This window comes from Haemaphysalis longicornis, unplaced genomic scaffold (genome assembly GCF_048455015.1).
Source record: "Haemaphysalis longicornis isolate Haplotype H1 unplaced genomic scaffold, Haemaphysalis longicornis Haplotype H1 scaffold_9, whole genome shotgun sequence".
Taxonomy (NCBI): domain Eukaryota; kingdom Metazoa; phylum Arthropoda; class Arachnida; order Ixodida; family Ixodidae; genus Haemaphysalis; species Haemaphysalis longicornis.
In genome coordinates, this window is record NW_027526460.1 from 149219320 (window position 1) to 149363498 (window position 144179).

At 47.7% G+C, this 144179-nt stretch overlaps 1 protein-coding gene across 1 annotated transcript; it reads left to right on the plus strand.

Moving 5' to 3' along the window:
* The first annotated feature begins 14338 nt into the window (after positions 1-14338).
* On the plus strand, positions 14339-112181 carry LOC144152018 (putative 4-coumarate--CoA ligase 2). Its single transcript, XM_077683203.1, has 9 exons — positions 14339-14549; positions 34450-34651; positions 36505-36614; positions 37321-37523; positions 72043-72211; positions 81282-81557; positions 82546-82690; positions 104767-105024; positions 111868-112181. The coding sequence occupies exons 1-9, from the start codon at positions 14424-14426 to the stop codon at positions 111993-111995; spliced, it is 1617 nt and encodes a 538-aa protein (XP_077539329.1). The 5' UTR covers positions 14339-14423; the 3' UTR covers positions 111996-112181.
* Positions 112182-144179: the final 31998 nt, after the last annotated feature.

Consider the following 144179-nt stretch of genomic DNA (forward strand, 5'->3'; position numbering starts at 1 on the left):
CGCACTAGAGTTATGGGGACGACCCGCCGCCGCATGCAGCACACGACGCACCCGCAGTACACCACCCCCCATCATTGCCATCGTTCCCATCAGCACCACGATCATGATAAATGGACTGGACGTGCACGTGAGCAGTTGCACTGATGATGATCGTGGTGCTGATGGGGACGATGGCGTTGGTGTAGCTACAGGGTTACGCCCTAGAGCGCAGGGCGTTAACAGGACAAATCGATGACATCGTTTGCGCGAAACAAATATGCTGTGGGCAGGTATGTACAGGGAATTTTCAAGCGATGTCCGGGTTCAAGATATGACATTAAGCAGTCCTGGTCAGTTCCATGACAGCATAAGGTGAATAGGTAAGCTTCCGGTGTCCTTCGCTGGGAATTCAGCATTGGACAAGTCGCGGTAGAAACGTGGCTGCGTTGGGTCTCAGGTAAGACCAACGAAGGCTAGCTGCTTGGCCTTGCAAATAGGCTATGCACGTGGTCAAGTGTTTCAGCTTGTCTATGCTGCAGAACCTGTGGCGGTATAGAGATCGAGCACGCATATGTCGGGTCTGGTACTGCGATTGTGGCTCACTTCCATGACGCCGTTGGTAAGCCTGACGGTGGGAGGAAAACTGAAGGCAAGTCAAGCATTCGCGCTGAATCTAATGGCGAGGCCGGCGCTTATGAATAGGTTCTGGACGTCTTTGTAGTGCTGACGGGGCAAGCCGTGCGGTGGAAAAGTTCTTGCGGCGTCGCCTACGAAGTCGTCCGTAACATTGACTCTGGAGAGCAAGAAAGTCTGTCAAGTGCACGTCTGAGTAGTCGGAAATGAGGTCTTGTGGCGACGGGTTGAGATACTGAAACGGCTCGGCGTGGCAACGACTGGCACTTGCGTCATTCCCTGCTGCAGTCGATTCAACCGAGATTGCCGTGCCGACGATGTATTCGGGTGGGCTGAGGACAGGCGTGTACTTAGGGGCTCGAGTGGTACCGTTGACGTCGTCATTAATGCGAGCAAGTGGTCAACCGGCAATGGCAAGTGGTCAACCGGAACAGGAATTACACAGCGTCGAGTAAGTGGTATCACAGAGCACAACTCTTGCCTAGCAGGCTGCCCTTGCGGCGGATTCCCGATTTCTGTGGGTAGCGCTGTTGTGAAGGTCTCTGTCACGACGTCACTCGCGGAGAAGCGAAGTTCACTGGTCGCGTGCTGTGGTAGGAGTGGGAATGGCGGACGGGTGAGGCCAGTGAGTGTTTGCAATGACGTCACGTGGCGTCGAGGAAAGTGCGGCGGCCGCGCTGGAGATAGAGTCCCGGGGTCAGTGGGAGATAACATCGCCGTGGTGGGTGGCACGGATGATACCGCGTGTGGCGGCGTAGCGTGTGCAAGTCATGCGGGTACCTCTGTGCAGCAGCGGCGGCGGGTCGTCCCATAACCGTAATGCGCCAGCACGGCCGCCCGAAGGTCGTCGTAGGGTGTTTGGCTGGGCGATTGTGTGGCGAGGACGCATCGGACCTCGAGAGGAAGCGCCTCCCGGAGAATGGAGTGCTTAAAGAGACAGAAAACCGATTTTTGTCGAATATACATTCTCTATCCCAAATGAAAGGGCATCACTTAAAGCCCCTTCACGAGAAGCGGTTTTGCTGATAACGCCCTAGAACTTTTTAAATGGGAATGACTATATCTACGAGCCACATGTGTCCTCCCAAACATTATGCTGATAACCATGACATACAGTGTCACGGCAACATACTTTTGTCTGTATGCGAAATGAAAAGCGATATTTAAAAACTTGTGCTCAGATAAAAAAACCGTGATATTCCTAGGCTTTCCTATTCTTTTAGGTGTTTTTTTTAATTTACCAGTCTATTTCTCACGAAGGCGCCATCTGTTGGGATGGACGACAGGTAGAATCCGGCTTCACGTTGTGGAGGTCACAAGTTGGATTCTCCCCGAGCACGCCCTTTTTTTAAGCTGCTGTTGGCGTATTTGGAAACTAAAACCAAATATTTTGGCAGAACAACGCCCCTGACTCAGGCAGAATCGTCAAAGCTCCTTCACTGGGTCTGTTTACTGAACGCTGCCGTTGATTCTGGGCATGGAAGCTCAGTTAGCCACACTGAGAGAAACCCAGCGGCGGTGGGCGCCGTGTTTCAAAAATTTACAAAATAATGTTTAAAAATACGTATACAATAAAACTTATACTAAAACTTGTGTTAAAAGGTTAGCGATAAGTGAATAAACGTTTAAGCAGTTACAGTAGCTGCTAGGTTTGCAGGTCATGTGACGGGGTCATATATTGGAGCGCCACGTTTCGACACTACAATCCGCCACCATTTCGATTTTAGAAAGTTTGCTGCCAAATTAAAATGATTTCCGTCAATTTGTTTATAAATTGGTTGTGGTTACCCGGCTATATAAAACGCTGGCTTATATATGGGCTAGAGAACATATACGGGACAAAAATCAGTTGTCCGCCCCTTTAAGCGGCTGAATGGTGACATAGTTTAGCGACAAGGAGGCCTCCAGCTTGAAGAACCAACCTATGTGGTTTTGTGCCTCGAACTCCTCGAAAACAGAGATGGCGAAGTGGCAGCGCCACGTCGCCATGTCTTCGTGCCGCTGGCTGGGTGACAGGAGCGGAACGGCCGGTTCACCGCTTAAGTGGTGGCGCCCTGAGTTGCGGATCCGGGCACAGCAACTACGGGTTAGGAAAGCGGCAGCACCAGCATTGGAGACGAGCGGCAGAGCTGGCGCAGCGGCCGATAAACAGCCGTACACAGCCAGCAACGCCATCTGAAAATACGGGATGGGTGAGTGAGGCGGGATTTAATCAGCGATACTGTGGCCCCCGTACTGCGTTTATGCTGTGTCCAGCAATGCAAGTGAGGTGGTGACGGTAGGAGACATCGGAGGCTGCGGTATGGTTTTCGATTTCAGTTTCAGTTTATTTCCGCAATAAACATTGCAACAGGTAATCAGAAAAAAAGCACGGAACAGCTTCACGGGCCCTGATTACCCCTGGGCAGTTTCGGCAAACAGGGCCGTTGGCATGTTACAGTAAACACCAGAAAACGAAAATGTGAAACAATGTGAAAGGTACAAATAATGGCTACATTTCATCTCAAAAAAAGTCGGCGCAAATTTCTGAATGAAACTTTGGTTATGTGAATGTTAGTATTACACAAATCATTTAGCAATGTAGGGAGACAGCATTTAAGCATTTGTTTTTCGTAGTTTCTACGACACTTGGAGAACATCCATTGTTTATCGTGGCGTGTATTATAATAATGGGTGGTTTCTGTTAAATTTTCTATCTTTTTTATGGGCGTGTCCTTTCTGTATAGCTCCACTTTGAAAAAACGGGAAAGCTTGTACCGATGTAAATTATCGATCATCAAGACATTGTTCATAAATAGTTCTCTGGTGTGAGCACTATACGGAAATTTGCATTCTATGCGTAACGCTCTTTTTTGCAGTAACAAAAGTTTTCTGATATTTTCCTGAGTGGTTGTGGCCCAAAAACGGGCGCTATAATTCATTGATGAATAGAATAATGAATTTTATATTAGGAAATTACGACATTTAAGTAAAACGGTGCGGTGACGACGCATAAGTCCAATTATGCGTGGTAGTTTGGTAGCAACGTCACTAACATGATCTTCCCAAGCCCTGTGTTGGAAAAAGTTAACACCAAGTGTTTTATGGGATGGAAGCATTTCTATGTTTGTGTTTCCAAGTAAGATAGACAGTGGGTCAAACACCTGATGGCGTGCGTGAAATAAAATTACTTTTGTCTTTCCAGCAGCAACCTTTAAAATATTGTTTTTGGCCCATTTACTAATACAAGCTAAAGTTGAATTTGCAGGGCCTACTACAATGCTACTCGAGTCACCTGAGGAAAACAGACTAGCATCATCCACATAAATATGCGTGAGCAGACTCGTCTATCTCTAGAAGTTCATTGATATACACAATAAAAAGAAATGGTCCCAGGACGCTCCCTTGGGGCACACCTAATTTTACTGGCCTTACATTGGAGCAACATTCACCAATTTGGACGTACTGCGAGTGATACTGTAAATAAGCGGATACTAGAAAGAGTACTTTGCCATGTCTGCCGTATCTTTCCAATTTTAATTAAAGAGTTTGGTGACTGATGAAGTCGAACGCCTTTTTAAAGTCCAGAAATAGGCCTAAATCAATGTTATAATTTTGAAAGTTTTTCATAATTAATTCTTTCTGCTCCAGTATGGCTAGCTCGGTCGATTTATGTTCGCGAAAACCGAACTGAGATGGACTGATAATATTGCACCTGTAGGTAAAAGACATCAGTTTACAAGAATAATTTTTTCAAAGGCCTTAGAGAAAACGGTTAATATGGAAAGGAGCCGTAGAAAAGGAGCCGTGGACTCGGTGTGCTGTGGACTTCCTACATTTATTGTTGGTGCACAAGGCCCAGCCGGATCTTGGAGATCGAACACGACCGTGGGGCTCGGCGGCTTGGCTACGTTGCTCTACAAGTTCCGGCTGTGCATTGCGCACCAACAATAAATGTAGGAAGAACACAGCACACCAAGCCCTTGGCCCCTTTCCTTCTGGCTGATGACGTGCTCGGTGCACAATACCTATAATTCAGCGCCGACAGGCTCAGCATGACACTGTTTGGTAATTTCCCTGGGCGAGACTACCACACTGTCAAGGTTCAGCGTGTTTTCCACCGTGGGTGCATTCTTTTTTGCATTCCACTTTGATCAAATATCTATTCTGATACAGCTTGGGACGGTGAGGGGACGCAAAATATCAAAACAATATTTATAAAGACGAAACAGAATTTAAGTTATCTAATTAAAAGCCATATGCAACTAAATGCCATAAACTACGCTTTATTTCTTATTGGGGCACATTTTAGTTCGTTTCGGGCCATACTCAACGTCTCCATTGCTTTTGATATCGTGGCAATAATCTCTCGAACACGTTTTCGCTAGGTAACACACTTTTGGCGTCGGCATTTGTTTTGATGAAAACGTGCTTTGTGGTAAGTAGCAAGCATGGCTGGCAACGGTGTATTCTGTGCGTGCGACAATAGAGAGTTATAGCAGATCGGAAAAACGGTTCCGGTACGGTAACGTCTACCGTCTAGACGGCACCGCGCATGCGCACAACCCTACCGTATACCGGGGAGCCTTGGCCGCGCGGTACCGAGACATACCGTGTCCGTCGTTCGAAAGCGGGCGGCCGCTTTGGAAGAGTTTAGGATACGTTCGATTGGCTCACGCCTAGTCGAACGGATTGTAAATATGAGATCGTTTAAGAAAAATGAGGTTGCAACAAGTGAAATCCACGCGATTCTGACAGCTCAAGCAGCAAGCGAAACACGGTCCCGGCCCAACTGCCGTGGCTTGTGTCGTCGAACGACGCATGTCCGATAGCTTCTTTTAGGTTAAATAAAGGCGATACGGCTACATAACTAGTATTAACAGCAACATGGGGCCCGTCTACAAATCGGCGACTGAGGAACAGGCGGTATCAGTGCGAGGGACTCTCAAATAAAACGAAAAACTAGAAACAGCCAGCCGTATGTACTTAGCTTTAAGGTCCCTAAAGTTAAAATGCCGCTCCATGTTCACGCAGTCGCAGTTCGAATCTCCGTGGGGGCGTTGGATTTTTTTTTTTTTCTAATACTGTCTTTAGCGCTTTTGAGAACTGCAAACTTATATTTCAGCACAGGAAGCGCCACAGACTCACGAAAAATTGCCAAACGACGTACAACACAAGTCGCTCCCAGTCACGGTAGCATGGCCGGTAGTTACGGTCTGCTATAACTCTAAAAACGAGCCTTCCCGGTACGGTCCCGTAGCCGCTACCGTGTACCGTACCGGAACCGTTTTTCCGATCTGCTATAACTCTGTAATGTTGAAACTATCAGCCGTAAAAACGTAAGCGAGGTACAAATCCCATCAAAAACAGAGAAAGTGCCGACAGCTGATCGTTGAGCTGCATCGTTTCGCAATAAATGAAGGCTGAGAGTATTCAAGGCAAGAATTTAGACATTTCGCCTTTCGGAGAGAGTTATCCAACAGCTAACGTTAGTTTTAGCTCCATTATCTGACCCCGACACCTATGACACTCCGAAACACGCGATTTATCGGGAGAACTAAAAGTTGGATTTACATGTTTATTTCTATCTGAATGATGCACCGGTTCCCGCCAGGCCAGCTATGGGGGTCCTATAAACACTAAAGTTTTCCAATTAACAAACTTGTATTTTCCCTTGGTGTCCACTTTTGTACAAGCACCATGGCCAATATGTTTTGAGTTTTAGCTCCGCTGATCAATCATCTCCACAGGGTGTAAGTACCGAATTCATTTTTATACAACGTCTCTATGTCATCATTTAATTGCTTCGAATGGGTATGCTGGGCAAATATATCTCCCCCATCATTAAACATTCACATTGTAAGATACTCGGGAATGCATATCAACCCAGAGACTCCTACTAAAAGCACGCAGACAATTTCCGTGTCTCTCCTAAATTCGTTAATGTTGTTCGCCTGAAACAGGCAAGTAGTAATAGTAGTAATGTGTGAGATATAATTAACCCTGTTGTGTTTATTCGTCCTTGGTCTAAATTGTTTGCTTTACAACGCTACAATAACGTAATTGACTCTATCATGTCGGGGATTAAATTGCCGAAATTGTGTCTAGACTATAAGGCGCGGCGCTGTTGTAGACTCCGAATCAGATAGGCCCACCTGGGGACGTTTACCGTACGCCTAAATGCAAAGATATCGGCTATACCCAGCTTTCTCGCCCAAAATTCCGACCTCTCAGGAACCTAGAAAAACTACCTAAGGAAAGTGATATTTGGCATAAAGCAGGAAGTCACCGTGAAGATAAAAACACGGAAATAACTTTTCAGGATTCTGAATATGTTTTGAGTAATTCACTGTCAAACCTTACTCCCCATGAATTCCTAAGGGATAGTTTCCATGACTCAGGAACCTAGTCGCGCAACGTGCGCGACTTGAAACTGTGCACAAAACAAGTTTTCACCCCCAATGTTAGCTGCGCAAGATAACTTTACATTTCGCTAAATAACTACAGAGTACTCACTGTTGAAAGGACTGCCATGAGCGGGAAAGCTGCGCATGTTTCCGCATTTCTACTCCGTCTGAAAGCACGCACAGCGGCCGGGATCCAACGGGCGTACCTGGGCTCAGCAGCACAACTCCTTAGCCACTGAGCCCCGGTGGTGGGTGGCAATATTGTGACGGGGAATCTTCCGTGTGGGTTTACTCTGACTAGAGGAGAACCGAATGATACGGCTGAAGCAGTTATTCTTTAAGGCGAATGACGTAATAAATTACTGGATACTGTGCTGCAAGGGAGACTCCCACGTGAATACTCATAATTTATGTCTTCGTCAGCTGTGAATCAGCTATCCAGCAACAAAGTAAAGTCCTAACACTGATCCCTTTTTTCGTCATGCGTTATTGAGCACTGCCAAGTGTGCAATGATATAATGTCGAACTCGTTTTATAGCGAACTAAGCGTCGAAAGTTTACAGCAATGCCAGCGTGATAACGTCACTGAAGAGCGCAGTTTGTTTGTTTATTGAACTTCTGACAATAAAATTGCCAAGGTGCTGAGGCAAAAGGCGATTGAGGCATTGCAGTCACCCCAGGTGCAGCAGCTGCCGCCAAAGATAAAGCAACAACACTGACATAACTAATAACACTCAAGAGAGTTGATGCGTCACCCATTGGTGCCATGCACAGCACCTTTCGAGCCGCTCCGCTCTGAACCTGCGGTTACAATGTGAGGAGAGGCACCGGTGACATCAGCACCGATTCAGGACTGTACTCAGTTTTTCTTGGCTCAACACGCAGACGTTTCGTATATAATGTCAGCATTCCTGGCAGGTTATTGGAAATAAATAGGAGGCTTTTGTCCGGTAGCGTAATGGGATAGACTGATGAAGACGATGATGAGAACGAACGATGTCACCTAATATGTAATATGGTATAGCAGGCTTTTAGGAAGTAATTACTGTGGTGAGGTGCAGGGCACCTCATGATCTAGACGTCGTAGCCAGAAAGCCTACACAAACTTACCAAAGGAGTATTCAGGTTCCGCAGTTTATGTATTTTTTCTAAATAACCTTTGTTTACCCTCTGCTTTTCTATTTAACGTTTATTTACCATTCAGAAAGCTTCTTGCAAAGCACATCGACCATCACGGAAGGACCAGAATTCAATAACTAGACATTGCCCACACCGGGTTTTCGCAATACAATTGACTGTTAAAGACACCGCACTGTACAGCGCAAGCAAGTGCTGCTGACATGGTGCGAGCAACTTGATAGGGTTTGAGGTCACAACTTTGATCTTCAAGACTTCACTTCGACGCGCCACGAACAACCGTACAAAATAGCGACATATGTTGAAGCACCTATCACAGGAATGTGCTGGATTTCCCCAAAATGCAATAAGTAATGCCTTATGTCTGCTACCCTGCTGCTTCCATGTAGGAATGGCTTCCGGTCGCAAGAAGGAAACATGACCATGAACACGGCCCAATACAGATGTCAAGTATATTGTGAAAGCGACCGCCTTTTTTGGGTCCACGACCATAGCGAGATATTTAAAATCACCCCAGCCCTCCATATATTCTCTTCATAGTCGAACTTTGAAGTAACATGGGGCCGTCTCCCACCAATACTAAACGGTTATGCTTAGGGGCCTGATCTCTGGCCTTCCATATTCTATGCTTTTCAAGCTGCTCCATTTGTAAGAAAGGTTGTGAATTGCGCACTAAATTCGAGGCATTACCTAACTAGCGCCGCAGCAACTGTCGCGAATGATGGTGACAGAGACAAAAGGAAGTTTTCCCTTCCCGGCGTTGATGCTTCTATAAAAGCCATGCGCACGTACACTAAGTTCACTGTCACCATGATGGACAAAGCGAACATCGCAGCATCGAGGCCGCGAACATCGCAGCAACGCAGCATCGAGACCTATTTCACCACACTTTGCAGTGATGGAAATCGACGCCGTAGTGGGCGTCAGTCCAGAATAATAGTGGGCATGCGGTAACAAAGCCGGAAAGTAGACACACCGATGCATCAGGTGTCCCTAGTTGCAAGGGAAAGTATGCAACCGACAGAGCTTTCAAACTCTATACAACGCTCCTAAACTAGCCCCGCCCAACCAAAAGGATCTCCCGACGTGATCACACAAAGGACCCCGGGACGGTTCTCTCGTAGCAGCCTGGAGGAGCTCTCCAGTTATGCTAGCTCTTTTCGCAAAATGCCGGCACCTCAACATGACTGTACTGTGTGCTCGCATGACGCAATTATGCTTTTTTTCAGAGTGAGCCGTTTTCCTCCAATGAAACGCTTCCAATTACAAACCTTCATCTTTGAAATGGCTGTGTCATAAACACAGGGCAAAAACAGTTGCCCTTAGGTGAGCCTACATATCAGCAATCGGCAAAGGGGCAATGTTTGCATTCTGATTCTTTGAGTTCGTTGTCAACTTCGGGCAAACGAAGTTAAGGTGCACAACTTTGAAAATTTTGGTGGTCGGAAAAGGACATTTCTCATAGATTTTACTATGAATAATAGTCCGAAATCTGAGCATAAGAAACTTACACGTTACTGTAACGCCAACTTTTGAAGAAAATACAACCTAACCTCACTAATGCGCCGACAACCCTGACCTGAGTCTGTTTCTCCTCGACAAAGGATCAATCCAAGGGCATAGTCAAGGCACTGAAAGTAGCTCTACCAACTGAAAGAATCCGTTGTCCTGGAAAGTTTCTTGGGTGCGGCGGAATTTATAAGACCTACTGTATTCACAATCAAGCATAACATTCGCCTGTAACAAGTGGACCCTGACCTCGGAACTGGCTAAAACACTGCATCTTCCCTTCCATTTGTTACGTATGAGAAATAGTCACCAGGAGAGAACGTTTACTCAGTTTTGCAGTATTGTCACGGCATGACACTTGATGACGGCCAGTAGGACAGAGGAAAAGATGGTGTGTTTCGGGAAACTTGTGCCTGATGCCTGGTAGCAGTCACACCAAGAACACGCACTCACGAAGCGGCACGTCCTCGTTTTTTTCGTGGCTTAGGCGGTTAGGATAATACTTGTGATCTCCATGATAATGATGAGGATGATGGAGGCACGCCAGAACGGCGCACACCGACTCCGGACGATTGGCGTGGCCAACAGACAACGCTGCGTCGGCGCCGTCTACGCTCTGTCGCTGATTACACACGTAACGCTATCCCCCTTCCGCAATAGCATCGTCCCGATGCTGAAGATCACTGTCAACAGGGTCCGAAGCCAGAATGGTCGTGAAGTCGGCGTAGAGCGAAACGTACGGTATCGAACGCACTACATGGACTGCCTCTGGTCGAGATCGACGACGACCGGCAACACCAGAATTCTCGGGTACCACCTCGTAAGTTACTTCGCTAAGTTGACGAAGTACCTTGTACGGCCCGAAATATTTCCGCAGAGGCTTTGTCGATAACCCCCGACGTCGAACGGGTATCCAAACGCAAACAATGTCACCCGGTGCAAATGCCGCGTGACGCCGGCAAAGGTCGTAGCGGGAGGCATCCAGGTGCTGCTGTTCGGTGATGCGGAGGCGGGTCTTCGCCTCTTCTTCATAATCTTCGCATTCATAACATAACCCTCGCCTTCGAGGAGAGGGTTATGTTACCCCGTCAAAGACGAGGAAGACGGCAGCGACGTGTACCGTCACGCACGAGCATCTGCGACGGCGAGGAAGCTGCGTGGGACACGCTGTTTGGTTTGCATTTTGCCCCATTGCTCATCGGCGTCAACATCATCATGGCACCTCAGCTTCGACCGGTACGGGCGCCCTCGACCGGGGGGGTAATGTCACAGGACATGTACCTGGGCAATACTCCACAGCGCAATCAGAAAAGACCAGTGATGGTGATGAGTTAGAAAGTGCTGGTGGATCCTGCGCTGGCTCTCTAATGGCCGCAATGTAAATACTGTACATAGATCGTTCTATCTTTTATTCCATCGCTTCATTTTCAACCATGGTTCTTGTAATTTGGTCTGCCCCCATGTTACAACATTATTTAGGTATTGGGCGACACAGTATTGGGTATTGGGCGACGCAGAAAAATCCTGTTTTGCACAATTCTGGGATTTTTAGGCAGCCTCTTTTCTCTAGTCTAACTTGGAGGTACTCATTTCCTTTAATTTCGGTTAGAGGAAATGGTGTTTTATAGATAATACATTTCCTGCTCTGTTTCCCCACAGCAATGCCTGACTCCATCGAAGTAAATCGCTTTATTGATACGCACAAATGAGGTTCTGCGCAAAATTATGGGTTTCGCGCAACATGTGTCAAAGAGAGAGAATCTACTCTATTTGGAACACTGGTTTTAAGGTGGGGGAGTCGCGGTGGCCCATAGGGCCGCCGCGATGTCAAGCGCCCGACCGGTGACCAGTTCTTGGCGGTCGCGGTCCGAGCACCCGAGAGCCTGTTCCTAGAGGGTGAGGGAGGGTAGAGGCTATAAAGGGTCGCGTGGACGTACGCAGAGCGAGTGATAGAGGGTGTCCGGCGCGTCACACAACGGCCAGTTGGGAGAGAAAAAGAGGTGAGCGTGCGCACGCACTAATACAGTGCGGTGAGAAAACCAGTGCGTCTGAAGAAGGCGCCACATGTGGGCAGCCTCGGCTGTGAGGGAGGAGTGGGAAGGGGGAAGTTGTCTGCGAAGGGGGCGTTGTTGGGTGATGTCCCGGTACGTGAGCACTGCCGAATGGGACATCTCCGGAACGCCGTGGTTAGGTGTAAAAGCGCCTGCGGTGTGTCAAAGCTCGGGCTTGGTGGTCGGCGGCCTCATTACCACCAATGCCGGTGCGGGCCGAGGTCCAAACTGGCGTCACGGGTTCGGAAAGGGGTCGAGTGCAAATAATTTGGAGGGCCAGGGATGAAATCGTGCCTTTGAGCTAATTTCGGATGGCGGGTTACGAATCTGGGACTGTAATGAGAGGGGTGGGTGTTTGGGTTAGAGCGAGGGCGATTGCCGCCTCCTCTGCGGTGACTGAAGTCGAGGTGAGCACCGTGGCTGAAGCTTGCGGGTCGGCGCCAGGTGCTCCTAAGACCGCAATGGCAAAAGCAGGCTTGCTCGGTTACTTAGTCGCGTCTACATATAGGACGTTCGCGGACGGGATATAGCGTCTGAGATGATCCCGTGCACGGGCTAAACGGCGACCGATGTGAAAGGTGGGATTCATATTGCGAGTAAGGGGTTTGATGTGGATGCTGGAGCGGATTGAGAAAGAGATGGTAGCCATAGGATCGAGTAGAATGGGCGAGTTGAGATGCGCTCGTTCAAGAATGCAGCGGCTGTTGGTCGTTTGGGAGGGGCGAGTGATTTGGGCAGTGCGGTACGCTTCGAATAGCTCGTCAGCGCGTTGTGCAGACCTAGTGCTAGAAGTAAAAAAAAATTCCGTGAAACAAAACCTCTGAATTTTGTTTAGTTCAGCTCACTTGTAAAAAATTTACAGCATATCCACGGGGTGAATGATGATGAGTGGGCGAAGCTCCTGAGGGGAAATCATCGGTAAAACCGTGACTCTCTTGGCGGCGGCGTCGCGCAGCCAGACGACACGCTTCGGCCTCCCGCTCTCGTACGGCAGGATCTTGGCAGCGGCGTCGCGCAGCTTCACGGAGCGCTTCTGCCTCGCGGGCTCGCACATCGGGATTCTGTCTGCGAGCACGCGCTGCCGCCGCCTTGCGCGCTCACCGTTCTGCAGCCTTAAGGCCGACCTCCATGCAGCGAAGTTTCTCGGCGAACCTGGAGCGGCGGACGCCGTGGTTTGACGCGCCGCTCAGTTTTCGTCCACCCCAACCTCCATGCAACGTGACCCGGGGAACGCCGCCGATGGAAGACAGGACAGGAAGTACAACGAAGTACGAGGCTGTGATTGGCTGCGGCCTTAAAATGCAGTTTGCCGCTTCCGGTCGCGTTCGCCGCCGCGCGTTCGACATCTAGCTCGCGTAGATCGCCGACGAACAGCCGTATTTTCGACGCCGGCGGCGGAGCGGCCGCCGCCGGGCGACGTTTGCCGCCTTTTCGCCTACATTTCGCTGCATGGAAGTCGGCCTTTATCCATCGGGCGACTCCGAGCGCGCGCCAACAGCGAACGGATTTTATTACAACGCTCCCCGCCATCTAGTAAACAATCCAAGAACTAAACTAGAGGTAGCCACGCCATCTAGTAAACAATCCAAGCGCATCTTTTCATCATATACAAGTACCGCCATCTAGTAAACAATCCAAGAACTAAACTAGAGGTAGCCACGCCATCTAGTAAACAATCCAAGAACTAAACTAGAGGTGGCTACATACATACGTCGAGGATGGACAGACCCACGCCTTAAGGAGCTTCGCCCCTAAAAGCTGGCATTGCTCCGAATGAAACTGGTGGCCTGAATGTCAGAAAGTGTAACGCTCTAAAATTCCTTAACTTAGCATGCAGCCGAGCGTTGTGGGCACTAGCATGTCACCGTACATACAATTCCTCTTGTCCAGTTTGTGGCTGATGATGGCTTTGGGCAACAGGTCTATAGACGGAAGCGAGGTAAGGGAAAAATGAACTTCCGGTACTGAAATATTCATTAATGTGGAGGCGTTGCAATTGAAACCACCAGACATTCATGAATCTCTCAGACAGCGTCTAGAAAATCACGACGCCCTTGAAGTCGAGTGTTAATATGCAAACCGAAAATTGTGAAAATTACTGGGGAAAGCTTGTCAGTGTGAATTTCAGAGTGCTAGTTGGTAGACACTCAGTGCTGCATGTTTTTTTTAAAGATCAAGTTTTTTTTTGAAGATAGGTGGTCGGATAAAACGGAGGACGCATGAGCGCGAGTTTTTTTTTTTTTTGTACCGAGCGCGTCGGCGTTAAGCACTCTGGGGTATCCTGGGTTCTTGTTTTATGCAAAACAGTGGTTTTAGTGGGGCCTAATTTTGTCCTTTTCGTCCGTTTTGTAATTACCGATAGTGTTTTACATGTCTTCCTGTTTTTCTGCATTTAAAATACACGCCTCTTGTTTTGCATCTTTAAAATCAGCTGATTGGAAACACGGAAATGTAATTTAGGCTTTCCGTGAGCCCTCTATCACAAAAGAACTCCATTTATGAGCATGCCAGTGAGTGCAACGACTTCAACACATATTACAAGCACCCAATCGCAAACTGACTCAGCGTCATGTCCCCATTTGTATGTCCCGTCAAGCATAGCGTGATACGAACACCTGCTTGCCACTGCGGGAAAATTGAGCTATCCCCGGGGGACGGCTGCGACACTTGCTCGACAACCTCCCTCCGGAGCAGTTCTACGGAAACGTATTAACGTTGAGCAGTGAAAATGTTGAGGGCGCGCATCGAGAACCGAGTCGTCTATTCACCGCATCCGGAGGTCAGCATTCCGGCATGCTCCGTATACGCGTACCTCAAGTCATACCTCGGCATCCAGGATTCCAAGATTGCTGTGGTGAGCCGGCGCAGAAAGCATCACATTTTTCCAAGCAGGTTTTTTTACCACTTTTCTATCTGTACACGAATACTACAAATAATAATGCCTTCATTCAAATAGGTGATAGCAAGGATGAAGTAGACGTTGCGGCAGTGACATGTTCCTGTTTTACGCGTAAAAATCTTCTGTCCCGATACTTCCTTAAATGTGCGAAAGCAAATCCTGCAGCGGTGTTTTAAGTATCAAAACTAATTATCAAAAGTATCAAATTAAGTAGCAAAAGCAAATCCGTGCATGTCTAGTGCAACCGCTGGTATAATCGTATCCTGTCAACCTTACAGAAATATATATGTACAGTCTTTTTCAAAATGTGCTAAGCCAAGCCAAAAATGATCAGGGCAATAGTTTTGATTGATTGATTGATTGATTGATTGATTGATTGATTGATTGATTGATTGATTGATTGTAGGGTTTAACGCGCCGGTGCAACGCAGGCGATGGGGCGTGCCGTCGTGAACGGCTGCAGATTACCGCGCGTTTCTTGCTTTTCGCCTCCATCAGAAACGCGACCGCCACGGCCGGGAATCGAACCGGCCTCCTCGTGCTCAGCGGCGAAATGCCTTAGCCACTGTGCCAGCGCGGGCGGCGGCAAGAAATTTCTAAATACCAGCTTGCCTCTCAAGAGAGGATGAAACATTTTATGTCTGCAAGGTGAAGACAACACGTTTGGTTCTCACTTTAATGAAATATTTTGGCCACAGTTCAGCGTTAAGCTTTAGCTTTGAATTCTTTGCGGCCAAAATCATTTAGCCTGGCCTAGAAACTTCCAAAAGTACTGCTCATGGATGCATGCATATATCCATGCTGCTACACAGAAATATATGCGTAGATGAAGACATACATTCATACATACATACATACATACATACATACATACATACATACATACATACATACATACATACATACATACATACATACATACATACATACATACATACATACATACATACATACATACATACATACATACATACATACATACATACACGAAGCGACGCCCTTTTACCAGGCTCCCTATACTTTTGTTATGTTAGCAGCACTTGCTCATAATCAGCAAACGAACATCCCTTCTAGCTCCGGTTACCTCGACATCATTATCGCCTATGCATAATCATCATCACCACTTAAGTGGCTCTTTCGCCCGAGTGCCAGATTAAACTGGCCACGCCAACCATCGTACGCCAATAGATAAATACATACGTTTAGCCACTCTTGTCCCCTTGCCCAACCCGTATCCGCAGCAAAGCGGCACTGAGTCGCACAATCGGTTGCCTCGCGTTCCGCGGCCAGAAACAGTTGGAGTGCAAAACCCCAATCTTAGCATACACGATATAACCACAGACCCTTCCCAGCCTCCGAACGCACGCTGAATGCAAGACCCACAGCTGCATCCCGCCAAAAAGTGGTTGCTTCCGCGCTACGTTGTATCCCACGGTGGCTGCCACTGAAATATTCCTTCCCGTGAAATGGTCTCGCTCCGGCGATTAAAAAGAAGGTTCTCTTCTCCCTGTATAGTCACAGTGGTGCTGGCTAACATCCTCAACCTTCAGATACAGTTTTAGTAAACATAAATACCCAGGAATTGAACGAGAACACATTCGCCCAGATGGCACAATTGGTAGAGCATCCGACATCGTATCGGAACGCGGGGTCGGTCCCCACTCTACATTCGTCTTTTCTTTTTCTTTTTTCTTATGTAAAGTTAAAAATCGACATTTCCCTAACTATAGTAAAAAATTACCTAAAACTTCCCATCTGCCAATTTTGGCGTTGTAGACTGCCGGCCTTCGCGTATTTCCTCAACGAGCCCTTCATTTCCCTATCGTACATGGTATATTGTATGTATATATATATATATATATATATATATATATATATATATATATATATATATATATATATATATATAAATCTAGAGAAAGATAAAACTCACAAAGCGCGAAGAAATAGTATAAGTAAAGAGTCGGATACACAGCAAGAACAATAACAGACAAGGTTTACTTACGTAGCGGCAACGGGACTTGCCTTCATCAGAGTAAAGTTACATGATTTTGCTGTCGCAACCAATTTGAACACATTTCTTTTATAGGTTTGCAGAAAACTGTGAGAAGGAGCGGAAAATTTTTCGGAAATGGAGAGTATGCATACAGTCCGGCTACGCCTATGTTACAACAACAACAAAAAAGGGGGGGGGGGAGCGAGAGAGACAAAGGGGTCGTATTAACAAAGCAGCGTTCAAGGTTGCACCATGACGGGTCAACGTATGCCGCGTGGGCTGCAAGTTCAGACAATGCGGGAAACTGGACAACCGCGGTTTCAAAAGAAAGGGAAGAGTATACAGTAAGGTATTCAGTGGCTGGGGAGACTGGTTGGGGCGGAAGCGAAGATGGGTGTGCCCCCCACGGATGAAGAGAATAGATACGGGGCACAAAAGAACATTTCACAGAAGCTAGCAACTGAACAGGAAATAGGTAGGGTCGCAAAAGATTAAACATTAAAAGATCACAAAGAGTTAAACATTCTTAAGTGGTGGTGGGAACGAGGCCTCCTTCCCCAGGACAAATGGCATTGTTGAGCCGCATTAGGCTAATAAAGCTGCTGTATTAGGAGAGCTTCTGCGAATTCTGATGGGAAACTAAAGGGTAGGAATCATGAACATAGTTATAAAAATTATGAAGCCGCCAATTTTAATCGAGGGATAAGCACGTTAGTTTTCCGTAACTTTCATTAATCCCAAGTGTGGCTGACCCAAACTTATAAATGAGATAAGATTCCGGAACCTCGCGTTCGTGGTGCGTTTTGAAGGCGGATTCTAAAATCGTTGCTTTAAGATGTTCAAATGCATGGCCGGGACTGTTCACATGTCTTGACAGGGGCAAATAAGGGCAGCTTCTTGCATGAGAGCAGTGATTATTGAACCGTATTCGGAAGGGCGTTTCAGTTTGGCCGATATATTGTTGCCTACAAACAGTGCACTCTAGAAGATATACGACATTAGCGGAGTCACAGTTGGAGTTATCTTTTATATTTACGTAGTAGTCTGAAGCCGTGCTGGTGGCGCGCTGTGTAGTGGTCATGTGTGGGCATACTTTACATCGGGGTTTATTACAGGGCATGCAGCCAGTAGTTGCCGGTCGGTTGATACGAGAGTTTGTAAGAAAGTCACCTAAATTTTATTACGCCGGTAGACAACGCGTGGTGGTTCGGGGAATATGCTTTTTAAGCGGTCACTTTGCATTAGGATATTGTGATGTTTTTTTAGCACGGTTGACACTCTTGGAGCGGAGGATGAGTGGGTTAAAACTAAGTTTGCGGGTTCCCGTTCGGAGCTTTTTTCTTACAGATTACGTTACGGTCTAATTGGTTGGTTCCCACAATAGCATCGTCGATAACTTTTTCCGGGTATTTTTTATTCAGGAGGGTGGTCTTGAGTTCTCTACAGTTTGAGTCAAATTCGGCTTGGTTTGAGCAAATTCTCCTAAATCGGTGGGCTTGGCTGTAAGGTATTGCTGTCTTGCAGTGTATGACATGGCTACTTCGGAAGTGCAAATACTGCCGCGTGTCTGTCGGTTTTCTATACAGTTTAGTTTGAAACTGACATTGGAAGGTAGTAACGGTGACGTCCAGAAAGTTTACACTGTGTTCCGAATAGGAATGAGCAAGGGAAATACTAGGATGGGCTAGGTGAAATGCCTCAATGAAGGTGAGGAGCTCCACCTCACCGTGTTGCCAAATCATGAATATGTAATCAATATACCTTTTATAGTACATTGGCTTTAAATTTTGGGTGTCAAGAAAGTTTGATTCCAGGTGAGCCATAAAGATATTGGCGTAGTTAGGTCAGATACGAGTTCCCATTGACGTTCCGCTGACTTGCATGTAAGGAACTCTGTCGAACTCAAAATTGTTAAGTTCAAGAATAAAGCTAAGGAAGGTTTGGAGAGCAGAAGAATTGATAGGTTTGTCGCACGATGACTGCTCATACGCAAGGGATACAGCGGCGATGCCATCTTCATGGGGGATGTTAGTATACAGTGACGCAACATCGAGGATGACTAGAAGGCAGTTATCAGGAATTTCAATTTTTGAAATGTCTGAGAGAAAGTCATTGGTATCCTTAATGAAGGAGGGAAAGATGGGCGAAATGTTGCAAATGAGATTATCCCCATAGCGCGAGAGGTTTTCGGTAACAGTGCCAATGCCAGAAACAATGGGGCGCCCTGGGTTGTTCACCTTGTGAATCTTTGGGAGAAGATAGAATGTACCGGCTACCGGGCTTAAGGGGATCAGGGAACGAGCCGTGGTTTCATTTATTGTTTTATTTTTAACAAGCTCAGCAAGTTTATCCTTGACAATTTGCTTATAGTCTTGAGTGGGATCTTTGGGTAGTGCTTTATAGAACGTCGATACTGATAGTTGCTTATTGGCCTCGTTAACATAGTCGGTTTTGTCAAGGATTACGATTGCGCCTCCCTTGTCGGCAGGTTTAATGATTATGCCGGGACAGCTTGCGAGTTCCTCTAGTGCTTTCTTTTCGTTGGTAGTCATGTTGCGGTGGAAAGAAATTTGTGTTTGGTATGCTTTTCGCACATCGCGTTGGACAGCTTTGATGTACATGTCGAGTCAACTATCACGCTGTGTGGGAGGGGTCCAGTGCTTATAGCTAGGTAGGGGTCTGCGGGCTTCTTCCGTCGCGGGGTGATCGTAGAAGTGTTCTCGTAGCATCATGTTTCTGGCGAAGGTATCTAAGTCCTTAAAACGTTGAAATTCATCAAAACCACCAGTAGCCGGGCAAAAGTTTTAGCCCTTTGACAAGACGTCCATCTGAGCTGGGGAGAGGGTTATACTTGAATGTTCGTTACATTCCCGGTAAGGTTTTCTTTTGTGACGGCAGCCGAGGGAAAATTATTAGTACAGGGGTTTAACTGAACTGTTTGGGGTGCAGTAGTTGAAGCATTTATTACAGTCGTAGTGACATTATCGGTCGTATTGTCAGAGTGGGGGCAGTTACTAGTGCCGGAGCTTGTTAGGTTCTTACGTATGTGGCCAGTGTTAGAAATCTTATCTCGGTTAAGCTTTCGGTCTTTTGTTCGGGATATGGCGGAGGCCGTCTTAGATTCATAGTTGCAAAAAGGTTCGACTCCCTTTTGCTTAGTTCCTGACTAAGTAGTTCCTCTTTCTTTCGGAGAGAATGGGCTGTAGTTGCGTAGTGATTGAGGATTATTTCAGTTAATTGTAAAGATGCTTTATCGAGTACCTGTTTCCACTTATTCATGTTGGACGGGGAGAGTTCGGCAGTAGCAGGTTTTATTGTAATCCTAAGACCCCTGGGAGCGACCGCGGCAGTCAAGTACTGTGCAAGAGCGGAAACGTGCAATTCGGAACGTATGCGCTTTTCGGTGATTTTTCTTAGCTTTAAAAACTGTCTTGAAACGGGGTAGGACGCCGCCTTACCTGTTTTTTTTTTGTGTTATAGTTAGTTGCTGCTATGCTGATTCTTTCGAAGGTTGTAAGGGCATGTGGAACGGAAGGGTGGATTTTGGACCCCAGAAGGTCCGGCAGACGCAGTGCTGTTGGTTTTCGTGGGCTCGGCGGTCGCTGAAGATGCGGAGGTTGAGCGTGGCATGCTGTTGGTGCGGCGCTGGTCAGGGAGCTTTGTAGTGTCGCCGCGAGCGTTCCCTCGGGGCGTTGTGGCCGCTGCAGGTTTGGCAGTAGGGGTTGGCATGTCGCCGGTGCGACGCTCGTCCGTTGCCTTCGGGTTTGGGGCGCTGGCGCTCGTCCGGGGCGCCGTGGTTGCGGTGGATCTGGGGGGCGGTGGCGGTGGGCTGCTGGCACGACACTGCTCCGGGGTCCTTACACTGGATAGAACTGGAGGCAGTGGTGGAAAGTCGCTGTCATTTGGCAAGATAGCCGGGGCTGCAACTGGGTCGGCGGTGCATGCTGGGCTGGCGCGACTTCGCATTTCAATTAACGAGAAAGAATCACTTGAGAAGTTGGCACGTCGCCACAAAATTGTAATCAAGCCCGCTGATAAAGGTCGGTCAATAGTGATAATGAATCGAGATGATTACATCAAAAAAGAAGACCGACAATTATCCGACACATCCTTTTACAAAATTCTTCAATCAGATCCAACTTCTGAATATAAAGAAATTGTCAAGGAAAACCTCGAAGCACTACTGGAGGCTAAAGAAATGGACCGAACGACGGTGCGTTCTCTAATACCACTCAGCCCAATAGCAGGCAGGTTCTACCTTTTGCCCAAAATTCACAGGGCACATGTCCTGGTCGCCCAATCGTATCTGCCATAGGCACGGTTACCGAAAATATTTGCCTCTATGTCGACAACTTAATCAACAGAATTACCCCAAACTTTCCTTCATACATACGAGATACCAACCACTTCCTCTCTGAAATATTAGACCTTGAGATTCCCATTGGCTGTCTGCTTGTCACCATGGACGTCACGTCACTGTATACCTATATTTCCCACTCTGATGGAATACATGCGGTGATCCACGCTTACAGTGAATCGCGGGAGCCTAAGCCAGTTGAGAATTTCACATTGGCCGTATTTCTGAGATTAATTCTGGAGCTAAATAATTTCGAGTTGAATGGCAAACACTGTGTTCAAGTCAGTGGTACATCCATGGGCACAAGGATAGGGCCAAATTATGCAAATATTTTCATGGCAATTCTCGAGGAGGAGTTTCTTGCAAGCGTAGAATTGAAGCCAATGTTTTGCAAGCGCTTCATCGACGATGTCTTCTTGATTTGGCCACACGAAGAATCCAGTCTCCTAAGATTTATAGTCGAGTTTAACGCGGTCCACCCTAACATTTCTTTCTTACACCAATTTTCCGCTACCAGCATCAACTTCCTCGACGTGACGTTTTCTGTCTCGCAGAAATAGTTAGAGACCAAACTTTACCGAAAACCGACAGACTCCCATCAATATTTGCATTTTCAAAGTAGTCACATTAAGCACTGGAAGACGGGCATACCCTATAGTCAAGTGCTTCGCTTCCGCCGGATATGCTAAGAGGAAACAGTTTTTCTTTCCAACTGTGAAGAACTGAAAAACGATCTGCTTAAACAAAAGTACCCACTCCAATTAATTGATGATTCCATTCGCCGAGCAGGAGCGCTGAGCCGCAATGAACGCCTTAACTCCAGGAAGCCAGCCGACCGACGCGTTTCACGTATTAACCTAGTTCTCACTCACTCCACATCTGTGCCGAATGTTTCTGGCATACTTCGAAAGCATCACAACCTATTAAGTCAAAGTCCTCGACTAGCATCTATATTTTCTGAACCAGCACGTGCTGTCTACATGCGAAACAAAAACCTGCGCGACATTCTGACATCTTCGAAGCTCAGCTATTCACCAGTGACCGGTTGTGTGTCCTGCAACAAGCCTCGTTGTCAGGTATGCCCCCACATGACGAGAACGAAAACAGCCTCTAACAACACCTCACACTTCTCTGTAAAACTGAAGGGAAATTTTAACTGCGACAGCGCCAACGTAGTTTACCTGCTCGAGTGCAATACCCGCCACCTGCAATATATTGGCCAGACGGCGAACGCTTTTGGCCAATATATTGCACGTTCAACAATCATAGGGCACAAGCCAAGTCTCTTCCTAACCTTCCTTTGTCCCGTCACGTCGGAATCTCGGGTCATTCATTCCATAATTTGAAGGTAACAATGATTGAATCCAATTTCAACAGCAACCACGCACCCGAACTTCGCGAATCATGTCTCATATTTAAGTTCAAAACCGCATCCTCTGGGTTGAACGAAAGCATGGGCGCGCTGACCTGTTTGCCACAGTAATTACTCGCCTTTCTTCCGTTCGCTTAACGCGTGACCAATTCTCTTTTTAAGCATACCGGCGCCAGCTTCATCCTTCCAGGTTCATTTACTTAGCCCCTTCTAGGTAACGACACCTGAATCCGGTCTTGCCGGAAACCATTACCGCGTAGTTCATGAATTGTACTTCGCGTCATTTTCCTAAACTGCGTCCTCCGGGCAGGGAAAGGACATTTGTGCTCACCGGTTAACCCGCGAAGACACTTTCCATTTACTTCTTCTAAAGTATACCCACTTACGGACGTAGTCGTAAATCCCACTCCTTCACGCATCCCTTGTTCGGCTCCCCTTCTCTCTGTCAGGGTTTCTGGAAATGCTGGACGCGACGGACGGCCCGTCTCCCGCGGGCGCGACGCACGACCCTTCTTTGAAGGGGTTATTCCTTGTTGCCAACCACAGCGTGACGCATTCCTAAGAGGCAAAGCGAGGGCGTGCTGACGCGCGTTTCCCAGTTCCTTATCTCGTTCTGCCGCCTTTATTTCTTTCTCTCCCCCACCCCCGCTTCTTCTGTTAACTCCTATGAGAAGGGGCGCCAATTTACCTAGGGTGCCTCGATGCGCACACTCTCCGCTGAGGGTGAGGACAACCACGTCGTCTGCTAGCGCGACCGCCATTTTCTTGCATCCGCTGGCCGCGGGGCGCGCGTTTGCTGCGTGACGCGCCTTGATAGTGCTGGTCTCGCTAACAGTGTGGGCTCGATTTGGATTTACTTTGGACATACATTCCTTTTCTAGGGTAGATAAACAGAAGAGTAAGGTTTTGGTGAAGGATTCTCTATTTTGAGATTAGCGAAAGTATGGTGAATGCCTTTGACTTTTTACGATAGGTGACACGGCGGGCAACTTCTCGCAGTCGTTGTCAAACCGGCGCCGTGAACTTGCTGTCGTTGCGTTTACATGTAAACATAGCAGAAAGAAGGCAAAGTACACGAAGGAAAGGAACTGCGGACATTCCTACATATTCATGTAGGAATGTCCGGCACGCTTACGGCCACTGAAACTTGGGGTACGTACATAGGATTACCTGGTGGCAAACTGTGTCATGTATGCATTGTGCGATCTAAATATGATTGATTGAGTCATAAGGTTTAACGTGCCTACGCTACACAGGCGACGAGGCGCGCCGTAGTGGAGGGCGCCGGATTAATTTTGACCACCTAGGGATGTTTAACATGCGCCGAAATCTGGAACACACGGGTGTTTTGTATTTTCGTCTTCATCAGAAAATCGGCCGCACGCCGAGAATCGAACCAGCGTCCTTGGGCTGCAATTTACACATAAAGGCTTACACGGGAGTAGGAATATTATCTTAATACCTTGAAGCACCAATACACTATGTACAAAATGATGAAGAACATACCCCACTGCTGTTACATAATACATTATGTACAAAATGATACAAACGCACTTCACTACAGTTATAAAACAGGTAATGATGATTACGCTCGGATGTTTTCGAACTTGCTTTTTGAAGTTTTGAATTGCGTTGTTAGCATGTGTGATGTTCTTGAAGTAGGGTCTATGTTCTTGATGTAGGGTGGATGTTCTTTTCAGGTGTGCCAACTGCTTTTTAAACTCAGCACAATCCCTTTGTGTCTCACTATATTTTTTGTGAGAGTTTCATTTGCCGAGTTTGGAATTCCGGCATTCAAAGCTTCGACACCTGCGCTGTTGAGTTGGAGATTTTCCGATGACGTCTCTTGTGATGCCGTGTGAGCTGACTCGAGGAGCATTTCCGCTCTCTCTGATGATGCGTGAGGTTCTTCATCGGGGTTGTCCACCTCTTCATTGGGGATGTGGGCTCAGGCTGCGTTCGTTCTCTGGGTGGCTTTCGCTGCTTTAGAGCAACTAAAAGCAGAAAGATGTGCGAAGCAATGATCAAATAAGCAGTAAGTTCAGGGAAAGAGCGGTAATCAAGGAACGGGAAATCAAGACAAAGAACAAAGCGGACACACTGCATGGCAAGCGTCTCAGCATTTACAATAACCAGGTTGAGCGAGTGTGCCTTTTCCAGTGAAAATGGATAAGAGGATGCATGAGGTTAAGGCTGTTGTGTGGGCTGATCGAGATTACAGTTGAATAGGTGGAAGTGACTCCCGATAACAGCAGGAGAAGCAGCATTGATACATATACAATTACATGCATGCATGAATGTCGTGTTAAAGTCAAAGAGGTGAAGCATGCCAGACCGACGGCTCTAATGCCGCTGGAACGTTTCCCAGCGGCCACCCCTGATTTGTTAAATAATGTACGCACTTATACTAAAACACGCAGTCAATCAAATGGTAAATACCTACCTCTGATTGGGAAAGGCGTTGGCACAGCATTTGGCTTCAGCTTCTTCCATACATCTGCCCGGTTTTGTTCAAAAGAGGATCTTTCAAAGTGAGCCTGCACGATAAATTGTCAATATAGGTGCCTTTCTCCCGAGTAATAAGAATAAATGACGTGCAATCAAGCAAATCGAGCAAATCCACACGTATATCGGCGTACATCCGCACATGATTCACATAATAGAGGTGTAATTCACATTACTTTTCACCTCCATGCGCTACTTTTATGACATGATAAGCGAGAATAAATGTCCTAAATATCATAATTTTTCCGCACAACAAGATGTAAGCAGACCTTACGTTCAGACGACGAGGAGAAACACGAGCATAACGCGTCGCATGCAGTTTTACGCTTCGGGATATATCATTCACACTGCTGAAATGGGCCTTTGCTGAAGTAAGCGTGATGCTCCGGGATAACGCTTCAGGACTGAGAAAGGTCGCACACCTTCTTGCAACGAGCGCCTTATTTCGTGATACTAAGTGAAATCACTGAAGATACAAAGCGCCATACGTTTCATATCGGCCCCGTTTGCATCAATCAAATATAAAAAGGCCGCCAAAGCATGATGAAACCTCGAACTTAAACACATAAAACCGTACGTCTGGTATCTAGAAACCGCCACACAGACAAGCTGATAATAGCCCCAAATGGATATGGCATTGCTGAGAAGCCGGGTACTTACACAGCATATGCAGGAGTTGTTCGTCGGCTGTCACTTGTCCCGCTTGATCTTCGCTGTCCACAGAAGCCACCTTTTTCGGTCTCTAGGAAACGAAAACATCCTCCAGACATTTGTAGCGCTGTTACAACACTTGGGAACGCAGCACCCAGCCATTTTGCAAAGAGACTTTGTGAAGAGCGCCGCTTTTCGCGCGCCTAGCGCGGGAGTCGACGGGGGCGGGATACAAGAAAATGGCGGCGGTGCCTTCCGAGAACCGGTTTTCGCGGTGGCGACCCCTTTAAAGAGTGGCGCCACCCTCAGTGGAGCGGGCGCGCATCGAGGCACCCTAAATTTGCCGCCTTCCTAGACGTCCCTTTGCATTTTTCTTTTCTCTATTGTTTTGTACCACCTGCCAATAATTATTTCTAAGCAGGGCGCATTGTAGCGCACCTTTTCTCCCTAAAAAGAGGGAGGGCAGTGCATTCCCTCTCATGTGTGTACCTTCCGTTGTTTCTTGCTTTGCTGAATGATGACGTATGATTTCTTTTAAAGCGGGCGCACTGTAGCGCAACTTCCTCTCTCTACACGCACCTATAAAAGCGTGCTGCAGTGTACTGTAAATGTTACTCCGATGAAGACTGGACCTCCAGTCGAAACGTTAGAAAACATGTTTGTTTTTGTTTTTTGAGACGAGCGTCGGACTCTACTTTTTGACGCGCACACACACACACACACACACACATATATATATATATATATATATATATATATATATATATATATATATATATATATATATATATATATATATATATATATATATATATATATATATATATATATATATATATATATATACATATAGAATATATATATATATATATATATATATATATTTATTTTCCGCTCCCGGAAAACGGCAATTTTTTCTCGACTTATATTTTCGCTTATTTTGTCAATGAATCAAAGAAACGTGACAAGCACACGTCATTCGGCCCTATTAAATATTTCGAAAAAAAAAAAGCCGAATAGCACTGGCAATGACGACTGCAACCTTTATATATATATATATATATATATATATATATATATATATATATTGCCGCGTGGAACTTGTTAGAGAAATTACCTAGCCGAGAAATGAGCTGGCCAGACACTCGACTTGCAAAGCGCGCAATCCCCCAAAGTGGGCATGTGCCGTGGTTGTGCGGCAGCCCGGCTATCCGTCGAGGAAGAAGAAGACGCTCTGGTGGACTAGCGTGTGCTGAAATACCTAGCTGCCTGTCCGAATTTGCCTTCCTAATTATCTGCCAATAAAGACACATTCGTTTACTACTTGTGAATAAGCGTGTTCCTTGCTCCGCAACATCTGTGGTGGAGGTGCTACCCAAAACGGAGCTTCGGAGCGGCCGCCGCATCCCAGAAGGAACGATGTTGGCTTCTGGAGCCTCTGGATCCGCGCCACCGTTCGTCACTATCTCCCACCTTCGCGAGCCCGGGCTCCTCACCGATGGCGTCGATGTTGAAGATTGGCTGAAGATGTACGAGCGCGTCAGTGGCCATAACAGGTGGGATCCGACAATCATGCTGGCCAACATAGGATATTACTTGAGGGACACCGCAAGTCTGGTATGAAATGACCGAGCACGACCTGAAGAGCTGGGACGATTGCAAGTCCCGATTGATGGAACTATTTGGGCAACCAGAAGGACGTCAGCTCGCGGCGAAAAAGGAACTGGCGACGCTTGCACAAACAACCACCGAGTCCTTCGTGTTTTATATCCAGGACGTGCTCTTCCTCTGCATGAAGGCTGATGCCCAGATTACAGAGGCCGACAAAGTAGGCCATGTGCTCAAAGGAATCGCGGATGACGCTTTTCACTTGCTGCTCTGCAAAGACTGCACCACCGTCAGCGCTATTATCAAAGAATGTCAGAAGTTTGAGCAGACCAAAAGCCGCCGCATCACAGCGCCGTTCACCCGACTGCCGAACACCGCTCCGACATCTTCGTGCGAGGACCACGTACCCTCTCGCTGACAGTCCCCGTCTGACGTTGGCCGAGATGCTCCTGAGGGTCTGACGCGCGTCATACGACGCGAGCTCGAGGTAATGGCACCGGCCTCCCTATTTCCCTTGGTTCCGACGACCCTGCCCTCCACTCCTTTGTTATACACGATGGAGTCTTATATCGTCGCAACTTTCGCACGGATGGTCCTGGTAACCTGCTCGTCGTTCCGGAACACTTACGTCGGACTGTGCTTCCCCAGCTTCATGACGCACCCATGGCCGGTCATCTCGGCGTGACCCGCACCTACGACCGCGTGTGACATCGTTTTTTCTGGCCAGGACTCTACCGCTCAGTGCAGCGTTACGTGCGTGAATGTGACCTGTGCCAACGCCGTAAGCTACCCTCCAAGCTACCAGCAGGCCAGCTGCAACCACTTGAAATTCCCACTGAACCATTTTTCCGGGCCGGACTAGATTTGCTCGGGCCCTTCGCCTTGTCTACTTCCGGAAACGAATGGATTGCTGTCGCTACCGAGTACGCTACCCGCTTTGCTATCACCCGTGCGCTACCCACCAGGTGTGCAACTAACGTGGCCGATTTTCTCCTCCATGATGTCATACTGAAGCACGGCGCCCCTCGGCAGCTTGTCAAAGACCGCGGTCGAAATTTCCTGTCTCAAGTCATTGCGGACATACTTCGCTCATGTTCGATTCGCCACAAGGTGACTACAGCTTATCACCCACAAACGAATGGCCTTACTGAGCGTTTTAATAGAACCCTTACGGACATGCTTGCAATGTACGTGTCTAGTGACCACAGCGACTGGGACTTTGCGCTGCCTTTCGTCACTTTCGCGTATAATTCCTCCCGTCACGACACTGCAGGCTTCTCACCCTTTTACCTTCTCTACGGGAGGGAACCGGCCATGCCGCTTGATACCATTCTGCGTCCCGCCACCCACCCGTGCACCGAATATGTCCACGAAGCCATCGCAAGAGCCGACGAAGCACGTCAGCTTGCCCGTTCCCACCTCGCCGTTTCACAAACCAGCCAGAAGAACCGATATGGTGGACGTCACCGCGTCGTGCACTTTTCACCAGGGTCCCTCGTCTTACTATGGTGCCCGACTCGCCGTGTGGGACTTTCTGAGAAGCTGCTTTCCCGCTATGCTGGCCCTTACAAAGTACTTCGTCAAGTTACGGACGTTACGTATGAAATCGTCCCCGTCGTCACTTCCAGCTCTGAAGCTCGGAGTGACATCGTCTACGTTGCCCGCCTCAAGCCTTACCACTCTCCTGATTCACCTTCCACATTGTAGCCGCACAGCACCGAGTCGGTGCTTATCCTGCGGGGGAGCTATGCCGCGTGGAACGTATTATAGAAATGAGCTAGCCGAGAAATGAGCTGGCCAGACACTTGACTTGCAAAGGGCGCAATCCCCCAAAGTGGGCATGTGCCATGGTTGTGCGGCAGCCTGGCTATCCGCCGAGGAAGAAGAAGACGCTCTGGTGGACTAGCGTGTGCACCAGCTGAAAGACCTAGCTGCCTGTCCGAATTTGCCTTCCTAATTATCTGCCAATACAGACACAGTCATTTACTGCTTGTCAATAAGCGTTTTCCTTGCTCCGTATAGCGAATCAGAAATGCGAATTGAGGGGCTCAGTGAATTAAGACAGAATAAGCGTTGGCAGTCAAGAAAACCTAGGAAAGAAAAGGGGGGAATAGTCAGAATAGGCCCTAAAAGCTTATACAGTCAAAATATGCCCTAAAGGCACAAGAAATTTTTACTTAATCAAATCAAATCCTCTTTATTTTTCCAAAGAACATTTGGAAGGAGGCCCGAACAATAAGTGGAGACTAGTCCACTTGACAAGGGTTCGGGCCCCCCGTTACAAGAAGGCATGTTTAACATGTTATACATGTTAAATCATGTTACGTAGATAAGAAATCAACAACAAAACATACAGCAGAATCAAGTTCACAGAGCAAGACTGCAGGCACAACAGCGGAATCCATTTCACCGAGCAGAATGATAACTTATTCACGATAACACCGCCATACAAATGAGAGAAAACATTTCATCAACATATGAATAAATTCAAAATTTCTCTCAAGATATCATTCAGCATGTACAAAAAATGTGCGCAGTTTTGCTCATCTAGAATTTCTATTATTATCGTCTGTTTGTGCAGGTAATTTATTAGCGTAGGGAGAGAACAGCGAAGCATTTGTTCCCCTTAGGAAGTTCTCGAAAAAGGTACTACGCAAGGTTCTGTGTTACGGGTTTTGTATATGGGTACCCGGTTTGTCAGATCTGCAAGGGACACTCATAAATTTTCAGGGTTATTAATGCTTTGATTGTATCTCATCGCTAGATTATATGAATAAAGATTGCGAGTAGAAACTAAATTAAAACGATGGAAAAGCGGTTTAGTGTGCGCGTGGTAATCTACATTGGCTATATGTCGAACAACTTTCTTTTGGAGTGCAAGTTGGCGATTTAAGTTCGTTATCGTGGTTCATCCCCAAACAAGGACACAGTAAACAATATGAGAGAGGAAAAGGGCATTGTAAATTTTTAGTTTGATCTGATGCGGTAAAAAGAAACGAAACTTTGCTAAAATGCCAACAGACCTTGCAATACGGGAAATAACCTGATTGATATGCAGATCCAACGACATGTTTTTATGAAAATGGACACCAAGAGCTTTAACGGAGTCAACTACTTCTACGATGTTGTTATCGAGAAGAAGACTTCCTTCTAACACAGCGCATGATTGTTTGGGCGAAAATAAAATTGCCTTCGTTTTGTTAACATTTATCTCCAGTGAATTTAACTTGCTCCAAGCGTGTAATTTGTCAACACAATCGTTTATTTCGGCGTGAAGTGTCGTTGTGCTTGAATTTCGGAACAGTATTGTCGTGTCATCCGCATATTAACAAATGTTGGTTTCGCACTAATCTTAATAATGTCATTGATGTAGAAGTTAAACAGGAGGGGGCCTAGGATGCTACCTTGTGGAACACCAGCATTCACACTTTTAAACGAAGAGAGGGAATCACCTATCACTACGGCTTGTTTACGAAAGTTTAGGTAGGTGCTGGGAAGCTGGAGTATACCCCGTATTCCATACAGCTCTAGTTTTTTTAACAACGTTGTGTGATTCAGGCCATCTAATGCCTTTGAAAAATCTACGTATATACCAGCTGTAAATTGGTTTTCTTCAAAAGCTTTTAAAATTATTTCTTTTTTGTTTTTATAATGCAAGTTCCGCTGATCTTCCTTTACGGAAGCCGTACTGAGCACTAGTTATTAGATTGAATTTAGAGGCGAAGTTTTCGATTCTACCATGTATATTTTTTTCTAGGGCTTTTGAGAACACAGGAAGAATGGAAATTGGGCGATAGTTAGAAAAATTGTTTTGATCACCACCTTTGTGAAGGACAATTACCTTAGAGAGCTGCATTCCTTTAGGAAAGTTGCCAGTAGTAATTGCTAGGTTATAAATATGGGCTAGTGGCGCTGCAATTATATCGAGTGTGTACTTAACGGGTTTTAATTGTATGTCGTCCACATCACAGACGTTACTATTCTTAAGTAGGTTAAAGGTCGTTATAAATTCATTTTCTCTCGTAGGGTTCAAGTAAATACTATTTTATTACTATGAATTAGATTAACCGCCTCGGGATGACGCGAAGTGTTCACAAGGTTCACAAAAAAATCATTGAAAGCTTCTGGTAATTCAATGCCTTTCAGGAGAATATCATTTACACTTATCTCAATTACATTGTAAGCCGCAGGAGAATTCAATAATTCATTTATCTTTTTCCATACTACATCTGCCTTTGCATTGCATTCCATGTGAAAAAATTAAACAGATATTCCCTTTTCGCGATACGAAGGAAGGAATTAGTCTTGTTTCTGTGTTGTTTAAAGAATTATCAGTCAAGGGGACTCCTTTTGGACAAGAACTTTTTAAGGAGTTTGTTTTTCTTTTTTATCAGCTTAAGGCAGAAGTTCGAAATCCAAGGTTCCCGTGATTGACTGTTTTTTTTAATAGTAATTAAAGGAAAGAAGTCATGGTAGGCTTCTTTAAACAGGCATAAGAATTTGCCGTACGCTTGATCACGTGCATCCGCGTGATATATACTGTTCCAATTAATGTTTTTTAGCTTAGAGCGGAATGTTTCAAGTGTTGTTTGATTGTTGTTTGCAATCTTTCGATTATCAGGGAGTTTTACGCCAATCATCTTATGAGAGGACCTAGTAAGTAGGAATATAGGCAGGTGATCGCTCCCCTGTGCTCCCCCTCTCCTAGTTGATAAAAAATTGGCATTTTGCCTAATGTTTCAGTGTCTTTTTATGACTTGTGCATGCAAGGAATTATCGCTAAGAAATGTAAATTATTAGAAGCGATTTTTATTTTTCATGAGTCGTCAGGATTGTCTGCACGAAAATGAGGAATACTGAGACCCAGAACTCTAATGTGCATTTGGAAAGCCGCTGGTAAAACACTCCGGAAGGGGTCTCTTAAGACTGCAGCCTTTTTTTTCAGCCTCAAAAAAGCACGCAAAGAAACTTAAAGCGAGGTTAGCATAGAGCAACCTATTCATTCCCTGCGCATACGTCTTCCCTAACATTAGAAAATATTGGTTAGCCTACAACGTCCCTGCTTAAAGGGACCCTGCAACGTTTTTTTAACTTTTTTTGAAATTCTAAATGCTTGCAGAACGTAGACACCCAAGACACTCATTACTTAAACTAGGGGTCGCAAAGTACATCAGCCAAAATTTACTCCTTAACGCCTATCAGATAACTTGGATACTCGCTGAAAAGATTTTTCTCTTTTCTGCCTTCACGTTCTTCGAGCACCCGAATTACGTAACTAAGGCCATTTACCGGCTGTTGGCCGGTTTTCCTTCAGTTGAAGCATTTAACGCTTTTCGACAGCAACTTTAAAAACAAAGCCATAAAAACAAAGCAGAAGCGGCAACACGCAGTGCCACTCCGTGGTGGCGATAACTACAACTTTCGCAGTGCGTCCAGACGCGTAGGTAAGAGTAAAAGCGTTTATCGAAAGTGTCCCAGCGTCCATCGAAAATATATAGTTGAGTTATGTCTGTGCGTATATATAAATATATGTATGTATAGGTGGCGTTCACTGTTAAAAGTAAGAAAAAAATAGGGATGACGCAACCGCCGCTGGTGCTTCTAGTGCGCTTGTCTTCACATGGCAAACAGGTGAAGCAATAAATGAAAATTATGAAGTAAGCCGTGCACGTCTGCGCCAATTCAGTGATGCAGTAACCTTTTAGACACAATAACATTTTAGAAACAACTCAAAAGAAGTATCAGACGGTAACGGCACTGGTAATTGCCCTTTAGAGCGTAGTGGAGCGGCAAAGGTGAGCGTCGTCCATGGGTGGGGGGCGCTCTGCCAACCCCCCTGCCCAGGAAAACCCGGAGGGGGATCCCCCCCCCTTATAGTCGGCACCTATTCTGACGATTTATATACTCCCCAATGTGAAATTTGTTGGCAGCGTGAGCTGCATTCTTCTCGTTACAGCACATTGCTGCTGCGTCTCAGGAAGTTATCGCATGATCTGCGAACGCACGGCGGCGCGCGCTACTTTGCTTTTATCTCGCAGCGCGCCGCCGCCGCCAGACGCCGTGTTGTAGGGAATTGTGTTTGAACCACCCGCGCAAATATCTGGTGGTTCGTATTACCCGCGCTCAGGGAGCAGCGTGCATGTTGTCGTAAATCTTTTTGCATTATCCCGCTCTAATGTCACATGGTTCGGGTTAGCGGCGAACGGAAAAGTGTCAGGGGGGAAGGCGGGGGGGGGGAGGGGCGCTCCTTGGCGGCGACTCGTGCTCGCAAAACTGGGAGTGGGAGGCATTGAAAGAGATAACGCCCTAGCCGCGGGTGCCGCCATCCTCCTCACACTTCGCCAGTAGCTCCTCTTTGTTTTCTCTATGCCTTCGCTGCTTCGTTCGCTCACTCAGTCACGTGGACGTAGTCGTACGCCGCCATCGCGAAATCCAGGTACCAGCCCTTAGAACGCTGTGTCCAAAAATACTCGAAGGAAAGATTCCACTCTGAGATATGCTAAAAACAATATCCTGTGTTCCACTCGCTAACTCACTAGAATCGGGAACGTGTTTCTACAATAATCTACACACAGAAGAAGAAAGATAAAAAATAACGTATTATACTCAACACTTACCTCCGGCCACATTCAAGCAGGTGCTAGATATGTGCACTGCGCAGGAATGTTTTTATTGATTCATTTTTTATTTTCAATTTGTCAACCTTGTAAACACTCACGTCTTTGCCGCCCGCAGGTATATCGTCCGCAAAGCCATATGGCCGTAGCTGCACGGGGTTGTGCTTGAGCTACTACCTGAAAACAGGGAATAAACTGTCTCACCTGTTCTAACAGTGTACTGTTGGGCGGTTTGCTAATTCAATTTAGAACAACTACAGCGCGAAAAGGAACGAAGACACGCGAAGTCATGCCTCGTCCCATCTTTTGTACACGTCTCGTTTCCTCTTCGCGCTCTAGCTACTTTAAAATGAGCTACTGTAGCTCAGCTAATTCATTAAGTCACAAAATCTTGAAAAGAGAGCTGTGGCGTAAATTGTCGGCACTTCATAAACGTACACCGAGATCACGAAAAGGAAATTACCCGCAGAATAACATTACAACAGTGGGGATTCTTGGATTCTGTAGAAGTTGTCATGCCTTCAATAGTAGGCTTCCTCTGTCCTTCAACAAGCTGGTATGCCACGAATGGGTTCATCAGGTCGTGACGTATGCGGCACAAATTTGGGGCTTCACGAAGCGATGTTACGGAAAAACCAGATCGGCCCAACAAGCTATGAAGACACGTTTGCTAGGGATTACGCCGAGATAAAAGGAGCTGCCAGGAGAGATGGTGAGCGTTTTTTTTTCTCCGCCCTGTCCTCTCGCAGGTGGACAACACGACGAGGTACACGCGACAAGAGTTACTACGAGCCTTCGAACGCTACGCAGTCGGGTTCCAGTCTTTGGGTTTGAAAGAGGGTGACCACGTGTGCGCCCATGTAAGCAACTCCGTAGATAGCTTCGTCGCCGTGTTCGGCCTCATCTTAGCGGGAGCAACCGTCATTCTCGCCAAGGAATCACTCACCCATCGTAAGTATGCATGCAGTCGCAGTTCCTGAGAATCAAACGTAGTAATCGGACCCTCACACCCAGGGTCTTTTCGTAAAACTTGCAGCTTTGGAAGACCACTGGACGCAATTTATTTTTAATTCCTGTCTCTAGAAAACAACCCCAACCTGAGGCGAACATTTTTCGTCATACGACACCCTAGAACTGCGTCAAGGTTTGTTTGTTCACCTATTTTAAACAGGATAGCGCAGGCAGTTCGCATATAAATGTACGGAAACACGTGTAAGACACAGACATTCATTGAACTGAGACAAATGAACGAAGACAAAACAAAAAGGCCTACATGTGCGCGCCCCACATGTGTTCTTTCGGCCCCAGTTTTCCTCGACAACAAGGCCCAAACGTGTTCAATGAAACAAGCAGGTGGATTTACTCCTACCACCCTGCCGTGTCAAATCGCAGTAGGGCAGTGTGACACATGGAGCTTTCATTTCGTGTTGGAAGTATTTTGCTGTACAATTTGTGGCAGGCAGCCAGTCCTGTTCTAATTCCGTCTGAGCTCTCATTTTGTTTTGAGATAACACAAAACAGCTTTGCGGTAACCGTGCTTCCACGCTGCTGTCTGACGACGTTGTACTAGAAGTGGATGTGGAAGTTTTCTTTGGCGATAGTTTTTACTTCAGATGTTCGGCAGGTCACCTAGTTTCAATTGTAGATCTGTGCCTTTAGTTTTGTTCGCTGAATACTCTGCATCGGCTTCGCGGAAGCCGTTCTGCCGCTTCGCTTCAAACGGCGGAATCTGACACGGCGTGTCCAATTTTTTGTTCCAATGCCCATATGAACTTCGTGGAAATTTTTTTGTTCTCTGTACATGTGTGCCTTTAAGTTTCTTTCCAAAAACATACATCGGTTTCTCCAACTTTGGACATCTTGCCCACTTTTACCTAAGACGTCTTGTGACCTCACTGTTTATAACGCTTACGTACTGCAATACTTTTAAACATCCTCCTGAATACCTTATGGAAGACTATTAGTGCAGGACACCAGAAACGCATTATAATTAGCAGTGTTTACCTCAAATGATTCACGAGTAGGCATGGAAAAATTCCTGTTCACAGCGTGGGAACCAAACACACAACGAAAAATTACGGTTTGTCTTGTAGAACACAACGGCTACTGACGAAGCTCTACGCTAATACCCTGCAGTGTTATCATAATTCAATGTCAAACGATCGGCGCACGGTAGCTTGGGGAGCCGGAGTTGTGTTGTAAGACTTGGAATGGCGGTGTAAGCACTGGAACGTCTATAGCGCCTTAGTAGTATACATGTATTAAGCCTTTCGGACACTTCCGCTTTTCTTGTATTACCGAAGCCGCGTTTTTGTCGTTTTTTTTTGCTCTACAATCATGCGCTTCCCGTGAAGTCATTTGTGCTAGTAAGGACACACCTCATGCATATGTGTTTTTACTTCGCAACCCCATTTTTAGTAACAGCTGGTTTAATGTAAACATTTTATGGCTAAGTTTACCAGTGTGCAAACTGCTATTGTTTATTACGCTGTCTTTCACGTGATATTTAGTTTGACTCCTCATTTAGCGGCCGACATACGTCAATCGTTAACAATTCTCATACATTTCATTTTCCCCGCTAATTTTTTTTAGGCAATCATTTTTCTTCTTCGTGAATATTTACGAAAAGTAAACAGTAATTGCGTCAAATCCCCTAAATGAGACGGTTTCTTCAGCACCAATTTTACCATTTTCTGATCTCCCCGTAACCCTTTAGCAGTAGCACCGCATTGAAGCATTAATGGAGCGCGCACGCGAACGCTATCGTGTTTATCCATTTCTCACACTTCCTGCATTTCTCTCAGGAGAGCTGATTTACCAAATGACTGACGGGGAAGCGACTTACGTCCTGACAGAACCCTCCAACGCGAAGAAAGTTCAAGAAGTATGCGACGAGATGAACATTCCAACAACGGTAAACCTGCTATTTTCTTAGTAGTCCTTCGAAAACAATAAAGAGGGATGGACCTGTGATCATCACCGCTTCAAATAAACGGAAAGCAACGGTTTGTTGGCTGAAAGCTACCAGACAAATCTCCATGCGCAGTGGCGCGCACATCGCAGGTAGTATGGATAGGGAGGTACACCACACAATTAATCGTATTTCTGTAATTGTAATTTAGATACACGTGTTTGGTAGGCTACAATATTTTGTGTTTCTCTGATCAGCTGCCGCTGCATCCCTGGTGTTTGACCTACCACTGCACAGTAAATAAATGGATGCGGCAGGTTTTAAATGGTTTTCAAAGAGTGGCTAAACTAATTTTCAACAGACAAGTGTTTAGAGGCCCTCTAAACACTTGTCTGTTGAAAAGAAACGTTTTAACCTTTTAGCCGGGCTAAAAGGTTAACTACGTTTCTTGTCAAAATGTCTCAAATGTCACCAGTAATATCACCGGCAAATATCCGTTTCTGTTCCCTCTCAAGGAATTACTATAGTATTTACCAGAATTTTAATTTTGGTAATGTCACTATTCATAAACGTCTGTGGGCAGTATTGGAGGTTAACATGCAGATAAGGAGCATCTCGTTCTAGTGAATGGCAGTATTTTATTGGACGGATGTCATGATACTGTTTCGTAGTCATGACAGCTGAGCTGACTGAATTGTTTACTCCGCAGGCTCGCTTTGTGCTTGGCGAAGCGGAGAACTTCATCTCTATCGCTGGTTTTGCGGAACTCGACGAGAAGAATTTTCGAGAAGTGCCCGCTACAGATTTCCGTAACACGCTTGTGGCTCTGATTTACACTTCAGGCACAACGGGAATGCCGAAGGGTGTTGAGATCACTCATCATTCTTTTGTCGCCAATATGGTGCAGTCCAGGTAAAGTACCTTCGGCTAAGTAGTTCGGATTTTGGCTGCTTCCTGCGCTTACCGTATTTCAATGCGGTGAAGTGTTATATGGTCAGTAGTTGGATGGCCGCAACTATTACATACTGCCAATCGGAGAACACAACGTTGAGACACAGGTTCGGCCAGGAACAAAAAATTAGCAGTGGCTTAGCTCGGCTATGCCAGGTTATACGTAGCGTGAGCTAAGGTTTAGCTGGTTATTCTTAGGTTTCCTGGTTGTCTAGGATTCGCTGATTATCATGTTTACTGTTGCTAAAACGATTTCCAAACCAATCCAATCCAATCCAGTCCAGTCCAGTCCACTCCGGTCCAGTCCAGTCCAGTCCAGTCCAGTCCAGTCCAGTCTAGTCGCTGCTTTTCGCGCATGTTTCCTCCCGCAGCACGGCTCTAAAGAAGCCACGCGAAACGGCTATCAAGCGGCTCCGGCGCAGCCTCACACTTGGGTACTGCACAACGAAGGTACACAGCCGGGCGAGCGCCGGCGCCAGTGCGGCTGCCGCAGCTATGACGTCACTCCTCTGGAATGCGCAGACCGGCCAATGGTCAGACTAAATTCTTTACACACCCGTACTCCAATTGGATTGGATTTCAATCCAACACAACCCAATTTATTCCAATACAATCCAATCGAAATCCAATCCAAGCCAAACCAATCAGATCCGATCCGATCCAATTCGATCCGATCCAAACCAAACCAATGCTCCTCGCGCTTGCAGAGAACGGCCCTTCACGGCCCACACGAAACTGCTCAACCTCGGCCAGTCTAGCTTACGCTACAAAAGAATGCAGGGTGACGCTCTGTAACTTAGACTACATCCGACCGCGGCACTTTGGAAAGGACGTTGTCTGACTAGCCCAACCCGGCCTGAACAATGAACAACGAACTTTGTTGACATCATTTACATTGTACACAATGCCGGAGGCCGGCAGAAAAAGCCATCCCAAGGACAGCTTGACAGATCTGTGGGCCCCCCTTTTGGCACCAGCGTACACCAGTGTTCTAGAGTGCAAAAAAAAAAATAAGCCGCATAGAAATATGGCATCACTTGCGCCATTGAAAGAATGGGAAAAAAACAGAACAACAACAATAACAACAACAAGAGAAGAAAAATAAAAAAAGAAAATAAAATCCCGCTACCTCTACGAAGTGAATGATGATGAGAGGGGCGAAGCTAAAATGCTTATCGGTAAAACCGTGAAACATTCGACCGCACATCATATAAAGACTCGACACGTCAAGCTTACCACCGCTCCGTTGACAAGCCCGTCGACGACGTCGATGTTTGTGATGATTATGTAGGGCTTTTTTGGGGCGAAGAGAATCTCCATGGGGAAGTTGGCAAATTCGGTGTGTGACATTTTAGCCACCTTGGCCGTCGCCTTCTGCAGACCGTCTTGTGTCGCGTACCCCCGGTACGTGTTTTGAGTTCGCAGGCGACGAACGACAACCTCTTCTTTTTTTTCTCCTCCTTATTGGGTAGCAATGAACGCGCTTAATGTTTTGACCTCTTCGGCCAATCTTCGGTTGGCCAATCCCTAGGGGGATCCTGCCACAGTCATCATTAATGTGCCGGATAGAACAGTAACGAGAGACGGGAGAGGGCCCAAGCAAGAGGAGCTTCTCCCCTAAAAAATGTGTACTGAACAGATAAATCACTCAATACAGGACCCGAAGAAAAATGCGAGCCGAATGAAAATGGTCATGCCTTGCGTACAAACCATACGCAAAAGAACATTTACACCGACGGATGTACTAAATCACTCAATGCATATAACTTACCTTCACAATACATGCATACAGATTTACATTACTCTATAATATATATATATATATATATATATATATATATATATATATATATATATATTGTAAAGGAGATAGCCGACGCCTGGGTAGTCGCTTAGAGAGGGGTTTATTCACGGTCGAGTTGTGCACACGCAAGAGCCGAGAGCAGGGTTCCGCGAGACCAGACGCCGAGCGTTCTTCTGTTTCTTCGTCTTCTTACACCGATGCACCGCATACCCGCATAGGCGGATAGCGCTGCGTTAGTTCTACTTGCTGTGAGGCGTCCGATCATACTCTTCGTTACAATCACCCCCCCCCCCCCGTCAAAGAGGAGCCATCCTGGCGTCTCACGGGGACGATACGATGAGTGGTTCCACGTAAGCTTTGAGGCGCTGAATGTGAACGAGCTCAAGGCCGCGACAGCGCTGGTCGGCAGAAGGGGTGACCGGCTCGACACCGTAATTTACTGGAGACGTGCGTTCAACAACGCGGTAGGGGCCGTGGTATCTCGAAAGCAGTTTAGTGGATAGCCCAGGTGACTTATTCGGAACCCACAGCCAGACGAGAGAGCCGGGCGAAAAGCTGCAGGCAGGTGTGGACTCATCATGGCGAGTCTTCTGGCGAGCTTGTTCTTCGGTCGTAAAGGATCGCGCTAGCTGACGGCACTCTTCGGCGTGTTTCACAACGTCAGAAATCGGCCTGGTTTCGGAAGCATCGGCGTGGTATGGAAGAATCGTGTCGATGGGGCAGGAGGGCTCACGCCCATACAAAAGAAAAAAGGGAGAAAAGCCGGTTGTGGACTGTGTGGCGGTATTATAAGCGTATGTGACGAATAGAAGCATGACATCCCAGTCAGAGTGATCCGACGCCACATACATAGCCAGCATGTCGCCCAGTGTACGGTTGAAGCGCTCGGTTAGGCCGTTGCACTGCGGATGGTAGGCCGTAGTGGTGCGATGGACGGTACGGCATGCTGTAAAAAGTGCCTCGATGACTTCCGATAGGAAAACCTTACCGCGGTCACTGACGAGTTCGCGGGGCGCTCCATGACGCAGAATAAAATGGCGAAGAAGGAAGGACGCAACGTCGCGGGCCGTAGCAGCGGGTAACGCAGCAGTCTCGGCGTACCGGGTAATATGGTCAACAGCTACGATGACCCAGCGGTTGCCAGCCGCGGTGCAAGGGAGAGGGCCATACAGATCAATTCCGATGGGGTCGAACGGTCTCATTGGACAAGGTAACGGTTGCATGGGGCCGGACGAACGCTGAGGGGGACAAAGCTGCACATGCCCCACCAGTAGTAGCGGAGCCGAAGACGTCGGTAGGTCTTCAGGACACTGGCGTGGGCACAATGAGGCTCACTGTGAAAGGAACCACATATTTCTGAGCGCAAGTGGCGGGGGATGACGAGAAGCCACTTGCGCCCGTCGGAGTGATAGTTGCGTCGATACAACACGTTGTTATGAATGGCAAAGTGAGATGCTTGGCGCCTAAGTGCCCGAGACGCTGCAGTTGGGGTGGCACTGGACCGATGGTCGTAAAGGGCAGCGATCCACGGGTCTTTGCGTTGCTCGGTTGGCATGAAGTCAGCGTCAAGGGGAGCTACATAGCAGCTTGAGCTGGAAACGCTGTCAGCATCAGATGTCAAAGGAGAACGCGAAAGGGCATCAGCGTCGTTGTGCTTGCGTCCTGAGCGATATACAACACGAATATTATAGTCCTGCAGACGGAGAGCCCACCGCGCAAGACGACCTGCTGGATCTTTTAGCGAGAACAACCAGCAAAGCGCGTGGTGATCGGTTACAACGTCGAAGGGGCGGCCATATAGGTAGGGTCTGAACTTTGTAAGGGCCCAAACGATGGCTAGACATTCTTTCTCAGTGACTGAATAGTTTGTCTCTGCTTTTGTGAGGGTGCTACTGGCGTAGGCGACTACGTATTCATCAAATCCGTGCTTCCTCTGGGCTAGGACTACTCCCAACCCGATGCCGCTGGCGTCAGTGTGGATTTCCGTCGGGGCCGTGGGGTCTAAATGCCTCAAGATGGGTGGAGATGTCAACAGACGGCGTAGTGTGGCAAACGCGTCGTCGCAAGCCGGTGACCACGCTGAGAGGCCATTGTCGCCACCGAGGAGCTGAGTTAGTGGAGCGCTGATGTATGCAAAGTTGCGTATGAAGCGGCGGAAATAAGAGCACATGCCGAGGAAGCTGCGTGGTAGGTTTCGGGAATTCCGCCACCGCACAGAGCTTAGCTGGATCGGGAAGGATTCCATCCTTGCTAACGATGTGGCCTAGGATCATCAGCTGCCGAGCACCAAAGTGACATTTTTTAAAATTCAGCTGGAGTCCTGCTGCCGACATGCACGTCAGTATTTGGTCTAGGCGAACGAGATGCGTCGAGAAATCCCGAGAAAATACCACGACGTCGTCGAGGTAGCCCAAGCAAGTCTTCCACTTCAGCCCACGAAGAATGTTGTCCATCATTCTTTCGAATGTTGCGGGCGCGTTACATAGACCGAACGGCATGACGTTAAATTCGTACAAGCCGTCGGGAGTAACGAACGCCGTTTTAGGTTGATCTGCATCTGCCATGGGGACTTGCATATAACCTGAGCGTAAGTCGAGGGAGGAGAAAAATTCAGCTCCCTGCAAGCAGTCGAGGGCATCATCTATTCGTGGCAGAGGGTAGACATCCTTGCGGGTAATCTTGTTTAGACATCGGTAGTCAACACAAAAGCGGATGCAGCCATCTTTCTTCTTGACAAGGACAACAGGGGAGGCCCATGGACTGTTTGATGGGCGGATAACACCGCGGTGCAGCATGTCGTCTACCTGATCGTCAATAATGTGACGTTCAGTGGTGACGTTGGACTTGGAGAAGAGAGCGCGTCGATCTCAACATGCGGCAAATCGTCGGACACATCTACGACGACGGCAGATCCTGTCGGCTCAATGGTGCCGAGACATTCACGGCGGAGCAGGGAACGGGGGCAGGAGTCGGGATTAGCGACAACGATTCTGGTGCGGCCGTCCGTAACAGTCAACGTGGCGAAGGGCAACGGAATAGACCGGCGATAAACGAACAGGGAGGACGGCGTAAAGAGAACGTTTCCCTCAAAGACAGCGCTGCAGGATAAACTCACGAGGACGGCAGCAGATGGTGGAATGGTGGTATCCTCGGCAACGACAAGTTTTTGAAAAGGGGAACTGGTAGCAGGAATGTCCAGGAAGGGAGAGAATTCAACTTCAGCACGGACGCAATTGATAACAGCTCTGTTCCGTGACAGGAAATCCGAACCCAAGATGACTTGATGTGAGCACGATGAGAGAACAATGAACTCGATGACGTACAGAATGTCCTGAAGGACGACTCGTGCGGTACATGCGCTCAAGGGATAAATGTGTTCTGCGGTATTGGTGCGTAATGATAGTCCCGAATGTGGCTTCGTCACTTTCTTTAAACGGCGGCATAATTTTGCGGCTATAACCGAAACGGCGGCTCCAGTGTCGATGCGTGCGACCGTAGCGACACCTTCGACAGTGACATCAATTACATTAGATGGGGAAAAGTAAGGTCTTCGGCTGTTTGATGACGACGCAGTTCTTGCCTCCGGAACTGCGGCATCTAGTTTTCCGCGCCGCTGGAGGTAGGACGGCGGCGCATAGGAGACAGAGAGCGTCGCCGTGGGGACATGGAACGACGATTATTGAAATCGCGGTGGTCAGACGGGTCAAACTCGAGCAGGGGACGATTGGGCGGCAGATTGAAAGGCGGCGAGGAACGGTAACTATTCGGGGGAATTCCTCGCGGGGGTACCATGTTGCGACGGCAGTACCGAGCCACATGTCCCGGAATGCAACACGAAAAACAGATGGGACGCTTGTCGGCCGTGCGCCAGGGATTGCCAGCTTGATATCCTGAACGCGACGATGGCCTCACAGTGATGATGGGAGGGGCGGCCATGGGAAAGCTGATCCTGGGCCTCGCTGCGACCTCAGCATATGGTGTCGGCGTGGCGTCGTGGAAAATCCTGGGTGCAGCGACGTCGGCAAATGGTCTAGCGGTGTTATCGGCGTAGGTCAAAGGAGCGGCCACAGAAGGGTGCGGGCGTACACAAGGGAGTCCTTCGGAACCCTGCTCTCGGCTTTTGCGTGTGCACAACTCGACCGTGAATAAACCCCTCTCTAAGCGACTACCCAGGCGTCGGCTATCTCCTTTACGAGTGGTGGAGGAGCCGGGGTATCGATCCAGTCCTGGAACTGCGGAGCCGCAAACTCCCCGCAGCCATGAACACCGGAGGCAGCCAGAGTGCTACGCCCTCGCCGCCGACTGTGATGTGCTCCGGTGGCATACGTGAGCGAGATCCACCGGGCTTCAACGGCGCCGATGACAATGACGCGGAAGATTGGCTGGCATCATTCGAGCGTGTGAGTACGCATAATCAATGGAAGGAAGCTAGGAAACTAAGAAAAGTGAGCTTCTCCCTGCACGCCGTCGCTGAACTTTGGTACGGGAACAACGCGCATCGCTTCAAGACATGGGCTGATTTCAAGGCTGATTTTTTGTTTACTTTTGGCCGCCCAGCAGTCCGAAAGCTTCACGCAGAACAGCGCTTGCGCGAACGTGCACAGCGCGCGGGTGAAACTTTCACAAGTTATATTGAAGATGTTGTCGACCTCTGCAAACGGATAAACAGCAGTATGACTGAACACGACAAAGTCAAGCACATACTGAAAGGCATTGACGACGACGCTTTTCAGATGTTGCTGGCTAAAAACCCGCAAACGGTTAGCGACATCATCTGTAATTGCCTGTCTTACGAGTAGCTGCGCAAAGAGCGGGCACTCACGAGGCGCAAAGTCATGCATGAGCCCTTGGCAAGCCTAGCCACTGATGCCCATGAGAATCCCGCCATGCTCCAGCACATCCAGGAATTGGTGCGAGAAGAGGTCGCTCGCCAGCTGTCCCTTCTGCCATACACGGAACCGCCGCGCTCCCCACTTGCCGCTACTGTTCGTCACGTCATCCGAGAGCAGGGTTCCGCGAGACCAGACGCCGAGCGTTCTTCTGCTTCTTCGTCTTCTTACACCGATGCACCGCATACCCGCATAGGCGGATAGCGCTGCGTTAGTTCTACTTGCTCTGAGGTGTCCGCCCATACTCTTCGTTACAATATATATATATATATATATATATATATATATATATATATATATATATATATATATATATATATATATATATATATATATATATATATATATATAAAGAGAGAGAGACACTAAACCTATAGAATTACACATATCATTCACTACACGACCGAAAGGAAATATGAGCTGGTTATAAATCGCCATGCCTAGCGTACACCAACATATTGACTATACCTGACACACATAGCCATGCGCGAGCTACTCTATTGTGTCAATGTAATTATTTGCAAGAATGAAAGTGTTGCTTCCCGACTGAAATTTAAGTTCGTGTAAAGCAATTAGTAGCCTCGGAAGCCTGTTTCCTAGCATATGTCGCCCATATGTTGTTCGACAAGTTTTAAGGTTCCAAATTTCGCAGTTTAGTGTTTCATATGGCTGAGAATTTCTTTTAAGGTTGACAAGTTCAGTCAAGAATATATGTTTCCTCTTTATTTCTTGTTTATAGGCTTTCGTTAATCCAAAGCTGTACATCTTCTCATACGGCATTACATGGTACTTTTGAAACAACGGGTAGGTGTGATAAACGTCCTCTACAGCACGTCGAAACCTTTTTTGTAGAGAATACATTTTTTGTATGTTTTCTTGACTACTGGATGCCCAAACTAGCTGAAAAATTAGATGGCAAACTAGATGGCAACTAGATGCCCAAACTAGATTCTTGAGGAACATACAGTATTCTAAAAAATATCATTAAATGTCTCGGAAGGATCAGGCGATTCCGGTGAACTTACTTGATATTGTGTCGATGTGCTTGTTTCAAGATAGGCTTTCCTGGAAGATCATTCGTAGTGTTTTAATGTTGCGTGCAATATCAACCGGAGTCGAATTCAGCAGTATTTGTTGCGTTAATGTTACCGTCTTATTTTTACTTCTGAATAATAAAGATTTGGTTTTCCTCGTGTTTATTTTAAGGTGGTTTTTCTCAGTCCAGCTATTTAAATTTTCTAACACAAAATTTGCTTCGCCAACTATTTCGTCCGCCGAATTTCCTCGTAAAAATATGCTGGTGTCACCAGCGCTAGGGCTAATGCGGACCACGTCATTAATATAGATATTAAAAACAAATGGTCCCAAGATGCTTCCCTGTGGTACACCAGAAGATAAAGGCAGTAGATCGGAAAAAACAGTCGTCGATTTGAACTATTTGTTTGCGGTGTTCCACATAAGACGTAATTAGGTGCACGGCATTCCCTCGAAAACCATACGGGCAAGCTTTTAATTAGCATTTGGTGATTTGTGTGATCGAATGCCTTAGAGTAATCAATAAACGGCCCAAGAACTAAATCTCCTTCTTCAAGCGCTGCCAAAATTGACTCTTTTTGTTTCAACAACGTGAACTCCGTACTAAGTCCTTTGCGGAAGCCAAACTGTGAGCAGTTTCAGAGACTGTGTTTCTCTTCAAAATCTGCAAGAGGATGTAAAATAAATTTTTCTAGTATTTTGATAGTACCGGCAGTATAGACACGGGACAGTAATTTACCATGTCTTTTTGTTTCCTTTTTGCTTTGCTTCCGATAGGACTGGGGTAATGGAGGAAAGAATACCTTTTCTTTCCTCCATGACTGGGGTAAACGGACATGTGTATTGCAAGTGTGCAGAATAGAGTACTGCCTAGGGGGGTGAGAAGAATGCATTAGCAAAGCTTTGTTTGTTCGTATTAGGCCGGAATTAGGGGTTTCTTCAATTTGTTTATGCAACATTTCGCTCAGTAGTATTTAAAGCTTCCCCGGCATTTTGATGTGCTGGCCCCCTCGTTAACAAGGCCATTCGTGTCGTTTTTTTTTCGTCGGCGAGACCATGCGCCATTTCCACTGTTAAAGCCATGATATTAGCCACTTCATGTCGGCGCTAGTGTCCCGTAGGTACCCAAGTGATCCCGCAATATCATCCCTGAAACCCGTTCCACAATATCACAGGCGCCCTGACAAGCGGTGTGGCATCCTTTTGCCGGTTTTTAACGCCAATCTCGTTTTGCTTGACTTTTTCGCCGCTTGTTATTTGGCAACATTATTATTTGAAGAAACGTAATCTTTAGCTCATCGCTGTGTTGCCCGCAGTATAGTTCAAGCACGGCTAATCTTGCCAAGCTTTCCTCGCTACAGTAGAGTACTTATGAACATTACACAAAAAGCACACAAGCCCGGCCTGATGGCTATCAAAAGCGTCCACCATAATTTGAATAGCCCTTCGTGAATTTTAGGCTTTTAGTCGCCTGCTACCTCGCATGCGTTTCTTACTCTTCACCCTATTGCTTTACTATGTCGCTAAATTTGAGATGCGTCCGATGAGCGAGCGTGAAGTTTTCTCATTTGCGTGCTTAATTTTTTCACGCTTAAAATGTACTGAACGGAACAACCTCTGGAATTCCCTTGCCTGCTGGTACTGCCAATTCCCCTTTTTCCGTCTTAAATATTGCACCTCGCTTGAAATAGTCGCTGCCAGATAGAGCTGGAAGTAGCTAGATGCCGCCAAATCTGCTTGATGGCTGCTTCAAAACTTGTACGACCTGCCCCCTTTGACCTGTGAGTTTCTTCTGCACGTGCACGTCCACTCACCTAAAATGGCAGGTACAGTTCGCTTGCATGCCATTGTAGCGACAACTCTGACATAATGGCGAGTCAGCGTGTCATGGCTGCCAGACATAAAGGAATACAAGAGGGTGTGTGGAGAAACCACGTGTGTTTTGAGAATGTAATATTGTAACTCTACTGAAGAACGCTTTATTTACTGAATCAACGCTGGCAAACTATAATAGGCATAGGTTCTCCCTGTACACTGCTGTTTCAAAAAACGTATTGTCGAAGGAACTGATTTGTGTGGTTAAGAATAATAATGCTCGTCTTCTCCAAATGTCTACCGTACATGATCGAGATGTGATGGTACGGCCGTCTTGCTCTGCTCAATCTATAAGAAAAATGAATTGATGCGTGAGCTGAAACAAACAACGAAACACAGAAATCAGGAAGGACAGTAAGTACCTAGGGGGAGAATGGAGCGATTACCAAGTGCAGAACAGGCGGTGCAAAGACCTATTACTTCAAGGCCAACTCGCATGTGGACAGTCTCTAGGTACTGCATTAATTTAACGATTAAGGCTAAGATCCTCTTACGTGTCTGCAAAGTAATATTGCGCAATCGACCTGGAAAATAAAACCCGTATTTGGGTTTATTATCACCAGTAGATTCAGCTTTCTTCGTTGCTGAAGAATACACAGTGCCGGGCTTGACACAAGCGGCCCGGTTTTATGTTCAGAACAACGTTTTATGTTCTGAAAGCTAGCCCCAGTGTTATAAAATACTGTGGTGCAAAAAAATGTTTACATTAAGCTCTGAAAGGAAACGTTAATGGGAAGGTTGCCGCCTAGCACCGATCCCTGGAGGTGCTGTTGAGGAAAAAAATACTCATTAGGTTGTGAAAGCAAACATTAATGCGCGAAATTACCGCATAGCAGCGATCCGAGGAGGTGCTGTTGAGAAATTTTATTTTGGGCTGCGCTTGTACCCATAAGCCCCGGTAGTTTAATTCAGTGTTGTCGGAAACGATACTCCCTTACCTTCGTATTTTCTGGAATACACGAGTTTGAGTAGATTTCCGCACCGAGTGACCGACGTATTACGCGAAACTACTCCCACTAATCCACTAATGAAAACATCGAATTCTTGGTATGTCACAAGTATCAGCGAACTTGTTTGCAGAAAAAGCAACCGAAGGTACTTTACGGGGTCCTAACGTTTCGTTAGGGAGATTTTAATAAATTAATTGCGTTAACGAGTACGGCGCTTGCAAGCCGACCGACGCGGGAACCTTTATTGAAATGTTTTATTTTATTACATCGAAGTTGAACAGATTTAATGAGGTTTACCGAGAGGGGAGCGGTCGTTGTGATCACTTAAAAGAGAAGTACAAGTTCAAACTGCTTCTCGACCAAACTGACTACTCGATTACAGGGACAAAATAAAAATACTTAAAGGGACCCTGCAGCACTTTTTGAGCAGTACAAGTAAACCTGCGCGACGTTTAGATTACACTGCCAGGAATACCTGAGCCAAATATTACACGTGCACGTGAAGCGGTGAGCGCGCAAATCGATGTGAAAGACGCGGAAAAACAAACCGCTCTCTCTTCAGTTGTCCTCATTATGCATGGCCTAAGGGACGTCACATGGGCCATGGCTGCCCGATCGGCTGTCACTGGTCAACTTCGCGGCGAGATTCTCCCATTTCCGTCGTCGTCATCGCTGTGTACGAACCTCTTCTATGCCTGAACCTGTAGGCACAGTTGTGCCGTTTATTTTGTGTTTTGAGTGCGCGCGGAGTTTGAGCGATGAGCTCAATACTTCCCTTTCAACGGGACCACTCGACTACAAACGTTTATTGCTTCAAAAACGCCCTTCCAGCCCGAGCGCGCACTTGCGAGCAGGCACCCATGCCTGCTTTTTTGTGGCACCAGACCAGAAATGGGCCCCTCCGCGTTGCGGAGAAAAGGAGAAAACTACCCCGCATGTGATATATCGAAGGCCGCCGAAGAGAACGCCGCGAGCCGCCCCCCTCTCCGGGAGAGAGCGCGCACCTTTCGTCGCCTTGTCCGCGCTCGAGTTGAGAGGGAACGATTATGCGCGATTTCTCATCGCGCGTAGTTTCGTTAATTGTGAACGGATGTTCATAATTCTTGCGGGAGGAGATTTCTGGGACAATAGACTTTATCCCAAAATACAGTACTAGTAGTCGATGGCAAGTGTTGCAGGGTCCCTTTAAGAACTGCTCCAAACTGGAGGGGACCAAGATATCTGTCTGCAAACATTTTGTAACAGAGTATGTAATATGATAAAGCACCCTCGGGAGTGCTGCAGAGTTAACCTAGAAAACTGTATCCAAGTCTCGCTGGTATATGACAAGATCTAAGGAACTTATTGGTTTCACCAACGAACCAAAGTTTGGTTCGTTGGTGAAGGTGGTTGGTGTCGTCGTGGAGGGTGGTGAAGGACCCGATGACGAGACGAGGCCAGTAAGTGATGAAGAAAAAGAAGTCTATTTACACGTATTTACAAGAGACGACGAAACATAGCACAAGACAAGAAAAACTGGATTAAAATTAAAAGGCGCCGCAGCGCGCAAGGGGGTATCGCGGCACGATCCCTCGTGGGGGCCCGGAGGCCAAAAAGGTGCCAAACCGCCGCACGGTTGGCTGGAAAGATGCGTGAGGTTCCGGCGCCCAGAAACCGCCACGGGAGCGAGTCTTCGTGCGACCGCTTGCAGTCGCAGCTCTCGACAAACTCGTCGAAGCACGCGCTAGCAGGGCGCGAGCAGTGCCGCCTCCCCCACAGCAGCGCACATGCCAATAAGGATTTTGACCTCCGCTCCCCCCCCTGGCCGTCCCCGAAGGTCAGGATGAAAGGAAAGCCTCCCCCGACGCCGCGTAGAAGCCGCCGGCGAGGCCCAACAAAGGGTTGCGACTGGCCGGCGTCGGCGGAGGCCGCCCCAACATTCCGCCACCGGATGGGGAGACCCAACAAGGCCACGAGAAGGGAGGGGGGTCATCGTCAAGACGGGTTTATCAGCGCTGCAATCATTACAGCTCCCCTATCAAAAGCCTGTGTCAGGACTTCTTGAACTACTACAGGCAACAAAACAAAGTGATTACAGCGCGGATAACCAAAACAAAAACAAACAAAACGCGAAGAATATCCCTTGAGGGCTCCATGCATGCAAGCGCGATTTCCGCATGCCAGCAAAACACAAAGTGAAAGGCTACACGAAGAGCAAAACAAATGCTGCATAACACGCCCGGGGCACATCATGCAAACCAGAAGAATACCCGCGTACGGGATACAACGACAAAGACAAAATTAAGACTGACTCGCGACAACAAGGGAAAGAACAAGAGAAAACGGCAGCAAAATGAGCAGCGCAATCGTAAACCGAAGCAACAAAACACAGGGTGGACCGATACTTTCCGCCCCAAGCACTGAGAAGAAAAAAAAAAAGAAACAGCAGCGTAATGAACCGCACACGAGCGTTCAATCAGTTCACCACAGTTCCTCCTCCCTTTCGCCCGTAACACTCACTTAATCGGGCGCTGCTTCGAGGTGAGAGTCCACACCTTGGTTGTTGCGCCAACAGCGATATTTAGCGTTCGACGAGGCGCCAGGTGACCCGCCTCTGCAACCCGTGCGGGAAGTCCACAATGCCAGAGCCACGCACATGACCAGTATCCGAGGCTTTAAGCCGGTTCTCTTTTCCTGTCCGCGGTTGACCATGTTCCCTCCAGCGCAAGCCAAATTGTTCTCCGCCGCATTTGCGCCAGCCCCTCTTTTTCCCTGTGACCCCTGCTGATTCGCGGCGCCCGCAAGCAGCGGGTTCTCCCCGTTCGGCGCTTCGGAGCTGCACCCAAACTTGGAAGGCCCCAACAGCCCGTCGAGCGCAACGTTCGAGCCGTTGTCCGAGCCCTTTGGCGAATTGTCAACGCAAGTGAGCCCTGGCGGACACTGCTGTGGGCGCGTATCGGCCTGTGCGGACAGCGGCTCAGTTCTGTACGAGTCCATGTCGCCCGTCAAGGCAACACCCCTTTGCGTCAGCCCTCTGCCTCCCGCCATTGTGCCTGCCGTATTTCCGCCCCCGCAAATGTCCGCGGGAGCGTCTTCCACCAGCAAAAGGTTTTGGCCGGCCTGGTCACGGTACGGCAGATCTTTTGTTGAAACCAAGTAAACATTGGCAATCTGACCGCCCGCTTCAGCGCTCAGCGGAGACGCCTTCCATTTGCTCGGCTCATCTGCTTTTCCTAGAAAGTAGACCACCCCTTCCACGGTGCGTGCCGTCGAGACGAGTGTACCTGTCGTACCTCTCGCCTGAAGGGCCGACTCCGCTGCCCCTAGCTGTATAGCCCCGGTGCCAACGGCCATAGGCTTTGGCGCCGGAAGAATAGCGGGGTCCGCAGTCACCCCTTCATGGGAAGCTTCTGCCAGCGAGTCAGGTTTAGCTGACCTGTTCAGCTGATCAGGGGTGATGATCTTTCTTAACACCGCAAATGCCTTGACGGTGTCGAGACTCAGTTTGAACGGCATAGCGGTGACTCTCGGCCCCACTAGCCCGCCGCCCACCTTGCGTGGTCGTTTTTTGGAGATGCCAGACACCGCCGCAGTGACCACACGAGGTCTTTCTCCCGGCTCCGAAACCACCACCTCAACCCACTGTTCCCTCTGCGGGGATGGATCACGTTCACGATCGAGGTAACGATAACGGCGGCAGTCGGCGGACGAATGCGTCATTTGCCCGCAACTACAGCACGGCAGTACTACGTCATTATTTCCCGGACGCGCCCGGTATTCGGTTTCGGCCAACCTTACCAGCCGCTCGAGCTCTCGCGTTTTTGCGCGTTCCGCTTCGAGCACTTTGTCCCTAGCCATGCTGGGCTCTGGCAATGAGGCTATCCCACCAAAAAAAAGAAAAGGTGCAGAGACGGACCACTCACCGTCGATGATCCGGCCGTCCCGTTGCACCACGCACGTCAGTCCCACTCATCTCCCGCAGGGATCAGAAGGTCCTGAAGTGTAGTCTTCCCGGCAGGAAAACTAATCCATTCGTACGTTGTCTTCTAGGCGGCTCGCAGTCGCCCTGCTTCGTCTTTGTCTTTGCGTGTTGTCGACTTCCCTTCTCTCCTACTCTCGAAGACGCCTCTCGGCCCGCACTAAGTCACCACTTCGTTAACTGAACCACAGGTAACGTCCACGACGCTGTCGGGCTGCGCCAGTAAAGTTAGGTTCGTTGGTGGAGGTGGTTGGTGTCGTCGTGGAGGGTGGTGAAGGACCCGATGACGAGACGAGGCCAGTAGGTGATGAAGAAAAAGAAGTCTATTTACACGTATTTACAAGAGACGACGAAGCATAACATAAGACAAGGAAAACTGGATTAAAATTAAAAGGCGCCGCAGCGCGCAAGGGGGTATCGCGGCACGATCCCTCGTGGGGGCCCGGAGGCCAAAAAGGTGCCAAACCGCCGCACGGTTGGCTGGAAAGATGCGTGGAGTTCTGGCGCCCAGAAACCGCCACGGGAGCGAGTCTTCGTGCGACCGCTTGCAGTCGCAGCTCTCGACAAACTCGTCGAAGCGTGTGCGAGCAGGGGGCGAGCAATGCCGCCTTCCCCACAGCAGCACACATGCCAAAAAGGGTTTTGACCTCCGCTCCCCCCCGGCCGTCCCCGAAGGTCAAGATGGAAGGAAAGCCTCCCCCGACGCCGCACAAAAGCCGCCGGCGAGGCCCAACAAAGGGTTGCGACTCGCTGGCGTCAGCGGAGGCCGCCCCAACATTCCGACACCGGATGGGGAGACCCAGCAAGGCCACGAGAAGGGAGGGGGGTCATCGTCAAGACGGGGGTCATCGGCGCTGCAATCATTACACTCTACATGTGAAACTAAGAAAGGGTCGTCAAAGTTGAAGTACCAAAAAGCCGGTGAAACCAAAGAACGGAGTAAATCAACATGATGTGTCAAAATTCATCTCGGTGATTATTGTAACCGCCGGTTGGTGCATAAGACAGTAGAACTGGAAGCATTTTTACTGCAACATTCGCCGGACACTGTTACCGTTAGTGAAACATGGCTTTCTTTTGATGAATGCAGTAATCACTTTTCCGCCGGGCTATGTTGTTCTCCGAAAGGACAGATGCACCCGACGGGGTGGTGTTGCAATCTTAGTCAGGGATAATATTCCTGAAGCTGACGGCATGGAAGCGCCAATGCCTGAAGCTGACTGCATGGAAGCGCTGTGGTGTAAAGTTAGGATAGGTAAGTAAGCCATTTACGTAGGAGCATTGTATCGTCCACCGAGAGCAGTCTCTAACGCGATACATATCTTGAATAAATATATGCAACGGCACCTTCTCGACTTAACATATCATTCTCACAGGTGACGATAAGCTTCGTGGCCTTGCGTGGGAATACATTCAAACTGGAACCGCCGAATAAGCCAGTGCAGAAGCACTGCTTGATTTAACTTATATCTTCGGACTAAAACATAATTCTTCAACCCACACATCTTCTTATTAATTAATTCTTGTGATGAGGCATTGTCCCATTGTGGATTAGTTATGCCCTGTGGATCGCGCAACGTCTAGGCACATTTGTGCGTCACCGCCTGCCATAACACTGGGAATTTAAGCAACATCAATTTAGTTAGTCCAAAGCAAGAACTTCCCAAGATAAAGTATAATATGGAAGGAAGCATACAACGCACCAGAAGAAAACTTCCCCAAAACAATGTTGGAAACCATGTGCCGTGGAGCAATCGCAAAGCGACCAAAATCGCCCATCTACCACACGACGTAGTGTATACCAAATGGTCGGGCCTTTCAGGGAAGGATGTATAGGTTTTCGGAGCAAACAATGTGTATTAGCTATCGGAGTAGAAGTTTCTTTGTAGAAGATGTCAGGTGGTGATATTAAGTGCAGCTTTTCTAAACTCAGGATTCCAGTGAAGAATATCTTAAATGCGTAAAGTGCCAACACTGCCTAAGGGCTTCTCCAAACTGCAAAAGTTCAAACGAAGCACGAAGAATATTGGCGTTAGTTGGCCGGAACGGAATTATAAAACCTGCCTGCCATCTGCCGTAGAATTCATTGCCGGCGAACTTTGGACAGCAAGCTCATCGTGATGGGAGGAGCGGCAGCCCAGCTGCAAAAAAGGACGGATAGTAGAAAAATATGTAATTGCTTTACGCGCACAAAGTTCGTTTTCAGCTCGAGCGGTATTTTTTAGGAGTGTGGCTAGAGAAACGTAGTTGCACCGACGCACAACAGCGCACACGTGTTGGCTCGGTTGCTTGGTTCGGTAGAAAATGGCGACCCTGCATACCACAGAGACTAAGCTTCAGAAATAAAACCTGACTTAAACGCTCCAGAGGGTTCAAGCAGCGGTCTACGAAGACACACTAACGCGATTTTTTTATTGCTCCGGTGACCCTTGCCATCTTCATTCGAACAAAACCAAAGTTCCCACAGTGCGCCATTGTAGCGTCCGTTTCAGCAATTGAAGACCAAGTTTAGCGAACATTCACTACGGATTTCCTGCAAAAGATTACCAAGCTTCTGCTAGAGACGCAGTCGCAAAACCACAATTAAAACATTCCCGTGTTCCTTGGGATCGTGAAAACACTATTTCGGGGTGCGGACGACCGGGCGACGGAACAAACAAACTGCGGTTGTTTATGCGGTAGGGAGACAAGAAACTCTTTGTTGGTCAAGTCGGGATTGACCCCAAAACCGTCCTTATGGGGCCGATAATCATACCGTACCACTTCGAACTGCCAGCGAAGTCATACCAGGGGCAGTTCAGCATGTTCATCAAGAACCCCGTCAGCACGGTTGAAGGGAAACTAGACTCCCTTCCCCCCCTCCGAAACCATCCGCTCTCAACGTCGCGAAGTATTAAGAGAACGCTCCAGCACGGCGCTGAAATTTCAAGTTCCTTCTCTAACTGCGGTAATACGGGAACAAGTACAAAATACTTAGTTACGCCTATGGCAACAAACCACCGCATGAACTGCAAGTACTGACTTCTGCCTCTGCTTTTTGTCGCCCTCATCCCCATGTCTCTAATCGCCAGGGCCCTCCGCAGTACCGTCTGTTTCGTCGGCTACACTGCCTCAGGTGCAACATCCCACCACAAATAATACGTGCATGGGCTTCAGTTGTGCTCTGCGTTACCACTGCGGAGAAGCCGGCCACGTGCACTGCCGTTGCCCCTGCAAAGCCATCACTTTACGAGGGTTATCCATCGATGCTCCACGCCCTTATTGCGCAGCAACCGAGTGACTTCACTGCGTATCTGCACCCAAACAGCCGACACCGAACGCAAATCAACCGTTCCTCATCCTCATATCCATATGTATCGCACAGGCGACGTACTGCCTCTGATTTTGTGACGTGAAAGAGTTCCTGGCCCTGGTAGGGCAAACTGTAGACAGAAATTAGTTTAATGGGAGACGTTGCTTTGCGGTGAAATTCTGCGATCTCTCCAACGGCGCAACTACACCCTAAAGAACGGTACTCCCGATGCCCCGTATGTCCCCCGACACCCTCATCTACCCCAGTGTGGTTCCGAAACACAACGATGACTGCACCCCGCGGGCATACGTGGCCCAAACAAAGCCCTGCATAACCGAGACGGTGGCCTGCAGCAAACGGGCAACAACAGGAACCAGCCGCGGAACCATACCCCATGCACTCGAAATTTAAATACTACATCCAACGACGTGTTGCCCCTTGTAGATAGGGCGGCTGGCTTTAAAGTGATGTGTGTATATTGCTATCTCAAGCTGTAAACTGTTACGACCATTTGGAACATCGAGCATATCTTCTTGTAAGAGGTAATTCTGTCACGAGAAAAGAACGTGTGCGTCACGTGCGCCATTAATGGTACCACGTAAAGGTTGCGTGCGTCATTTTGCCGAATTTCTTTTAAGAGGTATCCTCAGCATTTCCTTCTTGGTTGGCAATGAAGGAGTAAGGTATTCCCAGGCGATGCCAGTAAGGTTTTTGTCGCGGATAATGCTATGACGCCGAAGCAAACCCGCACACAACACCCCACTCTAAATATCAGCGATTACCCTATCACCCTCTCTCCTCGCTGGAGCTAAATGATCACCGTTTGTTGCGGAAATCATTTCTTTTGGCGCCAACTCTATCGCGCATTGCACAGAGCTTGTGGTGCATCCTACATAAGAAGCAATGTCATTTCATGTAACGACAACCCGTTTTAGTCTCAAAGGTCTCTGAAGACGCCGTGAAGACGCCTTTCAACAAAGATCCTACAGGACCTACAAGCCTTTTCATTTCGTCGATGTGAAAATGGTGCCACCGCAATAAAGCAGGAAAGGTCAAGGGTACAGTGACGGTTATTTGGCGACTACGACAATACGTGGGATGCTGTCGCGGGGCACCAAATATTAACCAAACATGGAGCTGGACAAACGCCGCAGTCAACTTACCGCTTGTCGTCGCACAAACGTGAACCTGCCTCCATACAGGTTGTAGACAACTTAGGCGACGACATCTTACAATTATACAAGAGTTTCTGTGTTGCCCCGTTTCTTGACGTGAAGAAAGAAGATTGCAGACCGAGGCTAAGCAATCGACACCTAGTTCTGAACACAAACACTAAAATATGGGTTAACTCCCTATCTTAAATACCGTAATCTCTAGCTCTTTTCCACACCTAGAACTCCACTTCGCTGGAGCTGAAACCTGGCTCTCAAAAATCTAAGAGTAGGAGAGGAGTCGAGATAAGGCTGAATTCACAACGCCGGACATACTTTATATGTTCAAAGTGATTACATTTTGGGTCCTGGTCGGCCCAATAACGTTTCAAAGCCGCATAGATTACGAATCGCACCGGTCTTCCCCATCGACGTCTTTGCGGCATTTGCCCGGCGTTTCGACAAGCGTCTAGAAAAATTAGGGTCAGTACACGAGGCCATCTGAACGTCGGGATCTGCGCTGAAACCCAGAAAGTGCCGCATCGCATAAGAGCCACTGAACATTTTCGGCCACGTAGTGGGCGCTGACTAGGGGATATCTTCAGATAAAGAAGATTTTCCGAGGCCCAAGGACGAGTAAGCATACGAAGATTTCCCGGAGTGTGTATAACCATTGCACCATAGCCAGGCCACTCTGCTTTGGACGAAAGTACCCAAAATTTTGTTCTAAGTGAAAAATCACGGAAGCTTGAACAACGCCTGCAATATCGCCTAAGTTATCCGATTTCGAAGAAGGCGCCGAAACAGCAATGCACACAGATGCAAGTGTTGATAGGACGGTCGGTAATTCGAGACACCAACCTGAGTAGGCCGGAACGAGCGGTACGCTTTCTATACAGGTAGGTCAAGTGCCCTCCACAGGCATAAAGAGTATATTGTCCATTTTTCGCTGTGTGTTGTTCTAGGCTGCATTAGTAACGCGCACCTTGGCGCCATAGAGGTAACAGGACCCGACGGTGAGCTGCGATGCAACTTCAACTCTTCAGACGCCAACGTTGTCGCCTGAACCGTCGTTGAAAGCTTGAAATCTGCGGGGGACGACAGAGCTGGCCCCAACTATGAATCCGCTAATTACAGTGGAAAGTTGGGAACGTTGGTACTGCGACAACCGGGCATGTTTTCTAGCGCAACAATACTTTAACAATTGAGAAAAAAGTCCCTTCGGTATTCTTTTCTTTTGTTCGTGTATTCTTTGCGCTAGGAAACGTGCCTCAGCTATGTGTCCTCTACCGGTGACCTTGTTGAATTCATGACACTTCATTTAAGCAGCTCAGAAAAATGACCAGACGTTAAGCAACCCCTCTGCGGCTGTTGGCGCCAAGACAAAACGCTCAACCTTCACAGATATCGTTCCACACGAAGAGAAGATGCATTGGCCCCAACGGCTACCGATGAGGAAAGAAAAGCAGCAGTTCGTGGGTTCCAAGCACTTCCCAGAATACGTTCTTATAATAGTATACAATGGACTCATGGCAGAAAAACAAGGAATGAAGCGGTCTCTATACCGCGTTTTGCTGACGTAAATGAGGATGACGTGCAGACCCACTCCTGCCGATTTGTTAAGTTGTGTGATAATTTCGAGAGCCCTCTCCGGACGCACGCTGCTTGGCGCTTGCCACAAGAACGCCCGAAATTACGACTTGCTTGGAATAAACTAGGCCCAGCTTCAGTACATTTTGCAGGGCCTGGAGTAGATCATGGTGCACAGTACGCCGCAATCACCCTATATGGCGGCGACAACGATAGCGAAGCACCTCTTTCCGTCTGAACCACTAGGCGACACCTACTGCGACGTAAAGGGATGACTGCTGAGTCGCGCACTCGGCAATTCAAAAACAATAACCAATGTGGCTGTAGTTTTACAACTGCAAATTATCCAGCCTGGAAAACGACCGACAGCGAAACTGGGCTTCTATCCTAGTGCTTCGAAGGCGCAAGGATAGGTTTCCGCACCTCGCGGACAAAAAAACAGGCCCCGGCGCCCATCGTGTGCGCCGTTACCGCCCGATTCTCAGCCGTTACGTGAACAGATATGAATAATCACAGTGACAATACCCCTGGGACATCCCTTCAAGTTCTATAACCAAACCATGTGGCTGTGCCCAGCGCCAGCCGAGTCCATGACGTGGCAAACAGGGGCTCGGTGTTCGAGAGAGAACCGCAGGCGACGGCTCAACAGCGAACAGGAGCGGGCACTTTTGCATACACCTTCTTGAATTGGTGACTTCATAACATCCATCTAAGTGCGAGCAGATATTCCGAGAAACAAGGCCGGAGTTTCGCCTGTGGATGTGGGGTGGGAGAGGCGGGTGTTACTACAGGTCAAAGAAAAAATCTTCAAGAGACGGCTCCATGCTCTGAACTGCAGCCTTGCTCGCGGCTGTATAATTGGTGTACGCCCAAGTTTTTAGCGGGAGATTTCGTTTGTTGGCCACACTGAAAGCCGCCATCACAGCACTCACCGTGTCTGCACTTCTGTCAACATCTCGCAAACAAAAAACAGGCCAGGCCGCAGCGTTCATCCTTTGTGCCGTTACCCCCGATTCTCAGCCGTTGCGTCAATCGAAATGAATATTCGCAGTGATATGGTGCGGCGCTTTTCTACTTCAACTTAAAGAACCCCGCATTACCACGGGACAATGGAGCAGCTATTGCGAGAGAAAGGAGCACGGCGCACGAAAGGCCTACGCCGCCACGCAGCTATCTGCAAACACGAATATCGACGCAGGTGAGCTCGTATTTTGCCCACGGCCGTGTCGTTCAGCAAAGACGCCTAATAATGCTTACTAAAAAATTGTGAGCGTTCACGCCCACGCCAATTAAGATACGACGGTAGCGTACCAGTGAGTGCATTGTTAGTTGAGAGGCTACCGGTATCTTTGGCAAGCGCATAAAGGGGAAGGCACTCGCCGAGAGCTGAGAAATCTGTAGCCGATACCAAGACACGGCAGCTGGCAATCACCTGATCTATGCCGACAACTGCGCAAAACAGTACTTGACGTCGAGAAAAGACTTTTGAGTTAGGTGGGACACAACACTGCTGCTGTTGCCCATACAACCGCTGCCGCACAACAGCGCTACCACGGCGCTCACTTTCAGCCTTTGAGTCACGAACAACGTGTACTCGCTCGATTGGAAGTTGCGATTAAATGCAACAGAGTGTTTTGACACCGCTGAACGGAACATCCACTCTCTTCGCGTACCCAACCTTAACGCTGCACGCTCCAAGTTATGGAATCACGTGACCACGCCTTGTACAAGAAAAACCAAAACTGCGTCGCGGGAAGCCTTGCATAAATGGAGGAGTCGAGGCCGCCTGCGCAGCGCACGGACCGTGCATACGACGTCACCTTAGCAATGGGGATGGGCAGGCACCAGCACGGCGGTGCACACACGAGTTTTCCGGCATGCGCACCACGCCAGTGAGTACAACCTACTCACTGACTTAAAAAGGCACTCTACTTGACCGTTGCTACTTGGATGATAACGCGAAGTCCTAACAAGACTCGTCCATATACTGTGCAAGTAGTCAGCAAATACGGTATATGTGAATTTTGGCACGTCCCTTGCGACAAGCTCCGCGGGAAACCCGAAACAGCAAAATAAATTGTGCGAGACGGTTGTGACCCTTTCAGCTGACATTATCTTCTTTTGAAATGCTTCTGGCTGAATGCAGGGTCAATCGCTAAAAATAGCATTACTTCTTTGAGACGTTCAGTAAACGCTGCATGCACATGCTCCAGCACCAAGCAGGCCGAGCCCATCGATTTAAGGGAGAATGGCAGTGAAAGTTACGTTGCGTCGTACATGACTGGTCCCTGCCGACTCCACGTTTACGTTGCTTGCACGGTCAGCGTTGGGCCACCAGAAAAATTGTCTTACCAAGTTCTTGGTTCTGACAGTACCAGCACACCTCTAGTGAAATTCTTCGAGAGTAGCTCCTGGGAATACCCCGACGGGTACCAAGCACTAGCAATAATTGATGCAAAAACTCCAAGCCGCTTTCTTGCGAGAAATATGGTTAAAGTGCAAAGATATCTCCCATGCAAGCTGAGTCAAAGTAAAAATTCCAAACTGCTTCAACCGCACCGGAATGGTGCCATCAGACAGACGTCGGCTTCATAAAGCGAGGGACCCAGGTTTGAATTCAATAACGGAAAGCATTTTTTGAGGCCCTTGAAGTGCCTTGGCTTATCATCATTATCGTTTGCTGAAACACATTGTGCACACTCGGCTTTACTGCAGTCTGTTTACGCTTTTTGACGTCATCGGTGAGCTATAAAGAGCTTCGCTTTAAAACAACGCGTATCGTATGCGACAAAATGGTCGCAGTTCCGCAGATGGTGTCCGATCTGGCCAACCAGTCACGACAGAATGCAATGTAGTTAACCGGTAAGCGTAAGAGCTCTCTTCCGAGTGCTGCACGCTGAGACCAGGTAGTGGGCGACCGGAGAAGCAGGGGTAATTTGCTTTCTCTGCTCACGGTTGGATAAAAGCGTTATACGAACAAGCAATAATAAGGACAGTACATGGCTGCAATGTTGCTGCGGCTATCATTGAAATGCCTGCCTTCAGCCCCAATTAGCTGTGCAAACATTTGACTCATTTTTAAGACGAACGTGCACCCATAAAAGTAATAGTAAAATGCCTCAACTCAAAAAAGAACTTAGTTAAGCTTGCGCTCATGTGGAAGACTTGAATGACAAAGTTGCAGCCAAGCATTAACGGAGACATATTTGAGTTTCAGTTTTTATTCCATGGTGCTAGTTGTCGTCGTCATGTGCGTCGATGAAGTGGTCGTATTCGCGAGTGGTGGGCGCAAAGTCACTTTGTAGACGCTGTCACACGAAGGGCGCTCCTACAATACTAATCGCACTCGCACGGCGACACATAGCCTGGCTTTTGTACGAACGAACCGAGAGGCGCAAGCCATGACGTGGATTATCGTTCGAGCAGGTGTTGCGACGATTACGGCGTGGCTCGTTCTACGAACAAACCGCAGAGCGCACGCTATGACGTGGCGTTCTAGTTCCAAGCAGTTGTTGCTACTAAAACGGTGAAACGCTCCTGTCCCGTGCTGCGGCGGCCGATAGCACCTGTCTTTCTGTTGTCTCGCGGCTATTGCGACAGCTGTGCGACAGCTGCGCGATAGCGTTCCTCTCAAGTAGTTTCCTACGAGATCTCACCTACGACCAGTAAAAACAACTACGCTGTTAAAACTATACAAGAACTTTAGTCTCTATTTGGCAGTGGCCGGTGACTGTCTTGGACATTACAGGTTATCCCCACGCCATAGGCTGGAATTCACCAGAGAGCACAGCCCCAATTCGGTACACTGAGCGTAGTACATTATTTGCAGGGAAAGTTAGGGCTCACAATGCCTGGGCACAGGGATTTCTTACAGCAGCCTTTTCACGGCTCGGAACGACGCTTCCAACCGGTGGCTCTATGTCTAAGGCCTGTAGCAAAAGGGCTACAGAAAACGCATACGCGCTGACACACTTACAATGAATCGGCGACAGATCGCCCCAAATTTATCAACACCACAATGACAATCTGCTACCAGATATTTTTAATGCAGCAGTTTTATTATTACTAAACCTATTGGGTGGAATGTTTTACTAAATTATTGGGTAGAATGTGTACTGCGAGTCAAATACATTGCGAAATACGAACCAGAATGATCGCTACCGCCGCCTTGATCAGCGCGTAAGCCAAACAGCGGACGCCGAACGTATCTTTTCCGCACCGGCACACCCGTACACAGCAAATTATGCACATTATAAGCACCCTCCACCGGGACGCCGTGAGCGCAACATTTTTCATAGTAAGGCTGCTTATAGCAAACGCTACGGCATCGACAAGTGACTTGCGATTTTTTAACATGTTGGCACCGACTTCCTGAAGCGTGCTGTGGCAGTGCTCTATGTGGCTGATAGTGAGGCTAACTGTAACGAAAGCCAGCCATGAAAAATTATTTGGTTCCTACTTGTCTCTTTTATTATCTTATAATTCCCATGTTGGCTGCAATATCAGCACATACAGTCTTGACACCTGCGGCACCAAAACTGGTAGGTCGTCTCGGCATTTATTGTGCTTTTACTCTAGATTTCTTCGTTTTGTGGTTGCCCGTGGCTTGATTTGTGATACTCATGCTGATGTTATCATACTGTATTACGCACACCTAGGTAAACGGAATGTTGCGATCAGGGAACGTGTTAAAATGGCGCCTTCCTCGATAGAATTGACGCCACTAACATATAAAAAATGGCGCTGCTCCTTGCAAGGCAAAAATCATGGCCTGTATTCGTAGTTGTGTCCATTAAACAAATGTTCATTTCGTGACCATTTCAGTGGTGGCATCTTTGCAGTTGCGAGTCCTCTGACCAATGTCCTGCATAGAAATAAACTTCGCGCTACAAGGACGGGACGAAAGAAGAGGACACACCACACAGCGCCACACCACACAGAACACACCACAAAGGACACACCACTGCACTATGTGGTGTGTCCTCTTCTTTCGTCCCGTCCTTGTGGCGCGAAGTTTTTTTCCATTATGTCAGACCATCTAGCCCGTCAGGATACTTTAAAGGGACACTGAAGTGATTTGTAAACAATGCGGGATTACGAGCGCAAATTGTAGTCCGGAGTCCCTAGGCCCTGTTTCGACCACTCTGAGCGCGTTTACGCGGATTTATTTAGTAGAAAAATCAATTCGAAAATGCTGTCCTCCTCTCTGCACTCTCGCCCATTTTCTTTGGCGTTTTCCTGTGACGTCAGCAGGAGAGGAGCTGGCAATTGGCTGCGCTACTGCGCGGCTCGCCGACCTCCCGCGACCGAGTCAGTCGGCCCAACGTTTAGTGCGCCGGCCGCCGACGGGTCATGCCAATTCGCTCGGTCAGTTGAAACTAAGCCACAGCACGTTTGTGAATGGAAGAATGTGCCTTTCTATACTTCGTTAGTTTGTACTCTGTATCTAGCTCCAAGTCAAGGTCGCTTCACACAAGCGCGTCACAATCGCACATGCTACGCTTCGCTCACTGGTACGTCAGTAGGAAAATACAAGGCCTCTTGAACGCGAGAGAAGAGTCAGCGAAGTCAGTATAGGTACTAAGGAAATAAAATCAACTGATATTTTTACCGTACAGCGTAAACGAGGGTGCGGGATGCACTTTTTTGCGCTGGGCGAACTAGCACAGTGGTCAGCAGCACGACTACGGATCTGCGAACGCTTTTCCGCCTAAGAAAGGCAATTGCTAGACGTGAGCTATCGTGGAAACTCGCGGGACGCTTACTGCACGAGCGCAATGCAACAAATAGTCACCTGAGCTGCTTGAAATACTAAAACTAAATAAAAGTGTAAACTGGTCATACATTGTATACTTTATATGTCCAAGGTTAGCGGTGCTCACCACCGTGGCCGTGTGGTCTGGGGAGCTAGGTATATGGTAGCAAGTGTTTTGCCCGTCACAAGTTCGAATCCCCGCGGGTACAAGCTTTTTTTTGATAAGGTAAATTTTTCGTTTTTCGCCGATGTTTTCTATACTGAGTTCACCTTTTTTTGGGCCACAACGTTCACTGCTCGACGAACTAGTCCGCAGAACTCGCGCAGCCTGGCACTGGCGCGCTAGCGAGTTCTCGTTGGCGTGCTGTTGACATAAGCACCGACAGCTTGTGGGCAGTGGGCACAGGCCAGAATCAACAGACCCTTCGCCTGGTGCGAACGCGCTTTTTACGATACAGGCATGAGTGAGTCAAGCTCCAAATATGGGGGAAACGCGCATGCATTTGTGCGTCTGCGGGGACGCGGAGGGCGTTCATGCACTGCGTAGGCCTCGGCTAGTGAATGCTACGATTCCAAGCCGTCCTGGGAGGCTTATCTTATGCATTTTACAGCCGACAACATGGCAGAAGCGCGGTACTACGATTACTGGGATATTGAGAATGCCCATCCAACGACGCCATCGGACGTCAAACATGTTGTTTTACAGAACCAAAACCGAAACCGAGACTTGTTTGATTGCTAACCTTGGGCATCGTCCAATCACGGTGCCCCCTCCTCCCAACATCACAGCTTAGTTGGTGCGGCCGGCGTAAACCGCGCATGGTAGTTTTTCTTCTTTCGCGCTTTGTAAAATAATTACCGATTTGTCAACCGGATAAACGATGAAAAGTGTGCTAATTTGAGCCAGACTACGCAGTGCAAGCAAAAACGGGAGCTTGACATATTCACTTCAGTGTCCCTTTAATGAACTGCATAGAAACTTAAGCCCGGGCTTTCTTGCTCTGTATCCCATCTGTTCATCTGTTTTCAGCGAGTGAGAACTCGCTCGAAAGGGATAATTATAAATGGACCCTAAATGAACAAAACTGGACAAATGGACTCCGGGCCTGGGCAACGGGCTTCTAAAAGCTTTGTTGCAAAAAGAACTACCAGATGTTTGCATCCAACACGTTGTGCTGGAAGCATTACGCGAAAGTTTGGTAAGACAGCAAATAATTCAAAATGTTTGAGGGACGCTTTAATCAGCTACTTACAGCTACTTATTATCCTGTAGACGAAACGGGGCATCGGATCAATAATGCCGCTCCACCCATGCCGACAAAATGACAAGACACCTAGCACTTGTTAAGGCGTGGTCGCCCTATCCCGACCGTCAGCAAATTCTGTCAGCCCACACGATGTCGGCGAGCTGTGGGCGGTCAGGTCACTCCAATACGCTGATAATGCGCGTTTGAAATTAGTCGAATCTCAAGCACGGATAAACTGACAGCCCCCCCAACTCGGCGTTAAGCCAGTCATGGTGCCAAGAAATGGCGAGGAATTTCACAGATCATATTTTCTCAAAACATAAAAGGAAAATGCCCGAAGGGTCCCAGGGAGGCCATTGGAAGGAGTCAGCTTGGGTTTGTGCCCTATCTGCACGGAATCGCACTCAACATTAACAAGATAGCGGCCAGGGAGGTGGTGACAGTTGTTTGTTCAGGCCCAAACAAAGGGTATGATATGTGCACCGTGTCAATCAGCCAATGATAGCGGGCCATTGCACAACTTACCACAGTATCAAATACGCAGCATATGAGCAGGGGTTGTGTACATGATACCATTATCGTGCGGAAAAAGCTACATTGGCCAGACCGGACGTTGTATCAACGATAGAATTCGAGAGCACAAGGCCACAGCAAATCAAGTTTCGTCAGGACACTTGGGCATGCACCTCTGAGACTGCGTCAAGTGTGAAGTAGACTTCCATGGCATCATTACCAGGCACACATAACTGTAATAGGCTTGTGCGTGAAATCACCGAAGCCGTACAAATTCAAGAAAATGTCAACGATTGTGTCAGCACTACGTCGGTTGCGTTAACCGATAAAGAAAAAACTATTTCTCCGCGCTGTTGCACCTGGACCACGTGGATAGGGGATGGCATAAATGTACAAGGCGAGGCGAAATAAAAATTCAGTTGGTAGGGTCAGCGTTTGTGCTTCGTCTTTCGTCTTTGTATGGGTCCTGAGCTATATTTCCGCTGACTATATTTAAATTATTAATTTTTCGTGCTAGAAATAAGGCGCGTCTAACACAACATGTCGTTACGTATGAACGGCAGAATATTGCAATTGTTGAACCAAATAAAATTTTGGGTGTGACACTTTTCTCGAATCTCAGCTCAAACTCTAACATTTCCACCCTCTGTAAAGAACGTTCCTCTGCGACCGGAGCGCTAACAAGACCTCGGTCATTTCTTCCTACTAAAGTGAAACATAACATATGTCCTTCTATGTTCGCTTCGCATCTTGATTATTGCAGCTTATTTTGGTCGACAACTTCTCAGCTGAATCTGACAAAGATTATCATGATGCAGAAAATAATTAAAGATAAAGATAAAGCTTATTTGCCGGTTTATACATTGATTACATGAAAAGGGCTGAGAAACAAAAGCTGCAAAAGTAGCTTGACGGGCCCACCAGCCCCTCGGGAGCATGACAGCAGTGAGTAATTAAACAGGACATGTATTTGCAGGTAACTGTAGAAGCCTTGCTATGCACACACATACAAAAAGATAGCGCTTGCCTGACACCGCATCCGTACATTGCAGCCCGAAAAAAATTGGGAGGGGTACAAACATATGCGCAAGAAACAAATCTGGCTTGACAGGCTGTGTCGATAATAAAGGTCACATACGAAAAAATAAAGAAACGGCCGTAGACACTCTTATCTTATCTATCCCGCAAATTTCCAACGCTTCCTATCACATTATCTCTCTGCGACTATACATGAAGAAGAAAACCACAAAAATAGGAGTAGCCAAACTAACAAACTGGTCCGCTTTCCGCGAGGATATCACCCCGCTCCTGCCCATACAAACAGACTTAGCCGAATGGGCACAGGCATTGGAGCAGCGGGTGCAAAAATACACGCAAGAAATCGCTCTTACTGAGGACACGCCAGCTGCAGACACACATCTCCTAAACATATGGGAAGCGCGAATGAGTTTGACAAAGAGATGGAAGCACCAAAAACACAATAGAACGCTTAAGAAACGTATAGCCCTCCTCAACCAACAAGCGCAAGAATATGCCGTCACCTTACAAAGACAAAATTGGCACTCGTTCTGTGACAAACTCAAAGGCACCCTAAGCACCAAAAAAGCCTGGCACCTTCTTCGCCATCTCCTGGACAGCTCCAGCTCTAGGACTCAAGTCAACCACAAAATACAGCAACTAATAAGAAACTGTGACCTCCACCCCAGAGAGCTACTTCGAACTATCCGCAACAACCTGTTTGGAACTCCCACAACCCAGCCAGCTCCCCCAACACTGTGTTACACAGGCCGACCAAATCAAGAAGTTGATGCTCCTTTCACCTTTGAAGAACTGCAATCAATCCTTGCTAATCTCACTCGTAACACCACACCCGGCAGGGATCGAATCACTAACCGCATTCTTCGCAACCTGGATCATGAAACACTGGAATCGATACTTGAGCTCTTCAATTGCCATTGGGACGAGGGCACGCTACCGGCACAGTGGAGGCACTCTGATATAACGCTTATACCGAAACCGAACAAACCCATCTCGCCTACTTCACTACGGCGAATATCTCTGACCTCATGCGTAAGCAAGCTTTTCGAGCACCTCGTGCATCAACGATTGGTCAACTTTCTTGAAGAACAAAACTTATATCCTCTAACAATGTTCGGATTTCGGCAGAAACTCTCCGCTCAAGATGTACTCCTGCAACTGAAGGAACAGGTCATTGATCATCTTAGCCGCACCACCCCTAAAGCAATACTGGCACTCGATGTCAAGGGTGCATTCGATAACGCTACCCATCAAGCTATCCTCGAAAATCTTAACCAGACTCACTGCGGATCCAAGGCTTTCAACTATGTGAAAGCCTTCCTTGGCAACCGTACAGCCACCATCAAACTTGGGCAGCTTGTGTCACCTACATTTAATACGCCTGCCAAAGGCACGCCCCAGGGCTCTGTAATTTCCCCTCTACTTTTTAATATTGCGCTACTGGCACTTCCCGAAAAACTTAACGCAATAGCAAATCTCAAGCATGCATTCTATGCCGACGATTTAACCCTCTGGACAGTCAAAGGTTCCAGCGGGGAGCAGCAGGACGCCCTCCAACAGGCAGTGGATGAAACTATTTCATACCTTCAACCAAGGGGACTGACATGTGAGCCTTCTAAATCAGCACTCCTCATCCTCAGGGCAAGAACGCGAGGACACCCACCCCCTCGCACTCCGGACCCAGACGTCACAATTTTTGGGCAGCCCGTTCCCAAAGTGCGAACACTTAGAATTCTTGGCGTGCCTTTCCACCATGATGGTTCGGGTTCGGCCCTGTTACCGCAACTTCACAGAACCGTGACCCAACTTACCCACCTCATACGCCGAATAAGAGGCCAAAAGCATGGTTTCACCGAAACTGACACATGCCGATTGGTACAAGCCCTTCTACTTAGCCGGATAACATACGCGACTCCCTTTATTGAACTCAAACCTCAAGAGATCAGCAAGCTGGACGTCCTCATACGGAAAACATACAAAACGGCCTTAGGCCTCCCCACTTACACCTCCAATGAAAAACTACTCCGGTTGGGGCTACACAACACCCTTCAAGAGCTAATTGAAGCCCAGCGAAATTCACAACTTCATCGCCTAACACTTACTCGTAAAGGGAGGAAGGTGCTTCATGACATCGGAAGACCAAGCCCAACCACCAACGACTTACCTCAACGAATCCCGCTACACATACACAAGAAACTCAAGGTTGCTCCCATTCCCAAGCATATGCACCCAGCCTTTAATCGAGGCCGCCGTGAGGCAAGGGTCCGCCAGCTTACGAAGAAATATGCAGACGACTGTCATACCCGATGCACGGATATCGCTCAGAATCCCAAGATACCCGGCACCACCCTGGTCACGGTCGATTCCAAAGGAGAAATTGCCACTGCAGCAACGTACTTTGATTTATCCACAAGATCGGCAGAAGCTCTAGCTATAGCCCATGCAACCACCTCTCACCACAATCAACCCTATCTTACCATCATCTCGGACTGTCAGGAAGCCTGCCGAATGTACCAAGCTGGGCTGGCACCACCCCAGGCCATCCCGATCCTACAGCGATTGCCTGAAGACATAGAAGTATCCATTGTCTGGACTCCTGGTCACTCGGGTCTTGCTTGGAACGAAGCGGCACACGCTTCCGCCCGAGAACTCCACTCCCGGTCATTCCCATCCTCAATGCAAGCTACCCTGAGGGGCACGGAGAGTGGAGCTACCCACCTGGAACCCCTCGACAACAGCTACAGCTCACTCTTGTCACATTACACCCACACGAGAAGAACATATCCTCCCCCCCACCACACGTTATCTAACTACGAGGCATATATCTACCGCCGACTACAAACTGACACCTTTTACAACCACACCATCCTTGCACACATATCTCCATCCACATACCCCTACAATTGCCCGCATTGCGACACTCCTCTCACAACCTATCACCTCGTCTACGCCTGCCCACGCAACCCTAACCCCATCCACTCCCCTTCCCCTGAGCAGTGGGAGTCTGCGCTGACCAGCTCGGCACCGGAGCGCCAAAAAGCGCTTGTGCAACGGGCCCTGGAATCAGCAAAGGCTCGCGGCCTCCTGGACGTAGGAAGCTGGCCACCACCCCTCACTCCCGCCCTTTTGCTCAATAAATGTTTACTCCTCCTCCTTCTCCTTCCTATTTCTTTTGAACAATAAATTTATTTCGCAGTTAAATGTTGTTCCACCTGATAAAATGTACTATTTTTGCCTACTACGTTTATACTATTTCTCATGTTGCATATTTCGCAATTTTGTAACTGTGGCATCCTTAAATCAACCCACTCCTCCTGTACACACACGAAACACAGATTTCTGCATTACCCCTCCTTCTGAACAAATTATATATTACGAATGCTTAAGTATAATCTTCCATTCTTTTAAATAGATAGAGGTGCACCGATATTTCACTCTTGGGAGTCTGCGCGAATGCTTTGTGAACTTAGAGCACTCCATTCGTTGAAACCTGTGCTGTCCTGAAACCTCTGCTGTCCTGATTCATTGTGTGTATATTTACTCGTGTAAAAGTATTACTACTTTCAACGTGTTTTGTCTTGTTACGAGTTAAGTGTTCGGTTCAACTGCAGTGTCAGTACTAATTGCCCTATTCCATGATGCATCATTGTCTATCGTCGCCTAAATGCCTTTAATATCCACTGGGTGCCCTCAAGCTACGTAACGCAGCTTTTAGCCTGCCGCTTTTCCAGCTTGTTGCAGGAATGGAGATTTTTGTAGCGCAAGCTACATTGGCCGAGGTTGAGCCGTTTCGCGGGGACCCTGAAGGGTCGTGCTGCGCAAGTGCGAGGAGCATTGGATTGGATTGGATTGAATGGGATTGCTTAGCATTAGCTCATGCTACGTATATTCCGGCATAGCCGAGCTAAGCCACTGCTAATTTGTATTGATAATTGATTGATTGATATAGAAATGGACGCAAAGCAAAAATTTCACAAATGTTTACATCGTCATGAAGGTGAGTGTTCTGAACTAGACATGATTTCACGACGGTGATGGCGAAACTGGGTTGAGGCGATACCACATGCGGAGTGTTTCCTCTCCGCTTCTCGGTGTAGTTCTCACTGCGGTCGTCGTCCTTTATTGCTGCCACGTGTTGTCGCCTTGACTGACGTGAAAATTCCGTAGTTTAAGAAGAAGCGGGCCCTCTATCTATTGCGCTCGTGCGTTGAGGCCCATACTTAGAACGTGAAAGCACGGACACAAGGGTACACGAGTAATGATGCAAGACCCGAGCGCTTGGTTGCTCCGCACCAAAAGGAAGCAATCCGGGCATTCCACCAGAAGACCTACAGCGCAAATGTTGAAATCTAAAGAACATATTTCTCTTTTATCAATTTTTTTCTATTGTCTTTAGGGAAATCTTCCTCTGATTTTATTCGTAAGCAATTTACGTATGTATTTCTCACATTTGCGCACTTTTTGGCCAACGAGATCGTTGTTCCAGCCAAAAAATAGCCGCTTTCATTTTACAGACGAATTATACGGCAACAGACGAGTGCACAATTCTTGTTCAGGTCTCAGAAGAAGGAACCTTGTCTCCACTTTGTTACATCTCCACAACGTAGCAAACGTCCGCCGGTAAACACTTGACTATCCATACAAAGTATCCATGGTTTATTTTTTCATTCGGCAGGACTGGGAAGATGTGCACCAGGACATACGGACCTTCGTACTTGTTTCTTCTACTCAGAGATATATACACGATTAGCAAAAGGCAATTTCGTTTGGAACTTTTTGTGCGGGATGCGGACATATGACAGCACGAGATGGTGCTTTTTTCTTCCCAGCAATGCGAAAACGCTGCCACATGTGCAGGCAATGTGTTTTTACAAGTACCGCTGTTTATTACAATATTTCGAAAATGCAATAACCTGTCATGAAGCACTACTGTGAAGGAGCGCAAAAAACAGTTAGTAAGAAGCAATACTACCCAACAGCACGGCTGCGTTATGTACTCGCGTTTTGGGAAGCAGCGCTGTTTTACAGTAGTGTACCAAAAAACCAAATGAACCTCCGTTAGTCGGTAATTTGGTGCTGTAAAAGAATATACTTTTAGAAAATCTGAGTGGGCTTGAGTATGGCACCCGGTGGAGTTGCATTTTCAGTCATGTGTATTAGGCTTTCCAGCTGCAGTTTATTAAGACCACCATATAACAGCCCTACAGCTAACAGTCGTTTGACATAACTCGTATTTTATTGTACATTTGCGGCAGGCACTTAACAACGCCGTGTTTGTTTTATCACGAGCGAGCGAAAGTGTTCCTAAATTTTTGAACTTTTTCTTGGCGTGTGCTGTAGCCGCGCGCTGCTAAACGTTTTGCGGAACTTGTTTCCATTGCAGACCGGTCACTGGGTGGGATGAGACGGATGTATACCTGGCTTGGACTCCGATAACGCACATGTCTGGACTGATGTTCACCCCGCTTGCGGCATGCATCGGCTCCACCTGCGTCATAATTCCACCTTGCAATACCTTCTTGGAATTTATCGAAGTTTGTACTAAATTTCAGGTCGGTGTTCTTCATGCTAAGTCTACCATATACCGTTTCTAATCTCCTACATGTCTTTTGATATGCCTTGCTGATTCCATACTAAAAAGCGCAAAAAGTAAAGTTTCAAGACTATTGCAGCAACAAAGCATTTCCTAATATTGGAAAGATTTCACCGCGCAGGTAACCGTAACTCGAAACCCAAGGAATTCCGGAAAACTTTATTTATTGTGTTCTTTTGCAAAAGGAACGAAAAATTTGGTGTTGTTGTTCGTGAAGACAGCAACATTTTTTTGCTTTGAAATGTGAAAAAAGTTCAACAGAATTTTTTAGATTTCAATAGATATAGTGAAAGCTCGTTACTCCAAGCCACAACTAGATGGTATTTAGGTTCGAAATATTAAAGGTGGGAACTAAGACAAGCGACCAATATCAACAATACAATGCGACTACGAAGCAACAGGGCACGTCAAAACCAGTGGAATTGACAAACGTTTGTGATCACACTTTGCCTTTTGTCTTCAAAGGCTACAACCAGCAGTCTTTTTTTTAACGAGCGAAAGTAGCGTAACGCCACCTCTTTGCCTTTTCCAAAACAAAATTAGGAACGGCGGCATTCAATCCAGACACGGTGGTTGTGCCCCAAAAATAGCTACCACCAGCACTTGACTTCCAAGCGGATCACCCGGTTGGTGCCTCGTCGTCCTCAGCATCATCGATCCGGGCAGTGACAGTTAGACGCTTCTTACCTGAGAAATGTTGTGCTCGCCTGTGAGCACATCATACACCACTGCGTGCAATTCCTTTCACATCAATGTAATCGCCAAAAGTACTTGCTTTAATATGTCCGCCAGTGGTGCTCGTTTGTGAGTGCATCATACACCACTGCGTGCAATCTCTTTCACATCAACGGTATCGGCGAAAAAACACTTGCTTTAATATGTCCGCCAGTGCTGCTCGTTTGTGATCGCATCATACACCACTGCGTGCAGTCTTTCACATCAACGGTATCTGGAAAAAACACTTGCCATAATATGTCCGCCAGTGGTGCTCGTTTGTGAGCGCATCATAGACCCCTGCGTGCATTCTATTTCACATCAACGTTATCGGCAAAAACACTTGCTTTATATGTCCGCCTGTGGTGCTCGTTTGTGAGCGCATCATACACCGCTGTGTGCAATCTCTTTCACATTACCGTAATCGGCAAAAAACACTTGCTTTAACGTGTCCGCCAGTGGTGCTCGTTTGTGAGCGCATCATACAACACTGCGTGTAATCTCTTTTACATCAACGGTATCGGCAAAAAACGCTTGCCTTAAAGGGGCACTGACACAAAAATTTTGCATCTTGTTTTTTTTGTTGCGATAAGTAGCTAGTGACCTACTTATAACCTGTAGAAACCTCATTTGCTTCAGCGTGCGACGGTTGTTTAATAAGAGGCATTTTCAATGTGGCCAGTCGCAGTTTCGGTTTCAGCGAGTGCCGCGAAACGATGGATTTTGTGGATTTTGTGTGAACAAAGCTGACCACGTGACCGTCGGAGGGATATCACAGAGCAGAGCCGCCGTAGCACTGTCGAATCCGCATCGACGGCAGTTTCTGCGAATGCCCCCACGTACTGATCTCGTGAGGCGCTTAATTAAAAAGCGACCGTGGATGTGACGCAGGCGCTGCGAGTGCAAATGCTACCGCGGCTAAAGAACGACGCGCGACGCTCGAGACTGTGGGTGGCAAGATGCGCGCTGGGAGCAGCCGGCCGGTCTGCCTACAGGCCCGCCTACAGATGTGTTCGGCTTAGCACTGCGGCGGATATTCGCGTGCCGCTCTCGTAAGCGGTGCAGATGACAATTTTTAATGCAACCCGCCATCGCATCATTAACTCCTTTCTCATGTAAGCCACCATGGTCGGGACTTGGGGACAATTTCGTGCAGCGGTAACAAGCTATCACTCGAGCTACCTGCACCGGCCGCGGCCATGGCCGCCGCCTGCACAGCGACCGTGCGGCTAGCTCAGTGGGCTTTTCATGCCTCCGCCGCGTTTTCGCATCCAATGGTAATAAACAGTAATAGAAACAGAGTGCCTGGAAACGCCGTAGAACTTTGGGCGTGGCCAACTGCCCGATGAGCTGACAAAATCACGGCGCCTCCGCGGCCAACGATCGGGTCGTTCGTTCTCGAGAGCAGAAGCTCCGCCCTCCGGCCCTCCGATTGGAGCGGCGAGCCGGGCGAGCCGGCAAAAAGCGCCGGCAGTGCGGACGCGGCAAACACAAACTCGTGACGTGTGTGGATGTTGTTTATTTACAATTGCGCGTGGTCCTCTGCTGGCTGCTCGGTTGCGTTTCGCACACTTTAAAATTGATTTTAAATATGTTCTAGGCTGTATTCGCCGCTGATATTTTGCAGATGATGTATATGTGTTCCCACCAATCTATCTCCGAAGTTATCTCGCCTTCAAAATTTTGTGTCAGTGCCCCTTTAATATGTCCGCCAGTGGTGCACGTTTGTGAGCGCATCATACACCCCTTCGTGCAATCTCTTTCGCATAAAAGGTAGCTGCAAAAGACACTTGCTTGAACATGTCCACCGGTGTGGTTTTAGAAGGATTTCCGCTTACTTTTACCCAACTTTACATTCCGTCGTGGTTTGGGAGCCAGTGGAGTGTATGTGCAGTGGGTGAGTTGCTCCACCCGTTTGTCAGCCGCCAAGTCTTGGGGGGAGGATGGAGAGGGCGCACCTTGTATTAAGCGTGGAGGAAATTATGTTCAAATTAACGTGCTTTTACAGCGAAGCTGTATATGTGTAATCCCACCCGTGTTGAATGCAAACTCGTGCCAGTGTGGAAAGAAAACTCGGCGAGTGGAATGAACCTCAGGGACTTGTGATGAAAAAAGATCTTACGCATGAGTTGCACTCACACTGCAAATGCTCTTCCCGGCAATGCAATTTGGTCTTGCGTTGAAGCCGAGTTTGGGAAGATCGGTGTAAGCTTGAAAGCGGGCTTTTCCACATTATGTGTTGCCCAGTTAAGCATCGCTAATTACGTAGGGAATATGCTCGCAGCTCTACTGTATACTGCTTTCAACCACCGCCACCTTTCCCCTGTGTCAGGTACACTGCTAGCCACGGGCGTACCCTGCCTCCACCCTTCTTTTTTTATGCGTGATGCATGCGCAATCAAAATTCTGGCGCTCACAACGCGGGTGCCGATGCGACCTGATTGTTCTCCTTGGTGAAGCGGTGTGGGGTTTTGTGTTACTCAGACAGGACGCCTACGATTCGGAGGGAAATGGACAGCGCCATGTCTGGGCCCTCGAATAAAAGTGTAGTCATTTGAAGTTTACCTCAGATAATTAGAAGGAAGTGCACAGCAACTAGCTGTTGAAAAATGACGGACACTCACACTAACGCGGCAGACTTGAAAGTAACGAAGCTGTATGCAACCATCAAGACCATCATCATCAGCAGCAGCGAAACAGCAGCAGCCTATCAACGCCAACTGCAGGGCAAATGCATCTCCCATAGATCTCCAATTATCACAGGTCCTGTGCTAACTGCGACCAATTTATCCCAGCAATCTTTTTGATCTCATCCGCTTATCTCCCTTTCTGCCGCCCCCTGCCATGCTTGATTTCACTAGGAATGTACTCTATTACACTTAATCACCAACGGTTATGTTTGTTGCCTTCACACTACTTCCCCTGTACACACACCTACTTCTTTGTGATTCACTTCACTTCACTTTACTTTATTTCCTTAAAGACCGCCGAGGGTGTATTACATAAGGGATGGGTTAAAAAATAAAGTTTTTTTATTGACACGGGTTTTCATTGCGAAAGATGTGCAGACAGTTAGTCGAAAAATGTTGATGGACAGGAAATGGCCTCGACGTCGTGGGGAAGGTAATTCGCTAATTACTACTAATTTCAGGACCATCACGACGGTTTTAGCCCACGATGGCAACCGATTTGCTTCTTTTTCCCTGCCGCACCGACCTTCACTCCATCATATTTGCGATAAGAGTGATCATCCTGTATTTTTTATGTGATACCAATGTATATCACCTTGGAAGGGCGTAGACTATGAAGCGTCTTTCTCGTAATGAGCAAGTGTTGCCACGGTAACGGTGAACGCTGGAGTCTTCCTCTTGCCGGTCAAGTTTTGCCGCAATTATAGTGAACGTTGGAGTTTTTTTTGCCAATGTTGGCCAATCTTACAAAGTGGGTATGCTTCGCTTGACAAACATCCACCGGGGATTCTGCTGCCGGGCGGTCACCGCAATATTGGCCAATCTCCCAAAGTGGGTGTGCTTGACTTGACAAACGTGCACCGTGGTTGCTTGGCGGTCGCCGCTAGGCACGAGGTCACGTGCAGGCATTCCCGTGCGCTCGGCATTTTAAGTGCAATGCACTTCTTAAGCGACCCTGAACCTGCGTCCACCGGTGATGTCCGCGCACGTGGAGATGGGCGCGCGCAGCCTGGCCGCTGACATAGCACATACCCACTTGGGGGATTGGCCAGGAATCTCCTCGTCTTCCTTGGCAACGGGGGGAGATGGGCGCGCGCTGCCTGGCCGCTGACATGCACATACCCACGTGGGGGATTGGCCAAGAATCGGGCGTGAGAAGGGCTAATGCACCTGCTTAAAGGAGTACTGACACGAAATTTCAAAGCTGAGATCCGCTCTAGCAATCAAGTACAACGACAACACAAATAGGTGTCTGTGAATAAATGCATCTTTCTTTCTTTGTAGTTGTGTGTGTGTGTGTAATCTCTCTTTCGCGAACATTACCGAACCGCGCAAATTCAACTCGTGCATTCGCACTTTCACATTCTTCCCCTCGGGGAAATGCGGGGAATTTTTTTCTTCGTATTTTTAACTGCACACACGACACTAAAGATTTGATAAACAGCTTCGCTGCTAATAAGAAGTGTGCCTATCGCCAATTACACACAAAGATATTTTTTCGTTAACGTCTTGCCCAGCACCCAGCATTGCTGGGAATACTTCTTCACGGAGTGGAGAAGGCACAATTTTTATGGACACCTTCTCTGGAACCCGGCCAGACCCCCGGTGCTATTCCATTAATTGATGGTCAAATTAACTAGCTGCCATTGTACCAGTTGTATTACAGCCAAGAAGCCATAACAATCGCTCTTTTGGAGAGGAAGAGAGATAGAGACGTTTATTAAAAACAGGTGTCATGATTGTCCTAGGGCGGGTGTCCTTGGTTTGGCGCTCCATACTGTCCTGCTCCTCTCCCGGCTCGAAGAATCAAGTCCCTCTGAATCCCAAATTCGAAGCTGGCCAGGGCTGCCTCCCATAACGCGAACGTATTCGTTGTGGGGTATACTGAAGGCAAGATGACACGGCAGCCCTACGTAGTATGAAATAATTTGGAAGGATTTCCGCACTTATCGCATGCGTTTTTGTGTTTTGAGGGAAAATTTGGGCAGCCAGGAATTGTGTGGGCAACTGTATGTAGTTTTCGCAGGGTTGGAGCTTCCGCGGAATAGAGGTTCTTGTCAGGGTTGGAGAAAAGTGCCAGTGCACAACTTTGGATTGTGAGACGTTATCCGAAGCCTCTCGGGAGGGGCTGGTGAAGGCTAGGACAGTTCCCAGCACGGTTTCCCTCCAGCGCCTCATTTCAAGGAGTGCAGATATTGCCGTGATAATGATTTGGTGTTTGTGGCTCTGGTTTGCTAAGCCGTTTGTAAATTTTGCCATTCTTAATATTCCACATAGGCTTTTCGGATCAGAGGCATTTTTGGAGGCATTTTTTTCCTCCCCATAGCTTATTGCCAGGCGTTGAGCACGCGTTTTGGCTTCGTCGGCAGTGGTGTGTGCTGGAGTGATGCGACTTTTGGTGGCTTCTTGGAGATCGATTATGACGACGGAGGCATAAAACTAATTCTACAAAGCAGGTCGCTGTAGGGGACGTTTTTTTGTTTTCATATTGTTTACGTGAGAAGCCTAGGCTACTCTTGCTCTAATTCTCTCTCTCTTCATGCAAGTATTCGACGGCGTTTCGAGGTAGAGGACCACCTTTAGTCTTGTTCTTGTCTACTCGAACCCATTTTCTTAATAGTTTAATGTATGTCAGCGGCGGACCCGGCTCTCTGCAGGATGTCCCTGCCTCTTCAAATTTTAGTAGACGTTGTTTTTGTGAGATGAGGAGTGGCTCCCTAATTTCTTCGACGGTAATGGATACACCCAAGCTAAAAAGCTTTATATTTGCGTATAATTTGGCAGACCGAAGGCCGCTTTCTAAGCCGTGAGGGTATGGCGTTTATTTTATCAGTCTCGTGTCTGTTAAGGTTATGGAAAGGCAAGCTATATGCCAGGTGCCTAACTTCCAGGGCCTGTAAAATTCTCAGAGTTTCTTCCTCCTTGAGGCCGGCTCTGTTTTTAGCTATTCGTCTCACTATTCTTGCAATTTGCAGAGTTTATTTCTGATTCATTTTCATGGTGAACTGTGCCTTGCCATTACTGTGAATTAACATCAACTGGGCTTTTTTATCTTCTCCTTGTATTTGTTCTCTCCAAACGGACTGTTTATATCTGCCCTGCGCTTACGTTGCGGGTGTTTTGGGTTCCGAAAACTGCAGGTTTATGCTGGTAGTCAGTGCAATTCATTTTCTCCAGCGAGGTTTTTCACCCAGTTTTTGGGCTCTTGAGGTGCATCTTTTTGTTTGTGCCAGTGATCCGTTGGTACTTCTTTGAAATTTAAGCACGAAATGAAACATAGACAACAAAGCGGGAAACAAAGAAGGAACCGCGGACATATTGAAGAAGGACGATACCGGTGGATCCGTTGGCAGCCCAGATTGTTATATCGTCGGCGTAAAGAGTCGTTGATATCTTGCAGCTTTGGGGATAATTTTGAGCCCTGTGGCGTCTCTTTGTTGGTCCTGTGCTAGAGATTCGACGGAGTGCATTTATTTCTATGAACGCGGCGAGATTCGATACTAAGGTTTTTAAGTACTTGCATTCTTTGGAAAAGCGGAGAAACCATCTTTCGGAAACCATTTTACACTGGTGTGGAAGGGTTGGCTATGAAACGCGGGGGGTTTCTTTGTTTTGTGAGTGATAATTTATTGTTTAAGTAAAGTGAAACGTAGCATACGAGGACAGCCGTAATGCCAAGAAAAGGCTTTCGGTATGCGTTTCTCGACATGCCCAACAAGCGTAGAAGTACAATGGCAACAGTAATGGAGGTAGTGATGCAGATATCGGTAAACTATTGGGAGTGGCAGCGTTACTTGCAAACGGGAGATGCTACACGACGAGAAGCCATGGCGCCCAGAAAAGGCTTTTGGTATACGTTTCTCGAAATACCTAGAGCGCGTACAAGTACACTGTGTAACAATAAAGGCGGTAGTGATACAGAGATAGGCAAACTATTGGGTAAGGAAGTTGTATAGGCAAACGGGAGATAAACATATTCGCAAGCCATACTGATATCCACAACTAAAGAACAGGAGTGATTGCTTGTTTTTGTTGCCTTGACACTAAACTTGTTTCAGCCACTCAAAGCAGTTAATTCCAAATACTATGGCAAAGTAATACCGTGGAAACCCATACTGTAATAATTGAGGCGAAGTTTATTATTGCGTACCAAATTTCTGTCAGTCAGATTTCGATTTTGTGCATCAAGGAAATGTTTCTTGATAACAAAATGACAATGGCCAGAATTATATGTTCCATGAATATATGCTTTGAGAGTTGTTTCAACTAAGCTACATTTTTGTTTCGCGAGTTAAAATAAATGAAATAAATTTTCTCCATTCATTGAACTTACACAAGGTAACAAACACGTAGTGTGTAAAACAATCTAAAAAACAACATGGAGTATGCAGAAGCATTTCTTGTAGGGTCCGTGATTAAAACAATCCAATGAACAAAGAATCGCAATACGCGCGTACGCACGTATTATGGAAGAAAGGGTGAGATGCAAGTCAAGTGTATGCATACGGCATGCACATCTTGAAACCAGTACAATAGGTAGGTTGCCGCTTAATTTTAAGAGGTGCGACGTTCCTTGCTGTCGTACTTTGTTTTGTCGTTTGCGCTGTGGTTCGGCATAAAGGCGGTCAGACAGTTTTAGGCAGAATAAAGACTCGCTGAAATGTCCCCAGGATCCCAATTCCCTCAAAAGAAAGGCAGCTGGAGCTCGTAGAGGCGTGGGAGACGCCAACTCGCTTCCCCGCTTTCTTCTTATTTTGTGGCTTGGTGGTGAAAACTGATAGTGATAATCTGCAGTTCTAATTAAGGCATTATAATGGCCGCCCGACTGAGGGAGTTCTGCGCATTGTTTAGGAGTGTGGCGTTTTGTACCAGTGCCACTTAACGGATGGTGTTGGCTTCGCAGATCGTTTTTCGTTCGTAAAACATTCCGGACTACTTGTCTGGGTTACAAAGAACGCTCGCAAGCAAAGCTTGCAACAATGTGACTCTGTGTGCGAAATCGAGAAACAAATCGTAAAACAGGAAATACCGGTATACATTTTTCGCGTCTCATTAGTACAAAGTCCTGATATTTCATCACATTTATGTGCGTAATACTTCCATATTCACCTTATCCTCATGAGTTGTTATTTATTCTTATTGAAGTATCCTAATAGCCCAACTTGTATCACATAGTAGGTTTAAGGGAAATACACTGAACATAGAACCTTCCAAAAACAAGAACTATAATAATGATAACCAAATTGAAAAGGGAATACCCTAAAAGTACCAAATCTACACAAGGGAATTGTAAAGTAGATCACTAAAAATTGCTACCAAAATTAATATAGTTGAATACGTAACATTTGCAAGGTGTTGTAAACGCTGGGAGACCCACATCCTAGAAAAGATAGACATTATAAAAAGAGCCTAAACAACTTACTGAATATTTTGAATGGTTAAAAATGCGACAACCGCTGTCCGAAAATAAGAAGCATTTGCTTGTTAGTCTAGCCCAATGGGCAAATATTTCTATTCTTTAATTGCTAGTACAAGGGGTGAGCTCTGATATATCTTGTTAGGGCGAAAAATCCTCGATTTCATGGTTCTGTGTTCTTCCCATCGGTGATCCTTGCATGGATGCAGGTGACAACGATGTTCAGCTTTCCCACCCGCCTGAGCAGCCTGTTCCATGAGATGCTGCGGACACAGCTGAGCCTCGACAAAATGCGGAAGTTATATCTGAGTGGAAGCGTCGTGCCGGAGGTGATCACGCAGCACGCCCGCGACGTCTTCCCGAACCTGCACAGCTTTCGCATCTTCTTTTCCTGCACTGAATGCCTGGGGCTGATCACCATACCTGGGCCGGATGAGATCTGCTTCACCGACGTTGGCGTGCCGACACCGAACGTTGAGCTGAAGGTGGGGACTACCCTCGTCCTTTTTCGGTGAACATAACGCTATCGGTTGACTAGATAAAAGAGCTCGTGAATTCAATAGAACTCATGGCTACGATTGCGGAAAACAAAGAATAGGAAGAGAACACAAGAAGGAGCTGCGCACTCCTTGAATGCGCTCGTTCTTGTGTTTTCTTCATAGTCTTTCTGTGTTTTGCGCCATGGTAGCCGTGAATCGCTTCCAAAAAGGCCAGCTCACTGTGTCGCTTCATAGCACTGTTTGCTTGTGTGACAGTAGTTATTCGCCTTAACAAACGGCAATGGGTACGTGGAAACCAGATTGAAGAAAATTGATGTTACAGAACGAACTGCACAACCTCTTATAATTATATCGAGAAACACATACGGGTGTAACAGGATAATATATGTCTCTCGACAATACGAGGCGAGCGCTTTTCCTAAAAACGTCAGGAGAAAGTGGAAACGCACGCAGAGGCAATGGCCACATGACGCCGGATCGCTACTAGATCTCTGACTACAGCACAAGTCACGGCCGATCTGACGGGTCAGGTCAAATATCAATCGGTTAACCTGCAACTGCCAATAGGCCGAGTCAATGTGGCGCATGCATTTTTTCTCCGATAATTGTGTTTGGTATTTTTATTGGTAATTTACTAGTACTTTGTACAGTGCCTGTGCATACATGTATTGACTTTATTGTGACATAGGTAAGGTGGTGGTTCGCGATCCCTGCAGGGCTATGTAGGCTTCAGAAGCGAGAACAATGGAGCCGATGTAGTTAATGCACAAGGGAGGGGCCTCGTCTTGTGCTTTAGGATAATAATTCAGACCCATTAATTTTGCCTAATTTTAAACGGCAGATGGTGCTGCTCTGTTTAATGCAGCTTTCGCGGGTGTCATTTTTCCAAAAGAAAACAGGAATAACTGAAGACATACATTAACTACGTTCACCCCAATGACGGAGACCAAAAAATGCGCGTGTGCTGCCGCAGATATTGTCGGTGACCACGGGCGAACCCCTGGGTCCGCACGAGAATGGAGAGATCATCTTTCGCACCCCTTCATCATTGCGCGGGTACTACAAGAACCCGAAAGCCACAGCCGGCTTCCTCGACGACGACGGCTGGTGCCACTCCGGTAATAGTTTTGCCTTTCAATTATCAATGAAGATATGTTCACACCTCAAATAGTCCTCCGACATGCGAAATAAACTCCGACGGTGCCACGCTCGCTGGAGTGTTATTATTAGGATGGTTTAAACTCAGAAAGTTTAATATCCAGTTAATGCAGCCTTGACAGAGTACTGTGCGAGCTCGACGAGAGAACTAGCGTTGTTGCTCACACGCGGTCTGTTGGCACAAGAGAAATGGTCAATCGAGCTCTTTCAGAGTGCGCGTATAATAATCAATCAATCAATCAATCAATCAATCAATCAATCAATCAATCAATCAATCAATCAATCAATCATGTTTATTTACGTGCCCAGGAACAGCCAGAGGCCTGCGTGCTGGCGCACGGGTAGTTACATGAAAAAAAAAATACACAAAATACAAGAAACATATAGCAAGAAACAAACAAGTGACAAGACACACACAAATTGAAGTAGTGAAAATGGCAGAAATAAAGCACAGGCGGAGCCTGGGTACAGATAAAAAATAAACAAAGATGCCTATGTTGCTCTGCCTGTCGTAAAGGCCACACGACAGGCATAGCGTCAAAGTTTGACAGTAATACAACAAAAACAACGGCAAGAGTGTAGAGACAAATGATAAGACGAACAAATGACAGTAAACAGTTTCAAAAATAGGCAACTATCAGTTGGATAGACACAACCGCACAGAAACCAAATTCCAGAAAAAAAATAACGACAGACATATCATAGGTGTTTAACATACTGTATTCAACAGCGCTCTACGGTAAATTGTAAAGGATTTCTGAAAGATGTCAAGGCGTTCAAAGAAGCGGTTGTAACAATTCTGTATTTTGCGCACAGGAGAATGATTGGAGTTGCGCGCAGCGGTCAAGAACGGGCGATGCGACCTGGTGGGCCTTTGTGGTACACTAAACTCTAAACAGTTAAGCAGGTCTGCGCAAGAAAGGTCGCCATGAACAATTTTGTGAAGAAATGTAAGGTCTGCACGCATACGTCTGCAGTTCAAGGAAGGGATGGAAGGGACTATGGGTAATTCAGAATCAGGATGAAAACTGTGATTGTGATGACGGTGCTTAAATATGGATAAAAACTTCTTCTGCACACGTTCTAATAATTCACTACTAGATTTGGAGATGCCGTTCCAGGCAACAGAAGCATATTCTAACTGTGGTATACATATTGCATTGTATAGCATTAGAAATGGATCTGGAGAAGAGAATTCCTTTGTAATCCGACACACATTTCCAAGGCTTCGGAGTGCTCGCCGGGTGATGAGCCTAATATGAGGAGAAAAAGAGAGGGTACTGTCGAAAAGCACCCCTAGGTCCCTAATCTCATCAACCCTTTGCAGAGGAGCTCCCTCAATACTGTAGGAAAACAGCAAACGGTGGGTTTTCCGGCTGTAGGTGACAACCTTTGTTTTAGTGGGGTTTAAAATTAGGCAGTTTTTCCTGCACCAGACCGATAATTCCGACACATCCCTCTGCAAGGCACAGCAGTCCTAAACACCGCTAATGTGCCTAAATAGTTTGACATCATCAGCATAGAGAAGAAAAGAAGAGTTTGTTAACACTGTTGAAACATCATTGATAAAGACAGAAAACAATAATGGACCCAGCACGGAACCCTGGGGTACACCACTTGTTGCAGGGTAAACACTAGACTTTTTGTAGTTAACATCTACATAAAAGGACCGGTCAAGGAGATAGTTGGACAACAAGGCAACAAGGCTTGCGTCTACACCGGACTTAGCAAGCTTGTTAATTGTATAATAATAATAATAATAATAATAATAATAATCAATCAATCAATCAATCAATCAATCAATCAATCAATCAATCAATCAATCAATCAATCAATCATTTATTTGCGTGCCCAGGAACAGCCGAGGGGGCCTTTGTGCTGGCGCACGGAAACAGAAACACACGAAACATAATGTACACATCTTTCAAATACAAAATAAAATACAAAATGCCAAAAAAAAACGAAAGGATAGCTTATGTTGAAGTTATGGAATGAAAGTCATTTAGGTGCATGAACTCAAGGATAAAAGACAAATGCAGAACAAGAAAAGTTGGCAGTTACGCCAATACAAACTCACAGACATGCTTGCGAAACAGAGTAGGGCAATCATTAAATATATCAAGGTAATCCGAGTACCGATTGTACGTGCATTGCAGTCGGAACACAGGGCACAAGACACGCAGACAATTGGGGTTGCAAAAGGTATCATGTTTCCTGGTCCACTTTTTCGGCACATAAAGACGAACATGCTGTAGCGGCTCACCACAAGACACTATGCCGTGCATAATTTTAAAGAGGAAGAGAATATCAGCCTTGTTCCGCCTGGAAGTTAAGCATGATAGCGTCAATGAAGAGGACGATCCAGGGTTATAATTACTACTATCGGCAAAGCGATGGTTGAAGATAGATATGAACTTATTTTGGACCCTTTCTACAAGCTTACGGCTTGTTTTGCTCGTGCTGTTCCAGACAACAGATGCATATTCAAGCTGAGGACGACATATAGTTGTGTAGAGCTTGAGAAGAGAAATCGGTTCCTTGAACTCCTTGGACACGCGACAGACAACGCCAAGCGATCGAAGAGCTCTGCGAGTAATTACCTGAATATGTGGAGAGAAGCTCAGTTTACTGTCGAAAGTGACGCCTAGGTCATTAACCTCTACCACACGTGGGAGTAATTCACCGTTGATGTTATAGGGAAACAAGATGTTGTCAGTCTTTCTTGTGTATGTCATTACCTTAGTTTTAGATGTATTAATGAGGCGTTTGTTGCATGAGCACCAATGCGAGAAGGACGAGATTGCTCTCTGGAGAGCGGAACAGCTGGCAGAGTTGGAAACAGATTTAAATATTTTTACATCATCGGCATATAAAAGAAAATTACAATCATTTAATATTGTCGCGACATCATTTATAAAGATTGAGAGGAGAAGTGGCCCGAGAATTGAGCCCTGAGGGACACCACTGGTGACCTCATAGGAAAGAGAAGACTGTCCATTTACATGCACGAAACATGACCTATCACATAAATAATTGCATATAAGAGATATCAGGGATGGTTGTATATCAAGCTCAGATAGTTTTTTGGCTAAGAGCTCGTGGCAGACGACATCAAAAGCCTTGCTTAAATCAAAGTAGACTACATCAAGTTGACCTCTCCCTTGCACAGCTTCCGAAGCATGCAGCATGAAGTTGACGAGATTGGTAGTGGTCGATCGGCCCGCGAAAAAACCATGCTGTTCAGGTATTATAGTGGTATTTATACTGAATGTGAGTAGTTTATGCAGTTTTGACTCAAACAATTTAGAAGCAGCACATAGAATAGATATCGGTCGGTAGTTCGTGGGGTCGAATTTAGAACCTGTCTTAAATACAGGAACAACCCTTGCATTCTTCCAACGAGCGGGGAACTTGCCAGACTTGAGAGAAGTTTGAAATATACACGTCAATACTGGAACTAGGATATCACCAAACGCTTTCAGTACGGCAGAAGGAATGCCGTCAGGGCCGCATGAAAATGACGATTTCAATTGTTTCAGAGCTTTCAAAACGAGACTTTCCCAAACAAGCACTTCTGAGTTTTTACAGTAACCTATAGATTGTGGAGGGGGGCAAGCTGCACTGTTTTTGCCATAAGTGGAACGGAATTGTCGCGCAAAGGCATTGGCCACGTCCGATATGCTCTCTCCTCGTTCATCGATGAGGTTAATATTCCCAGGTGAATTTTTACATGTTTGAGAGCGGACGTGGCCCCAGAAAGCTTTTGCATTGCGTGTTGCATCAGCCTCAACCGATGCAATGTAATTCGACCTATCGCGCCTAACCAGACATTTACAAAGAGATCTGAGTTGACGAAACTCATTCTGCCACCTTCCTGCCCGTTTTCTTAGCTTGCTTGTGCGCTCGATTTTTTCTCCCCAAAGCTCGTTTAAGTTCAGCAGAAAACCAACGCGGCAAATTGCCTTTCTTTCAAATTTTTGGGGAACAAAGCTCCTCAAGCCATCGTGAACAACTTCAGTAAAAAAATCGGTCTGTTCATCAACGTCGTTGAGGTTAGCTATCGGTGACCAATCAGTGTTACTAAGAAAGTGAAATAAACCAATGTAGTCACCACGAGCAAAGTCGTAACTACGTCTTCCTGGTGTGCAAACAGGGGGACTGTAATGGAGGAGAGATACGTTATGCAATGAAATATGTAATGACGGATGAAACTTGTCCGGTTTTACAAGGTTAGTATGACTGCGCGAGACGTCGACAGCTTCCAAGCTAGTCAGACACAAATGTAAGACGTTCCCACATGAATTCCTAATGAGGTTGCACTGCTGCAAGGAAGTAAAGGAAATAAAATCAAATAGAAAGTCACACTTCGGAGATATTGGATGAGACGCCTGACTGACCCGCTGAGTCTCCCAAGAAATCCCCGGTGCGTTAAAGTCCCCAGTGACAAGGAAATGGTGATCACTGTGAGATATTACTGTAGTTTCGATTGTGTCAAGGATATTTCTGAACTCACTGGCATGTGTCTCAGGGGAAATGTAGTATGTACACACTAAGAGCCGTTCACCCCGATCACAAAACACCTCTAACCAAATACACTCACTCTCTAATTCAAGGTCAAGGCGGCGTTTACACTTGATGGAGTCATGTAGGGCAATAAGCACACCACCGCCCCGTTGTTTAACGTGCAACTGGTCACGGTCATGCCGGAAAACTTGGTAATGCGGAGGGAACAAGGTATTGGAACTTATGTCCGGGCACAACCAAGTTTCTGTTAGAATAATTATAGGCCAGCAAGAAGAAACGACACTTGAGAAGAATTCAGCTGACTTTGTGCGAAGTCCACGGACGTTCTGATAAAAGCAATCAAAGCTACTATTACCTGCCATCATCATCAAGTCGTTGCTGCTCTGCATGAATCATTTTTTCATGCAATTCACCACGGAAGGGCTTGAAAAGACAGTGCCGAGGCCACAGCGCAGGGTCTTTGAGCCGCTCAAAACATGCGTCGTCCACAGCGACGTAGAAAGAGGCGTAAGAGTCATGCCTCGAATAATAATAATCAATCAATCAATCAATCAATCAATCAATCAATCAATCAATCAATCATGTTTATTTACGTGCCCAGGAACAGCCAGAGGCCTGGGTGCTGGCGCACGGATAGTTACATGAAAACAAAATACAAGAAACATATTGAAAGAAACAAACAAGCGACAACACACACACAAATTGAAGTAGCGAAAATTACAGAAATAAAGCACAGGCGGAGCCTGGGTACAGGTAAAAAAGAAAAAGAAGATGACTTTGTGGCTCAGCTTATTGTAATGAATACACAACAAGCAGAGAACAAAGTTTAACAGTAAGACGACAAGAACAATGACAAAGTATAGAGACAAATGATAAGACAACCATGATAAGTAAACAGTTTCAAAAACAGGCAACTATATTGGTTAAACAGAACCACAGAGAAACCAAATTTCAGCAATAAAAAAAAGAAAAACGAACGACAGAGATATCATAGATGTTTAACATACTGTGTTCAACAAAGCAGTACGGTAAATTGTAAAGGAGCTTTGAAAGATGTCAAGGCGTTCAGAGAAGCGGTTGTAGCAATTCTGTATTCTGCGCACAGGAGAATGATTGGAGTTGCGCGCAGCGGTCAAGAAAGGGCGATGCGACCTGGTGGGCCTCTGTGGAACACTAAACTCTAAACAGTTAAGCAGGTCTGCGCAAGAAAGGTCACCATGAGCAATTTTGTGAAGAAATGTAAGGTCTGCACGCATACGTCTGCAGGTCAACGAAGGAATGGAAGGAACTATGGGTAAGTCAGAATCAGGACCCGAACTGTGATTGTGATGACGGTGCTTAAATATGGATAAAAACTTCTTCTGCACACGTTCTATTAATTCACTACTAGATTTGGAGATGCCGTTCCAGGCAACAGAAGCATATTCTAACTGGGGGATACATATTGCATTGTATAGCATTAGAAATGGATCTGGAGAAGAAAATTCCTTTGTAATCCGACACACATTTCCAAGACTTCGGAGCGCTCGCCGGGTGATGAGCCTAATATGAGAAGAAAAAGAGAGGGTACTGTCGAAAAGAACCCCGAGGTCCCTAATCTCCTCAACCCTTTGCAATGGAGCTCCCGCTATACTGTAGGAAAACAGTAGACGATGGGTTTTCCGGCTGTACGTGACAACCTTTGTTTTAGCTGGATTTAAAATTAGACAGTTTTTGCTGCACCAGACCGATAATTCCGACACATCCCTCTGCAAGGCACAGCAGTCCTGAAAACTGCTAATGTGCCTAAATAGTTTGACATCATCAGCATAGAGAAGAAATGAAGATTTTGTTAACACTGTTGACACATCATTGATAAAGATAGAAAACAATAGTGGACCCAGCACAGAACCCTGAGGTACACCACTCGTTGCAGTGTAAACACTAGACCTTTTGAAGTTTACATCTACGTAAAAGGACCGGTCAAAGGAGATAGTTGGACAACAAGGCAACAAGACTTGCATCAACACCGGACATAGTAAGCTTGTTAATTAATAATTTATGGTTCACTACATCAAACGCCTTACTGAGGTCATAATAAATTACATCCAACTGGCCGTTTTCACAAACTGCAGCCGAAGCCTGAGTCATGAAGCTTGCAAGATTTGTAACCGTCGATCGACCCGAGAAAAAGCCGTGCTGATTTGGTATCAGAACGTTCTTGACGCAGGCAGCAAGAACGTTGTGCAGAGCTGACTCAAAGAGTTTTGAGGCGACACAAAGGAGTGAGATTGGGCGATAGTTGGTAACGGCTGACTTATCACCAGACTTAAATATTGGAAAAATTCGAGCAATCTTCCATGCACGAGGAAATTTGCCGAAAAGCAAACAGTTATTATAAATGGAAGTTAAGACAGGCACAAAAATGTTGCCGTAAGCCTTCATGAGGGCTGCTGGAATTCCGTCTGCAACACAGGAAAATGACGGTTTCATCCGTTTAAGGCTATCATTGACAAGTTTTTCATCGAACATAAGTGTACTAAAATTATACATATTATTAAACGATAGGCGTTCGTCGGGACCATCTGGCAGTTGAAAGACAGAATGAAAGTACTGAGCAAAGCTCGTGGCGACATCCTCAACCTGTTCCCCATCGGAATTAATCAGACTAATGTGTTCTTTAGACGCCTTAGAACGGCCGCGTACATACCTCCAGAAGTCAGCCGGTTTCTGAGACGCAGAAGCCTCTAACGACTCTATATAGAGCTGGTGGTCACGCCGGTAGAGGCTTTTACAAAGTGAGCGATACCGACTAAAATCCGCTTTCCACTTGTCAAGCCCAGACCGCTTGGCCTTTTTGTGGGCACTGTCCTTAAGTTTAAGCGAACTTCGAAGTTCTTTAGAGAACCAGTGGGGAAATTTGGAATGAACAGGCTTATAAAAAGGGATGTACTTTTCCATGCCACTCCTGACAATTTCGGTAAAACGTCGAACCTGTTCGTCAACATCATTGACATCAAAAACACTAGACCATTCAGCAGATGAATAAAAGTGATAGAGCCCAACATAATCTCCACGCTTGAAAGCATATCGCGGGACTGCACAATCGTCAACACCACCATAGCAATGCTGGGCAGCGACAGAGATAGAGACAATAAGAGGGGGGTGAAACTTGTCGGGGCGTACAAGAGATATTTCGGAGGCACACACTTGTACGTTTTTCAAGTTCGAGAAGCACACATCTAGGACATTACCACAGAAGTTTTCTCGGTGGCAGAACTGCTGCAAGGAGGTGAATGATTGAAAATCTAATAACATGGTGCATTTCTGTGCTGCATAATGGTTTTTATGCTGAAATGAAAGACTGTTCCAATGAATACCTGGGGTGTTGAAGTCCCCAAGTATAATTAGCTTATGGTTGGAGTGTGAATTGGAAACATTTTCAATAGATGTGAGCTTGAGATTATATTCAGCAGGTAAGATATCCGGGGTTATATAGAATGCACCGATGAGCAGCTTCTCGCCCCTCTTGAGGCCTACCTCAAGCCAGACTGATTCCTCAGTCTCGAGGTCTGCACGCCGCACGCATTGCACTGAGCGATCGATGGCAATGAGAACACCGCCACCCTTTTGCTTAGGCCCAGTTAACTTTCTGTCACTTCTAAAAATTTCATAGGTCGGAGGAAAATAGTCGGAAGATGAGATATCATCGCAAAGCCAAGTTTCAGTAATAACAATAGTACAAAATTTGGAGCACACAACATTTCTAAGAAATTCGGAGGACTTAGTACGTAGACCCCGAGCATTTTGATAATAGATGTCGAGAGTGTCGTTCTTACTGGTCATTCTCAGAAGTTTCACAGCTGTGCACCATGCCAGGGTGGAGCTTGCCTTGGAACGGCTTGAAGAGGCAGCCCTTTGGCCACATAGACGGGTCGCACAGGCGCCTGAAACACTCTGCGTCAACAGTTACACAAAAAGAAGAATAGGAGTCATGCTTGGTTTTAAGGCGTTTGCACGACAATGGCGTGACTTGCACATTCGACAAGTGGGCCAACAGTTGCCCAGATGTCGTGTTAGCCGACAACTTCGAAACAAAGATGGCCCTGGAGCTCGGCGGTCGGCGCACCACAACCAACTCAGAAGCTTCCGATGCACCAACGCGAGGAGGGCTTCTTTTCTTCACTAAGTTCACCGGTGGGTCATTACTCGCAGTGTCGGACTGTAGAGGCGGAGGCAAGGGGCAGTCCGATGGGGAACTCAAATCACTCAACACCGCACCTGGTTGACCGCTGGAGCGTTCTAAGAATGCCGAAGCTTTCGTCGAGGACAGGAGGGGGCCGCCTTCGCCCGCTGCACCGGCGACAGCTGCGGCGAACGACGACCTCATGGGGAGACCGGAGTGGGGTGACGTCACCGGTAGCGTGGAACGGCTAGCAGGCTTCAGGGAAGGCGGCGGACGGGCGAGCTCCCCTCGCAGGCAGCGAACCTCCTCACGCAGGGACGCGACGATTGCAGCCTGATGGGCAAGCCCAGCCACATTATCCCGCCGCAGAAGCCGGTTCTCCTCCCGCAGCTCGGTGACAACATCCCCAAGAAAAGAGAGGCTGTCGCAGGCTTCGGACAGGAGATTCTTCAAAGCAGCTACCTCTGCGCGTAGGTCCGCCGAAGGGTTGAAGCATGCTCCGACAGGGGACGCCACTCGTTTGGCCGGGATGTTCGCTGGCTCACCGTCTTCGCTGGTTTGGTCACCGGGGTCGCTAGGCCTAGCGGGTGACGCCGCGGCCACACACAGATTACAGACGAACGGCTGCTCACCGGAGGTCAAACGCTGCAGTTCCTCGTCCGGAAGAACAATGCACTTTCCGTGCGCACGGCGTTTACACGCAGAACATCGAAAAAACTCCTGCCTGCCGAAGAAAGCGAGGCAGCAGAGGAGGCACTTGTCCTTACTGGGCGCCATCACGCGGCGAATAATAATAATAATAATAATAATAATAATAATAATAATAATAATAATAATAATAATAATAGTAATAATAATAATCAATCAATCAATCAACCTTTATTTTCGGTGCCCAGGAACAACCCTAAGGTCTTGGTGCTGGCACACCATATACAAAACATTAATAAAAGAAACGTAGAACAGCACGGCACAAGACACATGATCATCGATATGACAGACAAAATAAAGTAAAAATACTTACAGAAATTCAGAAAAAAAAGCAATAAAAAAACAGTGTTGCAAGCTATGGCCCTCGGCCAGCGAAACGTTCAAGGCACTTGAGAAAAGGAAATATACAACAAGATACACAGTGCATATGATAGAGACAGAGTGTACATATAAAAGGAGAGTTTAGATTTCTGAAAAGTTACAGTGCAATAAAGTATTAGCGTAAAACGAGCGATGCCTTTGCAATGTCCCATCTTGTCGAGACACACAAAAAACATAGCAACACGTTTGACAGAAAAATAGCGAAAAAACAATGGCAGGAAGAACAGACATAAATGATCAGACCAACAAATCGCAGAGATAATAAAAATGACGAATGAATCAACCAATTAATTGTTTAATACTGTATCCAGGAACGATGTGCTGGTGCGGAAAGAAAAGTGCATATCTCAGAAAAATATAGAAAATGGCATTGCTTAGTCTGAACGAGAATGAGACACTTTGAGATACGCACACGCCGACACACGCACATGACCCGTGCACATATGCAAACAAGGCAAGTGTAAGACATGATTAAAACTCTGTACACTGAAACATGTAAACCGGAAAAAAGATATTAGCTAAAAATCATGCCACAATGAAGGCATAAAACTTACATACACAAGTGAATCATCGAAACAATTAACATACATACATAGATAAACCTAACCCCAGTAGCATAAAGTGTGTGAGTTGAAGTTACATACTAGGGCAAGCAAACTACTCCTGGATTGCCAAGCTACGCAGTTCCTTACAAAAAGCTGGAAAGGGACGATGGAATACGTCCAAACTTCCTGCGTGCATATTGTATAGGTGCTGAATGCGTCCCACGGGACTCTTGACACGGGCAGGGACATGAAACGGTCTAGGTGCCATGGTGTTGCCTGTCGGGGTTCTCAAATTTATGGCACCCAACAACTCTGTACAATCAATGAGGCTGTGGACCAGTTTGTACAGGAAAAAAAGGTCAGCCTTGGCCCTCCGGCTGTGTAGTGGGTCCATTACAAGCAAGCTGGCGGCATCAACACCAGGATAATCTTTAGCCTTCACAGTAGCGTACCTATGTTTTAGTATTGAGAGAAATTTAGTTTGCACTCTCTCAATGGCCGCCGCGTTGGACCGACACGTTGCATTCCAGACGACGGATGCGTATTCCAATAGAGGGCGGCACATTGAGGTATAGAGCTGAAGAAATGTGTCTGGATAGTTGAATTCTCTGGAGACACGACATGTTGCACCTAGTGTTCGCAAAGCACGACGGGTAATCTCATTAGTATGAGCTGTAAATGTGAGCTTAGAGTCAAACAAAACTCCCAAGTCTCTGATTTGACATACCCGATTCAGATCTTCTTCACTTATACGATAGGTGAAATTGATATCATCTGTTTTACGGGTATACGACACCACTTTTGTTTTTGCACTGTTGAGTATCAACTTATTTCTGTTGCACCAGTCCGAAAACGCGGAGATATCACATTGCAGTTGGGCACAGTCTGATATGTTGCCAATCACTTTGAATATTTTAATATCGTCTGCGTATAGCAAGAACGATGAGTACTGAATTGCTGTCGAAACATCGTTGACACAGAGTGAAAACAAAAGAGGTCCAAGGACAGAGCCTTGAGGCACCCCGCTGGTGGCTGAGTACGTTCCGGAGTGTAGCCCGTTACAGTGAACGTAGCAGTGACGATTGGTAAGGTAGTCACGCAGCAGATCTAGCAACGGATCAGGAATGTCAAGGTGGGAAAGTTTTTTACACAACAATGAATGGGAAACCACATCGAATGCCTTGCTAAGGTCACAGTATACCACGTCAAGTTGGCCTCGGTCTTCCACGGCCTCTGACGCATGTTCCATAAAGGAAACTAAGTTTGTAGTGGTCGAGCGCCCACGTATAAAACCATGTTGATTTGGAATAATTTCATATCTTACTCTGGATGTAATGAGGGAATGAATTATAGATTCAAAAATTTTAGAAGCACTGCACAGGAGGGAAATCGGTCTATAATTTTTTGCGTCTGTTTTTGACCCGGATGTGTGTACAGGTACAACTTTAGCAATTTTCCAACAGTCAGGAAACGTGCCAGTACTAATACAGTTGTTAAACACACATACAAGCACTGGAGCAAGGATAGGACTGAAAGCCTTGAGTAGAGCCATGGGAATGCCATCTGGGCCACAGGCTAGCGAGGGCTTCGCGTCCCGTAGGCTTTTTATCACCATTTCCTCCCCTACAAATGCCGTGCTCGGTGCCATACCGCGACAATCGGACATCGGAGCTGCCGGAACGTCGCAGGTATCTCTATACACCGTTTTAAACTGCTGGTCGAACGCGGCAGGGACATCATCAATGATTACTCCATCGGAGTTAAGAAGATTAATGCATTCAGTGTTATGCTGGGGTGACCTACTGCGGATATATTTCCATAAATCTTTGGGACTCCTTTTAAGATTGCTTTCTATGGACGTAATGTATGCAGCCCGATCACGATCATACAGTTTTTTACAGAGTGACCGGTATTCTTTAAACTCTAGCTTCCATTTTGTCTCCCCACTCTTTTGATCTTTTCGGTGGGCACGCTCTTTGCCTTTTAGTGCTGACCGGAGTTCACAAGAGAACCAGAAAGGATACTTCGAAGATTTAGATTTCTTTAGTGGTATATATCTGCGCATACCTTCTTGAAGTACTTTGGTTAATTCACTGGCCTGAAAATTTGGGTCATTTGACGCGAGGATTGCCGACCAATCAAAATTCGACAAGTACTGGTAAAAACTTATGTAGTCACCTGCAGCAAAATTATAGCGGGGGAATTCGGAAACACGTGGCTTGTCCTTTTGCACATCACTTTGAATAGGTAGTACTATGGATAAGGGTGGATGGTAATTGTCCGGGGTAACCAAACCAGTAGGGCTTGTGTTGACACTGAAGTTTTCGATGTTTGAAAAACAAAGGTCAAGTAAGCTCCCAGCAGAGTTCACAACGTGCTTGCACTGTTCAAGACCAGTAAATGAAATGAAGTCCAGTAAGGCTGAGGCCTTTTGAAGAACGTAGCTATTGTAATGAGAAATACTAAGGTCACCCCATTCTATTCCCGGCGAGTTAAAGTCACCAAGAATCACGATACGGTGTCTAGGATGTGAGGAAATTACATTTTCAATCGATGCTAAACAAGTTTGAAAAGAAACCGGAGCTATGTTAGGAGCTAAGTAAAATGCACCAAGCAGGACGCGCTCGCCACCGATGCAACACAAGTCAACCCAGACAGACTCATCCTCTGTCTCCAGGTCTGCGCGCCTCACGCATCTGAATGAGCTATTGACGGCTATCAAAGCTCCCCCTCCCGTGAGTTTAAGGCCAGACGTGGCACGGTCACTGCGGAACACATTGTAATAAGGCGGAAAATAATCTTTTGAAGAGATACTGGGAAAGAGCCAGGTCTCCGTAAGAAAAATCACAGAAAAAATTGAGGAAGATACATTACAAAAAAACTCGTTTGCTTTAGTCCTTAGACCACGAACATTTTGATACAAAACGCTAAGGGACCTAATCATGAGTGACCTGTTCATTTTTCAACTCAGATGCGTGCAGATGGCGATCATGAAGAATTCCCTGGAAAGGTTTAAAAAGGCAGTTTATCGGCCATAGGCCCGGGTCCTGCAGCTTCCTAAAGGCTTCGTCGTCAACTGAAACGTAAAATGAGGCATAGGATTCATACTTCGTTTTCAGCCGTTTGCACACCAACGGTGCGATCGCGACGCTAGAAACATATGCCGACACCTGGGAAGACGATGTTTCAGGAGCCAGCTTTGTCACGAACAGCGCCTTCGATCGTCGATGTTGACTGGCGACCGACAACGTTGTACTTGTTGCAAGTCCAAAGCACGCCGGTGATCGTTCCTTGGTTGGACGACGAGAGCCAGTTGCCTGTAGAGGTGGTGGGCTCTCACCAGTGGTGGACGATAGCGAAGGCGTGTCCGAGGCAGCAGTTCCGGGCGCTCTCGGCTGCACTGGCCCCATGCGCCCACATACAGACGGCGAGAGCGTCGGAACCGGCGACGGTTTGTTGCTGGGCGGGAGAGCGCAGGCGGACGACTTCGGCGACGCCACCGCACCAGCAGAGCCCGGCTGCGCAGGCCACGCAGGCCTTCTGGTAGTGGCCGCCAGAGTAGGAAACGACGTCGATTCAGTGCGTTGACGCGTCAGATCGTTGCGAAGCGCATGCACTTCCTGCCGCAGCGATTTAACAGCAGCTGCGTGTGCATCAGCCTTCGCCGCCGCCTCCCTGCGCATCCGTTCATTCTCCTCCTTCAGTTGGGAAACCTGATCTGTCAGAAAGGAGATTCCCTCGAGCGCGCGATAATAATAATAATAATAATAATAATAATAATAATAATAATAATAATAATAATAATAATAATAATAATAATAATAATAATAGTTTTTTTACTATCCATCCAAAATCCATGGTTGAGATTATGAATAAAAGGGAGAAAAAAACAGCTTTACTTGATTCCTACACCCCATTGAGGAAAAATATGACCAAATACAAAGAAAGACCGGCAAACAGGGCAGCATACATCGTGCGCGTACACTTTGCACACAAAAAAGTAAACATCATACACTATCAAATACAATAAACAACACGTGATTGTATGGACAAAAATATCAAGACTAGAAAAACAGCCTTTCTAATTTCACATGTTGGTCTTTATACCAGATTTAACGCAATATGCGGATTTATAGAAGCACACAAGCATGTACACACGCATAAATAAAGTTACATATATACATATATACATACAAATATACATACCCGCATACATGTACACCCCGACAGAAAAATTAACATAGGGTATGTTATGTATCACCTAAGTTCATGTTTCCTTCTGTAAAAAACCCTTGAGTGCTGTTTTTGTCACAATTTCAAAGCATACCTGATTATTACTATCCAACGGTCCAACGGTCCTCCAACTTGAACGCAGTCCTCGGGGGAATAGATGACAAAGATCTTGAAACTTAACAGCATGCTGAGCTCACCAGTGTAACACGCGAAAGCACGGCTGCCACGATATGACAAATCGAGTCATCGGGTGAGCCGTCGTGTTCTTGAAGCACCATCTTCATGTCAAACTCACCAGGAAAATGTTTGAGTAATGACTTCTGGTTCTTTTTAAAACAGCACAGAAGACGGTTAAAGAAGTCTCAGTGTTTCTTACCCGTCCACGTGCCTTCGGTAAATTAACGCGTTCCGCGTTTCTAATGCCGTTCCCGTTTTTAAACACATCTAATACTTTTCAAAGACAGGTCCTGGCCTCTAAATTGATGACAGTACACAAGGCAAATCCGTATGATAGCCGAACCCAAATTTTGGCTGTACATCTCTCGGAGAGGTAACACAAGCAAGCAGTATTTTTTCGCTCCAATTACAACGTGAGAGCGTTACTAAGTTCATTAGGGGCATTCAAGTGGGCTTGAATGCGCATGAACCGTGCTCATCCAGTGCTGTAAACGACGTCATCACGGCGACCCGGATAGGACGACGCGGCCGCCTTAAGCGACCGACCTTCTTGAGGCCGGAACATTTCATGGACAACCGAAGATTGGAAGTTAGGCGGAATGCTGGTATGCCGTCCGACAATGATGATACGGAGCCTTTGTACGGCGCTACCTGTGTTGTGTTTTTCCTCTTCCAGTCAATGCTCGCATGCTGCTCAGCAAACGCCGCCTTTTTAGGGTTCACCATCCTCACCAACAATGGCGTATTATTGCCTGTCGCGTAATTAAAAAAATTCGGAAAAGTCACTTTCTGTTTTGCCCGCCTGCTTTCTCCTGCACTTTAGCCTTCGTGTGTGTGCGCTCTTATAAGGTGGTATCCTGCGTGGCGCTGCCTCTTCGACGGAACTAAAAGAAACTGTTCGGAAGGGTTAGTCCATCCTTCACACCGTGGCCTTCCCAGGAAATCCATGTTTATGGCCTTATGACTCCCAGTTCAGCATTCTGCATGGGGTGTACGTGGGCATCCATTCGTTGACATAATGCTCCGATTGGAAATTGAGCGAACGGACGGCAATGCTACACAGTTAGCGTTCGCTCGGCGTGCATAGTCTCGCGGCATGCCGGCCAGTGACCTCATCACACGAAGTGGTCCTCCCATCCAAGGTGATGCCCGCGCAAACATAGCGTGAACTGAGTAAGAAAATGAGGGAAAATTTCCACGATTGTCGCCAAGGCAAGTAGAAGATCAAGATAAGAGAAGACGTGCGACACTTTGTCCTAATTAACAAATTTCTTCAGCATAAGCGATTCTTACACAAACATGAAATTGATTTCAGAATTCCCCTTCCGCCGGTAAACGTCGCATGCCCTACCACACAAACACTTTATGGCGACACGCGGCCTCGTGCGGGGCCCGCCAAAACGTTCGCAGGATACAGACATACTTCAAAACACTTATTCGGTTACATTCTTGTAGAAACCCAGCATTATAGTACAGCCCCAAATGATTACTCTGATGTTTGGCTCCGCGAGCGGAGATGCCTTCGGTCCTCTTTACCTCTCCCTCCAGTTATTTTCTCCGCACACCATTACTTCGCTTTCTCAAATTATCAACTCCGTGGAAGGCCTTTTATTTATTCGGATACACTTTCATCTTAACGAAGTTTATATAGTTTCCAACATAGGGAATGGGAATTTTTTTTGTTACATTGGATAGCAAACTAGGCTCTAGCCGGGTTAACTTTCCTGCCTTTCTTCTACATTCTTCCTTCCTTCCTTCCTTGAATGTGCTTTTAAATTGTTCACGGACTTCATGTTTCTTCTTACTGTCACCAACTGACCAGACTAGGTCAAACCTTCCAAATGCTGCCGCGAACCGTTCTCCTTTATTGATTTAGGTATCTACGTTATAACGAGTTTGCGCGCTTGGCTACATCATCTTGTGTTCTGTGCGAAGCGCGCGTATCCTTGTTATTTCGCGTGACTTGTCGGTAAGCTTGATACGAAAAACGTGAAACACTCCTGTCCCCCTTGAAGAACGCATTTGTCTCATCGACAGTGTTCTGGAACTTATACTATGTTTTTAGAAACGACATCATCAAATATGAATGAGTGGAAAGCAAACGCTGCCGCAGCGCATTCGCCGACGGTCGTATGTGTACGTCCCTCTGTTGAATGCTTCCTAAATTCTAGTGGTGGCGAGTAAACTATCGAACCTGGACCTTGCTTTTGTTGCCAGAACTAGCCGGACAAGCCTGGTCCGAAGGGGCGGGGGGGAGCCTGGGAAGCCACGTTCTCCCGCGCGGACAGAATACCCAGTACAATTCATCTACAGAATCGGTTCAGGTCGGCGCTCGTCATTGACAACGAATCGCCGTAACGGGGTCCAGAGACCACTCTGGGTGACCAACGGGAGACATCGTAGAAGGGGGAGACACAGGGAACTGGACTGCCCAGGGTACTTCTGCAGAGGGCTACCCAAAGTACCACCTACAAGTTGCCCTCTACTCGCGCATTGGTTGCACAGGTTGAACAAGAACGCAGACAGAATACGGAGGAGGCAACACACCAACTCGCGAAGACAGTCCGTGAGTCGCGGAAGGGGGTGTGCATTTGTCAAGCCCTCGCTGATGAGCGTAACGAGGACGTTGGTGGCCGACCCAGGAATTTACTCGAAGAGGTACCAAGCAGTCTTCTCCCGTGGTGTGACGGAAAGGCCGACGGACCTCTCGCCTTTGCCAGCTGGGGTGTGTGGATTTTGCCGCAATTATCAGGTCTCCTGAGTGCACTCAGTACCTCGACCGCCACCCTTGCAGATGCCGTTCAAATACCGCGCAGCCGTTGGGCGGCCCCTATTAGCCTAGTTTCACCACCTTCCGGTAGTTCCGCCGTTTCCCAGCGGGAACCTCGTGGAGGTTTGGGGTCGCCCTTGAGGGCCAGTTCTATCCCCTTCGTAACTTACCACTCGCACTGCTAAGAAGCAGGGTTACCGGGATATGCCAGCCCCATCAGCGAAGTCGGAGAAGTACGCTTAAAGGGGCCAGGGAGACAAAATACAAATTGGTTTTATTAAAAATATTTCGTGTTTTATAGTGCGCCGAGCGGTTTTCCGGAAGCAAACGATGTTTTTATTCACTGCGACATTATTCAGTTAAAGCAAAAATTTTGATTCTCCCGCAAAATTGTGTGTTTTAACGACGGCTCCAATGACATCATAAGAACGGGTCTTCAGGCTAAACTTGGTGTGAAGCGGATACTTGTTTACCGTTAGTCAACCTAGACGGCGCCACCATACCGCAGGCAGGCATTGTCTGCCCTCGCTTTCTTTTTTGACCGTATTTGTATCTGGCTTGATTTGGTTCAGGGCGAAAATAATGGCTTCGTGAAACATAATGCCCGCTCCACAAATATGGTCCCTTAATACGCCGTCACTTACGTCAAACGGCCAGTGTCGTCTGACACAATCCCAAAGAGCAGCAGTGCTGTGCAGCTAAAACAAGCATAGTGCGCGCAGTACCAACAGCAGTATGCATCGGCACTTTTATGTTTACAAGTGCTTTCGTAACTTCCCTTGTTTATCCCACCATTCTTACTGCAATAAAAAGAATGTGCCCTCAATAGCTCATTCAGCAAGCTTGTAAGCACTGCCTAATTTGCGTTTGCTTTTGCCGGCCGCAGCGAATCGCAATGCTGACGCGTATGACATAGGTTCTGTTGCGGGAAATGCGCTAGTGGGTCGCATGGTATATCCCTTTTTTCCTAATTATATAGGTTATTTTTGTAGAAGTATTCGTTAAGAATGGTGTCAGTATGATTCAAGCGAGGCAATCTTTTGAATGCACCAAACTTGTGTTTTGTCTGCATGGTTTCTTTAAGGGCCCGTAAGGCCAGCCTCCTGAATGTTTATTGTGGAGCACAAGTTTCGCCCCCTTACACACTAGTTTCAAGAACCGGGCTTACTTTTCTACAGCGTCATATCTGGTGAAATGCGTGGTATAAGAATCTTACCCCCCTTCTCTCCCCCCCCCCCCCCACGCCCCGGCATGCGGCGAAGCAAGTCCTACCCGTGCCACCCACCCACCGCATCAACTTTTAGATGCGAAGCATCTCATGCTTGGGGCTGTGTCCCTCCTTCCCTCGTTGTCGTTGTCCGCCGTCAGCACACTAGTGCGCATGCGCGTCTCTTCAGCCCCGTTAGCGTTTGGGCTGACGTCAGCGCGGTCCACTATAAAAAGAGATAGTTAGGCGGCGCCCGGTTTCGATCTCACGACTCTCTGGCCGCAACGGAAGGTACGTGGCGCTCTTCCCACTGTGCTACAAACCAAGACGGGAGCATGTGCTACGAACGCGCCTTTTGTCCTTCACTCATTCAAACTACGCCAAGAAGGTACTGATACAACGAAGGCACGCGAAGCTGAACCCCAACGGAAACGACGAACTGAAAACTAATGGGAACTTCAGTCGACCCCATGGCTGCTTCGCATACTACTCAGGGTTCCCCTACAGGAAGATGGTGTAATTTGTTCACACATATCGTCTTTCTCCAAAATACGGTCCCCTTAAAGACACTTTGACACAGGTGGCGACAGCAACAATGGCAAACCCTGCGAATTGCTCCTTCATTGTTCTGCAATTGCCCCAGAACCATAATAGTTTCAGTTTGGAGAATAAAATAGAGTACGCGAGTAGCTTCAATGGGTAGGACGCGAACATTCCCTATGGCAGGTATTCTTTTAATCCGGATATGGAGCTCAAACTTGGTTTGAGAACATGTGAGCGCCATGAGCAGAGTTATATTCGGGAAATAGTAGCTTAACAAAATTTAGAGAAGCTTGCACCCACGCGCAAGGCTTGAATGGCAAAGCTGCAGAAGGTGACCATCGCTGGACGCATAGTTACTTTTCAGTACCATCGTTTAGTTCCATAGTAGCAGTGCTTGTAGTCGGCGTAATATGCATTGAAGAGGTCGTCGTCATGTTCGCGGCGAGTGGTGGATGCACATTCATCCTCAGCATTGTACACTTTCACCAGCTCAACCGGCGGAGCTTGCACAAAGTCGCGCAAGGTTGAGCCGTAGCAAAGCTGCAGGGTTTCCTTATCCCTGAGCGCTGAAGCACACATCACCGCGCATTTGTACAGTTTGAACTTGTTTGTTACGTACTAACTTGTCACTGCGCTAGCAGTAGTCATTGCCATATGCATCGATGCCGTTGTGTTTCTTATGCATGCATTACAATGCATGGTAGCGTTTGATGACAGTGCTTGAGTTGTCTTTTTTTTTTTGCTGGAACTACATACTCCGTGAGCCGGGGCTCGGCTGTTGCCTCGAGGCACCCGCTCACGCATGCCCGCCAATTTTTTCGCTCCTCGTTCAAACTGGGTAGACACGCTTACAAAATACTTAGACGTCCCGCTTGAAAATTATCGGGATAGTGACCCGTACTGGCGAAGGCAAGCAATCGAGATATGGGACAAAGCCGAAAAGTTGGGGGGAAACCAACTGTGCGTTTCTTCACGTGCTGCTGTTTGTAATTTGTTTTTCGTATCCAAACTGTGGTACGTGATGCAGGTATTACACTGCAGGCGTGCCAATGTACAAAGATTGCACCGTGTTTTTGCCGTGTTTTTATGGGGTTCCACATGGGAGCGAACGAGTCAGACAAACCTGTTCCGTCGTGTCCGCTCCGGTGGACTTTCTTTGTGCACTTATTCTTGCGCCGAGTAGTAAACCATTTCCTCTTTCTGCGAGGTGTACGCGACCCTTTTTTGCGCACAGTGTGTCAGGTTCGTCTGGGTGCAGCACTGCCCGAATTGGTTGTTTCCTGTTGTGTTTATGGTGGTGGAATTCATGGCTACCTACGTGAAGTTGTTGATGCCACAAGGTTTCGTTGTCCCCGCTCCACTTTGGAATATTTATCTCATTTGCCGAGGAATAAATTGTATAAGGATCTCGTGGATACGGCTTTGCCGATCCCACTGTTCAGGTCCCTATACCGTGTGGGGCCGGGACAAGATGTTCTTCGGCGTGTGAAAAGAATGCTAGCTCCTGGCTATGTTAAATTGTTTTTCTTTAAATTGCATGTCGGTGTACTACCTGTAAAAACCTGGATGATTCAGAAAGGTTTATTTGTGCCTTGAGTCCCTGATTGCTTCCGATGCAAAAAACAAGAGACCATCGAACACGTGTTCATAGATTGTTGAGACGAGGTCTTCCCATGGACGTGTTCCAGCGTACCTTAAAGAAAGATTTTCCTGTGGATTGTCATGGAATTCGTTTTTTTGCCATAGAAAATGAAGGGAGTGTTCCATACGACTTCATAATGTTACTGGGCCCACACGGTATACGGAAGGCTCGCATGGCCCACCGGTACAATGATGTCGATGCGAGGCCAGGGAGAGAATATTTTTTGTGGAAATGCCCGCTACATACTAGAGGTGTTGAAAGCCGAGCCTAGTCCACCCGAGTGGCTGACTGTGCTGGAGAGTGTGGCGAGACCACCACCTTTTTAAAACTGACACGCCTGAAAGTGTTAGTGCCTTTTCACGTCGTGTAATTTTGTTGATGTTTTGCATGTAAGTATTGACCCAAACCAGGCAAAAAAAAGAAAAGAAAGGTTGCGCCAGTTTTCTTATTTCTTTGTTTGTTTTTTGCTAAAGCAACTACGCGTACCGAGGACGCTCGCCGGTTGCCGCGAGGCACGCGCTCACGAGCGCTGGACATATTTTCGGCTTTTCCTGCAACTGCTAACTTATGGCTTGTACAACAACTCTGCTCTTAAAACGTTGTCTATCATCGAGCAACATGAACGAGCCGCGCTTCTGCTAGGAACAAGCACGCAACAGCCAAAAGAGGTCGTTATCTTCTTTGAAAACATAAAGAGAGCATTGCGCTTTGCGGACATGGAAATGACAAAGAAAAAAAACGACTGTTTTAATAACGACGAGTAAAGCAAGAGCCCTTCTGTTGCCTCATTCGCTGATAAAAACCGAAAGGTGCTTGCACAGGCACCGCCGTTATTCGCCTCCGGTTGCACATTGCTGTGGTGCCGTGGTGCGGTTATTGACTGCACACTTTAAGCAAACACCAAAGTGTCCACTGCCGTAATAAAGTCAGAGCGTTGATTTTCGGAAGAAATTGTAGGGACGCATTTTCGGAAGAAATTGTAGGGACGCATGTCTCCATGGCTACCCCAATGCATGTAAGAGTGAATATATTTTATAGAAAGTGTTTAAGCAACGATAGCTTCACCTTGCCAAGGATGGGGGGCTTGGACGGGTACGTGAGCTAGAAACATCGCCAAAGCCCTTTGCTTTCATTTTTCAAGGTGACGTCGGACACTACGATGAGAACGGCCGGTTGACTTACGTGGAGCGAATGAGAGACTTGATCAAGTGCATGGACAACCAGGTTGCTCCCTCGAAGCTGGAAGCGCTCATTATGAGTCACTGCCCTGCTGTAGCTGAGGTGTGCGTAGTGGGGCTTCCCCATGCTAAATACGGCGAGGCGGCCGCCGCCTTTGTCATCCTCAAACCTGGAAAAGAGGGCAGCGTAACCGAGCAGGACATCAAGGACATAGTGGCTGGTAAGTGCAACTGTTTGTGCGTTTACTATTAACACTGACACCTTCGTAACTCATGGTTTGTATCCGGGAACAGAGGACTTTGAGAGACAGAGAAAGTATGACTCTGAAATATATACAGTAGCTGGAAACGTCAAGCACGTTCACATACTCGCGGTGTACATACTCTTATGGGAGAAGGTCTGTAGTTTAACACTGCAATCGAGTGTTATTGGTGTAAAATTTTGATTGAATAAATTTACTTCGTTTTTGCCAGCTTCAACACACCATCCAGCTCAGTCGCGTGCTCCCCCCATCTATTTCGAACTAGTGCCTCGCCTTCTTCGTGGTAAGGAAGCTAGCCTGTCCTTCATCTAGATCTTACACGAATGAATACGGCTGACCGCTTTTTTGTAGACGCTACTTGGGCGACGCGTTTTTTAGCTGAGCGCTCCGCGTCACCGCAGACGCTCAAATACTATGCGCTTTCACCCATATTTGGAGCTTGCCTCACTCATGCCTGCTTCGTAAAAAGCCTGTTCGCCCCAGGCCAAGGCTCTGCTGATTCTGGCCTTTGTCCACTGCCGCAAGCAGTCGGTGTTTATGACAAATTCACACGAACAAGAACTCGCTATCGCGTCAGTGTCAGTCTGCCCGCATTCCGCAAACTCGCTCGTGGAGCAGTGAACGCTACGGCCCAAAAATAGTGAACTTAGTGCAGAAAACCTGGAACGAAAACTAATAAAAAATCAACTTACACAAAAACAAAAGCACGTACCATTGGGTATTTGAACTTGCTAATTCCAAAATAACATGCCCAGCGCTCCAGACCTCGCGGCCACGGGCCGATGCTTCTAGCGACGGCAATATAAGGTATATAATGTAAAAACAGTTGATACTTTTATTTAGTTTTAGCATTTCAAGCAGCTTAGGTGACTAGTTGTTGTATAGCGCTCGAGCAGTAAGCGTCCTTAAAAACTCCACAATATCTCACGTAGAGCAATGGCATTTCTTATAGACGAAAAGCGTTCTCAGATGTGTGGTCGTCTGCTGACCACTGTGCTTGTTCACCCAGCGCAAAAAAGCGGTTCCTGCTCCCTAGTTTTCCGCTGTACGAAAAAAGTTTCACTTGACTTTATTTAGTTAGTACCTACATTGACTTCCCTGACTCGTCCCGCGTTCAAGTGGCGTTAAATTTTCCGACTGCGTAAAGTAAGCGAAGCGCCGCATGTACACTTGTGTAGCGCTTGTGTGGAGCGAACCGGACTCGGAGATTGACACAGTGTACAAACTAACACAGTAGAGAAAGGCACATTCTTTCATTCACAAACTTGCTGTGGCTTAGTTTCAATTGAGCGAGGGATTTGCGACAACCCGTCGGCGGCGGGCGGACTATTAACGCTGGGCCGACTGACTCGGCCGGAAGGTAGGCGAGCCGTGCACTAGCGCAGCCGATTGCCAGCTCATCTCCTGCTCACGTCACACGAAAACGCCACAGAAAATGGGCGAGGGTGCAGAGAGGAGGACTTGGAATTGATTTTACTAATAAAACAAATTCGCGTAAACGCGCTCAGAGTGGTCGAAACATGGCCTATGGACTCCGGAATACCATTTGCGCTAGTAATCCCACAATGTTTACAAATCACGTCAGTGTCCTTTTAACCAAAGTTTTCCGTTGTGCGGTGTTAGCAGCAGGCACTAGCAGCCTCAATATTCCTACCACACCAAGGCTGCACGTGGGACACGCATTAGAGGACATTTGTGCGGCTGAGGGCATCAGTGACGCCGTATTTAGAAAGATGTGGTGCAGGTACCTGATTTCTGTAGCTGATTCCCTTAATGTCCACTAATTTCCGAACAATGCCTTAGTATTTCGAGTGAGAGTGATGCACCGTGCTGAAACACTACGAAATGTTTCTGCGCTCATTCGAAAGATTAATTCGGAGGTACTCCTTGCCATTCGGTGCAGGCGAAGAAAGCTAGAAACGATTACAGTTGACCCTTCAACATCTAACTAAGCAATGTCCTAAAAAGCCTCTCCGCATGATTGAAGATGGATTAGCTGAAGAAAGTCTAAAGTCAGGAAAGGGGCAGCTGAAACGCTCGTCGGTCTTGCTCGGCCGCTTGCTTACGTCGCGACTGTGCATGACCCGTTTGACTTGAACGTAAATTAGAGAGATTATAACCGTTCTTTAAATTGAGGAGGGTGTCCCTCACTACACCATACATAAATTGAAGATTGGATAACACTACGTGCAGGTGCAGCAAAGGTGGACTACCTGTAGAATGACTGGGTGTTTCAGTACGTTTGGAACGGCTGGTCGCAAAGATAACGAGTGACGTCATCAGGCCCTAGGAATCGCAGATGGAATAGAGTTAGCGTTTGGCAAAAAGGAAAAACGCACGTGTGTACAAGATTTAAGCGCACGTTGAAGATCCCCAGGTGGTCAAAATTATTCCGGAGCCCTCCATTACGGCGTGCCTCATCACCCTCGTTACTTCGGCACGTTAAATCCTACAATCAGAGTTAGCGTTTGGCGACGTGGGCCAGATCGATTGAATGTAGAAGCACAGAGACTTGTTTTAACGGATTACTGACACAAATATTCAAAGCTGGAAGAACTATGCAACACGCCTCCTTTGTATATGGAGATATCTCCCAGCAAGTTTCAACAGTAACCGTTAGGTACAATATATTTTAAATGCATTTTAATATTGGCGCGCACGAGAAAGCTCCGAACGAATACCCCTTCGCAATCGGCATCATCACGCCGTCTGCCTCTCCTGGCCCTAATCCTCCGACGTGAGCGCTCCCGTGACGTGGCAAACGCGCTGGCTGTGGTTGGCGTGCGCTCTCCAGACGTGCCCTTCATATCACGGTTTTGGGACTGACGTCATGCTGCCCGGCGCGTCGAGATGGCGGAGACCAAAGCCCGTCTGGGCGGGCGCGTCCACGCCGGCAGTGGTGCAGCGAGAACGATGACGTGACGAGCACCCACCTGTCATGGCGGCCGCAACGGTGTTCATGTACTCGAAACAGAAACTGACACCAATAAACAAGGCTCTAAACTAACATTGACGCGGCTATCGACCGTCTAATGATTAGTGGGCTGGCACGCACCATCAACGAAAAAAATTTAACACGAACATTTTGCGTCAGTACCCTTTTGAAGGCTTCAGATTAAATCAGCTTCAAGCAGTTCTTATATGGTAGGGATATTTATCCTTCTGGCATTGTACTGCGGCTTGTATTGAGACGTTGGCAGCAGTGGTTTAGCGCGCGGAAGAAACTGCACGTGCGTCTGGGCAGTAACTGAAGTTTGACGCACAGAAACATAATGAGGCGTAACTTCACGGCGGTACTCTCAAACTTCAAAATAGGAAGTGACAAATATCAATAATAGATATAACAACAAATTAAGGCTTACGGAGTATGAAGTGCCTACTTTTAGCGTTAAAAGCATGGATAAGCGTATGTATTGATGAAGCATTGTAGGCACCTATAAATATAGAGAAGCCTTGACTTTTTGGCGACGCACATGTATTTATTCTTTCCGTGGTACAAAGCTGCCTCTGTCTGTTTTGGAGTAGGTTCCTACCCCCCCTCGCTTTTACCTAAACGAGCTTTAAATTATTTTTTCGTTTATTTATGCACAACATGCTTGTTTGTGTTAGGTGCCTATATAGATAGCATGTAGCCAGGAACGCAGTCAGATGGAGCTTTGGGACCTTTTGTTCCTCGTCCATTGTTTTTCTCCACAGTGCTTTCAAAGGCGCTTTACATTGCGCAAATGGCTACCACTAACCTTCGCGAGATAGTTATGTAGTGCCCCGCAATAAAGGTGACCCAAGAATATTTTGGCGCTGAATCTTGCACCATACCCAGCTTTCTCGCTCAAAATTACAACCTCTCGGGAACCTAGCAAAACCACTTTAGGACAATAATATTTGGCATAAAGCTAGAAGCCAACGCGAAGATTAAAACGCTAAAAGAACATTTCAGGTTTCTGACTATTTTTTTTGTGTAATTCGCTATCAAATCTAACTCCCCATGCATTTCTATGGGATAGTTCCCATGGCTTAGGAACCCAGTCGCGCAACGTGCGCGACTTGAAACTGTGCACAAAGCAAGTATTCACCCCAAGTATTAGCTGTGCAAAAGAGCTTTTCATTTCGCTAAAAAAATTGCAGAGTAATCACTTTTGAAAGGACTGCCATGAGCGGGAAAGCTGCACATGATAGTCCTCAAGATTAGACAAAAGGCTCTATTTCAGGGTTGCCTCAACTACCAGCTCTGAGAGATATGGCAACTATAATTAGCTTTAAAAGGCCTATGAGATCAAACAGTATGAGAAGACGCTCAAGCTGTGTTGTGTAACACAATATAGAATAAATCGTACAAAGCAAAATCAATGTTTGAGGAAGTATTCCACAAGTATTCGGTTACCCTGCTGTTCTCAGTCCCCAAAGAAACGTCAGTGAAGCTTGTATGAGCACTATACATGTCGCCTAACCACCCAACCAAAGTGGCATCTACTGGCACCGTAAATTCAGCAAAACCAGCTCAACTATATGTAGTAAAGGGTTAGTTGTGACTTCATAGCAGCTGGGTGGAAAATATTCGCGTAAGGGGCACTGCGTAGAGTTGATAAAAGTCGTCACTGGTGTTTATTTACCGAAATGCACTGAAACGCACTGTTTTATATAGTGAGTATTGGAAATGGATGACAAGTTTATAAACACCGGGCACACAGTTGAAGACTTCGGATGAACGTGGTCATAGCGTTCTCAACGTAATTCCAGCAAAGCGCCCTTGTATATTCCAGCACCTTCGCGAAGGTCACTTTGAGGTCTGAAGACTGAGTAAACACAAGGGTTGGTGATTTTTATTAGCTTTAACTTAGCTTTCCTTAGGTGTGCCCATCTTATCGGCACATCGGAGACTCCTGCCGCAGAGCGATCGCCGTCTCTCTCAACTGGGAGAACAGTTTCACGTCAGAGCTTACGTCATCACTAGGCGCAGACAGTCTGCGACGTGCGCCTCCCCACCCGAAGATCTGCGCTCGGCGCGCACTCTTCACACCTGCTCGTCGGCTCCTTGCCTCCTTGTCACTTCCCCAAAGACTTCCTGTCCAAGGATATTCATCCTGCTCTCCCTTTTGCTGCGCCGGGTTTTGAGCGACGGCAGGCAACGCCCGCTCTGCGACCCCAAAAGAAATGCTGAGCGCCCCAATTCAGTAACAGCGCAATCGGAGAGACGCCACAATTATAACGCCAGAGGCCGAAGTTCGATTCCGATCAGGGGACGCTTTTTTTTGTTGTTGTTGAGGCTTGCAGTACCCACGCCTCATGGTGGGCTCCTTTGCCTCCACGCCACTTCCGTTCACACTTTTTAGGCTACCATTTTCTACTTCCCCACTTTGCTGTGCCGAGTTTTGAGCAACGCCAGGCACGGATGGAACTAGAGCTTAAACAGTTCCTGTGTTAAAAAGGTTTATTTGGGCGCGCTGCGAGACGCGAGTGATAGTTCACGTAGCAATGAGCAGTCTCTTTTATTCAAAGCTGGGAAAACTGTTTTAAAGCATTGTTTTTTTTTAAATATGGCAGAAATGAAGGCCTTCGACGTAGCACCGACAGTTGCCTCAGGCGGTCCTACTTCCAATGAAATGTTATTCGCAGATCTCACTGGGATACAGCAGTTATGTAATTTTTACAAATTCCCTTAACGCACCAATGCACACGTACATACTGGAGAGCATGTTTTTATGCCTTGTGCAGCTGCAAATCTGCCACCGTCAGAAACTGTAGGTGAATACAAGAAATTGCTTTTGCTCCGGCCACTGCCAGTGACGAGTGGTAGGCAGTTTTGGCGCACCTGAGTGGAGTTCGCCTTAACAAATGCGTATTGTTAGCTATTTGTCATAATGCCATTCAATTATACAGCATCAATAAAAGAGGATAGACAACACCGCATTTGCATTTAACGGAACTTTTAATTAAACAAAAAGCACAATAACGGCATCGTCATTCCTTTGCAACGAATGACTTCTTGATTTCATTCCAAATGTCAATTTTCGTCAGCAATTCGAGCCTACGAGACGGGTTGTCCTGGTCGGTCAGACTTGTTGGGGAATTCAAAGCCTAAAGCGTTCTCCCCGCAGTCGGCTCACATGGCCCTGCGCGCAACAAAGAAGGTTGAGGAGCTGAAACGAAAGATGCGCACACTGGCGCGAGTAACAACTGCCCTGCCGCTTATTAACTGTGCGCAACCACAGTTCCGATGGAACGGACACAGTGCAGAGCACGGCAGTGTTTCGGCGCTTTAAAAATTTGAGTTTTACTGATAAATGTTGCTCTCCTGGTTGCTTCTTATTCGACATAACTTCTGAGTAACCTAAAACAGGTTTTTCCTTCACACTATCGAGCATGTCTTCTAGTTTATTTGCATGTAATATTGCCGGGGCGACCCATCACTGCCAATTAACAAAAAAGTCCTAGTAGGCGACTTTCAATTATCGAAAACCCCACGGTATCACTCTTCTAACGTTGTGAATTTATTTCAATGCTTCAAAGGCTATATAGGGACATTTTAGGACAAATACAAACAGGCTATTATATTTTCACTCAAATTAGGTCATTGTGACCCACATCACTAGAATACTAATACCCACAAAGACCAGCTTCTACGGTATTCGTTTTTAGGATACGTGAATTTTTTTTATGAGACGTGAAAAATTCACTTTCCAGGTGAAATGTTTTGAAGGATTCGCACCGTTTGGTGCTACTTCAAGTTGTAATGAATGGGATAATCCTTGCCTTCGGTCTTTTCTTGCCGCTGAACTTATAAGAATGTTTCTCTTTCCGCAGATAACCTTGCCGTGCATAATCACCTCTTTGGGGGCGTTTACTTCCCGGAATCTTTGCCACGCACAGGAACCGGAAAAGTACAGCGATCAGCCTTGCAGAAAGATGCCAAATTCCAGACTCGCCGGTGATGAACCCGATAGAAACAAAACACCTTTTTGTTTTTCCGTGTTTACTTGTCACCATGCTGGCGTCCTTCTTTCGCATTGCTGAAATTCATGGTCCGTACATTGTGTTTACGCGTTTCTTGTAATTGTACCAATGGTGTGAACTGAAGAGTATTCTTGTTTTTATGAATAATAAAGCTCATCGATATACCCTCGTCGTATTTTTAATAATAACAAAGTACCCTCTTTGGGAAAAGTCACACGCAAACAAGACTACGTACGACCCTATTTATTTTCTTTCCGACAAACTTGTAAATATTTTTATTCAGTCCAAACGTGCGCTTCAAGTGTTCTATTTCACTTGTTTCTGCCCTCGTGAGCAAAAAGCACGAATTTCCAAATCATTTTAGCTAGGAAATTTGTTACAGTGTGATTATACCTCATTCTTTTACCCCAAGGTGTTTTGCAGAAGGTATATTACCAACCTTGCTAAACCAGGCCGTTGAGCATTTAGCTAGACTTAGCTATATTTAGCTAGCTAGTTTTAGCTAGACTTTTCTTTTTAATTAAAGTATACTCATGCTTATACCTTGATGTGTATTTTTCGTCCTGCCACGTTTCGGGGCGTTTTTTTTTTTTGCCTGGGGCTGCGAGCTTGTATTTGACATTCCACAGTTCATGCTTTTTTAGTTCTGCCGCTCAAATAGAAATCCTTCCAGACCCACTCCCATTTCACAAACGCTTTTAACAGGACGCCTCCTACCATCTTTCTTTTTAACACATCCTTGGATTACCGCTGCTTTCCCTATGAATAAATTCCTATGAATAATCTCCTATGAATAAATCCAATTCCTTTTTAGTAGAATAGTGGAGAAAATGGTACACCGTGTTCCACGCCTGCGAACTCTACTGCAGCAGCTGAACTGACTTCGGCACACTGGCGGCTACCTCACGCAGAGGCGAGAAAGCTCACGACGCCACTTTTCGCATCATGTACTTATTCGAAACGACCCACGGAAGCCCGGTAGTTTATTGCCGAACGTAAACGTTAGATGGGGAAGAAGAAGAGGCTCCACCACCGCAGAGACGTGGCTACTCCGGCGTCTGCAGTTTTCTCTCGCTCTAAACAGAAATTTCGTCCGTACAGGACCAATCAGTTCACCAGGCGAACGCTTCCGTCCCGTATACCGACTGGCGACGCGAAAAATTCGCCTCCGCCTCTTCGGCGTCGGCGAAGGAGACCTGGCTTGGCGGTTAGGCCTAGTGTGGCCGGGCAAGCCGTCATCCCGGATGGCTCACCAGTGACGGCAGCAATGAACGCTACGCCAGTGCCTGCATCGGCCGCCCTCTGCACGCAAGCTTCAGCGTCACTGAACCAGCCAAGCTGTTCCGGCACCCAGTTGACCCAAAAACAGGAACCAGTGATGGTACACCCCGTGGTTCAACAGCCCGCAACCTCATTGGAACAGACCCAGGCCCAGGAGATGGACTATGATTCTTCTGTGCCTGGAAGTGAAGAGCCAGCACCCTGAGCGAAGCACGCAACAGTCCCCGCACAGGATACACCGCCCACTAAGAAGGTGAGAGCCGCCCCAGATGCTTCCACCGCACCCGCTCCTCCTTGCAGCAGTTCCGGTACCGCTGTTTACCCAACACCACCCCCAAACCGCTCATTCTGGGTTCATAATTAACCGACCACCAGGTTTGACGTCACCACTTACCCCGTTAAATTAGTTCAACAAGTGGTAGACCGGTGCATAGGCACCCAGCGTTATCAGGGGTTCGTGATTCATAAGGTGTCCAATACAATAATCGTCCACTTTGCCAGCTTGGATGACGCTAACAAGATCTGTGGTATTACCAGCATCCCCATCTCCAGCGATGGTACCGTGACAGTGCGCTCTTACTTTGCCTCTGGGCCCAATGTGCAGCGGTGCGTCCTGTACGACCTTTACCCGAATGACTCCCCTGCGACCATTTTACGTGAGTTGAGGTCCCCCACACATAAGGTTCTGGCTATCCGGCGTATGGGTAAAGGCAGGACCTACCTAGTCACCCTACAAGGTTCTTCTACTATACCGGAAAGGTTCTACTACAATGGCTGTGTGCTGCACCCAAAGCCTTATCGACCACGAGTCATGTATTGCTACAGGTGCTTTAAACTACGTCACCAGCAAAACTACTGTCCGAAGGCAAATGTAGACCCAGAGAGAATAAATGCCGACGGCAAGCCACGCTATTATTATGGGCTTTGCAAGGCTGATGACCACGAAATAACGTCGACAAAGTGCCCGACCAAACAGCGTGCCACAGCCCGCGCTCGACGTCGGGAAAGAAGTTCAGTGAGGGTTCCATGAAACAATCGCTTCCAGGTCCTGGAACCCATCGAGTGCTCTGCTGTAGAAGATCCTGAGGTACCCGTTTCAACCGGTCTTTCCTATTCCGAGATTCTGAAGAAGCCCGATCCTAAAAAGCATAGACCTCCTAAGCATACGCCCAATGATAACTGGGAGTTCACTGAATATTCTTTGGTAGATGAAGACCTGGATGCTCAAATAACCCAACTATCTAAGCAGCCTGAGACACTCCGGCAAAAGGAGGCACGCGTAGCTGGTCTATTTAAAGAACGGGCTGCAACTCATGCAGTGCAAGGTTCGCAAAGCGTGCCTTAACGAATGCGAGTGAATGCTCAAAAGACCACCCCCAGTGATACAGCCATCTCGACAGTTATACTTGAAACCCTATCCAATCTGACCCAACTTATACAAGATAGCTTATACCATGGCTAAATGTCCTTCAAGCCATCAACCGGTCATCCGGCAATAGAACTGACGAGGCCTTTCGAACAAATTAGGACAACTAAAAACCAAAATTTACTCTGGTAAACTTCACGTGTCGGCGCTCCGGTTCCAGGAGTCAAACAAGTTGTGCGCTCTCCCTCACTTCATTAGTTACCATAGTCCTTCCATCCCGGATAATCGCACTGGCAATGCACCTGGAAAAGTGGCAATATACATTGTCAGTAGTGTTCCTCAAAAACCAATCGATCTTCAGAATTGTGCAACCAACAACAAGAGGTGATCGCAGTTTTAACGCGCCCAGCCAAAACACCGCTTGTCCTTTTATGGGAGGCCATGCAGAGCTCGTCTTAACCTCGGTTGTCTCCACCACCTGAGGGCTATGTGCCTAGGCACTCCCATACTCGTAGGGGGAGACTTCAACGCCCCACACTCTTTGTCGGGCTACGAGCAAGACTCCAAGAGGGGAGTACAGGTTCCTCACACCTTCACGAGTATAAACTTTACCTTACTGAACATTCCAGCCGTACCTACCATCCCTTCAACTCGGTCTCATGCTCCGGACCTTACTTGGTGGCTTGGACCGTGGAATCCCTCCTGGAATCCGGAGCCAGACGCTTGGGCGAGCGACCATTCTCCAATTTTGATTGGCTTACACACGAAGAAGTCACATAAACTTCGTCGCCAGGTCAGAATTGTTCACTGGGACAAAGTCCGCTCTGACGAACGAGCTTCTTCGCTAACTGCCGAGAACCTAATTTCTACGCTGCAGTCCGTACTCACCGACTGCACTATACATACCACCGTGAACGAGGATCAACCGAATCCCGATATGCACCTCCTTAAACTTTGGGCAGAGCGTCGCCGAGCAGAGATTTTTGATAATCGCCACCCGACGCAATTCAACGCTCGTGTCACGGCAAACAGTATCGCCGCACAAGAGCGACGCTACGAGAAACAGTTGTCACGTCGCCGTTGGCATGACTGGGGCTCTGACTTTGGCTCTGGCTCTGCCACTGGAAACAAGGCCTTATGGCGGACCTTCCAAGCCATGGAGAGGAGTGGCAGCCTGGTTGATCCATCAGCTAGCATTTGCCTGGCTCTCAACATCAGCCCAGAGGAGTTTGCGGACAGAGCGGCCGTGAGTTTCTTTCCCAACCACCAACAACCTCCAGCCGCCCCTCCGTCGGCTCTGGTACTGGACGAATCGGGTATAACAGAACCGTTTACGAAGGCCGAGCTCATCGCGGCCATTGAAGAATCAATAGCACACTCTTCTCCAGGGTAGGATGAAATCCCGTATGAGCTCTTCAAGAACTTGGAGGGGGAGACCTAAGACGCAATACTCCGTTCTTTGAATTATGTGTGTGCGAAAGGTGTCATCCCACCCGAGAGGAAACACTCCGTGGTAGTGCCTATCCCCGAACCGAGAAAACCACCCACGGGTATTAATGCACTAAGACCTATTTCTTTGACACCGACAATATGCAAGATATTTGAGCGAATACTGACCCCTCGATTATCCTGGTGGCTGGAGCACAACAGGAAACACCATTCTGCTCAGATTGGCTTCAGACCGCACCTCGGTACAGAGGATGGACTCTCTATTCTGGCTGATGATATCTTGCATGTTTCACCCCACAGCCATCTTGTGCGGACTGTGGTGGCCACCGACATTCCCAAGGCCTATGACAACGTGGACCACAGGACAATACTAAGAAACATGGAATCCTTAGGGATTCAACATCATGTATACAAAGTGGTACACTCCTTCCTGTGCTCAAGGACGTTTTCTGTACGAGTGGATGAGAAGCCGGTCGGCCTGTTTACATCGAATCTTGGGGTACCGCAAGGTTCCGTGCTAGCACCGCTCCTCTTCAACATCGCATTTGCACCCTTGGCATGGAGGTTGCAAGACATCCCTTTCGTGAGATCTGTTATCTACGCGGATAATGTCACACTGTGGTCCACAAACCTCGGCCTCGGTTTACAGTGCCGTCATCTCCAGCAAGCCCTAGCTGTTTTTCATGCCTTTGCGGAATCACCCGTTTTAGAAATTTCATCTGAGAAGTCGTGCTACATAGAAGTGGCTAATAAGTCAGGAAGGAAGTTAGCCACTATGGCTAACTTTCAACTTCAACTTGGTTCAGCTGCCATACCAGCCAAAGAAGAACTGCGGGTGCTCCGACTTCTGATCCACCAGTCGGGTTCTGGTCTTCACTGGCTCGGGAAGGCACGGAAGAAGTCTCTCGACAACCTTGCACTTGATCCGCCGGATTGCAACGCGTAGTGGAGGAGCCCGCACGGAGGTGGCTAGAAGACTCGTACGTGCTGTTCTCCAGCCACGCCTACTCTACCAGGCACAATTTCAGACTTACCATGCAACAATGGGCGCAACTTGAGACTATAAACAGAGAAGCCATGCGCACCATCACGGTACTTCCTCGTCTTACCCGATACCCATCTTACAGGAACACGCCCAGCTCAATACTATAACGGAACTTATAAACCAGCGCGAAGAAGGAAGGAAGCTCAAGCGTTTGTATATTCCAGTGGTCCCAGTGCTTCATTCACATTTTTGTCATGCGTCCCCCGTCACTTCAACCAAAGACGACCTTCCACCATGGCGATACACGACAATGACAACGAATAAGACGACAAAGCCTCGTCGCCGTGAGCAGCCAGAGCCAACCTCCGACACCACAGTCCCTGAAGGCCACTGCGTACTGTACACAGACGCAGCTCTTCTGCCGAACGGAGGACGGACTGCTTTCGTCAGTGCCACGCACCCGGAAATCAAAGGCTCGCGCTGTTACGCTACCGACACTCCGGACGCGCTGCTACAGGAGCTCCAGGCTGTTCATGACGCAGTCGATGCTGCAAGTGCGCTCCATAACATCACGGAGATGCATGTATATACAGACTCGCTCAGTGCTGTGAATCATCTAAAGCAAGTAAAGAAGACACCTCTGATTTGCCAGCAGATTCACAGCCTCCACAGAACATCAGAGCTAACGATCCGTGTATATTGGGTACAGGGGCATGGTTGGAATATACTGAATTAATTAGCGGACCACATTTCCCACTCTTCCTCCCCACCTGAATCCTCCCCTAGCCCCCTTCCTTGTGATCCGCGCTCCCGTCTTTTAGCCCGGAAATCGATCCTGAGAAGGGACACACGTGCCCTAATTCCCGCGTGTGTCTGCTCCCTGCCCCCTAATCTTTCCCGGGTGGAGGAAGTTTCTCTCAGGAGGCTTTGGGCTGGGGTGGCCCTCACACCTTCAGTCACTTGGACTTGGGGGCACTCACAAGACGACCCAGGAACGTGTCCCAAGTGTCCGTCTCCGGCGGTTGAAGCTGACGCCAAGCATCTTTTGTGGACGTGCGCGGGAACGAGGACAGCTCGAGCCGATACGCTCAGAAAGGTCGGTCTCCGGTGGAATAAACCGGATGACTACAACCGATGGGTGCATGACGATAAATACTGCAGGTCCCTGATGGACGTTCTGCACGCCACTGGACTGCATGCATACCTGCAGATTTGCACACCTTTCGGTTTCGTGACCTCCTGTGCTCTTGGCAGCCCCTCTCTCCCTATTTTCTTCTCTTTCTCTTTCCTTCCTACTTTTTGCTCTACTCCCATTTTTAAAACGCCTCTCTTTCTCTTGCCTTCCTACTTTCTTCTCTACTCATATCTTTAAAACGCCTCTGATATGCCGCGCGGCAAAAACTCGTATTTAAAAAAAAGTAAACGTTAGATGACACGTCGCGTCACCAGACTTGCGAAAATGAAACACAACATGTTCGCAACAGTCATTAAACCTAGATACGTATGCACTTATCGAATGCAAGTCACTGCGGAAACGTCTAAAGAATGAACTCAAGTAAGCTAAGACAGCATTTTATAACAAATTTTGGTATAGCCGACTTTCTAGCAATTCGAGGCAAAAATAAAGGCGCTTAAACTTCCTTCATAATAGAACCACCCACATCAGAGTCATAAAAAGTTTGATTTTTGACAGAGTTTGTGTTTGGCGTGTTGGTAGCGGTAATCCATGACTTCGTGTAGCGCAAAAAAAACAACGACAGAGGACACAAGGAGAGGACACAGGTGCTACACGAAGTCAGTGATTATTGACAGTTGGGAATGTTCACATCGGGCCTACAATTAAATACATTCTTAACTGAAGTACGTCAAAGCCAAATAAATGCGGACACACTTGACTGGCTGGGCGCTTAATTAACTGAATCAGTTCTTTTTGTGCCGTGATGACACTGAAGTTTCCCCAATGTCCAAAAATTTAAATCCTACACGTAGTCTCAATGCACAGAATGTTCAAAGTCGGACAGTGAACGATGTTTTAGAGATAATTATGCCACGTTTGACACCGCACATCTGACACCTGAATTTGCTGCCGATATGCCGCTAGGAAGGGTAGTCGTGTTAAGAGATAAGAACACTTCAGGGAACTACAGGCCAACCTCTGTACTTCCGTAAATCTGAAGGTTTAGCACAATTATTTCACAGTCACCTTCAAAAATTGCTTTTAAACATTCGAAAAGTATTTTGGAACACTGCTCTTACCCTTTGGGTACTTGTTGGTTTTACCAAAGCCTTTGACTGCTTTATTGACAAAGGTCTTGCAAGATTAGAACACCAGGATACACGCGGACATTCCATCGACCTAATTAAAGCGTACCGTTGAGCGCTATCCCAATACGTGGTCATTAATCAATGCCCTGCACGAATTCTCAACATTTTAAAGGCGTTCCTCAAGGCAGCATTTTAAAGCCACCCCTTTTTAATATATACGTAAGTCATATACCCAAAATCAGTCACCATGCACAATGTATACCCGCAAAAAAAGTGCCCGATACACTGACTAACTGACTCATTAACTAACGCCCTGACTCATCAACGCCCAGCAAAAACTGATATTCCAGTACACGTGAAACTTCAGAACCAGATCCCTATAATGGACTGGCGGCTCGACACAGGGGGTTTTTCGGATATTCCACCCGCAGCAGAAAAAAAACTCCCACCTGTGTAGATGCGACGCATAGGCAGAGCGGCGAAGGGACCGAGCTTTATAGCGCGCATAACGTTGAAGGGACTGCGTAAGCCGGTCCCAGTCGATGACGACGTTGGAGTACTTGTAAAGCAGCGTGGACTCTAGGTGTTTGAGCAAAGCGTGGATGTTGCTTCGCCGGAGAACGGCACACCGGTTATATGCGCAGCGCGCCCCGAAGGAGAGGAAACCGCAGAAGAGAGAGTACTGCACATGCGCCGGCCCCAGCGCGTCTGCAACGGTTATGACGCAATGTGCCGCGGCTATGACGCAACACAATCCAACACAATCCACTTTAATCCAATCCAATACAAATCCAATCCAATCCAATTCAATCCAAGCCAAGCCAAGCCAAGCCAATCCAATCGAATCCAATACAATGCCCCTCGCGAGAGAGTGTTCGCTATCGGAGAGGAGAGGGGGTGAGCGGCGGAAAGCGCAGCTGGCGCGGTGAGGAGAATGGGGGAGGGGTGGACAACGCCGACGACGACGACGACGACGACAACGACGACGACGCCGGAGGGACAAGGCGAGTGAATCAGATGCTCTGCATCTAAAGAAATTGTAATTTTTTTCCCACAAATTTGGGATTAGCTCGCTCAGCCGGGCATACATTGGATTGCTTTTTTGCTGAATAATGTGTCCCGTAAAAGTTTCTAAAATGTTGTGTCGCGTTTATAACCTAATCAACATTAACCGAGTGACTGTGCATTTCGGAGAAAGTTGGGTGTTTTTAGATATACCGTTATATCAGACTTACTGATTGATATATTCCCCTTGTTTGGTTGATAAGAGTTACTCATAGAACGCCTATTTTAACGATTTCGCCTTGTGATGCCAGGAAAAGAGCGAACATTATTTTTTAGTGACATGGCTTACATGCGGAAAAGGACTGACAGGTCATGCCACGCCTAGCCAAACTGCTGGTTTAAATGGCTTGAAATATTACGAGCACATTCTGATTATGATGTAGGCGCTAAAAATTGCCTAAAGGATTTAAAATGACACCTGAGAGAGAGTGAATGTCCCTGAAATAATTTTGCACATATTTCTTTTTTATCGCGAGCCAGTTGAGATAATGGAGTGGTTTTCGTTGATGTAGGTAACATATACAGGTATATAAACACCGTTTTAGAAGATTTTTCGAATACTTCCCTCCTCGCCTTCCCCCTGATAGGGACGATCAGGATTTCAGGAAATTTTGGTGTTCTAACAGCTCTCTCCTATACAATTATAGAGCCCGTTGATGTATCTAAATCATTTTTGCTTGAAAATGCTGACAATGCAATTTTACAAAAAAACAAATTCACGCTTTTGTGATAATATGAGAATGAAGAGGCGAGGGGGCTTTCCAAGTTACATCACTCCGGCGTGTTTATCATAAAATTGAGTAATGAGTATCCTTGATACGTACTGAGCTAACACTTCCCCCGGGCAAGCAGTCGTTTGAGCACATTCTCTTGGTACAATTTGTTGCGGGAGACTTCCCACAAAGCACGATTTCCTGCCCCTTCCTGTTACCACGCACCTTGGGTAGGAGCTCATGTATTGACAGCAGGCGGGAGTTTATAATTTTATAAAACTTCGGTGAACACGACTGTGCACAACTTCGGTACAACGTCATCGTGATACCCACTGCGTTGGGCCAGTGGCTAAGGCGTTGCGCTGCTGAGCGCAAGGTTGCGGGTTCGATTCCCGGCCGCGGTGGCCATTTTTCTGATGGAAGCGAAAAGCAAAAACGCCCGTGTGTACCAGGTCCCGGTGCACGTAAAGATCCCCAAGTGGTCAAAATTAATCCGAAGCCCTTCACTACGGCGCGCCTCATCGCCCGCGTTGCGTCGGCGCGTTAAACCACACAATCAATCAACTTCACCGTGACAACCAGGTGCTATACAAATTAGTGTCATGAATAATTGGCCCACCTAGACATCGCCGCGTGCTACCGCTATTGAAAAAATGGCGAGCTTGATATTTGTGAAAGCGAATGGACAGCATGCGATGAAAAAAATAGTCTCACCAAGACATAAACAGATCCCCTGCGTACATTGACCTACTGACAGTGTTCGAAGTTCAGCAGAAACAAAAAAATTCCAAAACATGGCCGATGGCGGGAGCACTGGAACGCGGGAAAATGGAATGAACTTTAGCGAACCTCCAGCGTGTCTGTTGTGGGAGGACCAAATTGGAGGGGAAGAAAATGTAAGGTGAGCGGGGGAGAGATGAGAGGCGTTCGCGTGGCAGATACATCGTCTTTCGACCATATTTGCAGCGAATGAGCCTATAGGCATCCATCTTTCCCCTATTCAAATCTATTTCAACAATAACCAACTTCCCCAACGTTTTGCCTGAAAAGCTAATAAATTTGTCCTTCGGGTAAGTGGCTTCAAATTGTTCTCGAGGTTTTTTTCCTTGCTTTAAACATTTATTCCGCCTCTTCCCCTCTAAAAGTTGTTTCAGGAAAGATTGGTGCTCATCCACAACCATAAAACTGGAGACCCACGTGGGCATTTACCAATTAGTGGGGATCCTATAAATGTACCAAGAGAACACCACGACAGCATATACCAAATGGTCACGGGCCCCCGAGACCTCCATATTACGTATTTTGAGAAGGAGAAGGAATAAACGTGCACCTAAAGTTGTCAGCCCTGGGGAAGAGCCTTCCTTCCAGGACCCCTTGAGTCCGTCCGGCTTCTCGGGCCTACTGCACCAGCCAAAGGTGGTCGTCAGGGTGTGATCTGGACAGTGCTCTCTCCCAGTGCTCAAGGAAGGGGAAAGCCAGGGGGGGGGGGGGGGGGTAGGGGGTTCTTATCACAGCCCATGATATGGTAGAGGGTGCCCAGAGCCTCGCAGAAGCGCCATTGCGAGAAAAGTGTACATAAATTTCAAATCGCGCGCCATCAGCCGCAAAGGGTTCGCACAACATCCGACAGATGGCGACGAGTGTACTGGCCAGTAGGAAGCTGCAGTGAAACATGCCCCTCGCGAGGGGCACGATCAAATGCAGAGCATTTCCGGGGGCGCACGACGTTAGGTAGTTTGCGTTACGTTAATGTTGTTGCACTTGTGGCAACTGCTGACGAGAGAGCGCTCGTCAGCAGCAATTTGAATGGGTCAACGATATAAGGCGCGTATATAGCGTCCGATGCTGTGTCGGCTTTGTGGCGCAGTGGTTACAGCACAATGTACATAGCGTTCCGCCCGCAGGGTCTAGGGATCGAAACCTGGCGTCGGATAGTATTTTCTTTACATATAGTAGGGACAGCGACGGTGCGGACTACGGACGCCAACGCGGGTGACATCGTGAGTTACTGAAATGCTCTGCGTTTAAAACTGTGTTGGGGCCAGAATGTGGGCTCTAGTGTGTTGGGGAAATGTATTTGTTTGAATGCCTCGGGGGTGGCGCTTTTGTTCTTTGGCTTGGCGCCAAACTTTTCTCAATCTCCATAGCGAATAACAACTAAAAAAATTGGTCACGTATCTGTTCCTTTCGTCGCAAATGTCGTCAAAAGACGATAGTCTTTGTCGGCCTTTGCCAAGTAAATGCCTCCCTTCGCTTTCCGGTTCACGCGTCGTGTTGTCCCTCTTGCATCGCGCTCCTCTCAAGGTAAACAGGCTAAAGGTTTGTTCAATTCAATTTGAATTTACCGCGTTCCAGTGCTCCAGGTCGGGTGCCTCGATGCCAACGCTGCCGAAAGACGGGAACACGAGTTAATCAAGGCACCCTACTTCAGCGTTAATAAAACCGTGTTGCCCTAGTCCACGTGCGTCCAAAGCAGAATGAGTAACCTATCTAGAGAACCTGTCGTAAGTGTTGCTGCTTGAATTCTTAAAATACCGCCAGGAGCTATAGTGGCGCGGGTGACATCAGGCGACAGTGGGAATTTTTTTTCTGCTGTAGATGTAATTTCATTTCGCAAAAATCAAGGATCTATGTTTTCTTTATAAAGGAACACTGTAAATATCCCTTGTGTGTTAATTTTCTGTCATATATTTACGTAATGTCTTGTTCTTGTTGAACAATCTTGACAAGTATGAACATGTTAACTGGACTTAGACGTTTGTATTTCGCTGTGAGTATATAAGACTATTACGCAGACTTCGTTTCACTTTGGCCGCGTGGCTGAATCGAGTCACAGACAGACACACAGACGAACAGACAGACACACAGACAGAGAGACAAACAGATATACAGACAGACCAAATTTCTGGGTTTAAGTAGCCCAAGAAAGACTATCGTCTTTAAAAATCTCGGGTCATATACACTAATGTGAAGCCTGTTGAGGGCAGAGGCATGCAGAGTATATGCGTATTCTTGGCGCCTTGGCGTTTTTGCAAACGGAGATGAAACCCTTCGGGGTAGGGGTGTACAACTTTGTTGTAAAATTCTCGTATCTTTGAAGGCCGAAACATTCTAGCGCGAGGCGTAAACGAGCGTCCCGGTGTTTTTTATACGCGTGACGAAGCGTTCCAGCGCGAGGCGTAAACCAGTGTCCGGGTGATTTTTTTAGTACGGGTTACGTTCTAGCGCGAGGCGTAAACGAGTATCCCTGTGTTTTTAGTACCGTGACTACATGAGACGACGGTTACGACGATGACAGGAGACGCCAATGGCCCGACCCCCTAAGGGGCTTCGCTCCTACAAAATATTGCCGCACCTTGCCCTAGTAGAGCAAGGCTGGGGAAACAGCAGAGCCAGCGGCCCCTCACCCTTCGTCGGCTGGTGCACGTCACATGGATTTCTCAACTTGCCACTGGAAGTTCTCCAATAATGGCAGGCTGGGAGCGGTTCTTTCGCAGGCGGTGAGAATATGAGGCCCTAGCACCCTCAGGAGGGCCCATTCACATTTGACATATTAATGTGCTTTTTCTACTCGGTTTATACGACGAGAGGCACGCTCATGGTGCGAAGATTCAGGTTCGGTTCTGTCGTGCAGTGGTTCCGCTTCGGCTTCGTTGTTTAGAGGTTCCGCTTTGTCCCCTTTAGGTCAGTTCTGGCCATTGGTTTGTACGTTTCAGGTCCCTTGAAAATGCGAAGCAGTTTAGGGCGGGGATTGTCGTCGTATTCATAACCTGTAACTCATGGTCACGCAACCAAACAGAGCCTTCGAAAAGATCACCGCTCTATCTGGTCGTTATCGAACATAGGTACCTCGCGTTACGAAGCGGGTGTGAGTCACATTGCCCCACACAGGAACTCGTTTCTCAGAAGCATATTGGTGGTGTGATGTTTGCGCTGTTCCCTTGCCACGGAGGCTGACATTGCTAGGCCGCAAATAAGTACGAGATAATATAGAATGAGCACCAAACCACAAATTAAAGCATTCATAACCCCAAATTGAGAAAAACGCAACCTAATCTCGTCTGAAAGGTTTTTTTCAGGGGCTGCGTCACCCTCTCGTGACTACTTGCGGTATCAAGGCCGGGCTGGTACTTAAAGAAGCCATGCAGACGAAACACATTTTGTTCCTTCGAAAGATTGCCTTTTTACGATCATACTGACACCACTTTCATCGTAAACTTGGCTCAAATAAGCTGTACAAAGCCATGCTACCCACTAGCCTATTTCCCGCAACATAACCCATGATGCCGGATCCCCAGCTCTGCGATTGGCGGAGGCCGGCAAAAACAAACGCAAATTAGGCCGGGCTTATAAAGTTGCTGCACGAGCTTAAATGTAATGCATATTATAAGCTTGCCGGCGAACAAATGTAATACAGAATCATTCTACAGCAGCAAGAATGGTGCGGTAAACAATGAACTTTATGAAAATACACGTAAACATAGAGGTACCGGTCCGCACTACTTTTGGTACTGGGCGCAGTATGCTTGTTTTACCTGCGCAGCAGACCGCCGCTGTGGAGTTGTCTTACACGACACTGGCCGATTTGCGTAAGCGACGTTTCCTTACGTGACCCCGTTGGTCGAGCATACCACATGTTTCAAAAACTACCGCAACAAAAAAAAAAGCTATAGGTGTAAGCAGGGTCAAAAATTCCCCGCATTTCCCCGAGGGGAAGAATGTGAAGGTGCGAATGCAGGAGTTGAATTTGCGCGGTTCGGTAATGTTCGCGAAAGAGAGATCACACACACACACACAACTACAAAGAAAGAAATTTGCATTTATTCACAGACACCTATTTGTGTTGTCGTTGTACTTGATTTATAGAGCGGATCTCAGCTTTGAAATTTCGTGTCAGTACTCCTTTAAGCGGGTGCATTAGCCCTTCTCACGCCCGATTCCTGGCCAATCCCCCACGTGGGTATGTGCCATGCACAGACACCTATTTGTGTTGTCGTTGTACTTGATTGCTAGAGCGGATCTCAGCTTTGAAATTTCGTGTCAGTACTCCTTTAAGCGGGTGCATTAGCCCTTCTCACGCCCGATTCCTGGCCAATCCCCCACGTGGGTATGTGCCATGTCAGCGGCCAGGCAGCGCGCGCCCATCTCCCCCCGTTTCCAAGGAAGACGAGGAGATTCCTGGCCAATCCCCCACGTGGGTATGTGCCATGTCAGCGGCCAGGCAGCGCGCGCCCATCTCCCCCCGTTGCCAAGGAAGACGAGGAGCGCGCGCACCCGCAGCTGTTGCTATGTGGACGGACGGCGGTCACCGGAATTCAGGGCGCTTATAAAGTGCATTCGCACTTAAAACAAAGCAACGATGGACAACAGCCCGCGGCTCCATATGGTAGCGCCCTCTGCGGGGACTGACAGGTAAGTAACAGGGTGGCGAGTTGGGGTAGTTGGCGTACTTGCATCTTGGGGAACCGCGAACTAACAGGGACACAAATAGAAACAAGTGAAGAGGACAACCTCTGACTTTCAACTCGATTTAATGGAAAAGACGTCGTAACCACTCATACATACACAAAATCCTTCGTCCCCACGCCACGTGCCCACACCAGCCAATGACATACAAACACGACCAAAACACTCCACTGTTGACAACGCACCCTTCCTAACACTTTAAGAACACGGTCGCTGATGTCGTTAACACGGTCGTTAACACGGTCGTTAACACGGTCGTTGCGATAAGGTGTTCCCGTGTTAAGAAGGGTGCGTTGTCAACAGGCTCGCAGTAAACAACGTGAGGATGTCTGTGCTGCGCGAAGCAATCATTGCTGCAGCCAAGATACCCAGAGAGGAAGCGCAGGACGACTCGTTCGCCCCAAACGCTGCCCAAAACATTATCGTGCTTAGCACCCCGAACGAGGGAAGGTCTTTCCGCTACGGATCGATCAAGAGCATCGTCATCGGAGACCGAACGTATGAAGCGTTCGCGTATAAGAGCACCCCGGAGAACACTTCGCGAGGAGTAATTAGCGGGGTAGGGTTTGACGAGACCGAGAAAGAAATCACCCGGTGCTTAGTTAACAAGCAAAATCCTACGATCATGGCGGCCCACCGACTCGGTAGAACAGAGTCGGTAGTAATCCTGTTTGACGGAGAGAAAGTTCCGTACTACGTGAAATATGGCGGCTTCGTAACGAAACGCACGCTATACAGGCAGCACCGTGAGGTGTGTAGTACGTGCGGGCAAGTCGGGCACAGGAGAGATGTGTGCCCAACGCCCAACGTGAGCGTGTGCTTTGCATGCGGGCGTAAAATCCCGACGAAGAACACGTAAATCACTGCAGGCCACGCTGCAAACTGTGTGGCGGCTCCCATGTCACAGGGGCAGGGAGCTGCATAAACAAATTCAAAGTGCCACCGCAAATAAAGAAGCGGATGGCGGCAAAACTGAAAAACGAAACTATAGAAGGCAAGATGGCGCCGAACAAGATGGCGCCAGTTTCCCGCCCGGCCATCAGACCTTCTAGAAAGAGCGATTTTCTCGCACAGAAGGTTCGAGAAGCTCCTACGTCACATAAGGCGGCGAGGAGTAAAAGCAGGGATAGGCCAGAAGGGCTGACGTGGGCAGACGTCACATCCTGTAAAGAGCAGCGAAGGCGCTCGAAGTCGGGCGGAAGGTCCGCATCGCGGCGCCGCTCGGTTTCCAAGAAAAGACCGGAGTCGAAAAACAAGTCTGACGTCAGCGCCAAGCCGGCGCCGGCGAAACCCGATCCACAGAGCGTTGCCAAGACAACAGAGGGAGGGCCCGGCAAAAGCGGAGAGAGCGGCAGCGGCGAGAGCGTTTGCGGCGAACAATGCAAAGCAGAAACTCGCGAACTCAAAGCGACGGTTAGAAAGATGCAAAAGGACTTTCAAGACCTGCAGACAGTAATGGCGGCTTTACAGCTTACCATTAAGCAACAACGCGAACACATCGCCAAGCAAGACAACATCATAAAAAGGTTGCAGAATGGCGGCGGGCCCGAGCGCGGGCAGAAGCAAGAAGCCGAAGAGAAGATGGCGACGGAAGATCCCGTCGAGATGGAGGGAACAGGACCGCAGGCAGCGGGCGGCTTCAGCCAGAAAGCGACGCACGCGGTTAGAGGTAGACTCCAATCCAGGGCGGCGGCCATAGCGGCGTCCAGGGGGATCGAGCTACAATCCGACGACGAGAACGTCAGCGAAAGCGAAGTCGAAGAGGCAGAAGAAGACGACGACGACGCACTATCAACGGCCACCGGATTAGAATGCAGGGAGAAAGCACCGAAACCCGTAGGGTACGCAGGCCTTAGTAATAGACTTACGAGGCTAGAACATACGTACAAGAAATGGGATAAGAATCTAGAAGCCATGGAGCAGAGGATCATCCAAAGATGCTCCCAGCTAGTGCAACAACAGATAGCTCAACAGTTCGAGCAGCTGCAAAAGCAGATGCTGCAGCAATTTGCTAACATGCTACAGCAACACCGTTGCGAACCCAAACCTCAAGATGGCCAGCAACAATAAGATCAGAATATGGCACTGGAACTCAAACGGTTTCAGATGCCGCAAAGCTGTCCTACAGCAACATATCAGATCGTTGGAGCCAGCGAAAAGGCCCGACATAATAGCGATACAAGAGACTCACTTGGAAGAAACCCCGAAACTCTCGGGTTACCGGGCCCACGACTGCTCGGCTCGCACATGCGGGAAGGGGGCGGCGCAGGGGGTGTGTACGCTGATCCGCAAGGGGCTAGCCCATGTGAAACACCAGCAATTTTTGGGCAACTCAAGCACCGCGATCGAAATGTGCGTAACCGAACTAGCGTTCATCGGCAAGGGAGGCAGATCGCGGGGTAGAAGGCAGAAGACGTCGACGTCGCTTCTTCTCGCCAACATCTACAGCAATCCAAGGCACAGCGGACAGAAGTTCAAGACCCTTTTCAACAAAGTCAAAGACGCCACGACCAAAGCGAAGCGAGAAATGGCCAAGATGGGAGACGCCGCGGCGATAGTCTGCGGGGACTTCAATGCGCAGCACCTCGAGCTAGGATACACGGTAACCACAGCAAAAGGGAAAGACCTGTTAGAAGACGCCGCCGAAGCGGGTTTCACGCTACTAACGAACCCAGCACAGCCGTCAAGAATAGGGACGTCCACTGCCCGGGATACGAACCCGGATCTTGCCTTCGCGTTGCTACCCAGCGGTGGTACCGCGAGGTGGAGAAACACCGGGATCAACCTGGGCAGCGATCACTTTATAATCGAAATAGAGATCCCGCTGGCCCACACGAACGGGGACCAGAGCAGGGACAATTTAAAGAGGCACAGACTCGTAAACTGGGACGAGTTCAGAAAGTCCGAGCTGGGCGAAATAGCCGACATAGACGAATGGTCCGCGAGGTTAAAAGAAGCCACGAACAAAGCCACGAAAGAGGTGGAAGCTACCGGAGACATCGAAACGATGGACTCGAGGCTCGCACACCTCCTCGACGCCAGACGATCGCTTCAGCGGCGATGGCGAAGACAACGACACAACAGAAAGCTTCGTAAGAAGATAGCCGAGCTGGGCCGCGAGATCGAGCGGTACAGCAAGCAACTCTGCGCCCAACAGTGGTTCGCCCTATGTAACCAGGTCGACGGACAACTACACCGCAGCGGCCCCTGGAAGATCCTCAGACAACTGATGGACGAAACCAAGAGCCACGAGTTCCAACACACCCGAATGGCGCAAATCCTCCACACCACGGCGCGCCAGATGGGGGAAGAAGAGATGCACAAACGTCTCAACGACCGTTACCTACCAGAGACCAGCAGGGAAGACCACCGAGACTACGAGGGGCGGCCCAACTCCCACTTGGACAGAGATATCGAAGAGTGGGAGGTGAGGCTCGCAACGCAGAACCTCAACTGCCGTTCGGCCGCAGGGCCGGACAAGATCTCCAACAAGACGCTCCGCAACCTGAATGACTCGGCGATTGCGGCGCTAACAAAGTACTACAACGAGTGCTGGAGGAGCGGCACTCTACCGAAAGCGTGGAGAACGTCGAAGACGATCCTGCTACCCAAACCTAACAAGCCACCGGGAATAGAGGGCCTGCGCCCCATCTCGCTCACGTCCTGCGTGGGCAAGGTGCTGGAGCACGTACTCAACACCCGGTGGAACGACTACCTGGAGCGACACGGCATCTACCCGGACTCCATGCTCGGGTTCCGGGCACGCCTGGCGACCCAGGACGCCATGTTGCTGATCCAGAGGGAGATCCTCGACCCTCCGGGCGGGCTGCCCGGGAAGGACAACCGGGCAATCCTGGGCTTGGACCTGCAGGGTGCCTTCGACAACGTGAGGCACTCGGCGATCCTGGAGCAGGTCTCCCGCCTGGGCCTGGGGGCGAGGTCCTACAACTACGTTCGAGCCTTCCTGTCGGACCGCACGGCCCGGCTGGAAGTGGGAGGCAAGAAGCTGGAGGAGCGGAAGCTGGGCAGTGTCGGGACCCCGCAGGGTTCGGTCATCTCGCCACTTCTCTTCAACATCGTCATGATCGAGGTGGCGAGGCGCCTGGAGACGCTGAACCCGGGGGTCCGACACTGCCTATACGCCGACGACGTCACCATCTGGGTCACGGGCGGCAGCAACGGGGAGATCGAGTCGAATCTCCAAGCCGCGGTGGACGCCGTGGAGTCCGCGCTCTCGAGCACGGGCCTGCGGTGCTCGCCGCAAAAATCGCAGCTTCTCATCCTGCCGCCCCCGGGGAGGCACCGGAAGGCGGCAAGCCAGGAGGCCGCAAGGAGCATCGTGGTGCGGACGAGCGACGGTGCACCGATCCCGCACATGCCCGGGCTGAGGATCCTGGGGATGTTCGTGGACGGGGTCCAGACGAACACCACGGCTCTGAAGAACATCGTGACAAAGATCGGGATCGCCACCCGCCTCGTGAAGCGGGTGTCGACAAGACACCGAGGCATGAACGAGAGGGGGCTCCTGCGTTTGCTGCAGGCCTTCGTCGTTAGCCAAGCAACATACGCGGGAGCCTTCCACCGCTGGACCAAGGCGGAAGAAGGCAAGATCGACGCCGCCATCAGAAAGGCCTACAAGAGTGCCCTGGGCCTACTACCCAGTACGAGAACGTCGGCCTTGCTGTCTCTGGGAGTACATAACACGCTCTCGGAGATCAGCGAGGCCCAACGAATATCGCAGCTGACCCGGCTGAACGGCACGACAACGGGCAGGAGAGTCCTCGACCGCGCGGGGCTCAAGCCACCGGGAGATCGAGCAAGCAGCGACGGGGTGCTAGAAGAGCAAGTCCCCCTGAGCGACGAGGCGGCGAGGGGCATCATTGTGTTCCCGCTGCCCAAGAACATGGACCCGGAGAGGGACCTGGACCGACGCAGGGCGAGGGCGGCAGCTCTGTCCAGGCAATACCAACACGACGGGGGCGCTGCGTACGTGGACGTAGCCAAGTACCCTGGAAGGAGAGACACCGTGCGGGCCAGTACGCCCGGCCAGGTAGAGGAGGCAGCGATAGGCCTGGCGATGGGGGTACCGGGCACCCGCACGGTGCTAAGTGACTCAAAGACGGCGGTAAAGAATTTCGCCAGGAGCACGGTCTGGCGGGATGGCGAGCGGCTTGTGGGGCTCGCCAGGGCCTCGCGGGCTGCAGGGAGCACCCCCGCTAGCCCGACTACCGTTATCAAGTGGTTCCCCGCACACATGGGGGAGCTGCCGAGCGTCGACAACCGCAACGAGGAGGCGGACGCGGCGGCCCGTGAACTCGTCAGATGCCGGGACGCCAGCACCAGCCTCTCCGCGGACGCAGGCGAAACCAACGCCGAGGAAGACCTCGAGCCCCTGACGGACTACGGAGAGATCCTAAAGCGATTCAGGGGCGAGAGGAGGGAGTACCCGGCCCCGCACCACGAACTATCCCGTGCGGAGTCGGTGATGCTTCGTCAGATGCAAGTGGAATGCGTGCTAACCCCGGCGTTGGCGCGCCACATCTGCCCCGAGGTGTTCGCAGACCCAGTGTGTAGCGTCTGTGAAAGGGAACTAGCGACACTCGGCCACATCATGAAGTGCGGCGGTGAAGTGCGCGATGGGGACGGGCAGTCCCTGGATGCCACGTACCCCGAGCAAGTGGAACGCTGGTTGCGCTCCATAGACTCATCATCACAGAGATGGGCGATCCAGCGGCTCGAGGAGGCCCTGGCTAGGCAGAAGAGAAAGGGGACCAAGGACCCGGTTACCGGGTGCCGTGGGACCCCAGTACCGGACGCCCTGCCAGGAGCACACCCCGAGATCTAGGCCCAGTGCCCTAGGACTTTTAATAGACTAGGGCATTAGAAGGGAAGCCCCGAGCCCTGCGCGGCCGGTTGGCAACCCCACGCAGGATCTGTAAATAAAGTCTGTTCTCTCTCTCTCTGTTTTGGTTGTGTTAGTATGTCATTTCCTGGCGTTGGCACGGGGCGTGCGGGAGGAGGATTCTGTGTATGTATAAGTAGTTAGGACGTCTTTTCCATCAAATCGACTTGAAAGTCAGAGCTTGTCTTGTGTCCAGCTGTTAGTTCGCGCTGTTCCCCAAGATGACGGTAAGTGAGGCTGCAGAGCTACATGATGGACTGGGAGATCATTTGAATACCCGCCATTCTGACGTCATGGCATACTTCACGAAAACACACGATTTGGCGGGAGAATAAAAAATTACACAATCTTCCCGTGTGGGAACCCGGAGTAGTATGTGAAGCAGGCATGGGGTCGATTCAAGTGCCCAATAGTTTTCAGTTCGTCGTTTCCGTGAGGTTGAGGTACGTAGCTACCGTTATATTTAACGTTTGGTCTCCACGGTAACTACCACACTTTTCACTTACCGGAACTAAAAAATGGGAAATTGCGTTGACTCCATGGCTGTTTCGCATACTACTCAGGGTTCCCCTACGGGAAGATGGTGTAATTTTATTGGAGGGGGGGGGGGGGGGGTGTTAGAGTGGAGAGGCATTAAAGAGTGAGATAGAGACGTTGTAAGTGGAATGACTTTGCTCCGGTACCGACATGCAGGGAACGCGCTTACGGACTCTGTTTCTTCAGCTCTTACAGGCTGTTGGGGCAGCGTCGGCCACCGAATTTTCGCCGTGGTTTCCGGGAGGCAACTACGATGAACATGGAGCTAGCCAGGTTTTTCCTGGCAGCACACTGGGACTACGAGGCCTGCACTTGTCGCAAGTGTCGCAACAGCTTCTCGCTGCAGACGCAACGCAGGGCACCATTCTTCACGATCGGGATGACGACTCCGAAGACGCAGTGTGTCCAGCCGTAATCAACGACACGTGTTCATGGCCCAGCTCGGATAAGCACATGCGAGTCAAGTGACTACAGGGATCACCTGGGGGCACAAGTGGCACTCGTAATAAGGTCACAGTCTTCATGAGTGTGTTAGCGGCGCGGGACCATTGGGCGCAGGTACCGACATGCAGGCCACGCGCTTACGGACTTGGTTTCTTCAGGTTGGGTTGTTTTACCGTTATAAACGAACCGTAAGACCCTGTAGATCAATGCCGGGGCCCATTGTGTGTCTTAGGAGTGTTATTTGTTTCAAAATAACCAGTTTGTGGGCATCTATAGCTCTGGCTGTTTTTGGAGAAAAGATACTGTTAGCGGGTGAGGTAGAAGAAACCCCGGGACCTCAGTCCAGGGAAGAGGAACAGGAACTAATGAACACAATCCGCTGTTTACCTGAAATACTGGAGGGACAACGAAAAATTCTAGCCGAAACCGACGCGTTAAAAACAGGACAAGATCAGATAAACCAAACAATTAGTAGCATCAAGACAAAACTTGAGGAACTGAAGGAAGGACCAATAGCAATCAATGATGTAACCTCGGAGCTTCGTACCCAAAACAACCAATTTGTAGACGCCGTGCGAAATGTTATGGAAAAACAGGATGACATAGAAAATCGCTCGCGTAGAAATAACCTCCTGTTCTTTGGGATACCTGATAGCGGAAAAGAAACTTGAGATGAATCCGAAGAAAAAGTTATTCAGTTATGCGCTGAAAATTCAGCGTCACTGTAAATCCTTCATAAAAAAAAAGAGCACATAGTATAGGTAAACACACGGCCGAGAAACCACGCCCATTATTATTTAAATTCGGCCTTTTTAAAGACAAACAAAGGGTCCTATCTGCTGTGCTGAAACTTAAGGGCACAAAAATCTCAATTATTGAAGACTACTCGAAGAATGTTCGCCAAGAAAGAGCAAAACTTTTAGCATTTGCGAAAGCAACCAACAGAAAATACACGCTTAGGTAAAACAAGTAGACGATTGACGAAAAAACCTATGCATATGATGCTACCACTGATGTCGTTAGCGAAGTCACCCGATAGCAGTTAACCAGTAGCGAAACAAAATCCAGTAACCGCTCTCTTCATCATTTGACCGTCATAAATGTAAGCTGCAGAAGCCTAAAAAACAAAATCGTCGAGTTTGATACTTTAGTCAGCATTGTTCAACCAGACATAATACTTGGAACCGAGTCTTGGTGGGATGCCGACGTTTCAGCCACTGAAGTGTTTCCAAGTTGTTGTGTCTCTTATCGGAAAGACCGCAACAAGCGTGGTGGCGGCGTATTTATTTTAGTTCGTGATACCGTCCAGAGCATGCCCCTTCATTGTGCTGACAAAGCATCGGAATCTATTTGGTGCAGAATATTATCTTCCAATGGCAGCAGCCTGGTTGTGGGTGCTTTTTATCGACCGCCATGATAAAATAGTATTGAGCCCTTGCTGGGGTTGTCACGATCACTGACTGCTGTATCAGCATAGACGATTCTGCTGGGCGGTGATTTTAACCTACCCGAAATCACATGGCGAGACCACCGACCGGTTGAAAAATTACCGTTTCGGGATTATTTGTGTTCTTTGTGAAATAGTTAGAACATTCGACCTTTTTCAATTTGTAGATTTTCCTTAGCGATCTAGCTGCTCAGGCGGTAGTATACTAGATTTATTATTCAGCAACCACAAGGACTTACTGACGTCGGTTATAGCAACACCAGGGATTAACGACCACGAAGTTGTGGTAGGTGCGGTAGTATGTCAGAGCATAGTATTAAGCAAAGCACGACAAAAAAGGTGTTCTCGTACAATAAAGGTAACTATGACTCCATTAGCAACGAGATAAGCTCGTTTTCGCCATGTTTCGTATACCGCAGCAGCGATTTAAACATAGAACAGTTATGGACGTTGTTCAAAGAGAAAGTTTTAACGTTAGTAAACCGATTTATCCCCTCAAAAATTAGTACATCAAAGGAACGGAGTGGAAAACCATGGGTTACACGAGAACTACGTACATCAATAAAAAGGAAAGCTAGGTTGTATAAAATCTACCACAGAACAAACCAGCCATCGTTGCTGGCAAAAGTAAAGGATCCAGGAGCCCAACTTAAGCAAGAAATGAAACAGGCAAAACACAAGTACTTAACGTCTCTTGCTGATAGAATCAAAACAAACAGAAAAGAAGTATGGCATACATAAAAAGCAATAAAAAAGACTCTGTTAGCATTCCACCTCTTTCCCACAGCGGTGTAATAATAAAAGACGATAAAGGTAGAGTTGAATGCTTTAATTCATACTTTTATTCGGTAAATAGCAAACCGGAAAATAGCGAACGTCACACCTCTACATAAAACCGGTGACAAAGATAAACCTTGCAACTACAGACCAGTTTCACTAACTTGCGTTTGCTGTAAAACATTAGAACATATTATATACTCATGTCTAATTAAGCACCTTCGAGATAATAAATTGTTCACGCCGTGGCAACCTGGGTTTCGGGCAGGCTTATCTTATGTAACGCAACTTAGTGAGCTTATTCACGATATCGCCCTAGGTTTCGACAAAGGTGTGCAGGTAGATGCTATTTTTTTTAGATTTACAAAAAGCTTTTGATTTTCTTCCGCACAATCTTCTGCTTGACAAGATGTCGTTTTTAGGCCTTCCCAAATATCTTGTAAGCTGGGTGAAAGACTACTTGAGTGATCACCAGCAGCAGGTGCTTTTTAATGGTGTTTCATCATATCCTGTTAGTTTTTTATCTGGAGTCCCACAGGGCTCCGTCCTTGCACCACTACTTTTTCTTATTTTCATCAATGATCTTCCCATCGGACTTAAATGCCCTGTACGGTTATATTTATTTATTTAGAAAAAAACTCACAGGCTCCAGGTGAGGCATGAGGTAAGGGGGGCTACACAAAGAAAAGGCATTTGACGTGCCTTTTTTGTGGACCGATTGCATCATATATCATCCTGTGAAATGTGCCGAAGACGTAGATGTGATTGCAAACTGACCTTGAAAAAACTATCACTTGGTGTACAGAATGGCAGATGAAGTTAAGTATCTCCAAATGCTATCACGTCCAATTTACATACAAGAAAAACATAGTGCACTCATCATTATCGTTGCAGAGTAGTAAAATACAAACTGTAGACACGGTAAAATATCTTGTTGTGGCCCTCACAGAAACATTAGACTGGACCACCCACATCGACACAATAATCAGCAAGGCATATCGTCTTCTTTATTTCTTCCAGATGAATTTTAAGGATACTATACCCCCCCCCCCCAAGCACTAAAAGAAACTGTTTATTTCACAATATAAGAACAGTGCTTGTATATGCATGCACATCATGGGACCCCTCTACTGCAATATTACAAGAAAAAATATAGAGTTCACAAACGACCTTCTCGGTTTGTAACCAGCAATTATAATTGTAACGTCAGGAGCTCAGAAATTACAAACAGTCTTTGATGGAAATCGTTGCATCAGAGAAGAAAACTGCTAAGGTTGAAATTTCTGCACAACATTTACAATAAGCAAACCGGAATAGATAAAGATTTATATTTAAAACAGACACACGATGTATCCGCACGCGGAGATAATGCACGAAAGATTAGAGAATTCATTGCCGCATTAATGTATTCAACCATTCATTTTTTCCTAACAGTATTAGTGACTGGAATAATCTCCCGAACGAAGTGTTCCTTGCAGCGCATTTTGCTGAGGCTATAGAGCATGCTGTATAATTTTATTTCCAGAATGGTATTTTCCTCCTCTATTGTTGTTCAAATAAGTGTTTCATTGTTATTTGTCTCACACAAACAAATTTATGTGCTGTATACTGTTCAAAATATCCGCCCTACAATAACGCCCTACGGGCGCTGTAGGAACGTGTAATAAATAAATAAATAAAGCATTATCATCATCATGTTCAACGTAGGTGACGCCGAGCTGTGGTTCTGTGGTTGGCGTTCCGCTTTGATTAAGACCCCCTTATGGTCTTTGAAATGAAAAGTCAAGGGCTGTTGTAGTGGACGAACCCTAAAGTTCCTGAAGATGAGTTCGATGCACGTTCCCCATATGGTTGTGGGCTGCTTGTAATCATGGCCCGCCGAGACTCGCCGACGCACGCCGCCGACGACGACGATGAAACGTCGAAGGCGCGTGAAGCGTGCTCGTCGTGTGCCGCCCGCGGAAGACAACGGCAACACTGTCGCTTCAGGAGCCATAGAAGGGAACGGGCGTTCAGCAAGCCGAGCATGCGCAGGGGGGGTGTGGACGGCACAACAACGACAACGACAAGGGAGGGACATAGCCCCGACCAGTGTTGTACACGTTCCTCTAAAATAGGAACGAAAGCTCGTTCCTCGTTCCTTCCCAATTTTGAAACGAGTTCCCATAAAAGTTCCTTTATTGCGAAAGAAACGCGTTCCAGTTCCACTTCGAAAATTGGAACGTGTCGTTACATTAACGTTACAATTGGGTTTTTAAATTAAAATATAGTGTCGGGTAATTCTGGGGCGAAATTAAATGAGAAATTTAAAACTCACATCGAACTACGTATATTATACGAATATTAACACCGCCAGCAGCAGATTAACTGGAGATTAAACTAATCAAGAGGAAATCTCCTAGGCGAATTTTTTCAGCGAGCACCGGACGGCTAGAGGATATTTTGGTGCAGGATGTTTCGGTGCGGAAATTTCGGTGTACGAACATATCGGTGTACGGGTGCTTCGGTGCACGGACATTTAGGTTGGCAAACTTTCCGATGATCAAATTATCCCGTACTTGCCTGTTTGCGACAGCCGTGATATTTTTATTTCCGCTTAACGTGGGTTATAGACAACAATCTGGAGCAGTGAATTTATTTTTTGATTGATGCCATGTTTGATCTTTGCCAGGTATTTTCAGACATTGTAGATTTATATATTTTTGTTTATACCTATTCCTGAGGACACCTGTTATGCAGTCGATGGAATTCTTTAGCACACGTTTTTTTTTATTTGCCACAGGTTGTTAATTTATACTCGTTTTTTTTAGCTAGACAATTACCCAGTGTTTACAATGGTCTGACGCCTTTTTGTATTTATTTTTAAATTACACACCCTCAAATTACATAAATTACATGCACACTATCAATATCCAAAACGTAACAAACATTAGATAGCCCCCAGAATGCAGAAAACCTTATGAAGGGTATTACCTAGGCTGGGCTGCCTTGCTAAAATGAATTTGCGAACACTGGTCTAGGATATTGTCATGGCGGAAGAACGTGCCTTTTTGGAAACAGCCGCAGCTTCTACATCTCCTAAATGCTGATTAAGCGCATACGGGTTGTGAATACAAATACCACCCAGTCTGTTCGGGAAAATCAACCTTCGTTTTATGTTTACGTGCCTACACTCCCCACATTCTTTGTCCTAGCGCCCCCCCACCCTCCCCCTTCCCCGCCTGCACGCTCGAATCTCCACCAGATTTCTTTTTCAGTCATTATTTTCTGTTTCCCCTGAAAATCCTACAGGCGTGGCGGAGTTCACGGTCTCCGAAGCTTCACCGCAGTGATTCAGGAAAAAGCTTAACATTCCTCAGGAGCTCACGAAACCTCTATAATGTGCAACAAAAAGCCACTGAGAACACAATGACCACTATCGTTTGCTGGCTACGCCCTTCCGCGCGTCGCGGTCATACCGATGGCGCTCCAGGAATCGCTCTTTCTTCGCCTTCAGTCGCGCATATCATGGACACCCCAGGCATACATTGCTTTCTTCCATTATAAGGAGCAAAAAAAAAAATTGAATAGGCTAGTGTGACGAGAGCGGCAACAGTCGTCTTCAAGTTTTCGAAGTACAGTTGATGCAATGGTGAACCAGAAGTGACACCCCTCTCTCTCTACCAAGGAGGCTGGTAGCCGGCGGTGCTCGGCCTTCCCCTCCCCTAAGTAACGCTACGGTAAGTGCGATCGTTGGTTGGTTAGTTTTAAGTAGAACCGACACCGAATGCAACGAATACGCGATTGATTGAGAAAATAATTAAAACGGAATGCACACGCGCTTAATGGATACCTCGGTTTTCTGTTGTTTTTTTTTCAATAATGTTTTGCTGGGGGGGGTGGAGGAGGATGGGGAAGGGGGAGGATGGACTAAAAGCAGCAGCGTCTTGCACCGTTGGGTGAAGTGAAAGCAAAGCGCTTTGGTAACACATAAAGCAGTAGGGTTGCTCACATGAATGTTAAAAAAAATGTTGAACGGATGCAAATTAACGTTAATTTTTACCATCTACTACAGAAATTGGGTTTTACGTGGCAATGCTCCGCCAGGGTTTAGCGTTCGTTTCCACGCACGGCCGCGCAAGCACAAGTCTCAAACGTAAAATCATATCAAGTCACGAAATTACAATATTAAAGATAAAATGTTCAAAGAATGCCTCGGACATCCCGTGACTCAAAATGTCTGGACCAAGACCAAAATGTCCGTGCACAGAAATGTCCGTACCGAAACGTCCTGCACCTAGATGTCCGACACCGAAATCTCCGGATCCCGTATTAAACAATCTTTCCCCGCCAGGGACCAATTCTATCGGCCAGACTTGCGTCCTGGCCTCCCCAGGCAAACGATGAAAGGTGAAAACCATTCTCGCGGCTCCGCTATTCACCCGTCGAACGCCGTGTAAGTTCAACCCGCGGCCTGCTGCGTGGTTATTCTTCTGCCTTTGACCATCGAGGAAGCACTCACGGCTGAAGGGCGGGCAAATTGACCAGCTGATAGGAAGAGAAACGCAGTAGCGACTTGTGGATTTTTGTACTCGAGCCTTACCATCAAAAACAGCCAAATCCTAGCGATGTAACGAAAGGAACGCCGGTCCTGCCATTCCTTTAAAAACCTAACGAGTTACCGTTACAGTTCCACCGACCTTTATTGGAACGGTGGCGTTCCTCCGTTCCTCCAAAAAGGAACTAGTTCCAGGAACGCCGTTTCTTGTAACGCCGTTCTGTACAACACTGGCCCCGACCATGAGATGCTTCGCATCTAATACTCAGCCCAAATTGATTAATTTCTCAGTGAATGCGGCATGGTTTGCTGACGGGCAAATGCTGGGGGAACTATAAAACACGAAATCTTTTTGAAAAATTGACCACATCTTTCCGCGGGGGCAAAGTATGGGGTGATGCGACGCATCTGGGCGGTGCTTGTTACGCTTGCGCCGACCATCGCGGTAGCAGACCTGTTAGTCTCCATTCAAATCATCGGTGGTCATCGGATGTCATCGGAGCGGCGGCGGTGGAGCGACTGAGCGGAGCGGCGCAGTTATAGCGTTTATATGTACCGCGCGTTAACGCGCAGGGGAATTAGAGAGAGTAGTGCGTGCGCATGTGTTAACCGAGCGCTAACGCGTGCTGTCGCGCAGCTGGCATAGCGAGGGGAGTGAGCGCTAACGCAAGATGGCGCTGCGGTGAGAGCGGCGTTACCGCGCAGCTGGCGTGGCGATGAGAATGGGGAAGAGGCGTGCGGATGGACGCCGGATGCATGCATGGAGGGACAAGGCGAGTTAAAGAGATGCGTCGCATCTCATAAACTTGCATTTTGCCTGCATGGCCCCTTTAAACTAGTCAGGAGAGGGCGCAAGAGCTTCTGTAGGGAATTACTGCACTGAACTAGGCATCTTTCACGTTTGTCGAACTGCCTCCAGTTTTTTTAGTTTCGGATCATTTTTTTTTGCACATATTTGCGGACATTAGCGTGCGGACATCCGTGGTTAGACAGGATTTGGTTGTAAAGTTTTTGGAACGTGTTGTTTGTCGATTTTAGCTCGGTTGCAACTATCTCGTCGCTAGCTGAGCGAAGGCTAGCTGCGGTAAGCGTGTGAACATACAGTCAAAAGTAGATTTAACGAAGTTGAGAGGAGTCAGAAGAACTTTGGTAGGTCGAGTTAAGCATTTCTTGCTCGCTTCATTCGGTACATTTCATTGTATCCTGTAGCGGCATCCAGCAAGATTAGGCAGTTTCGTAATTAGGAAGAGTAAATGCTCCGAAAAGAAAATTGCGGCCTGCGCGACAAAAATCCACGGAAATTGTTACCTGAATAAGCATGGCTCCCGGGGGACTACAAATTTATTTCCTTCCAAAAAGGTCAGTGTTTTTTGCTCGCGTGCCCTTTGTACGCACCGGCCGCACGGATTTCTTGTAATATGTAATGCATGGACCCAGTGCTTCTTCCCTATCCTCGTGCGTTACAACAAATCTCCGCAGCAGATCAAGAGCATCTGCCACTTTACCCGATGTCGGCACGGGAGCTTCCATACCTGCAACATCTTCGTCAGCGTGTTCGTCCGCCACTTAGTCTTCAGTGCCTTCTTGCGTGACGGGTTCCCCGACGGAGTTGCGCGGAGGATGTCGCCATTCACTTTCAACATTGTACATGGCTGGTCCAATTTCCTCTGTCCAGTTGCGACTGCAGGAATCATGTCCGCTTTCCCATCCAAAGCAAGCCTCTTTGTCATGCAGCCCGGCACGCTCGTCACTAGGTTTAGCGGCGCGCTTCTTTGCACACCCCCCTTCTTCGCGGTCGAGTAGCCATGCTAGACGGACTGTAGGCATAACAACTTAAAAACTGCACAAAAACAACATGTATTCTAACCACAAACGATGTAAAGCGTGAACCCCATGGAGCGTTTTCTGCTCGCGAAAACGCGCCGCGCACGCCACAGGCGCGCTGACGCTGCCGCGTATTCACCCGCACGCTGCGCGCGCGGCGCGCGCCGCGGCCGGCGGCGGCAACATGGCGGCGGCTTCGGCAGCGAAGTGGTTCCAGGAGTTCGAGCGACCGCTTCTAACCGCTCTCTAAAATGCCGCTCAAGGCACGCACGAAGTTGCTTGTGCAGTAAAGGAGCGTATAATGTGGGCGAAAACTGTACTATAAAACATCACCCGCGCCGCTAGTGAAAGCGCCCTTTCTATATCTGCTGGGGTGGTAAGCCTAAACATCCCCTGCGGAGCCAGCGGGCTGTCTCGAGCGCTTCAAAACCGCCGCCATGAGGCGCGCGCCTCCCCATTGGCGCAAGTCGCCAGGCTCCTCCCACTGCCGCGCGCGACGCGCGTCAAAATCTAGCCAAGGCAGATGCTGCCGCAGGCGCGGAATCGTCAACGCGGGCGTCTAAAAAACGCATGCTCAACGCCGACGCGCGCGAATCGCGTGAAAAAACGCTACATGCCGTTTGGCCTTAAAGGAAAGGCGAAAGCACAGGTACCCGCGGAACAATGGCGAACGAGCCACACAAAGCACACCCTGAAAAATCCGACCACCAAAGATAGAATCAAAAGAGCGCCAGTTGTATTTTTTAAGTGCGAATGCACTTTATAAGCGACCCCAAACCATCCACCGCCGGCGGCGGTGGCGGCGGCGGTGGCGGCGTCCGCAGTGCTCCTCTATATTTAAAAAAGAAACAGCATCCGGTGCCAGGTTTCGATCCGAGGACTTTGCGGGCCGCAGCCCGACGCTCTACCGAATAAGCCACGGACGCGACGCTGATATCAGTGTTAGTGACGCGCCTTATATCTTTAACGCATTCAAACTACGTCGTCAGCGGCGTGCGTTGGCGACTCAGCGGCGTTATAGCGGCTTGATAACTGCGTGGTGTACACGTGATACTACAAACCCGATGGAAGAGATGGAAGAGAAGGCGGCGAGGCGGTGGGCTGCGGGGGCCGACAACCGTGCATTCGCACTTTCACATTCTCCCCCTCGGGGAAATGCGGGGGAATTTTTTTTCTTTTTCTTATTGACGTGGCAATGAAACATTTTTTTTTACTCCTGGCGCCAGGTGCTGAGTTCAACTCAAGATTACAACTCCAGTTTCACGCCACGCAGTTTCGTAAGAGCGGAACAAAAGTGCTCCGCGATGTTATTCTTGGCAAGCCATGAATAAATTGTCAGGCGTTCTTCACAAAATAGATCGAAAAAGAACATTTTGAGCCCCCTTTTTTTTGAGAAAGCGTTCGTTAGACCGGGACAGATTATGAAATCGGCGTTGTAATTTCGAGTTAGTCAAAGCATTGCGATGGAACTGATGGGTGGAACCGACGGCTCGTGCGTCGCAGCAACACCGGCGTGCGCCTGTGGAACCAGCTTAGCTCTTTGGCGATTGGTGGCTCTGCGCCGGAGCCGCTTCATAAATGTACATGTGTCACATAATGGGTATACCGTTGAGTGTGCTTTTGAATCAGCAGTAAGCATGATAATCAAGCTAATCCTAGACAACCAGGAAAGCTAAGAATAACCAGCTGAACCTTAGCTCACGCTACGGATATTCTTGTGTAGCCGAGCTAAGCCACTGCTTATATTTATTTGCACTGTTTTAGTTCGGATTTGCCAAATATTATTTCACTTAAGAGAATTTTATCTCCTTTACGTTTCTGTTGACAGAAGTGCCCCAAGCGCGCGCGAAACTTTACAGGGTATGAGTTGGGAATACCCGCCCGGGAGAGCCGGAATAGGGGCGCGGCTGTATAGCTACCAGTCCGGTGTACAGCACCGCGACACGCAAGGAGCACCATGCAGAAAGAAATCTTTGCGCACGCTGATCGTTGCTACTTAAAAGAACCCAGCAACGCTTCTTTTGTCTTTTTTCAAAATCTTAAATTCTTGCAGAAAGTAGCCAGCCAACACGGCCGTTGCTTAAATTGGGTGGTCGCAAAGTAC

Bases quoted from the DNA above. Each gene is read 5' to 3' on its own strand.
- LOC144152018 (XM_077683203.1), top strand. From the start codon at position 14,424: ATGTTGAGGGCGCGCATCGAGAACCGAGTCGTCTATTCACCGCATCCG. The intron at 34,652-36,504 runs GTAAGTATGCAT...CATTTCTCTCAG, and splicing joins CAAGGAATCACTCACCCATC to GAGAGCTGATTTACCAAATG. The intron at 72,212-81,281 runs GTCGGTGTTCTT...GCATGGATGCAG, and splicing joins AAGTTTGTACTAAATTTCAG to GTGACAACGATGTTCAGCTT.